Source organism: Paramisgurnus dabryanus, chromosome 2 (assembly GCF_030506205.2).
Source record: "Paramisgurnus dabryanus chromosome 2, PD_genome_1.1, whole genome shotgun sequence".
NCBI classification, from domain to species: Eukaryota; Metazoa; Chordata; class Actinopteri; order Cypriniformes; family Cobitidae; genus Paramisgurnus; species Paramisgurnus dabryanus.
This window is the reverse complement of record NC_133338.1, coordinates 41,585,034-41,693,624: the sequence shown is the minus strand read 5'-3', so window position 1 is coordinate 41,693,624 and position 108,591 is coordinate 41,585,034. Positions and strand designations below refer to the sequence as shown.

Sequence of the window (108,591 nt, the reverse complement as noted above, 5' to 3'; positions counted from 1 at the left end):
AATGCTTTATTCTGATTGGTTGAGAAATGTTCCACAGGTGTTAAATATTTTCTGTTAAACGCACACCTAACCTTTCAAATGTCTTTCAATAACCACCAAAGCAATGCTTGTGGTGTAAGTCAAATAATTGACTCCGGTCCTTTGAATTATTTGAAAATAATGCACACCCGCGGTGTAACATTACCACCTTGGGTGTGCATTATTCAATTTCAAGTAATTCAACAGCCCATAGTCATTATTATATAGTAGCAAGATGAACTTCAGCATCTGTTTTCCGAACATAAAAAAATTTCACTACTCACAATAGGATAAGTGAAGATTTAAATGACAATCCTAAATATCTTCTCTGTCATTTATTTAGATAGATTTCCCTGTGAGAGCAGTAGTTTGAGTGTAAATGGCTAATTGTGTTTACATGGTCTCAGTGGTCATTTTTCAATCTCGTGTAAATACAACAAGTCTAATCCTGTTACTCTAAGCAAATTACATTTTATTACACATCACATAGCTTTGCTCACACAAAGACAGTTTCCTTTCACTCTTAAATGCAATTTCACAACCAAATGAAGAACTGGAATAATAAAAACGCAAAATGCCTCAAAGGTGTAAATTTATTTGGTGCTATTAAAGGTCACGTTCTTCCAGATCCCATTTTAGTTAGTGTGTAATGTTGCTGTTAGGGTATAAATAATACCTGCAAAATGTTAAAGCTCAAAGTTCACTGCCAGGTGATATAATTTCTTTAGCAGAAGTCCCCTTTCAAAGCCTACAGCGAACGTCCGGTTTGGACTACAGTCCACTACTTCCTGGTTGATTGACATAAATATAAGAGTTTTTGACTAAACTCCGCCCACAGGAGTACGTCAGTCGCCAGCTAAGCTCAAACGGCACTGCTAAGCTAAGCTGCTGTCATATTACAACACACTAAACAAACTACAAAATCAGAACTCGAGACGTATTTCTGAAGGAGGGACTTCATGGAACAAGAAAGACATCAGCCCGTTTATAGGACATGTGAAACATGAACACATTTATATTGCGCACTGTAAACACAATCAAAGCTTCAAAAACACAGGAAGAATGGGACCTTTAAAGTACGTCAATGTACTTATGAGCAGCAATAACATCCAGTCCTATTTAAAAATATGTTTGACCTATTTGACTCATATTTGACAGGCAATCTGTTAAATGTGGTGTGTATAATCATATTACATCACTGCTTAATTTGGTTGAAATGTTTGAAAAAACATTTAGGGTGTCCTTCATAAGTACTGGGACAAGAAAGGCAAAATTGCTATTTTTGCTGTGGAGTCAAGAAATGTCTACACATTTAAAGTTGAATATGAGACAGAAGTACAGAATGTCACATTTAGATTTTCACCTGTTTTAACAGAACAACACGTTTGGATTTTAATTATTTTATCTAATGTGAGCATATTGGGATTATTGTCTCCAAGTGTTAAGTGATGAGCTGTGTCCTAATGCATTTATTGTTTACACATGGAAAGCAGATAATGTGTAGTATCAGTTTGATCCACTGCTTCTGCAGTCTGAGTCTTGCATTTGGTGACAACACACACATATCGTAAGTCAGGATGAAAAGTAGTGTTTTTTTGTTGGTAAAGCATGTATGTGTTAATCAAATGTTAATACAATTTAACATTCTGTATACTTTTGACTTATATTTGCCTTATACATCTTACAAATTTCTTGTTTCCACAGCAAACAGAGCAATTTTGTCTTTCCGAATATGGCATAAATATTGCTTTCACTTAAAAGGCTCTCATTTCCGATTAATTCATTCTTTGTCTCTGGGACGACTTTAAAGGGTCCTAATATGTACCATTTAGATATACATTTGATACAAATACCTTTGAGGTATTAATTTGCACTCTTTAGGTATAACTGTGTAAATTTTTTGATAGATCTGTAAATATTGATAAACACAAAAAAACTTAACAAGAAGTGAAAGCACACATTTGACTGACATCTCAGGGAATTTGGGTGTGTTTTGCTGCTTGGATTCATGCTGGACTCATCTCTCATGCACAACAAATCATGGGACAGCCTGTACTGTCTCTGCACTTTTTCTCCTCATCACTTATGAGTCAGAGGCTGTAATACAGAAATGTCATATATTTTTTACCCCCTTTAAGCTTTCTAAAGACTTTCTAAAGTAAAATGTGTTTAATCACATCTTCTTATATTATTGGGGATAAAGTCCAAACTGTAATGTGGATGAATAAAATGATTCAATAAAATAAGTATGCTGCTAACTACATTAAATTTTACACGAGTTTATCAATTTCTAAAATGCATCTTATCTTACTTAAGTTAAGTCAACATTTTAGAATAATATTAACTGAATTATACTATAATTTTACTACAATAAATAGTGCAGATATATTTCATAATAAACATATTTTTCATTTGCATTCAAACAAATTAATTATATGCTATTATGATATTAGGAACCACAAAGACTGCTTTAGAAAACACAACACACAATTTATTAGGTTTCAGTACACATCAAGAGCAGCAAATAAATCAACAATCTTTCCAATGCATCTGTTTTTCTGATAGCACTTTAAGATCATAAAAATAGAAATGACAATGTACAAATATCTTTAACTTCTGTGTTTTCAATTCACAGTCCATCTTCTTCACAAGCACTTCAGCAAAAAGTAATTACAAAACGCTCCACGTGGACAGTCACACATTTTGCCAATTCTTGCTCCTTTTCTAATGGCGCACTGCTCCCCAACGTCGCACTGAGGTGAAAACAAAACATCAGTGTTAGACAACTGCATGCATTTATTTCATAAAGTATTTCCCACAATGATTTAATATTGCATCGTCGCATGATCTCAGTTATCTAGTGGATTTTAATGTTTACAAAACTCATTTTATTGCAATAACTGTTATAAATCAATGGAGCGTATTCAAGTTACAACCAGTGAAGCAATTGTTTAAATAAACATTTTCATTTGAAGTCTTGTTTTACTCACTGTGGGAACGCGTCCAAACTTCTTTTCCCAAAGTGAGATGCGTTTAGTCTGCAGTTTGGTCAAAACGTCATGTAAAGCCCCGAGCTGTAAACATAGTCACATACATTTATAAGAATAAAAGTTTTTAAAAAATAGTATTATGAATGCATTTGCTCGTAAGACTGAAGTTTATGCAATACGTACGAGCTGCTTTTCGTTGGTTAAGTTTGGATCCTTCGGGTAAAAATCTCTCAAGGCTCTCGTTTCTAACTCAGGTTCGTTGTCCAAGTCCATTTCAGCACCGTGAGCAAAGGAGAGCAGCACCGCGCACGCCATCGCTGCTGTCCAGAGTTTGTAGCTCTCCATGGTCAAAACCCAAAATGAACAGGTCCTCTGTATTCAGATGGAGATACACTTCCAGCTGTCTGCTCTACTGAGACAACACTCACTTCTTTACTTCTTTTGCTCCACCTTATAGATTGATTTTGGTCCATGCGTAATAAGGACGACGATGATGACTCATTGCGTAAAGTTGCCCGGTTTACATTCAAAACAAGAGAGAAAACAAGGGATGATAAAATGTATTTAGTGTTTAGGCATTACTATTTTTTTATTGTTTATGCATAGTTTTTGAGGAAAGAAAGTATACGTTTGATTCGTCCCTAACGTGCATTGCCAAACATTAAATGAATGACTAGTATGAATTAGGTTATAGGTCTGAGGTGTATATTCCCTCAACCCACTATTTTGTGCCAAACCATATTTTTCACTAAATGTCTGTTATTCAGTGTTTTTGCTCTGTGTTTCATACTTGTTAGGCTATTATAAATTAAAGTACACAAGTATAGTTTACAAATCTATGAGGTGTACTTCCTAAAACTGTTTAAATCTGTAGAAAAGTAAAAAGAGTGCTGATGCTAAAGCCTGCTCCATTAAACTGAGATTGAGCTGTAACACTAAAAGGAATAAGTAGACATTATGAATCTATAGTGGAAATTTACAACACCCCCCACCTTACCTCATACCCATTCATTTAAAAAAATATTTAAAAAGGTAAATATGTAAGCATTGTTGATGTAAAGCATTAAAATTAAGAAATAAAATTAAAAACTTTACATAAAACATGCAGTAGATAATTTTTTTAACATTGTATGTGTTTAGTCACTCATACAATAATGGTAAATACAGGCTTATTCCTAATAATAAAGCTTCCTAAAATCTCCTTTGTTTGTTTAAGAGTTTCATAAAGAACCTTTAACATCCACAGCACATTTTTGGTTCAACACATTTTTAAGGTTCTTCGAAATTGATATTCAGATAAGTGAAGTAAAATTCTTTGGAGAACTTACACTCTTAAAAATAAAGGTGCAAAAACAGTGATGCCATAGAACAATATTTGGTTCCACAAAGAACCTATCAATCAATAGTTCTTGAACTATTTCTTTTATACATTTATATAATCTAAGGAACCTTTTTACCACAAAGAATCTTTTATGAAACAAAAAGGTTATTTGGATGTTAAAGGTTCTTAAGGAACCATTTAGACAAAAAAGGTTTTTCAATGGCATTGTGAAACACCTTTATTTTAAGAGTGAAGTGGTTCTTCTATGGCATTGCTTCTAGGAATCTTTTATACAGTAGCACTTTTATTTCTAAGAGTGTGCATTGTGCCAGTCTTCTTTAAGTGTGCAGCCTTCATTAAATGTCTAAAAATAACTATAAATAAGTATTTAGGTAGAATATCATCTACACATCTACTACACAATATTCAAGAAACGTATTTGCAACAGGCTGACGTAAGAAAGATGTTACACATGTTTGTTTATTAATCCCATCCTGCGTACAGGAAGAGGCATTATGTTGTTTTCTATTGATATGATGCAATGCAAACCTTCACTTTGATCATGTCCTAGTTGCTTCAATATGATCTTTTGTCAAGCAAAAGCAGGACTCCATTCTGTTTGACTGCTCTGTGGGTTGCATGAGTCATATCATTCCAATTACCACATGTATTATTGCTTGTCAGAAACTTTTCCCTCTGCGACAGTCCTACCTTATTAATATAACAAATTCCTTACTAGTTGTGCTCAGCATTCACGTCAAACCAGCACTATTTTCATTATTTTTGCTGAAAAATCATTTCATAAATATGTCATTTGAACGGTTTCATGTTAGCAAAATATTTCCCTTTTCACGGTCATTATTCACATAACTTTTCTCCAAACTGCTAAATTAAGGTCCTGAGGATGTCATTACTGTCATAATAGTGTAGAGCATTTTTTAAGAGACCATAACAGGATAGGACAGCATTGCCATAGGGTGTAAAATCCGGACTAAAAGAGCCACAGAACCGAAAATAAACACCGGCAGTTGCAGTAAACCAGGCTATGCATCAGTACTGTTATGTATTTTGTTTATGCTCGCTCACAATTTGACTTGACGGTTTATAAATGGCACTTTGGTGCAGTTTTTCACGAGCTAAATTGGTTATGATTTAAGTTGAAAACCTGCATGGTTAAAGGAAAACACCACTGTTTTTCAATATTTTACTATGTTCTTACCTCAGCTTATATCTTTTTTCAATGTGTGCACTTTTAATATTTGTACAGCGCTTTGTGAATGTGTTAGCATTTAGCCTAGCCTAATTAAGTCCTATGGCTCCAAACAAAAGTTTTATTTTGTGCCACCATACTTACTCGTGTAACTAACAGTCTTTAAATAGGGAAAACATGGAAGTGTTTGGTGGCTTCTAAATTTATCCCTGTTTGGAATGAATGGGGCTAGGCTAAATGCTAACACATTCACGAGGTGCTGTAAGATTTAAAGTGCACGCATTGACAAAAGATAGGTATGTATTAATTAGTCTAAGTTGAGGTAAGAACATAGAAAAATATTAAAAAACAGTGGTGTTTTCCTTTAATATCTTCAATCAAATAGATGTTTGACAGCTTTTTATAATAAACCTCTCATCTTTGAGCTTCCATTTAGATTATTGGAAAAACAAAGCTTCCCTGAGCCCCTGAAAGAAGATGTTTGTTTTTGTGGCAAAGTGAATTTTTGTGCTTTGATGGCAAATCCCAAAGAGGAAACACAATAGAGTGTGGGAGAGATCGGAATTCGTTATCTTCCGACCTTATTTAAGTATTTCCTCAAACTAACAAGATCCACGCATATTTGCTTTGGTTCAAGATGTTTGGATTCTCAACCCCTCAGCTGGCACGTCAATGATCTCCCACCCTTCTCCTAACTAGTGAATCCTCTTGAGAGATTCAGGTTACTTGAGCTGGAAAGACGTGTTGAAATTGATTTTGTGTGCGTATGTGATTTCTCTGTGCCTTCAGGTGATCAAGCTAAGTGTATTAGGGCCCTTTTACCTCGACTTTAATGTTTGAATTATTTACTAGGAGCAGACATGCTTATTTATGCACGTGTCACATTAAGTTGGTGAAATCATATTAGCTAGCCATATTTGCAACCATGACTGCTCATTCAGATATGACTTCATTTATTGGAAACAGCATTTGCTGAATTTATTCTGGCAGGACATCAATTTATAACAGGTTTTCTGCCATTCATACAAATGTTTTAGGAGTCAAACAAGCCTGAATCACTAAAAATAGGTTGGAAGACAAAAAAGTTGCTGGGGTCGTAAAAGTTCTATTTTGTACCTTTACAGGTATACTAAACATAAAACAATGTTGTACCTTTTTGGGTACATGTTCCTTAAGGACCTATTTTTATACCCTTAAAATTGAAATTGGTACCACCCCTATGACAGAAAAGGTACAGTGCAGTTTTTGGTTGGCTTAGAGGAGCTGAAAAGCTTCAGCATAGCAACAGGGGGACTCACTAACCCACAGCTGCATCTGAACTGTCAATTACACCAAAGGGCTGCAACATTTTACGAGAGCACCAGAGGTCTCTTGCTATTGCCAGACTCTCATTTGTCAACTGAACAGGCTCCCCATTATATCAGAGGGAGGGACTCAGACCCAAAACAAAGGCATTGACGCTCAAGCAAAACAAACATTTAAAAATGGTTCTGATAAAAGCGACCTGTGCCGGATAATGAAGCTGTGAAGTGGTCAGTGGGTAATGATGTAGATACTAAAACAGCTCACTTTATTATGTAGTGAAGATTATGTCAGCCACAGTCACACTCAAGTCCACTGATGCGTGAATCATTAGGCCAACTTTGCCTGTTAGTGAGCCGCGTCTATCAATGTTCTGAATGCCAACCTATGATCTGTCAAATGAAAGCACTGACACAAAGTCATGATCATTAGAACGAGAGCCCAGATGAGAACACTGTCAGCAGGGCTTTGGGAAATTCACACCAACTAGAGAGAGAAAAGAATGACAAAGATAAAAAAATTTAAATTATGAATTAGAAGAATTCAGATTTGAAAAATAATAGAGGAACAACACAGCAATTTTGCGTTTAAAAGACGTCTAAGCAAATAAATGTAATAAATACATAATTAAATGAAACCAAACACCTTATTATCACTGTTGTCATTTAGGCAAAAACGACGTAAACAAATTTAAGTGTATTTTGGCTAAAAGTGGGTTACTCATAGCAGGATCATATTGGGTGTATAGTTAACCTAGATGTTGAAATGATGGTTATTGCTTGCTGGAAATGTATCAATGTAGTATTATATTCTCTTCAGTAGTCAAATCTTATAAAGGAGGTGTTTTATTGTGGAACAATACTTCTTAATTCTGCATGAATAAATAATCTCAGTTGTTAATTTCAGTATTTACTAATACATTTTTAAAATAAGAAGTTTTATGTTAACTAATGCACAATGAAGTAACATGTAGGCTATAACATTAAAAAAGATTAATAAATGCAAAAAAAAATAGTCATAAGGTTATTTTTTTTAAATTTATAACCTACATTTATACATCATAAACGCTGAATACATAAGCGTTCCATTGATGTATGTTTTTTTAAGATAGAACAATATTTGGACGAGATACAACTATTTGAAAATCTGGATTCTGAGGGTGTAAAAATAAAGATATTGAGAAAATCGCCTTTAAAATTATCCAAATAAATAAAGTACTGAGCAATTACTAATGATAAATACATTTTGATTGATTGACGTTGTCATACTCAATTCTAGTCATAATATGAATTTCCCGACCTCAAATGTTGTGGGCGGGGCTAAGTTGGGCTGTCGCCCACGCTATATTTTTTATATATATATTCATGGTACACTGTAAAAAGTGTTTCTGTGCCTTAGTAGATTTAACTAAATAAAATGAGTAAACTGTGTTACAATTTTTATTTTTTTATTTAAAATATGAGTTCAAATAACATAATGATTTGAATAATTTGAGTAATTCTAAATGAACACATCATTGAGTAAATTCAACTTCATTTTATCATGTATAATCCACTTAAATTTGTACTACGTGATTTTATTATTAAACATAACTAACTAGGCAGTGGACTCGTAGTTCCCTGCATGCTTTGCACGGGACTGCCTTTGGAAAGTATAATTAGAATTTAAACTCTATTTTATGTGTTTTTAACTAAAAAGAAAGACTTGTTAGTTTTTAATGTAAATTTATCTTCGAGATTTGGAAGAGTTTCTGTTTCTTGTTATTTGTTTTGTAGTTAGCATTGTTCAGAAGACTGGTGTTCAGAAGTACATTGGTTGTACTTAATTTATTAGCTCTTTCGCAATCATTGAAATCCATATTATTAAGTTGTCCTTACTCAAAATATGACTTAGTTCAATAAACTTACAAACAGTAGTTGGAAAATGTTGCCTTCATTTAATTGAGTTAGATCCAAGTAACAGTTTTTACATTGTAGGAAATGTACAAAATATCTTCATGAAACATGATCTTCACTTAATATCTGATAATATTGACACAATGTATTGTTGTTTATTGCTACAAATAAACCTGTGCAACTTATAACTGGTTTTGTGGTCCAGGGTCACATTTATAATGAATTTACTACCAATACAACCACAAGTCACAGTGAAAAAAGTGTATTTTTTGTGTATATGTTGTTTTTTAAACATGTGTCTACATGAAAAATATTTATAATACGATCTTATAAGAAAAAGTTATAACACATTTTGTCTCAAAAATCTGTGCTTTTTAGGTGACATGACGTTCTCAATAACCAATTACACAGCAAACGAGCATTGCTTTTGGGTCTAAATGAAACAAAAAGAAGTTAAATAAGGGAAGAACAGGAGGAACAGATGTGACCAAGCTTGTTTGATTGCAAAATGTTTTTTCTAGCCTGTCATATTGTTGAATTATAAAAGGAAAAGTACATGCAGCAAAGCAAAATGTACAATATGCTGCTGTGCATCATTCTGTTTTTACACATTTTAGAGGGGATCTCGCTGTCAGTTGTACTCGTGTCTCATTAAATAGCCTTTTCATGCTTCTGGTTAAAGTCAATAAATAATTTAGCCCTACCGTTTACATCTTTACTCTTCATATGCAAACATCAAAGTAGCCTTTGAAGCATAATCAAGCATGACCAACATCTTATGTAATGGTATTAACATTTCTAAGTGACAGTGTTATGGTATAATGCATTGGTCGTATTCAAAGAGTTAAATTCAGCCTGTGCACTTCTTATTACATGGGGCAAAAGCATCCGAAATAAATACTCATGGAACAGTCAGCAAGGTTGTCTTAACACTGGAGTCTGCAGTCTGACATGTTGTGCGTCATTGTGAGAAAATTAAGGGTCTCTGAAAAATCTGCTTCAACATTTGCCTGCCTACAAAGCTTTATTTATTCTGATGAGGAGTCTCTTATCTCTCTAATTGCACTGCATAGCTTTTGTGTGTGGTGTTAACCTTTAATATATTGCTTAATGTCTCCGCTTCCATTTCGCCCACTCTCTTCAAATCCTTTTTTAGGCAAATGCTTACATCTTTGGGGTAAGTGAAGCAAAACAAAACACATCAGGATGAGGATAACTGAAAAAGACAATGCAAAGAAGGAACTGTGACTTCACCTTTCCTGCAAAAGACAGACAAAATTTGCTTAAGAATAAAACAATCTTCTTACCTACATTTCAGATACCGACTCACCAGAATCACATGTAGACATTTTTTTTTTTTTTTTTTTAAATGCAACCATTAACAAAGAAATCCAAACATCCAGTAGCTTTTAATGAATGTGGGGTGGGATAGAGGATGTCTTACATAAGAACATGCTGGTGTATTCTTAGCACTTTAAAAAATAAACACTTGAATTTAAGCAGGCAGTTATGGTCAGACGTTACAGAGAAGCTATGTTAAAATCAGGTCAGGTCTGGTCAGCTTGTCACAGAGGAAAGAAGACAGAATGATGAATGAAAGTTAATCAGCGTTCAGATGGACTGCACAGAGTGACTCACAGAGGCTGTTCATTTACCCATCACTGAAAATCACATCAGGCAACCACATCACCAAATTGAGTTTCCCTCATCCAATGAGTATTTATTTGTAAAGCAGTTCATTTTCCCAGAATTTTCCACAATGCCCACAGAAGCTTAATTACACAGCATAAATAATTCAAGTGAGCAGATGATTGTTGCAGGCCTGAGGACACACTCCTTCTCTTACCATACTATTTCCCTCAACTAAAGACCTATCAAAACATTGGCAAAGATTTCCTGCTAAATTGTTTTAATTCTAATGGTCTGACCTTATGGAATTCTGATCTGTGCTACTATATCTGATTTAAACTGTGTTCAATAAAATGACCGATTTAAAGATAAATTGATATTTAGGGTTTGCCATCTGAAATTATTTGGAATAGGGCTACCTCCTTAGTCCCTCACCGTTCGTAATGCAGGCCTATGCATGCTGTTACAAAAATTAACCATGGTTTTACTATAGTTAAAAGCAAAAAAACATAGTAACTGTAGTTAAACCATGGTAACCACAAAATAACCATGGTTTTGACCACCCTGGTTTATATACTTTAGTTAAACCATGGTTAGTGTAGTAAAACCAGGTTTTGCTGATAGTAATCAATACACCAAAAAACCATATACTTTTACCACAATAACACCATGGTTAATTTTCGTAAGGGTGGGATTTGTAAATTTGCAAATTACATTTGATCCCTCTTTAAATACTATATACTTTAGTTTTACTATAGTAAGCATTGGTAAATTGTAGTATAATGCAGTAGGCCTATATAGTAATTCTTACACTTTGTTAATGTATAGTAGGTATTAAAATAAATCAATCAGTTACATTTTTATTTACTATGATAATATTTAAAACCACTACATTTCTCTACAGTTTTATATAGTAAATATATATCTAAAGAATACTACTGTATTTTGCAGATTGTAAATGCAAAAAGAACATAAAAAAGTACTATATGCACTCTAAAAAATATTGGGTTGTTTTTAACCCAGGGGTGGGTAACACTGGACAGAATCCAGCAGTTGGGTTAAAACAACCTATTTTTGGGGTCATTTTAACCCAACTGCTGGGTTGTTTCAACACGGTTGATTAACAATAACCCAGCAGTTGGGTAAAAACAACCCATTATTTGGGTCATTTAACCCAGAAATATGTTCTGTCCTATAGTTACTCAGCCCTAGGTTAAAAATTTTTTTTACAGTGTGTATTATGTTCATAATTGATAAGCAAACATCGCCCCCTAGTGTTTTAAATTTAAATAACAAACGATATACACGATATTAGTGAATCACGAAAATAAACTGGTGGCCAGAGGCGGACAGGACACTACGTTACTTATTAGTTTTTTTACTTTCTACATAAAAGTACATTTTTAAGTATTTGTATTTATTGATTTGTATTTTATCAGTAAAATAAAACTTACATTCCAAAGCATATTATCATATTTTTTACTCCACTACATTTCATAATTTCAAGTTTTTGGTTTATATTTAATATTTAAGTACATTAAACATCTAGTTTTTTTTTTACTTTTTTTAAGTAAAATGTACTTTTGTACTTTTACTAAAGTACTTTTGTACTTTTACTCAAGAAAAGTAAAAGTACGCAATTTTTATGTAATTATAAAACCCAATTTTAATATGCAATATAAAAGGAATACACAGTATGATTCTATGCTTTAGAATGTAGTGAAACATTTTTTGTAAAGTAAATTTTTTCCCAAGACAAACATTCTGATAAAGCACAGATGCTTGGAAAATGTACTTAAAATACTCAAGTACTGTCCCCCTCTGCTCGTAGCCTCTGATATTGTGTGTACTTTATGTGTCTCATTATCTTGAACTCTTTTCCAAGCATTTCAAGTGACAGAAGGATGCACAGCACAGTTCTTGTTTTCCTCTGATAACTAGTGGCAAAAAACAAGAACAAGTGATGAAATAGCTATTAAATTGTTAATGGAGTGGAGCGATATTTATCTTGCAAATAGAATCTAATTTAAATAGCAGTGGCTGAGTTAATTTGGGTAAGCAAATTAAGTAGCCTGTTTCCCAGACTGGCTTTAGGTTAATCCAGGACAAGGTCTTAGTTATATTAGGACATAGTGTTTTCCAAACATAAAATACCTTACAAAAACAATACTGATGTGCATCTTGAGACAAAACAATGGCACTGATTATCTTAATTTATGTCAGTGCAAAATGTTTTTAAACAAAGGCAGCAAATATTTTACCTGCATTTCTTAGAGACTGTAATTCTCATTGGACCATTGTGTTATAGGCGTTGGTGATGAATTATTTTTATATTGTATTAAAAAACCTTAAACAAAATCCATATGAATTAAGTTTGAATGATCTTTTATTGTCAGTTAAACAAATATTATGCATTATTACGTAATAGAAACATTTGCATGTTTAATAATTCAGAAGTATGGCCTTACAAGTTAAACATATGTGTTTAGAGCCCATTAAAACCAGAGAGTGTGTGTGTGTTTTATAAATAATGTACCACGGTATATCTCAAGGGAATAGTAAACTCACCTAACCCAAGAAATATATGCTTTCAACTACCAATATACTGACAGTGCTTTTTCTCAAGAGAAACATTCAGCGTGCAGTACAAAGCTGGTGAATTAAGACACAGTAAAAACGCAATGTATAAATGAGAACATTCAGTAGGAAAACTTCATCATCTGAAATCCTTTTTCAGCACTGCATGTGCATGAGAACTTTAAATTAAGATAGACCTATAGCTTACAAATGTGTTTTCATACTTTCTTCTGACAGCTATGGGTGTCCCATAATAATAAAACCAGTAAGTGCAAAAATAGGCTGCATTGAATCCTACTGAATCCTAAGACATAAACATAATATTAAAAATTGTATTCTTTCATGACAAGTTTGACAACATTCTGACAGGGTCAGCACAGAAAAGCCCTTTTGCATTTTTGTAAGAGAAATAGTCTCTGATGTTATTTGCTTTATACAATCATTATTTTATTATACCTTAGAGGGACCACTCATGTACAGTATGGCCTCTAATAACATCCTTTTTAGGAATGCGGTCGTACAAATCAGTTTATTGAGCAATTAATTTTGTTTACTTGAGGTTGTTGTTGTGTCAATTTTATCTTTTGTTTTGGATCCAGTTACAACTGACTTGAGGCAAAGGAAATCATTTTTACTCAAAATCAATAAAACCTCTAGATCACACGGAGTAACTTAACTATTGCACCCTTGGGTTTTAACCAAATTGACTGTGATAAGAGATACTAAAATCAAACCGGAGGACCTGGATGCATTAATAAACTAAGCTAAATCTTGAGGGACATGCACCTCACTTTGGATTGTCTTAGCCGATATACTTCAAATAAAACATTACTATTCTGTCTGTAATGGCAGTAATGGTATAAAAACTGTGTTTATAAGGAAGTATTTTTTATATTCTTACTGTTCCTGTTCAACCAATGATTGCATTTACTATTTATTTTCTGTTTCTTTTTATTATTTTATTTATCCTATACCATTTGTGAAGGGACATTGTAAAAGTAAATGAATACTAGCTTTGATATTGTTATAATTTGCTAAATGTTGTCAAATCTGGTACTTTAAAGTGATACAGTTTTCAATTCACTGGAAACCACTTACTGTACAATAGCTGCTAAAAAGAGGTCATCTTTAATGTATGGTGAATTGTCAATCTATCATCACTATTACCAAACAGATGCCACCTATTAAAAATACATCATTTTCAGAGGACACCGCTGATGATACAACTGTTAAGTTTCAAAATATGTTGTTCTTTATAAAGAGTAAAATAAAATTTCTACAGAATCAGTGGCTTAATTCATTCATATTTGGAAATTGCAATAAAATGTATTAGATAAGTACATCAAGTTAATAATCCAAGAAGACAAGAAAATGAGAAATCATTATGTTTATTTGATAACAAAGACGTTCATTTATGCTCATAACAAAATTAAAATAAAAAACATGCTTCATTACAGCTTTCATGCTGATTTAAATAGTTGAAGAAATTTTGTAGATGAAAAATGCATTTCCACTCTCTATCTCTCGCAATTTAGCATTTGCACATGGCTTTACAGCTTTAAGAAGAATACAGGTATTTGCTGCTCCTTATAGTCATTCAGATGCATTTTAAGAGAAACGAGTTACAATTAGATCCTCTGCCACATTCACAAAGTTTCCCAATGCGTGGACCAAGTTTCAAAGCACAGCGTGACCCCACAGCACACTACAGAGAGAGAGAAATCATTTTAAATGTACTAATGTATAATCATTTTTGGTCTTTATATTTTACAAATTGAAGTCTTAAGGCAAAAAGACAAAAATATACCTGTGGAATGCCACGTTTTTCAGTTGATGGTGGATAGTTCTGATTCTGGTATCTTCCTAAAAGTGCTGTCATAGCTTCAATCTATGCAAAAAGTTAAGTATCCAGAAGAAAATTTCAGCCATTTGCAGCAAAATTATTATGTTCATATAAATTTACATTACAAGTAAACAACAAAGCAATAAAACTACAGGACATTTTATTATGCAAATACTCACAAGGTCTTTTTCAGTTTCCTGCTGGGTCAGCTGTGGGTCATCTAAGGCAAGTTCTTCTCCACTGGACATGACAGTAAAGAGTACAGCTATGATCAGTCCTATCAGTTTAACTGAGCTCTTCATGGTTTGGAGTCCTTGGAGTTTGTGTCAACGGTTACTGGACAGAGAAGATCTGAAGGGTCGGACAGCTTAACACTGACTACTACATTGACAGTGCCCACTGACTATTTTATAAACTCATAAGCCCCACCCTGACGAAGTTTAATGGATAACATTAGCTCAGCTATTGGGTAAAGAATAATTATGCTAAGGTCGCTGAAACGAACACGCTTAATAATTAATGTACAATTAACACCGCTACCCACATTAATATATTGCGGTGCTATAGGCTGAATACAGTGTAACATCTTGATAATTGATAGTCCACTATGTACAGCGCTCAGCATAAATAAGTACACCCCCTTTGAAAATTAAGATTTTTCTCCATTTGTTAGTAAATATGAGACCAATTTGCTGTATACACACCAGTTTTATTAAACATTTATGTTTCTTCACATAAGAGTGAAAGTCACTTACCGTCTTATGTATATTAGAAATAACACATTTAAATCAAACGAGGTGATGCAAAAGTGAGTACACCCAAAAAAAAACAAAAACTAATACAGGTTCGTCTCAAAAATTAGCATATTGTGATAAAGTTCATTATTTTCCATAATGTAATGATAAGAATTAAACTTTCATATATTTTATATTCATAGTGAATTCCTATTAATTACACTTTATTAATTTTTTTATAACATATCCATCGGGGTGTACTCATTTTTGCATCACCTCATTTCATTTAAATTAGATAATTTTTGTATCCTAAAGATGGTCAGCGACTTTCCATCTTTTGTTAATAAAATAAATGTTTAATAAAACTGTTTTGTAAAAAAGAAAGCAAATTGGTCTCATATTTACCACAAATGGAAATCTTAATTTTCAAAGGGATGTAGGCCTACTCATTTATGCTGAGTACTGTATATCAAATTTGCTAAATAATATTCACATTTTTAGTTAAATAGCATTTAAATTGTGATTTTGACTTGACATTACTGATTTTGATTATATCTGCTCAATTTTATTTGTCATATAATAAATGTGGTTATTCAGACTTTTTTTACTTATATTTTAGTCTTTACCCAGATTACATACTCAAACCAGATAAAAAAATTCACAGCTTTAAAAACTTACAGATCCCTTCCCTAAAATTTGGGACAATATTTCCAGTTTCAAAAGAATGTACAGACACACCTTATGAAACAAGTTGTGAAATAGGCATCAGGAATTTCAAAACAATTTGTGCCTGATCCAATTACATTAATGTTTTTGGCAGACACGTTTATGCAAATGTATCAGTATATGTGTTCCCTGGGGATCTAACCAACTTTGAGTTGGTTAAACACTCTACATTTAGTTTGTTGTTCTTAATTAGACACATCTCTGTGTTAATTTTGGAACAACACACTTTGTGTTGTTTTGACACATCTTGTGTTATTTGAACACAAAATCAGCACAAAATGACACATAATGTGTTAAAATAACACATAATGTGTTAAAATAACACATAATGTGTTAAATAGGATAACACAAAACAATGTGTAAAAAATTAACACATCCTCTCTTAGAGTGAAGGAAAAACTGTACCAAGCTGTCACTAGGGTGGCACCTTTTCAAAAAGCATACCTTTGTACCTAAATATGCATATTACTACCTCAAAGGTGCATATTAGTATCAAATGTGTACATATATGCACCTAAAATGGAACATATTGACAGCTTTTATTCTAAAAGTGTGTACCAACTACAAGAGCTACAGGAATATTTAGAAAAATATGATCACACTGAAAAAATCCTAAAATAAGACAATGCATACATTTAAAGATGTATCCATTAATAACACATTTGTTTAAATTAAATATAGACTATAGTTATAATAAACATGTGTTTCTGTAGCACAAGCTGGTAAAGCATTGCGACAAAAGGTTGTAGGTTTAATCCCCAGGGACAGTGAACATAAATATGAATAAATAATGCATACCTTGAAAGCACCGCAACTCGCTTTGGATGAGCATCCATGGCAATGAGTGACCAGCAGAGGGCGCTGCAATCATTGTTCATGTTTTGAAGTGATAAAAATGGGTGTTTCCTGAATCGCATACTTTAGGATTTAGGAACGAACACGCCCATGACATCAGAGGGTTTTCATGAAAAAAGTCGCTGAGACTGTGCAGCAAAGAAAGAAGGGGGCCAGGGGTGCCTTCTCAAAAATAAAGCGTATAAGGATACAAACCAGCATCGAGAACTCAGTGGGAAATAGGACGTCGTAACTATTTCAGAAAGCATGTCAACTTCTGACGAGACGGACGGTTTCCGACCTCGATATGGCTGTAAGTGTTTCTTTAGGTTTATCTACCCACCTTGCTTTTTCACCTTCATAGAAAACTCCCCAGTTTGTTGTGCGATAACTCTCTTCGTTTAGTTTCCTTTATGGGAGTGGTTGAATTCAAGTGGCATTGAACGGATTTTGATACGGTTACTGATCATTTCTTAGATTGACTCTTCTTGGGTTGAAATCGGCATGGTTAACGACTTCCGCATTATGATACTGATGTATGTGGCAAAGAAGCGAGCGACATAAACGGTTCAACTTCTCTTGAACAACTTAGCATGCTCATTTTTATATTGTACACAAAACATGGATAACTTTGTTATTTTTTTATCTGCTACCGCAATACTAATCTAGATTACAGTTAAGGATGAAACAGCTGGTTAACTGTTGCAAAGTTAAACACAGACAGTCTAATGTAGGAATTCAGTGCCATCGTTCCAGCCCACAAGGAAACGGTATATTATAACGTTACCTCACCTGTCTCTTTATAAATTATTATTATTAGCTCAACGCCCATCATCATAAACGCCCTGAAGGCTAAACGTATAAACTCTCAAATAGGCGCCTACTGTTTTAATTTGTCACCCCTATTCACACTGTATACTTTTTTTCTGGAGACTTTCATTGCATGCTGGCGGGAAGACTGTTAACTGTTTCTGGTCCCAGCTGAAAGTGTCCGTTTCTCAAATGAGGCCAGACTTGACTCTTCTTTTGTAAAATGCCTTCAGACGTCTTGTTTTTGTTATTAAAGTAATTAAAGTCAGATTATTTTGAATAAGAGAATCTCTGGACTCTTTAAGGTCTGGCTATTTCTTCATAAGTCTGAACATGCCAACAACAAGGTTACTTTGGGAGTTTGCTGTTGTAAGTTCTTACATCATTTTGGGTGTTACACACTGAGGCGTTTAGAAATAATTAAAATGCAGAAATGATATATTATGGCAGTCGTATACTTGTTTTAATTATAATATTCAAATAGAGTCTGGATTTACACTTTGAATAGACCTTAAGCCTTTTGGATGAAAATCCTACTTGTTTTTTTTATTAGCCTACAACTGTGTTGAAAGCTAAAGTAGGGTGAATTCAGGTAGACTAGGACGTTTTTCCAATTGAGATGATTGCCAAAAAACTATACTAATCATCCTGAATAAATTCACCAATTTTAATAGCAAAAGAGTATAAGCTGCGTTGATTAGACTTTTGTAAGTCAATTGCAGGGTGATTTATTTACTGCATGCTGGTTGTCCAACAGACAACATTTATTAAACTGTCATTGGCAGAAGACATATTAAAGTGGATTATTATTATTATTATACAGATACTTTTTACTATGAGATTAGAAATGTTGAATAAATTGTCTCTGTCTGCAGTATAGGTCATCCCAGAGCTATTAGACAGATGTGTTTTTCCAAAGTATCCTTCTTTTTCCTTCTGTCTGGAATATATGCAGCTGTTTGCAGTAGTAAATAGATTTTTTACTTTTCCATGACATTGACCCCTATTAAATGATTCCAGTATGTGCAATAATCATAAATCCTAAGGACACATGAGGTCATGCACTTGAGGCTGAGAAGTTATGCATTATAAAATTAACATAAATACCTGAAACTGTTCAGAAAGAGCGGAACAATTGAGTCACTAACATATTAAGGCAACCAACCGTTTGTGGGTCACTACATTTCAGTGAATGTAAATAGGTGATTATGTAATTGCAGGTACATTTGGTGTCCAGAGTTATTGATCTTTCTGCTTTTTCAAATGGTTATATTTGACACTCATTATTATGGATCGCAAGATGTTACAAGCCATAAAAATATAATATTTTCTGTAAAAACAAGTGTCTTTTATAGATGAAAATCATTTCCTGTTGTCTAAATTAGTCAGTGTGAATTCTGTTACTGAGTAACAAAGTAACAGTGTTGACAGTCATGTTTATGTGTTTGTGTGTGTGTGAGAGAGAGAAAAAAGAGAGAAGTGTGTTTTTCTGTGTACGACTGCCAGTTTTGTTACATATTGTCAACACTGTTCTCTACCTTTGTAACAGAGCTTGACGGTAACAGAGCTTGCTTGTAACAGAGCTTGCTCATACAGTATAAAACCAAACCTTATTATTTCACCGAATGAGTGTTTTTGAGGTTGGCCAGTTGGAGTGTATAAAACCAGAGTCTGTCGGTACCAGAGTCTGTCGGTACCAGAGTCTGTCGGTACCAGAGTCTGTCGGTACCAGAGTCTGTCGGTACCAGAGTCTGTCGGTACCAGAGTCTGTCGGTACCAGAGTCTGTCGGTACCAGAGTCTGTCGGTACCAGAGTCTGGCGGTAACTAATTTGGACAACAGAAAATCTGGATTTTCATCTATATAAGACACTTTTACCAAAAATATTAATTTGTCATGGCCTGTAACTTCTTGTGACCCATAACAATGAGTACTTCTTTCTAAATGAGTGATTCACTTGCATGTACAGTATTTCCCTGTATTCACAAGTTCACATATTTACTTCACAACAATCCAATATGCTATATAAGTCAAACTTGCTCACACTTACACAGTATAAAATCAAACCCTATTAAATCACCAAATTAGTGTTTTTAAAGTTGGACAGTTGGTGTGTACCAAAAGCACAGGTGCTATTTATTTTAAAGCAACAGTATGTAGGATTGTGGCCAAAACTGGTACTGCAATCACACAACTGGTGGCCAATACACAACATGACAACATAAACATCAGTTGAGAGCTGCAACTCCACTTTTTAAATGACAATATCCTGGCCGGACATACTGTTCCTTTAATATAAGTATTTGAAATGAAAATAATTTCTTATTGTCTAGTGATATATCAGGGCCATTTTATGAGTAATTGATATACATTTCTTACATACTGTTCCTTTAAATCGTTAGCATTCATTTATTTGTTTATGTTTAACAGCTCACAGGTTTTAAGTTACTCATCTTAAAGGGTCTAAAATAACTAAAAGTCCCATGTAGCGCATTTTTTTACTTGAGTGCAATACATTTAAATCTTGTGAGGGAATCGTAATCTCATTTCCCATGAAGAAATTTTTTTATTTGCATTTTAGCAAGAATCCTGCAGCCCTGGTACCAAATGACTAAAATAATTACAAATATATAAATTTAGAAAAAAGCAGAAAACCTTATGACTAGGGATGTTCACATTGACCGTTTAACCGTTAACCGTAGGTAAGAATTTATGACCGATTAACATTATCAGTTAAAATAAAAAAATATTTGTTAATACATGGTGGGTGTCGTCATGAGCCGACAGACATTTCGCCACTTTTCTATCTTTAATTTGTGAATGTCCTGTAAATGACACAAATTATTGCTGCCCTGACGGTCTGATAAAGTAATCATTTGTATGGGAAATCATTTGTATGCGTATTTGGAAGCTGAACGGAGACGCGCGCGTGTCCGTGCAAGATGACGCGGCCCGTCTCGCGCACATCCGGACAGACGTTCGCTGATGCCCTCTGACCCTAACCATAAACATCTCTCTTTTTGCACAAACGGAGAAAGACGACGCAAAACTTTCTGAAAAGCGCCCTGTTTTAGAAATGACCACTGTGGTAGATGAAACGGAGACAATCTGCCCTTTGGATATTAATCCTCTGGACCGATCGCGTGCTTTTTAATAAGGTAATGTTGCGTGAATATCTGATAATGTATGAATCCTGGTTCTGTTGTTGATCTGTCGCTGCTGTTTGCACGTTCAAATTAAATCTTTTGTTTTTACTAGGTCACAGACAACCGTCAACTGTATTTTTACTCAATGACAATTTCAAATTAAAATCGTATAAGTTAACAGTTAATGTTCGGTTTAGAAGCTACGGTTGTCGGTCGGGAAAATTTACTGAAATGAGCATTCCTACTTATGACATTGGACACAAAATGTACCTACAATTATACAGTATGATGATCACTCACAAATGAAAAACTTGTGTCAATATCTCCAGCTCATGTGTTTGTCATTTTTACATTTTTGCTCTTATTTTAGCTGTTCTGGATGGCGTGGAGCGGCTTACGGCCGAGGAGATGGATGAGCGCAGACAGCAGAACATGGCCTATGAGTACTTGTGTCATCTGGAAGAAGCTAAACGGTCAGAACTCAATTCTCTTGTGCAACTCCTATAGACCATACATCCTGTTTGGTTCTGCTTCATGTTTGCAATATACCAAATTCCTGTTCTATAGGGGTGTTTCAGCAGATAAGGAAAGCGTGGTCCGTTGTTTTAACTCTTAAGAACGGTAACAGTGAAAGTTTTGTGAAAGAAAACCTATTGTGGCGGTTATATAAAGTCATGATGCAAATACCTCAGAGTGTTTTGTTGAAATAGCAGCGTAGCTTCAGTTGGTGGTTTGTTTAATGAGTACTTTTGGGTGCCAGAAATCATCCTGCATGTCCCAGCAGCTCCCAGCACAGCAAATATCAGAGTAATCCAGTCTTAATACTGTTATTCATTCTTAATTCTTGGTTCTTACGTAGATATGGCTCAAGTCAATTAATTTTTTTTACACTTATAACTTTTATCCATTTAGCAGACGATTTCATCTTACAGTGCCTTCATATCGTGCACATTTTTATCAGTATGTGTATTTTAACCTATTTAATTAAATAAAACTTAGAGAAGTACTTAGGGAAGTATCAGCCCACCTCTCCTTAACAAGCCATATGATTGAAGCCATCACATATTTTACATTATAAGCTAAAATGTATTTTTATCACATTGTGCCTCTTCCATCATTAAACGGTGCTTTTGCTCTTTATTTGTTAGCCTGTGCTTTGCCATATTCAGATTTTTTTGATCTTCTGGAGAATATTGAGGCAGTGGTGTGTCAGTACACAGTAAATGCACACACAGACACATCGGTAGTGCAAGAGGAAGTGAGTCAGTCCCTGTTGATTTCAGTATCTCACTCTGTAACTGTAGCAACATGCGGTTGTCATAGCAACTGGTTCCGGTGTCTGCGTCTTTGAGGGAATGAGTGCGTGACATAGTGGGAGAGAGAGAGAAAAAGAGAGAGAGTTGTACTATATATGTAGCGGGCGGTGATGTTAAGGAGGCGGAGTCTATGTGTCATAATTTGGTTCAGTTTTCACAGGACTTTCTCAAGTCTGTCCTCATTTGTCCTACTCAGTAGGCCTAAATTCATTGCTTTAATTACAAATCAACCAACCGTACAGCATCACTGCTATGCTCAACGTCATCCATCAGGCCTTTGTCCGGAGGCGAGGGAAAGTTTCTTCTCATGCCTTCTTGAGCTAACAGATTTTACCCTCGGGTTGGATTCAGAAATGCTGGAATGCATGGAGCACACAGCAGTAATATTGATGCACACCAGACCAGACTCCGGAATGAAGGGAATTTCGCAGGTTTACATGCAGTGCAAACGTTGGCGTCACGCTGTTGTAAGAATACCACAGTGCTGATGTTTTTGAAAGGGCTTGCATTGTTTGGTTATTTTTATACCACTACCTGCTTTAAAGCAAGAAAGTCTGCTTTGAATGTTAATATGCTGCTCTGTATAATTTGTCCCTGAGCAATAGGGTTGGGTATCGTTCACATTTCAACCTGTACTAGTATCGGTACCTCAAGTTTGATTTATTGAATATATAAGCTGTGTCCCAATTCGAAGGCTGCGACCTTTTAAGGACGTATTCTAAGACTGACTGCGTCACAATAGCGTGACTTAAAGCTAGTAAGGCCGTCCTAATTCGATGACTAATGCTTAAAATTAAGCCTCAAAATGCGTCCTTATTTCCCTGCGCTTCTAAGGATAGAACGAATGGATCGATTTTAATAATCGATTAATCTGTCGATTATTTGTTCGATTAATCGATGAATCGGATTAAAAACAAAAAACAAGAAAAGCATTCATTTCCAACCCCTTATTCAAAACAGAACTAAAAAAGAAGAAATTGCACAAACATGTTGCTCCTTGAACACACCTGAGCTGTTACAATAATAATAAAATAAAATAAAAATGGACAAAAAAATACACATGTATGCTTTACATCTGCCAAATATATAGACATTTTTATGATGCATTTCCCATCAAGAAGCCTCTCATATACTAAAAGAAAATATATGAGTACACTCTCAGAAATAAAAGTACAAAAGTTGTCACTTGACAGTACCCTTTCAAAAAGGTACACCTTTACCAAAAGTGCATATTAGTACTTCAAAAGTACATATTGGCAGATTAAAGATACATATTTGTACCTAAATGGCACACATTAGGACCTTTTATAAACGGTACTGTCCAAGTGACAGCTTTGTACCTGCAGGGATAGCTGCCCACTGCTCCGGGTGTTTGTGTGTTCACGACTTGCAGTGCTCCCCGGATTTAACCCATCCATTCACAGGATGGGTTAAATGCAGAGGTCACATTCCAAGTATGGGTCACATTGATGCATATTGGCTTATATGTAGTGTATACACATATTTTGAAATATACAAGTGTCATGTTTTTGTGTGGGTTTAGACAAAATGTGAAGAAAATGTAAAGCAATTGAGCATATGTGCTTGGCCATTTCAGCCCCGGAGCACCCACGGGATCGGTGCCTATGTGTGTGTTTTTTGTAGCATCTGTGAAACACCACACAGTTTAAGTGAGGAACCTTATTGGGGTTATAATGTTTACAGCCATGCTGAAAACATGTTCTGGTGGTGTACTGTACAGATTGATACCTTTTTCGCAACCATGCCGCCTTGTTCCATCCCCAAGCCAGCGGGTCATCATTGAGATCAGTTCCCTCCCCTTGCTAATAGCGCACTAACTCTGAGTCTGCTAGCCGTTTGCATTCACACAAATTTGAAGATATATCGCTGGGCGTGATTGTACTTTATATTTTTCATAGTTTGTGACGTGCACACCACCGCGGGTCACACTTCACCACCGCGGTGGTGCGGTGGTTATGACAATCGTCACAGCTCTACTAAATTTTTAATAATACTGCATAGTCTGCATAGATTGTTTTTGCTATGACATTACATTACAAATAACTGAATATAATTGTTAATGAAGAATGTTTTAAGAAAAGGATCTGGGGTTTAAAATAATTTAATTTAATACAGTTATGATTTCACTATTGTTTCAGTTTGTGAACTACACAATTTCTCTAATATTTATCTCAAATTGACAGCAAAAAAGTGGCTTATTTCAGCTCTTTGTAATAATAATTATGAATCGTTATTAATAATAATTATTATAAACAAACTAAGGTATATAATTAAATCATGTGGTTTGATTAATGCACTACTGTAAATATAAAAGTATAATATAAGTTATATCTTGACTTTTTTTGTTTTATTGACATATGCTTAGAAGTGGCACAAACAAAACATTAGTGTACTTATAGGTTTGTTACAAAACTGTGTCAGGACAGATTGTATTTTGGAATAATGAGGCACTGCAGAGGCACAACATAATGTAACGTCTGGCCATGCTACACTGCTATTAGCTGGAAGAAGTATTTAACTACTGTTAAAGCTATACTGTTTTAAAAGTAACTGAACTACCTTAAAGTTACAGAAAAATGTAGTTAAGTTAGTAGCGTTGCTACTTTTAGTTAACTACTCCCCAACACTGTGGGTACCCAACCCTACTGTGCAATGCAATGCAAATTTGGTATTTCCATTCATAGACCTTTCTGTGTCATGACCACAATGGCATTTACGTCTTTCATTATTTATTTATATCGAATTTAAATATTGTGTACAAAACAAACCTGCGGTAAATTTGTTTTTAAGCACGGGCAAGAAGAAAAAGATAAATATCAGGGCACAGGGTCACAGCTGTGAAGATTATAAGTTAGTCATCATAGATTACTTTGTGGTGGGTCAGTCATTTTTAAACCTGTCAATTTTGTTCTTCATATTATAATTCTGTTTAGTGAAGTGCCATTGGGAAATGTGGTCCAGCATGTCTCTCGTATGTTGGAGTTTCACTTTCTATAAGAATAAGTATTTTAAATGTTCCTTTAGGGACCAGCCCACTGCATCTTCCATGTCCAAAAAGATGCATACCAAGAAAAGAGAGTTCAAAATGATGGCTGTAAAGCAGTGGTCTCCAACATGGTGCCCGCGAGCACCAGGTTCCCCCCACAGAGTCTGCCCACCAAAGCACTCTCTATTAATAGTCTCAATTATAATATTTATTTATTACATAGTTTTTATATTAGCTTGGCTTCTTTTATGTATGTTAACATTATAAACAGTGATAAAACAGATCAACAAGTAAAACAAAAGTTTTCAAGTAGACTTTATCAAAAAGTAGATTGTTTTATCTATTTATTGTTGGAGACCCCTGCTGTAAAGATTGCTTGCCCTCAGGATCTTCCCAAAGTCAGCATTCCGCAAGGAATTACAAATCTTCTCATGTCATGAGGTCTCCAAAGCAGGTTGTTAGCCATCTTTTTTGAAGCTTTATACGACCCTTTCATTTTGCATGCTGTTAATTGTAGGCTTTACAGTGAGAGAAAAGTGATGCAGGAGAAGAGAGCGAGAGAGAGAGAGAAAGAGAGAGAGAAAGAGAGAGAGAGGGGGGTATGTGAAAAGATGGTGTGTGTGTGCTTCACCACAGTTTTCTATGAGGCATTATGGGTCACCACTGCTACTATTAGTGTTCATGCTGTGATGTGGGAACACTTGTTTTACTCCATCTTAACTGGTTCCTTCCAAAATGCCGCCCACTGTCATAATGCTGTGAACAAGATCATTTTCTTAAATATCTTTGGCATGATTAAATTGATAATTTGTTTTAGATTAAACAATTAAACTTAGCTGTATAAATAACTGTGATTTTGGCGGCAGTGCCGCGCTGACGTGCTTTTCTCTGCACTTTGTACACCACACAAAACTTGACTGTCCACACGGTTTTCAGAAACTTTTTATTAAAACTAAGAGTGGTTCCTCTTATTGCAAAAAACTTTTTCATGCAATTTCCTGTTATGCTACAGGCGGTCAGAGTGAGACCCCTCATCTGTCAGATCATGATTGTGTTGTCATCTATGAGGAATCAAACTCAGAGGATTCACTGTGCATTATACTGCTCATTTCCTGAATTTATAAAGTCCCCTTGTTGTGAAAATCAGGCTTTTATTGTTGTTTATAATGTTAAATAATGTTTCCTGGTCCGGTTTTAGTTATATTGGGACATTGAAGTATTTTTTTCAATACAAGGTCAACACAAGGTGCCACTGATATGTCTCAAGATGCACATAGTAATGTTTTTTGTAAGGTATGTTTGTAAAAAACTACTTAAATGTCCTAATATAACTAAGGGCTAGTCCTGGATTAATCTAAACCCTGGCTGGGTATATCTTTTAAGAGATGATTTAAATGTAGATAATGTAGAGATGATCTGATGGAAAAAGATAAGACTGAGACTGCCCTTTAACCTTTAGATTTAAGTCACTGCTCAAAGCAGTTCTCTGGCACAACAAAGTCACAACATTTGCTTACTTTTGCTTGATTGTGAATATTATTTCTGTGATACATTTATTTTTTTGTTTTTTATATTCTAGAATTATCTGTTTTTTGCATGCTTAAAATCCCTGGTTTCAGTGTGATCTCAAACTTTCACAGCACCCCACCAACTGATCCCACTGATGCAATAGTATAACTTGATACAGAGTGATAATAGTGTGTGATTGTTGTGACGCAATCCTCTCTGAAGTGGTTGTAAATTAACTTAATGAGGTTACCAGGTAACTGCAGTGAGACAATAAATCCCACCACCAGTGAATGAAAAGATAAAACCACCTTTCGATAAGGGAGTGGAGCCGCATCAAAGTAATCTCCGGACAGACGACACTTTACTAACTCTCTTCTGGTTAGAGATAGAATGATGTAATTACAGAAATATTAGGTCATTGCTTTTTATAAGATTTGCTATAGTGCAACTTTCATTTACTCTCACACTAGACAACCTCTCCCTTGTTTAGACAGGAAAGAGCTCACACCCCTGTATTTATCCACCCCGCCCTTCATTACCCAGTTTTCCCTTTCCTCATGCCCTTAACAGGTGCTTTTCCCAGGAAATGTGGCATACCATTGGCTTTCAGCATTTTTATGATGAAATGGTTGAACGGTCAATCTAAATTTAATTCGTTTTTTTTATGCATGTTTGGGTTAGACATCTGAAGGCTGAGTTGTTGCCTTATCCAACATTTTCTCTGGGAATTTGTGGCAGTGAAATAATTTGTCCTTCATGAATTGGTGAATTATGCATTTATATTTTCTGCAGGAAAACTGTACAGGGTCACTTGGCGCCTTGGGTCACAGCTGTGATACCAATGATACAAGCGCACACTAAGTATATTGTCACTCATTAAAGTGGAAATCTGTGTAAGCTGAAGAGATGGAAATACCAGACCACTGTGTGCTTTGACATGGAGCAGTTTAAAACAAACCCATCTTAATGCCATTGATCGTCTGAAACATTTGGGAAATTAGAGATCTTGGAAGAGTCCTCCAGGGACTATTTCCTGTAACCTAAATGCTTACAGCAGAATTTCTTTTTTACGTCTAATCCATGATACAGTGAGGTAACAAACAAAATGGATTTTACCATCGGATTCGAAAATCTAGATTGAAATTTTAGGACTGGGGTTCAAAGTCTAGTCAAAACATGGAAATATGTATTTTGAAATTGTGTTGAATTAGGGTTTAAAAGGAAAATATATGTTGTTGTTCAAAATGATTCTCCACTTTTTTAGGCCTCTATTCACAAAGTTGTGAGGGGAATTAACTTTATACGTTATCATCTACTAAAAATAACCTTGTAACTAGTTTATAAAATTGAATAAATGGCTAAAAAAAAGGTCATGTGTAGTCAGAAAAAAGTGATGTTCTGACAAAAAGTCAAAATAGCATTTGTGTGCTTTTAAATGCCACTGGGTTTTATATGTTGTTGAAATTAATGTCACATGCATCCTCATAATGCGGTTATGAGATTTTGGAAATGTTGCTATTACACTTCATCTCATGTAAACACGATACTTCGATATTCTGGATCAGTATCGGGGCAGATACAGGCTTTTTGGCTGAATCAGAAATTGGATCGAGGACCAACAACATGACTGATCCAATACTGTGCGTTAGCCGTGGTTGTCACTGACAAGCTATTAAAAGGACAAAGTATTATAAAAGCACCATAAACGTTTTATGCACTATATTCAAAGTCTTTTAATACAGTCAATAGCTTCATGTGAAGGAACAAACGCACAGTTCACAGAAACACTGTAACTTACTCCGCAAACTGAGTTAATCCACTGGTGAAGTGGACGAATGAAACGCGTCATTCACACTAGGGTTGTTGCGGTGACAGAATTTTCCCACCGGTTAATCAGCGCGTGACAAACCCGGTGTTACCGGTTTCACCGGGTGGAAGGGGCTTATAAATGGACAGAAGTGCGCATTTTACTTTCACTTTTGAATTAGATGCAACTGTTGTTTAAATCCAGCGCTTGCGTACGCTGCGTTAAATCGCGTATGAATTTGCGTGTAAATGCGAGTGCAACTGCTGGTTTAAGTGCTTGAGTCAATGTGCGCAGGTACTTCTGACAGAAACCCGCCAGTCCCAAGCAGAGCAACCGGCTATTCCTCCATAAAGCGCTGCTTGAATGATGGGTTTATTATTATTCTTAATGAAAAACACAACAACAAAACGATCTCGCCTACATTAAACATCATATATGCATCTTATAACAAAAACGAGTAAGCACGCGTCTTCTGCCATCGTCTGCTCGCCGCAGTCTGACAGGAATAAATGAAATCTGACACCCGCAGCCGCTGCTCTGTGATGACGCGCGTTCAGCTCCGCTGAATTCAGACAGCAGACACATACAGTTGTAAGTGTTTGCTCTCTCTAACCAAACTAAATGATTTAATTACAAGAAAATATCTAAACGACGGTGAAAGACGGTGTCGCGGTGGGCAAGTGATCTAACCGGTGAGAGGCTGAAGCACCGGTAATCACCGTTTCACAGACTATCGCAACAAGCCTAATTCACACGCGCACACACAAGATAACTGTAGGCTATTATAAAGATCTTTTTTTATAAAGTCTCAGTAAACCGTTGCATGAATGCAATTCACAAGACTTTAATCGCATCTATACCACACTAACTGTGCGCATGTGTTATTGTCATGCACCTTAAGTGCAAATTCAAAACTTGAAATTAGAAAGTTTTCCCTGAACTCGACTAAACACGACTCGCTGTCATCAGTCTGCCTTTATCAAGAAACAGCACCGTGTATAAAAAGCCACTACAGACCATTGTCCTAATATTTCGGTTTTCATCACTGCACTGAATAATGAAATACGTCCGTAGGAAAAAATTTCATTGTATGTAAATAAATTGACTCGTGACCATTAACACCTACCTATATGTGAGTTTGTGCATTGGGCTAATATGTAAATAAATACCACAATTATCAGTGAATAATAAGAAAATTAAAACTGCAGGAGTGAAGGTTTGAATCATGATAGCGTCTTACTGCGATTTATGTCCTTACTCTGATTATTGGAAATAATCACATTATTGATATATATCTGTAAACATATTCATAGTTTAAGTGTGGCATAAGTGTCTAAACTCTTTGGGTCACAGTATTCTTTCAACAATCTGATCAAAACTAAGATAAACAATAAACCCTAACCAGCCAAGTAGATAAAAAGTCCCAAGCCAATAAAGTGGCAAAACTAAAAGCAGCCCATAAGAGTTGAGTTCAGACATTAGTTTCCTGCTGAGTCGTTGAGGGCCTAAGAAATCTGACGCTGAAGGTCATGCTGCATTGAATTTCACTGCTGCACTTAAGCATATAATGCAACATTTAGCTAATCTACACTGTAAAACACTTTCACGCTCTTGCTTATGCCAGGCTTTTCCTCTCATTCACCTTTTTTCTATAGTGCATTGTTATTTATAAGACTATGGTGGTTAGTGTGAGATGAAAGCAGTGATTGACAGCAACCCAAACACCATACGTTTGCACTTGGTCATCTGCATTAGATGTAGATCCTATTTTATATGTTCTATTTAGTTTTTTCTTGTTACTTAATATGTTTTGATAATGAATAGATAAGAAACAGTGTGTGTGTAAAACACATACCTGTATACAGTAGGTATGTCTGTGCCGCCTTTGTTCCTGGATTTCAATGTATTCAGATAAGCTCAACCACTGATTTGCCTATTTTTTTGCAGATCAGATCTGATACAAACAGAGCACAATGTGTACAGTTAAATGTTTCATAGTGTTTCCCTCAAAAAAATATTAAGATCATCTTCTTATTTGCATAAACAATTAGGGTCAGTGTCAGGTCTAGTGCTGTAATTAATGCAAATGGACAGTACATCAGATATTATAATATTGACTTCTTATTATTGGGGTGCGCGGTGCAAAAACTAACGCGGGGTTAGTTGTAAAACGGACTGTTTACATTGTTGCACAGGGTTTAGCATTTTGTTTTTTCCGGTATTTTTTTCATGCTGCCAAAAAGACTATCTTCCGGAAATTATTGGAAATGTATAATGTTTTTTCCATAGAGTTATTGATGAACAAGTGTTTTGGTGGCATGTAAGTAAATTTTTTCATCATGTGTTTTTTTTCGGTTTCTAAGTTGAGCGTGTAAGATACCAAATCCAATGCTATGTCATATTAATCAGTGTCTTGTTGACTAAAACATAGCATCGTTTTGAAGTATGTCTGCAGCTCTTAGCAACTTTTTTGGTGGGCTTGAAAATATTTTGTCCCAGCGGGTTAATTGTTACGCTGTGGTACAACTAACTCCTCAGCACTTACGATATGAAAACCGCTAACATTAGCGTAATTCTTGCCGTTGTTTTAAAAAGGCTACACACGAATGATTGCTGACTGCCAACAAAAAAGTTTGCCTGTCTAGTCAAAAATCGTGTGTCAAATTTGTTTTTGTTCATATCTTTAATATTGATTGAATAAGGTCACGTCAAAGATTGAAATCATAATAAAATGAATGGCTAAAACCAGACTTTGATGCTCATTATCTCAGAATTTGATTTTGAAACTGTAGTATGGTTTTTATCAAAACTGTGCTGCTTTTTCTCACATATTTAGACATTTGTATTATTTATAATTGAACTATTATTAGAAAAGGGCTGGATGAATGAGTACAATGTGGATACTTGTCTATTATAAACAGATATATAAACAATATCCACTTCAAGTATATAGACAAAATAGTATTGAAATATTTGCCTGTAAACGTAATTTTTAGCAAGTGTTACAACTAACCCCCTGCCTGTTACAATTAACCCCACCTATGGGGTATGTTGTAACGTTTGCAGTTCTGTCACATTTGGTGTAATTGTCCAAGAATGGCAAGAAACAACGCATATGCTGCTGGTATAGAAACAAAATTCAAATGTTCATTTGTAGCGGAAATGTGTGCGTTCTTGTGTAAAAATATAATTAATCAAACTCAAATATTTTTTGAATGATTGAGCCAAAACCAAAAAGCACTAGGTTGTGCCCCGCTTTCCCCTACCATATTTAACTTCTGCTAAAATTGTATCTGCTGTAAAGGAATTATTCATTTAGAAAAATGAAAAATTAAAGTCATTTCACAAGTAGACTTTAAGCATGTTATATTGTGCACCTCTCCATCATCACTGCGGCTCACTCTTAAGTACGCAGATGCTGCTGATATTGACTCCTCTAAACTAGTCTCCACCTCTTTATGAGAGCTGTGTTTTGATTGGTGGAGTTACCAAACCAAACTTGGCATTTGAAGTTCTTCGCACAAGCGAGGAAGTGGCTGCTTGTGGTCTGCAGTTGCAAGAGGGCTCAATACTCCAGAACCAATCTTATGGGGAAAATACAGTTAATTTGTGGATGAGTAGATTATCCTATGCTTCTTAAATACAGTCTTGGGCACATAAAACAATGCCTATTTAAATATTTGCTTGATTTTATCAGTAAAATATATCAGCGTTGAGATTTTTTGTATGATCAAGAAATCTTAAAGCATAATATGATAACATGACTCTGGTAGAACATTGTATTTTTGGGTTTGAGCCACCTTATACATTTTACAGCTTGGATAAACGCCCCTGTCAAAAGCATAAATGTAGCCTACATGTTGTTCATACAAAAATCTCACTGGAGTTTTACTGTATACATGATGCACCAGTAAGTATTATGTATGTATGTAGCTAAATGTATAACGCAAAATGAGTGTGTTTTTTGCAAAAGGAAAATATTAAATGAGGAAAATTGTGTTTTGATATTGACAGTCATTTGATAGACATAACATGACCCCTCTTATGTTTATCTTTGAGTTATGCACTATACAATAAAAGGAGCAGGAAGTCTTTGTGTGTCTTCCTTGTGAGACTCACTCTCTTACAGTCGCTCCCATCTTTTCCTATTGAAATGACCTCTGAACCGTGCCACTGTGCTTTTCCTGTGTCATGCAGATAGGAAGTCTGTTGCTGTTGATACGGTTACACATTCTCAACTGGAGTCTCGGTTATTATCAGCTTAGGTCTCCAGATTGGATGTGGTAATTTGGGCATTCTTTAATATATTTCATGATGGAATCCAGCTTTCAGGCCATTCTAGAGGCCTATTTATAGCAGTGACGTATTTATGGGTGTGCCTCTCATGCATGTGTATGCATGCAGACATCTCTCTCACAAAGAGCCAAGTGTTTATTAGGGGGAGCGTGTAAGGAAGATTGTTACCTATGGGTAGTGAATGTGTGCTCTGTGTGGGTCTCTAGGTAAAGATCTTTTGGTGGCTGTGATTCATCTAGTAGGTTCTGTGTTAATAACAGGGGTTAGTTAATCATTTAAACGCTCAAAGCTCATCTTTAAGGGTCACAATGACATGTAATGTGACAGTAATTGCTTCTTGTTTTAAAATAGCTTGAATGTAACCGTACACCCTTTCCTTATATAGTATGCACTAATCCATGAATGCGACAAAATGCTTGAAGACAAACCATCCCATGTGCTTATTAGTTAATAGTGCTTGATGTTGTCCAACCAGATATAAGGTGTTTGCATTGATGCAGGTATGAAATGAGTGTGCTTTTCTAAACAAACTATAAAATACAAGAATAGCATGGCATAGCACTGTATGCAAATAACATGGAAATTCAAAGGGAATCGAAGTGTGCACTTTGCATTGTCACCCATTGTTGCTGACCTTCAAGTGGACGGCTACCCAGACTGAGCAGTCCATCTCTGTGTCTGACGTTTGATGGGGTTATATGTTTTTTAGATGTTCAATATTTGAAATATGTGCTTGACTTTACAGTGGTTGTGTTGTCAGTATAGGGCTGTCAGTTTAAACCAATTTAAAAAGATAGTTCAGACAAAAATGATCATTCTGTCATCATTTACTCACCCTCATGTTGTTCTAACCTGTATGAGTTTCTTTCCTTTGCTGAATACCTAAGAAGATATTTTGATAAATGATAGTAACACACAGTTATTGGCACCCATTGACATCCATAGTTGAAATTGTTTTGGTGGTGTAAGCATTACAGAATTACATGTATCGGTCCAGGGGCTGTCAACGGTCGTTCGTTTTTTTTTTTTGGAAACATTTTTTTTTGACAGTGCATTAAGGTGACATCCTGGTAACATGTACGTACAATGAGCAAGGAATGTTTTTATTACTGTGAGCTCAGTGAATTGAAATGTACATGAGAATGTTATGAATGCGTTGGACATGTGAGCAGCTGGTATGTGACTGCATTATGTTTATTATGGCAGAAAACTCCTACTGAATCAAGACAAAGCAATTCCTGTGTAAAAGTTGTTGTAAATAACAGAACAGGGCGTGCTTTTAAGAGCTTATTTTCAAGTCTTATTGTGCACCGGTTCCCTGAAATGATCAGAGATATTTGACTTTGTATTTGATTAATGCCTGAAGTGTTTAATCTGAATAAAGGCATTCAAATGTGTTGGAAAAAAAACTGTGCCAAGTCTTACAATAAACATATGCAAAACAATAAACTAATCCTTGTAGTCTTAACACCATGTCTCAACTTAATCAGACTTGTTGTGACAGCAACAAGGAATAAAGAAATCGTATTTATCCAAATTTCTGTCCTGACCAGCTGTGTCAGCAATAAGCATTACTACTATTACTTTTTTGTGAGTAGCTTGGTTTCTCTTTTGCGTTTGGTTGCTCCTCCCACATTGAAATGTCATCCGACTGCTTTCATACATGATAAATGCAAAGCATAAACAAAAACAGATTATGTGTTATACTTCTTTGATTGTAGAAGTGTGGGCAGACAAATTATTTGTCCCTACAAAAATGGTACATCAAGCCAGGTTAGAAGAACATGTTCGACACAGACTTTAATTCTAACATAAGCACTTAAAGGTGCAGTGTGTAAACTTGAGCAACATCTAACGGTGAGATTGTGAATTGCAACCAACCTTTTATTCCACCACTCACGCCTAGCACATAGAGAAGCTAGGGTGGCCGACACAGGATAAACACTGAAAAAAGTATTTATTTTTTTCATCAATTTTTTTAAGGTAAGTGGTTGCATCAATTTATTTAAGCTACATTTAAACAAAAGTTTTATATTTTATTTTATTTTATTTTACTAATCTTTTTTGTTTAAATGTAGCTTAAATAAATTGATTGCAACCACTTACCTTAAAAAAATTGATAAAATTCAATGAATCATTTTTTTCAGTGAAGATAATCGGACCAGTTTGTCCGTTTAGGTCTACTGTGGAAACAAGTAACCCTTAAAGCAGAGGTGGGTAGAGTACCCAAAATCTGTACTCAAGTAAAAGTACAAGTACTTTTACAAAAATGTACTCAAGTAAAAGTAAAAGTATCAATCCAATTATTTACTTGAGTAAGAGTAAAAAAGTATTAGATGAAAAAACTACTCAAGTAGTTAGTTACTCGTTACTTACGATCTGATAGAGAAGTAGCGCAAAAGCACTGAATTTCAGACTACTTGGAGGGTTTTCACAAACCTCTCCTTAAAAGTCTCATTGTTCTGCTTATAAACAAGTAAAGCAGCCTATCTCAGTCCTGCAATGGGTACATTATCACATAACGTGTCATTTGAGAAAAAATCTCAAACTCACACACACACACAGATGTTTTTCTGACGGTAAACTATGTATTTATTTTCAGGTTCACAACACAAACTTGTCAGCATCTGCCTTTAAACATGCAAACAGTAAACAAAAAAGAATGTGTGTGTCTGTTTGTTATCATGTTTTTATATGAATAGGTTATTTTCATTGTCATTAAAGTGCAATTACTGAACATAAACAGGGCCTTAATAAAAATTATCATTTTAGAATTTCATATGGAACTTATCTGTTTGTGCAAATTAACTCTACATTTAGTATAATATATACTATACATGTTTCTTTAAAATCAAACTTTATTCCTTTATTTTTATTCATTCATTCTTTAAGAAGGATTTATATAAAATACAATCCCGTTTTTATTTGAATGTATTTTCTACACATTAGTGAGGTGTCCGGATTTGTGTATAAATGCAAGACGTCCTTACATTTTGCTGTTCACTTTGTTTAGTTGTGGGGAAATTATATGGAAATGTGCAGATGAACGTACTGTTTGTATGGTTTAACTTACACTAGATTTTGTCATCGCTTGCACAAGAGTGCATATGGCAAAAAAAACTCGGACAGTGTGTGAAATGACCATTGATAGTGTTCAAATAGACATTACAGACACTTACTTCAGGTTGGAGCTTGAATTCATGTACGCTGAGATGTCAGCTCGTTTATTGAACAAAGCATGCATCGCATCATGAAACTATTCTTTTTGACCTCTTGGAGTGAAAACATAGACCGAACTTGAAGCCGCCATGCATGATCTGCCTCCGATATCTCGCACAATGCACACGCGCTCTCATCTGCTTCTCCTATCATTTACGCGCGGTCGCGCGCGCTAAAGGGTGACGCAGCCTGTCTCGCAAAACTTTCGAACACGCGCTATAAACTTTAAAAAAAATATATATTCATTAATTATTACCATTTGAAAGTAGCGCAGTAACGCCGCCGAATGTAGCGAAGTAAAAGTACAGTTTTTTCACTAGAAATGTACTTGAGTAAGAGTAAAAGTACCTGTCCTTAAATTTACTCTAAAAGTACTAGTTACACAAAAAATTTACTCAAGTACATGTAACGAAGTAAATGTAATTCGTTACTACCCACCTCTGCCTTAAAGTTACTATGGGGACTATTTTCGGGCATTGCGTAATATCACTACGCCTGCTGCAGCCATTGTTTACAGCAGCAAAGTCCTTGATTATTACGCCAGAATGAGAGTATAGTTCCTAGCCATATCATCCTAGAAAATCGCAATTTTTTATAATTTTACGTCAGTCTTAATACACAATGTAACTACAGAATAGTCAAGTTTTAAATAGGAAAAAAATCGAAACTCTTTGGTTATTTTCTGAGCGCAATGCTAATGGTCTAATCGGATTCAATGGATTTTGCTAAACTATGCTAAAATTGGTACCGCCAGACCCAGAGATCAGCTGAATGGATTCCAAAATGGTAAAAATCAAATGTTTAACTAGGGGAGCTGGAAAATGAGCATATTATCCCATTCATATTTTAGAGTGTCCCTTTAATTAAACACATATTTAAATATTCAAATATAATATTACTATAAAAATGCCCATCCCTACATTATACACCACTGAAAACATGTTTATTATATTGTATTTCTGAAAATATATCTTTCTAAAATGTACACACTGTACCTTTAAATAACCTTTCACATTTTTATGGTGGCAATAATACACTTGCATCATTTACAGTATGATTATACACCTTGCTCAATACAACCTGTCTTTCTCTCTTTTTTTTTAGATGGATTGAGGCATGTTTAAATGAGGAGCTTCCCCCCACCACCGAACTGGAGGAAGGTTTGAGAAATGGTGTGTATCTGGCCAAACTGGGAAACTTCTTTGCTCCAAATGTGGTCTCTCTCAAAAGGATTTATGACCGCGAGCAAACACGTTACAAGGTATCAAAGTGAAGTTTAATAAAACACACAAATATAAAGATAGCAGAAGATTACAGTTATTTTTACTTTGTTCCACTTGTAGGCCACCGGACTCCATTTCAGACACACAGACAATACCATCCAATGGCTGAATGCCATGACAGATAAAGGACTTCCTAAGGTGGGTAGTTTAGGTGGATAAGGAGAGAGACCGAGTCATACAGTGTACATGTCTATAAGCAGTTTCTGCTTTTATTGAGTCACCATCATGACAGAGCTTGTTACTAAACTAATTTCCCATGTTTAGCAAAAATATGCATTAAAGTACAAATGCTTGTGTTTCCCTTTCAGATTTTCTATCCTGAGACAACTGACATCTATGACAGGAAGAACATGCCTCGCTGTATTTACTGCATACATGCCCTCAGGTACCCAACTACAAAGTGACGTTTGTGAATAAGTCATTTGCATTTACTGACTAATAACCTTTTCATTGCCATTATAGTGAAATTACTAAACCTAAACATAAAAAAGCTCATTTACAAGGAAACATTCCTTCCTCCATTTGTAACTCGGAGTCCAGCTAAATTTCAAAATTGACGCTAGACCCAAAGGCCATAAATCTGGCTTTCAGAAACAGGAAATAACACAGCATACTGGGAGCGAGAATTTGGCAGGGGATTGGCGTTGGGTGAGGGGTACTGAATCTTTATTGTGAAGCTTTGTAGTACTCAAGCAGAGAGAGCTTTTTTGTTTAGGATATGTGTTAAACTTCACACAGATAACATCTGAATAACATTTCAGCCAAGCCTTTTCCCACACAAAGCAATACTTCTCCAATAGGGATATAGTGATTCATGTTTTGTTTTCTTCACAGCCTCTACCTGTTCAAACTTGGCCTTGCGCCCCAGATTACAGACCTGTATGGCAAGGTTGCGTTCACAGGTGAGTCAGTCTCTGTGTGGTATTAAACTAAGGCCCTAGTTTATACAATAATAACAAGAATCTTCTGAAAAGCCCCTGTTCCCGGGAGCTGTCGTAAAATGTGAAAGCCATTACCGATTGTGTGAGCATTTCCTGTCATTTTGGCTGTCCCGATCTCCCTGCCAAGTTTATGGCTGGGAAACGTTATTTACCAGACCTATTGAGAACAATGGCCAGCCAATCACATCCACTTGAGGAACATTGCACAACTAAGATTGTCCTCCAAAAGGTTAACATGCTCACTTAAGCATGACATGGCAATATTTATTTAGAGAATTATACAAAAATATTCAAGGAGAAAATATCTCTGTTTTTTACTGTTGCTTACGCGCTGAATGGCTTTTTTGTCTTTTCAGAGGAGGAAATTAACAACATGAAGAGTGAATTAGAGAAGTACAACATCCAAATGCCAGCGTTTAGCAAAATCGGTGGGATTTTAGCCAATGAGTTGTCAGTGGACGAAGCAGCCTGTAAGCAATGTTTCAACAATGTTTCCATAGCTAATAACATTTCCTCTTGGCAATTTAGCACATCTTTTAAAATGTAAACATAAACAACTAAACTAAAATAGTTTAACAGCCCAGTAAATTATACTGTGTTTAACAAAAGATCTGTATGAACCTGTGATTCAGTACACGCTGCCGTGATCGCCATCAATGATGCCATTGACCATGGAGACCCGCAGGGTACTTTAGCTGCCATGAGAAACCCAAATGCTATGTTGCAACAGCTGGATGAAAGCGCTGCCCCGAGTTACCAGGACACCCTGTTCCAGGCCAAATCCGAAAAAGTGGCCAACTCCAGAAAAAGAGTACGAGCTGCACCCTATAACCAGTTTCCAAACTTTAAATGTGTTCTGTTTGGCTGACTAAGGTTATTGTAATGTAAGGCTGGGTATTGCCAGCTTACATCAGATGCATCCCAGTAACAAAGGAAATAAGCTTGTAATTAATAAAGGAAAACCTTTTGATTATTTTTTTTATTATCAATCACAATGTGTTATGAAGATGGGACCTTTATTCTTACATATTTAACTTTTTTGTGTAGATTGGAGAAAACTCTGAAGCTGAAAGGGATGCTTATGATGAGCTACTCACACATGCTGAAATCCAAGGCAACGTCAACAAAGTCAACGGTATGTACTTGAATCCTCTTCCCTTTCCCCCCGTTAGTTCTTTGTGTTCTTCTCCGGTAGATCTTATTTCTCTCTCTTTGTGCTTTGTCTCAGTGTCCAAAGCATTGAATTTAACAGAACAGGCCCTGCAGACTGCAGATGAAGACAAGCTATATGAAGCTCTCCGTACTCCAGCTTTAGGCTTGCAGTCATTACAGGCTCAAAACAAGTACTGGTATTTCAAACAGCTGCTGGGGGACCGTGAGCTGAAGGAACAGGTAACAGGGTTGTGCTTCTCAGAGGTTTACAGGAAAATAATACAATTGTAGTAGGCAATAAAGGTCCAATCCATGACATTACATTTGAGCCATTTGGCCATACCTGCACACACTGGCTCAAGCACTTAATTAAACTAATGATACAAACATTGAAAGCCAATGAGTGTGTGTACATGCACAGAATAAGCGGATAACTATCAAAAATCTGCTTATTATAGAAAACTGTTTTCATGCGTTTACATGCAAATCAAAAACCGGCTATGCAGACAACTGCGTTTACATGGGACTTTTCAGAATTATCAGGCTTCTCGCAGGCAGTGACGTCACCGCCTATAGTACATAGTAGTCGATCAAAAAGCCAACGGCATATCTGTCTTAAGCTGTACAGTTGTATCTCTTCTCAGGTCTTCAGAACCTGTAAATGTAACATGAGCTTCTATTTTCACAGTTTCTCTGCCAACTGCTTTAGTCCAGCGGAGACTTTTATGCGTTACTTTGCGCTTCCGCATGTGACGTTCATCTTTCATACGCGGGGACATGCGCACATGGACAAAACCGCGAGAAAGAGGGTTAAGGTGTTTACATGCCATGCGAAATCGGCGTAATGAGCAAAAAACTACCTGTGCCGATCGGTTTTTGCTTACGCCGTTCATGTGCTTTCCCCGATAAAGGAAAACCGTTTTACCCGTTTACATGACCTCACACGTTATCAGTTTATTGAGCATAATCGGCTTAAAACTGTGCATGGAAACGCACTCAATGTTGATATTTGAAATCATCTAAACAAACACGCCCCTACCCCAATAGAATCTGGACCTTCTGTTGATAGACCCACCCCACACATACGCAACCAAGTCAACGATGTGGGTTAGTAGACAGGCCTCTTACTGCTGATTAGAGCTGTAATCGGGCCTTAAAAGTTAGGCCCGAAATGTCCGGAGCCCGACAGAATGCAGCCCGAACCCGAACGTACATTTAGATTGACAGCTTTTTAAAAGCCCGAACCCGTTTACAGCCCGACATTATTTAAATGTGCGCACACACACAGCTTTTGTCAAGAATGAGAAATTTACACAGGTTTTAACATTATTTATTCATGACTAATAATCTACACGCCACTTGGAAGTTAAAACAAAGAAATAAGTAATCTGTAACATTGTAACATCTCATTCTAAATAGGCTTATGCAATACACTATAAATATGCCAATAAAATTATTATTTCTTAACGAATTAAATTAAGATAATACATTCTGAATTAAGATGGGTAGGCCTATTTGGCAATAACGAAATTAAGAGGCAGGCTCCGCGGGATTTGCGTCGGCACTTCTCTCCATTACTGCCAACATTAGTCTATATCCTCTGTCTAAATTATGTAAGACTCGATTCATATTTAGTTATACATTGAAAAACCTACTCACCAAGATTAGGCTACATGTTTTTGATGAGGAAAATCATTAAATCCACTGTAAATGAATTCAGCGCGATCCTGCGCTACTGATTTGAACTTGACCGCTCATTTACCTCACAAAGCCGGAGCGGAAGCCCGAGCCCGCCCCGAGCCCGTGTAAAATGTTAGAAATGAAGCCCGAACCCGCCCGAGCCCGTCGGGTCCCGACGGGTCCCGTCGGGTTCGGGCAAAGATCTTCAGCTCTACTGCTGATTGGCTGCAAATGTGTATTGGTACTCAGCCCGACTCCCATTTTCAAAGAGCTTTTCAAAAATCAAGGGCCCCGGCTGCATACGCATTTATAAGCCCCTCCCTCCGGGTTTGTCACACGCTGATTAACCAGTGGGTTGTCACCACAACATCCCTATTCAGTACCCAACCGCACGAACAAGTGCATGTGGTTAGAGAATCTGGCTTGTAACCCAAAGGTTGCCGGTTTGAGTCTGGGTTGCCCTTGAGCAAGAAATCCTAACCCTCGTTTGCTGCCTGGGTGCTGCAGAAATGGCTGCCCAATGCTCTGGGTGATTTTGTTTGTTCACGACTTGCATGGGTTAAATACAGAGGTCACATTTGGGGTGTGTATTCCATACTTGTCAAATATAAATGACACTTTCATATTTCACTTCACTTTTTTACATAAAAAATCTTACCCTGATTTGCAACAGTAAGCATGAAATAATGCTGCCTGTTTCGATTTTGGGGAAATGAAGTTTGATTTGACGTCATTTGAAATTAATGTAAAGAGTATTTTCTTCATAAAATTGGATTGCCTTGGTTTCCAATGTCACAAACATAAAACAAATCACATCAGCACAGTTAAATGCATAGATCAGTAGTTCGAGTCATAGATATTATTAATGGATGCTGCATAGACTCGCCGCTCTTCAGCTCTGCTTCTGTGCTGCTCACACCTGATAACCACAGCGCTAAAATATTCGCACTGCAAACGTGCACTTCATTTATGCACTGTAAAACCGAACTTAGCAGTTATGTGTCTGAAATTGCCGCATGTAGCATCTATTTACATGAGGCAAGGGTGTAGAGCAGTGGTCTCCAACATAGTGCCTGCGGGCACCAGGTTGCTTGCACGGAGTTTGTGACTTCCTCACCAAAGCACATTCTATTAATAGCCTCAATTTTTATATTTATTTATTACATATTTTTAATCAACTTGGCTTCTTTCATGTTTGATAACACTTTAAACAATGATAAAACATGGCAACAAGTACAATACAATAAAATCAAAAAGTAAAATAAAAAAGTTTTGAGAAGACTTTATCAAAAAGTAGCCCTCCAATTTGTTTTATCCATTTTAGGAGCCCTTGCTAGCCTGGCTAACACCAGACCAGTCTCATAGAGCATGGGTTTTAAACTGGGGGCCGCGAGATGGTGCCAGGGGGGCCCAGTTTTAGGACATTTTATGAAATACATCAATTTATCATGAATTCTGTGTAATTAAACCTAAAAAAATGAGGCTACTAACCAAAAGCACTACTTTTTTATAATTTAATGTTTTTTTTTATTAAAATGTTGAGTTTTAGAACAGTTTTTGTCACAAATTTTCTTTGGGGGGCCGCGAAGGAATGCACCGTACACAAGGGGGGCCACACGCTGAAAAAGTTTGAGAATGCTCTTTGACTAGCTCTTTTTATAGATTAACTGCTTTTCGCCATTGACTTCTAGATTGTTGCATATCATCATACTTTTCCTCTTTAATTAAGTTTTTTTTTGCTTGTGTTTTTTCCTCCCCATTCCTAGAATGCTTCTGGAGAACCGTTAACCAAAGAGGAGTTACAAAGTGGAGTTGAAGCAGGCAATGAGCTTGCGGCAGAAAATCTAAGAAGTACGTACTCCCGTCTGTAATTGTGCTACATTCTTCTAAACGTACTGAATTCAGACACAGTTTGTTTCTGAGAGAGCCAGATGCGTCACAGAAATGCCAGTGTTGTCTTTTGACTCTTTTATTATTCATTTATACCCTCTTACAGCTATGTAAAGAACGATGAGTGAGATGTTTATTTTGTATGTATACCTCAGTGCTGCGGGCGGTGGAGAAGATCAATGGTGCCATCAGAAAGGGCGTAGCACAGGAGACGGTGAATGAATTGATGAACCCTGATGCCATGCTGCCGCAGGTTTACCCCAATGCGGCTGATCTGTACCAGAGGGAACTCACCAGCCTACAGCAGCAGAGTACAGAGGTCAGAACACACCCAGTGCAATAAACTCCCATTCAGATCCAGACATGATCGGATGTATAATAGGCCCATAGATTCCACAACAATCCAAAATTTTGGCAAATGTAATATTGCTTTCAGCATCATTTTTACATTGAAATATATTCTGCGCATTAAAAAAAAATCAGAAAAGGTAAAAAAAAATGAGTCCACGTTGTCCAGCTTATAACTCATCCTGGCGTGTTGCTTTGCTTTGTAACCAGAACCGTCTAATGAAACTTTATTTACATAAAGTTTACATAACCTAATGATGTGTAACTGTACAGATTAGTCAAAGTGATTCTCATACTTGACTGCACAGGGCATTTTGGTGCAATCGGAGCTTCTGGTTGCCGTGGAGATGCTGTCCTCGGTGGTGCTGATAAATGAGGCGCTGGATGTAGGGGACCGGGCCACAGTGTGGAAACAGCTCAGCCATTCAACCACCGGACTTTCGAATGTAGAGGATGAATATTCCCAGAGGTGAGTCCCAGAGTGAGGGACAACACTTTTAGAGCGCCATGGTCAGCATGAAATCAAGTTCAAGTTTATTTATATTGCACGTTTACAACAGCCACAAGACTAACCAAAGTGCTACACAGTTAGAGAAAGCTAAATATAAATACTTTGCTTAGAAGAAACATTATAAAAATAATAAGACTACTAATAGGCCAAAGGAAGCAAACACGTTTTTAGAAGAGACTTAGTAATTGTCAGAGAGGGTGATCTCCAGAGCCGTGGCCCGTTCACAGAAAAAGCTTGATCCACTCAACCCTTAAGCCCTGGTACCCTTAACCTTTTAATTCACATTCTCAAAACACGATTCAGGGTTCTTCTTTTCAAGTCTGAAATTCAGAATGTTACATTTAAAGCCTTAAAAAGTCTTAAAAACACCCAGATTTTTATCCTAGGTCTTAAATTTCATTTACCCAAGTCTTAAATTTCTTACCTCCGTCATTCCCGAAAAGCGTTGTCCGCAGAAAATAAAATAGTAATTTAAAACACTGAAGAATTAACTTAATCAGTGGCGAAGACAGAAAGTGTATTATGGTGGGTCTCTAAAAAGAAACCTTCCGCATTTTGTCATAATCCACGCAAATCGTGCCATAAGCTATATTTCAGGTGTTGTGATCTTACTGTATACTGTGAGTTTGTCGAGAAACAATCCTTAAATTTAGTTTTGTACAAGCAAAAATCTTTTTCAGGGTAACGTAATTTAACCAATGAGCCCGTGGCTTACCTGAGCATTTGCCAGGTTCTGAAACATAGAGGACCCAGAAGCTAAATAAAATCAACACTGCTTTATTGAAAATCAACTTAAACCGTCAAGTCACAAGTCACCAACAGCGTGTCAACTTTAGTGTTACACAGTTTTATATTTTAGATGCACTGCACTCGTACGTAACATGGTCCACCTTCAGCTCTTCCCAAACAGCAGCGATTGGTGGAAGAAAAGCAAGAAAGTACCGTAATAAACCATATATTTCCAAAAAGCGCAATTGTCTTCTTTTAGGAACAATTTTTTGATGTCGCAAATGCTTCAGGAGTTACGGTTAAATGAATAGCGGTAGAATCAGAGCCCTCTCAATCCGAAGGCTGTAGTCTCCGGAGGTCGCATAGGCTGGCTGCTGCATACGTCATCAAGCCTGGTTTATTAATGTTAACTGAGCATTACATTCGTCATAAGCATATTACATCAATCTTACTTACTAGTCTAATCCCTGTCTGGGAAACCACCCATATAAGCTTACGTACTACACGGTGTGATGCATTTTAAAGCTTTAAAGTTGTATGAGGCAGTGTAAAACTGGGCACAAACCAGCAGCTGACCATACTAACTGATCTCATATTAGTGGATTTTATTTGTCAAAAAACACTGTTGATAGAATTTTATAAAAATACTACTCACACATATTAGTGTGATATATAAATATTGTAAATCAATGCATTTCTTGACTATTAATTAAGAAATATCACAGCTCTTCGGCCTTTAACTCAATGTATTTCAATGGCTCACTATGAGCTTCCAGGAACTAACTGAAGTCTCTATGAATCACGTGACGGCCGAGCTTTTTGGGCTTCCATTGTCAGAAGTCTCTTCCTAAAGAGCTATGGGTGGAATTTGTCGGCGCCAACACACGCGGTCTAATAGGGTTAAGCATAATGTATTTCCATGTATTTTGATTATCTGTTTTAATACTGTTTTTTTTTTTATATTTTTCTATAACTGAATCAATAAAAATAGAAGGTTTTAAGAATTTCTGAGATCATTCGAATGCTTCTAGTAATGTGTCGTGTTGGTCTTAAATTTTACTCATAATGGTCTTAAAAGGTCTTAAAAAGGTCTTAAATTTAACTTGCTGAAATCTGCAAGAACCCTGACGATTCCTCAATAGACACTATTACAAAAAATTATTAAGGTCACATGTTAAGATTAAATAGATCACCCATTAAAAGAAAGTCTTCATCATACTCGTGTATAAATAGCCCCAGGAGGCGTCTTTGAAAATTATTTTCTTTTTCACTGGCCACGAGTTTTTGCCAGCTAATTTTAACTATTCAAAACTATTCCCAGTCAATAAAATCAAGTCCTGTAATACCCTCTTCTCCAGTGACGTCATGTGTGTGGCTCCTTTTTTCTAAATATGTGTTCTGCACGTCGAGTGATCCTATGTGCATCCTGTGTCTTGTCAAAATAAGTGCCTGTTGCAGACGCGTCTAAAGGGTTTATGATAAAAGAGACGCTCGCGTTTGCCAGATACTCACATAATCTCATGCGTAATCAGAGTTTACTGTTAAGGGAGTGTCTTGTGTGTATTTTGTAAACGTGAGCGTCTCTGTTATCATAAACGGTTTTGGCGCGTCTGCAGCAGGCACTTATTTTGACAAAACACGTGACTCACATGGTTCACATGACCCAACAAACACATATTTTGAAAACACGAGCAACACACGACACGAGTCGCACATGACACGAGTCACGAGCCGCCACTGCTCTTCTCTATATCTCTTTATCTAAAAACTGCAATTTCCCTGCAGGTATGTAGATGAGCTGATGCGTCTAAAGGCAGCTGCAAGGGAAGAAGGGAGCGACTATCTCACCTGGAATGACATCCAGGCCTGTGTAGACCAGGTCAACAGTACAATTCAAGAGGAACATGAAAGTGAGTCTAACATTGTGCAAGATAATCTTTTTCACTATGAACAGTGACGGTGCTTAACTTGTGTGCTGTCATGTTTTCAGGAATTGCTGCTATTGGACTGATCAACGAGGCCCTGGCTGAGGGAGACCTACAGAAGACGATGGATGCTTTACAGCACCCATCCGCCAAACTAACAGATATTGAACCATCTCTGGGCCAGCATTATTATGATATACTGCAGGAGGCCAGGAGAGAAAAAGCCCATGTATGTAATCAACACAGTAAAAAACAAAAACGCACACAACCTAAACTGATATCCGAATTACTCAAAGTACTTACAATGAAATAAGTGAATGAGTATATTTTTGAAATCCCTTTTTCGAGAAAAGTCCGGTGGTTTCTGAACACACACAGTATCATGTGAGTCAATGCTTTAAGCTGACTCAAGACTGATGAAGTCATAAGCTCATACCATCCCACCCCCAAGTTTTGTCTGTCTTTTCCTCTAACAAAAATGACTGGTTGAATGTTAGGGGCAAAGAAGTAGGTTCATGTTTAGTAGGTAACCACATTTGACTGTTTGGCATAGTCCCTGCTATTAAGCCACGCCCATGTGTTTCCTGTGGACCTAAAACTGAAACCTCGGGTATGCAGGTGATGTAGTTGGGCACTTCGGAGGGCAATGGTTTACCGCAGCAATGTGTGCCAGTGTGGTTAATAGCCATACTACTTTTTTGGAACCATATAGATGTCTTTTAAAGTGACAGTACTGGAAAATACATCTTTAATGATTTGTCTGTGAGGTGTAGACCATTCAAACCGAAGCCCGCATCTGCATCTCTTTTCAGTTTGTTGTTACTTAACGTAACTTTGCATTAATACAAAAGTACTCACTTGTTTTTTTTTTGTAAAACTAACAGTGCCTTACTCTATTCTAAGAAGCATACTACCCAAAAAACATCACTGGAAAAACAAAGTGTTTCCCTTCTCCATGATTTTCATAAGCGCAGGAAATAACAGCTGATGACTCTTTCTATGCCTTAAAAGGGCAAAATCTGGGCCTTTAGGTCGGTGTAAAGATTTTGGGTCTGACGTCACTTCTTCTGGCTTTTATACTAGCAACTGGTCACTTCAGCGTGAAGCTTAACCAGATGCTTGACTGTACATAACCAGATCTGTTTAATTGACACAGGAAGTGGTTAGAATTGATGTTTGAGTTTATTTTTACCTCAATTTAAAATGACCTCCATCTAAAGGAATGCAAGGAAAGATAAAGTGATTTTACCAGATAAACAGTAACAATTTCAAATGATGTAATTTACTTTAATAATGATGTATTTTGAGTAGAATCAGAAATGTGAAAAAGATAGACGTCCGTAGTATACATATTGGTAATGAATTGAATATAAAAGTGTAGAATTGTATTATATGTGCAATATTAAATAGCGAGGTTAGGCAAATATTTGTGTAACACCCTGTTTTAAATGTTCTTTGGTTAGCATGTTTACATTTTAAGACGTTGGTAAGTGCGATTAGAGTACCAGAGTACTTCCTCTTTTTTCTTATTGTCTTCTGCACCATAGCAGAGACTGTAATGTAATCTCAGACATTGCGCCACACCCCTTAGGGTTACTTCCATTGAGTTTTTCAGAACTTCTGACCGTTTCCACCGGAACACAATAAATCATATTTGCTCACTAACCCAGCACACATTATTTTTATACTTTGATTAAAAGTTACTCAATAGAGCAAAGCCTTATCTACTCTAAAGGAACAACGTTACCCTCGGTTGCACAACATACCACACCCTCAGGTTTGGTGTGCTTCTGGTGAGTCGCAATAAAGGCGGGCAGATTGCAGAAGGGCATGTGTGCTCAGCAAATCGGAGTGCCGCAAACTGTGCTCCGGAAACATGCATGCGGTTTGGGTATTGTGAGAGAGCAACTGCACCACCTGGTGGTGGTAGTAGTAATGTAACTTTTGTTCATTTACATGTATTTATTTAACGGATAGTGTTATCCAAAACAACTTAAAAAGTGAATTTAAGTGAATCCAAGGCAGTAAAATAATACAAGTAGCTCATACACACAGATTATCTGCACTGAAATCAGTAAGCTCTAGGTTTTTATGCCTCTTAGCAACACATGTGAATGGAGAAATGCAGAACAAAGTGTAGTTGTGTATAAATAGTCTCCTATTATCTACAAATACAATAACACATGACCTTAACTGTATTTTTCATCCAGGTAATATTTGTTGACATTAAACAATTTTTTTCCATGGAATCAATGTTATCATATCTTGAAGGTGTGGCTGGCTTACTATTGCCAGTATCAGTAACAACTGGTGATATTTGACTCTAGTGTCACATAAATTAAACAGAATTCTGTTTTATGAGAACAATAAAAAATGTATATTCCCTTGATGTGACTTTGTTGATCTATGCAATAAATTCTTATCAATTGAAATATCTTTCCAGGAGTGTGGAGATCCTTCTGCGGTACTTTGGTTAGATGAGATCCAGGATGGCATCTTGAGAGCCAACAAGGACTCTGAGGAAGCACTGCAGTGTAAGAATTGTATATAATTGTATATGTAGCATTTACTATTTGTGTGTTTATTTAGTTTGTAAGAACTGATAAAGAATCAAAGATGGAATTTTTCTATGAATCGTTCACATTGATGTGAATTCTTCCCCATCTTCATATCTTTTTCCCCATCTTCAGTCTCTCAGGCAGTCCAGTCCATTAATGAGGCTGTAGATAACCAAGATGCTGCTCAGACGCTTGCAGCCCTGCGTACACCTGCCGCTGGTCTGTACGGAGTAACTCCAGAATGCGCTCAGACGTACCAGGATGACCTGTACAAAATTAAAGAGGATAAGAAAAAGGAAGGTGAGATGGGAGTTTTTGAATTACGTTTACTCTGATATACAGTCAAACCAAAATTTATGCAGACACCAGATACAATTTTTATCTTTTTTTTTACTAGTGGGTGCAGCTAGTCTACCATATTTAGGGTGCAGTATTATCTTATTGTGTACTTACAGTGGGGGGGGGCACAAACTAACGCAGGGTTAATTGTAACACGGCTACTTTACATATTTATACAGGGCCGAGCAATCTGTGCTTTTGGTCTCTGACTCTTACTGTCAGAAGATGATCTCCTGTGAATTTGTGGAAAGTTTTAATGTGTTTTCATTAAAGGGATACTCCATCGTTTTGTCATTATGTTATTATCTTAACTAAGAAGAGTTGATACTGTACATACCTCTATCATCTTAGTGCGTGGACGTAAGCGCTGTGGCGTGCGGCAACACTTTGGTAGCACTTAGCTTAGCCCAGTTCATTCAATGGTACCAAACAGAGATGAAGTTAGAAATGACCAAACACATCACAATAGCACTTTTGGGAGTACTTCGACTCACCTGAAAAATCCGCTCTCCTTCTCCCTCTCTTAATGAGATGGAGAGGGGAGAGTGTTACTGCGCAGAGTCGAAGTACTCCCAAAAGTGCTTTTCCACCATACATTATAGTTACCCTTTTTAACCTGCTTTTAAAAGCGCCACATTTAATTTTTTGCCATCATATTTGATCGTATAACTCATTTATATACTCGTTTTAAATAGGGAAAACGTTGATGTGTTTGGTCATTTCTAACTTCATCTCTGTTTGGTACCATTGAATGAACTGGGCTAAGCTAAGTGCTACCAAAGTGTCGTCGTGCGCCACAGCACTTACGTGCACGCACTAAGATGACAGAGGTATGTACAGTATCAACTCTTCTTAGTTAAGATAATAACATAGTTTAATATGACAAAACGATGGAGTATCGCTTTAAGATATTGAACAAAGAGTGTTTTGGAGCATACATGCATTAAAAGTGGAATAGCTCGGTTTCACTTTCAGGGATTAGTGCAATTATAAAACAAAGGAGAAGTATCTATGTATTCTGGATCTACATTTTCTGACCTGAAAAGCAATTTTAGGCCCTGTCCCAAATGGCACACTTCATGTGGACTTTTGGTCTCGTAACTTTAAATTGCACATGCTCGCTTAGTTTACGAGTCCGTCGGGTGTCCCATCTGTCATTTTTACGCTTCAAAGTGTGCTCATCAGCGCCCCCTTTGCACCCTTGATATGGTCTTAAGCGAACTAAGCCCAAAAGACGACTTCCATGCGCCCTCGTGGACTCGTGTCAAGGGTCCCTGAGGTCTGCTCTACATGATGTCATCAAAGTGTGGACACTGAGGAAGTCCATAAGTCCAGAGTGTGCCATTTGGGTCAGGGTCTTATTCCTTACCCCTACCCCTTAGTAAGGGGTAAGACAGAGAAAATGGGATTGGGCCTTAAAGTCTCCATGAACTGGAAGTGCCGATCGACCTTCATGTTGTAATCATAGACTGCGGAAGTTCATTTGCAGATTTTGTTTGAAGTTTATGAGAGCACACAATTTTTTTTTTATGACTTACACGGATAAATTGTTTATAATAAGTACTGCAATATTACAAATAAGAATTTTGTTGAAATGTTTTGATTTCTTTTAAAGTTTAATAAAGTTGTATTTGTAGGGGATAATGGCAGTGTCTGGATCAAGCACTGGGTAAAAGGAGGACACAATTACTACTATAACATGAAAACTGGACAGGGTACCTGGGATGAGCCTGCAGACTTCGTCCCAAACAACACTCAACTTCAGAAGGAAGAAATACAGGTAGAGCTTCATTAGATTTGTGCATTTCAGTTGTTTGATTTGTTGGTTTGTTTTCTATTGCATTTCTATTTCTTTTCTAAATTTAGCTTTTTTCTTACTGATTTTTGTGTAGTCCGTTGTTTCGGGAGTAACCACAGCATATAACCGGGAGCAGCTATGGTTGGCCAATGAGAGTCTGATCGCCAAACTGCAAGCACGCTGCCGTGGTTTCATGGTGCGGCGAGGAATGAAAGAACGTCTGGAGTTCTTGAAGTCTCAGGAGCAATCTGTTACACACATACAGGTCATACTTCTCTATTAGAGAGAAATAACATGCATATAATAATAGAAAATACAAAAACTTCTATCAAATTGTGCTATGCATCGAAATCCATTCATGACTATCTGGTTCTGTTTGCCATACAGGCTCACTGGAAAGGCTTTAAGGAGAGAAAGAATTATAATGACAGGAAGAAGTTCCTAAAGGACCACACTGATGAGGCTGTCAAGGTGAGAAGATGATCAACAGCAAGAAAACTTTTGATGGATTAAAGCAACATCTAATCATTACTTAACATTACTTATAGATTCAATCAATGGTCAGGATGCATCAAGCTCGTAAAAAATACAGAGATCGTCTGAAGTACTTCAAAGACCACGTAAGTCTTTCAATACAGAATAATTTAATGAAACACTTTACAATAATGTTGTATTTGTTAATATTATTAAATGCATTAGCTAACATTTAATTAACCATTTAAACAATACATCTACAGCATTTATTAATCTTAGTTGATGTTATTATCGATATTTACTAATACATTTTTCAAATAAAAAATTGCAACTAAATTGCACCAATAACTAACGTGATTAAATGTATTGGCATTAACAAAGATTAATAAATTCCGAAAGACGGTATTGCTTATCGTTACTTCAAGTGTTACTGATTTAACTGTGTGGTGTATTAAGATTGTTAGGAAAATATTTTACTTTTAATCTTTTACTGCACTGTGGTTTGCTCAGAAAGTCTAACATTTTCTCACATTAATTTTCTCATTTCAGATAAATGACATAGTAAAGATTCAGGCGTTTATTCGAGCCAATAAAGCAAGAGATGACTACAAAACACTCAGTAAGCATTTGATTTTTCCAATATGTGACCCTACCTGTATAAAATCCATCTATATTTTTAAAGTAATACACTGTTTTGTAAATGCATTTAACGTACATAATGTAAAGAACAAAAAAAACTTGATATCATTCTTATTTGGCCGAGTAAAGCAATGTTTAATTTTAAAATTCAAGTAAAACAGTGATTGAATCAAAATTTGATGCATTATATTATGAGACTTTAGCCTGGATGTCACAGAGGCTGTTTACACTTGGCATTAACATGCGTTTTCATTGATCGGATCACAAGTGGACGACGTTAATGCCAGGTGTAAACGGTGTTCAAAACGTTTTGAACGCGTCCACTTTCGACCACTTTCAACCACATCACAAGGTAATCGAAACCACTTTCGATTGGATCGCTTTGGAGTTGCAGAACGCAATGTGATTGAATGTGTTCGAACAGCCACACGCGACCGCCTTCTCTCCGCCCATTTATCTAATCTGAGGTATTAAACACAAATTTTACGTCTTTTTTTGACTTCTGGCGTGAACATACGGTGAACAGCGCTATTTTTAGCCTTTCATTGATAAAACTACTGTGGGTGTTCTCCGTAGTTTCGTTTTGAAAGCGTGAAAGTTGCGCGATCCTATTTCATCAATTGCGCTGAAAATTCAGAGAAAGCTCTTACATACACACGAACAAAACTCTGTGCAGCATGTTTACTTGCTAAACAAGCAGTGGACTCTGACATTAATATTAGTTTGCGTCCATATAAACTCATCAATACTCCCGCTCGGGATTGAATGACAGCACAGAGACTCGCCCACCGTCTCACGGACCGTCCCCTCACAATGTATTCAGGACAGAAGTGGTCGAAAGTGGACAAAAGAGACTGATTTAAATACCAGGTGTAAACGTAATGTGTCTCTCTCGTCCACTTGTGATCCGATTGATGAAAACACATGTAAACATCCCCACAGACAGGGTTACATATTCTTAAACATATAACAATATGAGTCATTAGTCTAATAGTCCAGAATAATATGGACTAAAAGAAAAGACTTCACTTTCTCCAACCTTTCTTTATTGTACCTGCCCAATTAAAATCCAATTTCCTTCCTTTAACAGTCAATGCAGATGACCCTCCAATGGGTGTTGTTCGTAAGTTTGTCCACCTGCTGGACCACAGTGACCAGGACTTCCAGGAAGAACTGGAACTGATGCGGCTAAGAGAGGAGGTGATCACCAACATCCGCTCGAATCAGCAGCTGGAGAACGATCTCAATCTGATGGACATCAAGATCGGTTTGCTGGTGAAAAACAAAATTACCCTTCAAGAAGTGGTCTCTCACAGCAAAAAGCTCACTAAAAAGAACAAGGGTGAGCTGTCTAACCTCATGATGATGAACAAGCATAAAGGTGGTCTGAAGGCGCTCAGTAAAGAGAAGAGGGAGAAGCTGGAGGCATATCAGTTCCTCTTCTATCTGCTACAGGTAATCTTGATTTTAACTTGAGTCCTTTCGCTATTGTATTTTTCGTATGACCACTGGGTTATTCATTCTTCTCCCTTGTGTTCCTTAGACCAATCCCACCTATCTGGCTAAGTTGATCTTTCAGATGCCACAGAACAAGTCAACCAAGTTTATGGACTCTGTGATTTTCACATTGTACAATTATGCTTCAAACCAGCGTGAGGAATATCTCTTGCTCAATCTCTTCAAAACAGCACTGCAAGAGGAAATCAAGTAGGCACTGAATACTAATTTATACTCGCTCAATATGCATCTTGAAAAAAATCTGTCTTCGGGTTTTCTTTGTCAACAATAGTTAGCGAGAAGAATGTATTGCTTGGATTAGTTTTGAGAAATGTTTATATCAAGGTAAAATTTCATTCTCTTATAAATACAGATCCAAAGTGGACCAGATCCAGGAAATTGTAACGGGAAACCCAACAGTCATTAAAATGGTGGTGAGCTTCAACAGAGGAGCCAGAGGTCAGAATGCCCTCAGACAGATCTTGGCTCCTGTCGTGAAGGAAATCATGGATGACAAGGCGCTCAACATCAAAACTGACCCAGTTGACATATACAAGAGCTGGGTGAACCAGATGGAATCTCAAACAGGAGAAGCCAGGTAAGAATAATAAGGTGTTTACATTCAAGCCAGGCTTCCTCTGATAGGAAACACAGTCTGCATCATTGGAAATTGGACTAAATTAATACTGAATGGTAATTTATTTTTAGTCTATGCAGCCAGTTTGTAAAGCAAAAGACTATAGTTGCTTTTACTAAAAAGAGATCAATAAAATGTAATGCTAGATCAGATTTTAATGCTACATAGGCTTGGAATGACAGTGAGGTTTTGTTTTGCAGCAAATTGCCGTATGATGTGACTCCAGAGCAAGCAATGAGTCACGAGGAGGTTCGAACCCGCCTGGAAGCCTCCATTAAGAATATGAGGACCGTCACAGACAAATTTCTTTCGGCCATAACTGTTTCCGTGGATAAAATACCGTGAGTTTATAAATCTGCAACTGCTGGGTTAAACTGCATGTGTGTTTGTGTGAGCATCTTTTGGTCTCATTCTCACACACACGCACATTTGTACATAAAGTTTAAGAAATCATAATGTATCAGTACGTTTTACTTGTTTTCTTTTAGCATAAAGACTCTTGGTGGTCTTTATTTGTGAATATGTGACCCAGTTTGTAAAAATTCAGCTGAAGTCATGTTTTGTGATTTACATTATCATCCAACGTGTGAAAAAATTATAACATTCGGGGAAAATATAACCTTGATATCTTTAATATTGACTGAGCAAGGCCATGTCAAAGATTTAAATCAATGGTGATTAAATTTAATTATAAATTTTTAACCTTGATTACCCCGAAAGGGTCATGTATATGGAAATTGGTGTTCGTTATGCTGTTTACTAACTGTTTTGTTTAAAAGCATTTTCTATGTGGACACAAATAAGAATTTGTGCCACATCATTACCCTGATAAACCCCAGCAGTAATATTTCTGCATTGGAAATTATTTACTTATTGACTAGTTATTGATATTAGCGGTGTGAAGTTTAATTAGAAAATTAGTTAATTCTAAAACTGTTTTTTGTCCTTTATTAAGAAAGAGGAATGAATCAAATGTTCAAACATTGCTCAGAGGAACAACGTTATTTGATTAAAAAGTTGATTTGAGAGGGAAATGCGTAAAAGAAATGCAGCAAAGTTTAGAATGCTCAGCTAAAATGATCTCAAATGCTTTAAACCCAAAGCACATGGAAGAAAACAAGCAACTACTGTTAAAACGGATGAAAGAATAGTCAGAATGTGGCAAAGATTCAGCTTTTTATCACCTCTAGAAAGATCAAAGATGATCTGTAAGTACTGTGACAGTCAGAAGAATGGCATCAGCACATCAACTGACCCAAAGAAAAATGGCGTAAAATTTTGTGGCCTGATGGGAGTTATTTTCGGGTCTAGTGGTAATCGACAGAACCTCAGGCAACCTCCGGGTACTGAATTACAGTTAAACAATTTGATTTTTACCGTTTTGGAATCCATTAAGCTGATCTCCGAGTCTGGCTGTACCACTTTTAGCATAGCTTGAATCTGATAAGACCATTAGCATCGCGCTCAAAAATAACCAAAGAGTTTCGATACTTTTTCTATTTTAAACTTTACTCTTCTGTAGTTACATCGTGTACTAAGACCACCAGAAAATTAAACGTTTTGGTTTTCTTGGCCGATGTGGCTAGGAACTATACTCTCATTCTGGCGTAATAATAAAGGACTTTGCCGCCGTAACATGGCTGCAGGAGGCGCAATGATATTACGCAGCGACTGAAAATGGTCCCCTTGGTTACTTTCAATAGCAGGGGACAATTTTTGGGCACTGCGTAATATCATTGCGCCTTCTACAGCCATGTTACGAGGGCAAAGTCCTTGATTATTACGCCGGAATGAGTTTTATATTTTTCGTGTATAAGCAACATGGATCAGTTTGAATACATCAGAATACTTGAAGATATTATGTTGCCCTGTACAGAAGAGAAAATGCCCTTAAAATGGGTGTTTTAACAAGACAACAACCCCAAACACACAAGCAAGCGGCCCTTTGAAAACTTGTGGGGTGACATTAAAAATGCAGTTTCTGAAGCAAAACTCTATTTAAAACAGATGTGCAGTAGTTATCAACAACAATGGTTATGCAACTAAATATAAGTAATTCAATAGTTTAAAGTGAAGTTAAATCTTAAGAAATTGTCTGCAGAGAAAATGTGTTATGTTTTCAATAGATTTGAAATAAGGAAATAAACTCAATTTCTAACATTTTTTACTTTATTAACTTTTATTAGTACACTGCTATTTTCTTAGCATGAATGTATGCTGTATTTGTTTTATGCACTGTTAATAATTCTTTAATATATGAAAATGACTTCGCAAGCCAATATTTGAATATTCAAATCCATGTCTGTTACATGACCTGCTTCTTTGTTCTTGTGTGTGTTTGACCGACCTGTAGATATGGCATGCGGTTCACTGCAAAGACGCTAAAGGACACACTTAACGAAAGGTTTCCTGATGCCACAGAGGACGAGCTTTTGAAGGTTTGTCTCATCATAGCTTGAAATAAAGCAAGTTTCAAAGCAGAGTTTTAGACGATGTGATTACATGCGTTATTCTTCAGACCAAGACAGAACACATCCAGATGTTTCAGCCACTCTGTTTACCTCTTTGCTAAATGTCACATCTGCTGCTTTCCTTTACGTAGCTCAGCCTTAGCCCTGCTGTGTATACTTCTGCTGATTATCCTAAATTCTGAGCATTTCTTGCATTTCTGTTTTATTGTCACTTGACTCTGAAAAATAAATGTGGTTTTGGTTTCAGTCTTGTTCCTTTTCTCCTGGAAAGAAATTCCACCTCTCTCTGTCTTTTTCGGTCTATCCCTCACTTTGTCTATCTCTCTCTTTTTCATTGCACTGGCTCCAGCTCTCCTCTTGGCCCCTGCTTATGCCCTTTTCAAGAGGTTTCTGATTTTTGATGAGCACCATCCCAGGTAAGCTGCGCCTTTTTCAATCTCTCGTTGCTTTTCTGTCTCTCTCACTTTTAACCCCTCACACAGAGTATAAGACAGGAAGAGAAACATTCATAGTTGGATTTTTAGCTGTGGTTGTTATGATTGCTTAATGACTTTTTATCTTTTTAGATTGTGGGCAACCTGCTGTATTACCGCTACATGAATCCCGCCATTGTGGCCCCTGATGCCTTTGACATCATTGACATGTCAGCAGGAGGCCAACTGACCACAGAGCAGAGGAGAAACCTGGGATCTATCGCCAAAATGCTGCAGCATGCCGCCTCCAACAAGATGTTCCTCGGAGACAATGCCCATCTCAACCCCATCAATGAATACCTCTCCACCTCCTACCAGAAATTTAGGTAAAAGTTATATAGATTTTTATTTTATTTTTCCTTTATCTCTATTTTTTCTTTATATCTCCTCTTTTTATTGTCATTTTTACTAATTTTTCAGATTTGTTCACACTGTTTTATTTAAGTACTATACCCTGATACTGTTACTGTCAATGTAATTCTATGGTGGGAAAAAGAGTCAAGGTTTCAAAACCACTACAACTTTTCTGGGATACATTTTTTGGTATGATCTGTGTACACAAAATTAATTAAATCTTAAAGTCATGTATGATTAAGTCAAGTCATGGCAAGCAAAAAATCTTTTCTTAAATTAAGTGTTTAAGAAAAAAGTTCAAGATTTTTTGCTTCCCCATTTTTTGCCAGTTTATGGACAAATGTACTTAAATTTGATATTTTTTGTCTAAAAACTAGACTTATTTTTCTAGGTCATTTTACTCCTCAAGAAAATACATCTTGATTCAAAGAATTTTTTTGATATTTACTTAAAACAAGACAAAAATACTAAGAAAGAGCACTTTTGTGAAGTGCATTCATATAGTCTTACAAATACAACTGGCCCTTTGAGAGCAACCATAACGCTGATGTGGCCCGGGATGAATTTGAGTTTGACATCCCTGATTTAAAGGCGTTTAAGTTTGTTTCACTACTTACACTGCAAAAAATTATTTTCAAGAAAAATTTTTTTTGTATTTTTGTCTTGTTTTCAGTAAAAATATCTAAAAATTCTTCAATTAAGATGCTTTTTCTTGATGAGCAAAATGAGCCAAGAAAAAAGTCTAGTTTTTAGACCAAAAATATCAAATTTAAGTAATTTTGTCCAGTAAACAAGCAAAAAATTGGTAAAGCAAAAAATCTTGAACTTTTTTCTTAAACACTAAATTCGAGAAAAATTTCAAGATTTTTTTGCTTGTTTTATCCACAAATTCTATTAATTTTTATATTTTTGGTCTAAAATCTAGACTTATTTTCTTGGGTCGTTTTGCTCATCAAGAAAAAGCATCTTAATTTAAGATCTTTTAGATATTTTTACTGAGAACAAGACGAAAATACTAAGAAATTTTTTCTTGAAAATAATTTTGTGCAGTGTATAATATCCAAACTAACAAAAATGCTTGTCTATCCCAAGACGTTTCTTTTTGTCCGCTTGTGATGTCCCTTCTTTGGAAGACAAGTTCAATGTGGATCAGTACTCTGACCTGGTCACCTTAACCAAACCTGTAATCTACATTTCAATCGGGGAGATCATCAACACTCACACGGTAAACATCTGAAACTTCATCATAGGAGTTCATCACATACAACACACAACTGGTGATCAAGAAATTAAAAAAATTCTCCCGTCTTTAGCTCTTACTGGATCACCAAGATGCTATTGCACCAGACCACAATGATCCTATTCATGAGTTGTTAGATGACCTAGGAGAGGTGCCTACCATAGAGTCTTTAATAGGTGAGTCTCTAAGAAAATCCTTCAATGTTCCCAGATCCTAAAATGTCAGAGTGATGGAGCTTTATTCTCTCGCAGGTGAAAGTCCACTTCCTGCTGATGACCCTAGTAAAGAAATGATGGGTAAGACAGAAGTGTCTCTTACTCTCACCAACAAGTTTGATGTTCCTGATGAGGCCAACGCTGAAATGGATGCCAAGACTCTCCTTCTCAAGTAAGAATAATGTTTCACTTTTGCTCGGTTCCAAACCCTAGTGAGGTCCCTAAGGAGGAAGCGTTTCATGATTTTACCTTTTAAGACAGCTTACCTGTGTAGGCAGCTCAGAGATTTCGGGGGTAGATTAGAGCCAATGTGTCCATTTTTTCCACTTCACTAGAAAAAAAGGTTTGTTGGTTCAACTTAAAAAAGTTAAAAAACTTTGACAACTGACAGCTTATATTTTAAAGTTGAATTAACTCAAATTTTAAGTGACCAGGTAACCAACCTTTCTTGATTTTCAATAATAAGGCCACGTAACATGAACCTTTCACCATTTTTGTCATTTAGCACCAAGAGGCTTATAGTTGATGTGATCCGGTTCCAACCTGGAGATACACTCACTGAGATTCTTGAGACCGTAGCTGCACCTGAGCAGGTATTTTAACAGCAGACAGTGTTTCCGAATTCAAAGGATTGTGTGAAATGTAAAGTGTAGTTACACAATTTTCCTGTGGAATAGGAAGCAGATTACCAGCGTGCCATGCAGCGACGGGCCATTCGGGATGCCAAGACCCCCGAGAAGATGAAGCAAGCCAAACCGGTTGTGGACGACAGCCTTACCTTGCAAGGCAAAAAAGAGAAGATCAAGAGCAACCTGCAAAGACTAGGAGAGCTGGGAAAAGTTCATCCTGAGAAGAAATACCAGGATCTCATCAATGATATTTCCAAGGTACTCTTCCCTATGCCTCGTGCATCGTATTATCATTAAATTATATTAAACTGATATTTGATATAATATGTGCAGTGTCACTTATTTCCCACTGTAGAATATACTTTCAATTTGTAATTATTTGCATAGGATATCCGGAACCAAAGGCGATATCGTCAGAGGCGAAAGGCGGAGTTGGTGAAGCTACAGCAGACCAATGCTGCATTGAACTCCAAGACCAGTTTCTACAATGTGCAGATTGACTACTACAACCAATACATTAAAACCTGCATGGACAATTTAGCCAGCAAGGGCAAGTGAGTGATGAGTCTACGGTGTTTATGTTCGGTTTATGTGTGAATAATTGGTGTTAAGCTCTTACTTTCGGGTCATGGAAAGTGTCATTTCTTTACCCACAGAGTTTCTAAGAAACCTGGAGACAATAAGGCTAAGAAGAGTAAGCAGGTATCGCAGAAGTACACGGCAGCCCAACTGCATGGGAAGGGTGTTCTCATTGACATTGAGGATTTGCAGAAAAATCAGTGAGTTTTATGATTTTATGCCCAGTTTAAATGGTTGTGCTGCAGATTCGGTCAGTTTATTGACAAAGAAATTCTAGGAAATGCTTCCAACTTTGTGTTCAAATGTCGTACATTACTAGTAAGCTCAAGTCAAAAAAGTAAATTCTGCAAATATGGAAGGTCCTGCAAATATGTAGCAAGCACCTTATTAAAGGCGGGGTGCATGATTTTTGAGAAACACTTTGAAAAAGGGAGTCGGGTTGAGTACCAAAACACACTTGTAGCCAATCAGCAGTAAGGGGCGTGTCTACTAACCGACATCGTTGCCTGGGTTGCATATGTGTGGGGTGGGTCTATCAAAAGAAGGTCCAGATTCTATTGGGGTAGGGATGTGTTTGTTTAGGTGATTTTAAATATAAAACATTGGCTTTCAGAGATCATGCACCCCGCCTTTAATGCCTTTTTAAAAATTCCACATTATCTCGGTCATATGTTGCATTGATTCATCTGTTTCTGATGTACATTTTGCTCTTGCTTGTCCTTTAATTTATTTGCTGGTGTTCTAATTAAATACTTTATCATTTACAGGTATAAGAATGTAATTTTTGAGATCTCCCCATCTGAGGTTGTAGGAGTGTTTGAAGTTAAAGCTAAGCTTATGGGAGTTCATTTGGAGACATTATTGTTGGAATACCAGGTGGGAATCTTTTTCCTTAAATAAATATACTTTTAGCTCAACATCTTAAAGGTGATGATTATCAATATCATCTAGTGAATGGATTTGTCTGTATGTATTTTAAGGACCTGCTGTGCATGTATGTAAATGTGTAAACTTTTTAATTACAGGATCTTCTTCAGTTACAGTATGAGGGGGTGGCTGTGATGAAGCTGTTTGATCGAGCTACTGTAAATGTCAACCTTCTCATTTTCCTGCTCAACAAGAAGTTCTACGGCAAATAGACGCTCATAGAGGACCTTAACAGACTGTTGACACAAATTGAAGCCAAGACCACAATCATCTTTAGTTTAAATGTCTTTTCTGCACTACTCGAAATGTGCCACCGTACCATTTTGTCTAATTGAAAGGATAGGTTCCTTGAATGTACATTTATTAGATGCATCATTTATTACCATCCTTTAACTTCTGGACAAATAATGATTGACTGTTGTCCGTTTTTATTGAGATTGTCAGTATCCAAACGAGTGTCAGTAGTTTGCTTTGATCCTTTGCGAACTGTACTTGCATGAGCTTTAAATACTCTATATGTTATATGTAAAATGAACATTTTTATTACGTTGTATGCTTTGGGAGAACAGAAAATGTCTCTTAGTATCCCTATTCTATAGGAAAAAAGAAACAGAGAAAACTAAATGTTACCAAAGTATATTTATCAGACCAATTTTTGTTTCATTGTTTAGAACCAAAGTATCATAAATGGGTTATCTCATTGGCTTGTCAAGTATGAAGACTTATTGGAAAATATATTTTGTAGAGCATTCAGACACGTCATGCTGGAATTTTTTTATGTTTATGTCCCACTAATGTTTGTTGCCTTGTGTCCATTGTTTTGTCATTTTTGTTTGTTTTATGGTGCCTTTAGTTAAATAAACATGGAGAAGCCTTATAATGGTATAAAAATGTATTTTATTGTTTGATGACCAGAAGCAAATAGTGCTTATGATTGCATTTGTGCTTTAACATATATCTCTTTAGACAAGATGTAAAAGTTAAATAATGGTTACATATTTTCACTGATTAGTAATGTTTGTTATTACACTTAAGCTTAGGCATCAATATCCTTGAAAACACAATAAATGAATAATTAAATATTAACAAATGTACAGACTGACATCTGAACATTTTTTTGAGTTGGTTGGTTTATATTTTAGAACAAAACATAAAACTATTTAATATAATTTCTGAAGTTTAAATGTTCTGATTTCTGGCTTGGGTGTTCTCGGTTATTGGACCCATGAAACACAAAGTGCTATATGTTTCTGTTCAAATGTTTTAAGAAGTTGTATTATGCATATTTCCACTTGTGCATCTGATGCTGGTAGCTATTTGGTATTTGAATTGTAAAGCAATTGAAATGTCCTAATGTACCAATGAACTGTATGCCAATGTCGCTAGCAAAACTTTAAAGTTCTTCATATAAATGCCGAACAGATAAATGACAGGATTATGAATTTCACTGTCCAGTGTTTCACACACAAAAAAAGCAACTTCAGTGAATCCTGAAATGTTGTTTTTCAAGAGAAAACTGCTTTGATAACTGTAAGATTTCTTCATAAATAAGAGTCATTTGTTAGCCGTTGCAATAAAACAAAATAAAAGAACGTTAAATTTATGAAGATAATGAAGCACACTGTATTTTTATTGTATTTTTGACACACAATTATCACACTGCATTACAGACACTTTTGATATCTACCGTACTACTGATGGTTCCATGCAATGGTTTAAAAGCCTTTGCAGAAGACCGTTATTTAGGGGGAAAGTAAAAAAAGCTACTTTACCAATTTGCATTTGTTTTTGAGAAATGCAAATATTTGTCTAGTGTTAACAAATGCCAAACCACTATATCAACTCACAGTATGCACATTTTCTTTCAGCATTATATACCTTTTTGCCAAAATGTGTACATCAGATGTAAAATAAATATTTGGTGTCCCTAGAGTGCGTTTTAGTAGTGTAGTTTTAGCTCAAAATATCACATAGATCATTTATTATAGCATATAAAAATGACTATTTTGTAGGTGTGAGCAAAAAAGTGCCATTTTTGGGTGTGTCTTCTTAAATGCAAAGGAGTTGATGTCTCAATGCACTAAATTGCAGTGCCATGGTTAGATGCAGATTAGAGGGTGGTATTATCCCCTTCTGACATCACAAGGGGAGCCAAATATCAATGACTGTATTAAGATTTTTTCACATGCTTGCAGAGAATGGTTTACCAAAACAAAGTTACTTGGTTTGTTCTTTTTCACATTTTTTAGGCTGATAGAAGCACTGGGGACACAATTATAGCACTTAAACATGGAAAAAGTCCGATTTTTATAATATGACTTATAATTGTTTTATAATCAAATTTTACTGAGATTAAGGAATGGCAAGTTTTTAAACTTAATTACTTAAAAAAAAATATTTATTAACTTATATTGACCAGCCCCCAAAGGCCTGTAACACATGGAGAAATCAGGGCAGTAAAAAGGACCATTGAGATGTTCATTTATTTATGGCCAAAGAATTATTCTGAACACATTTACAAAGAATTTATTTTTATAGTAGATGTTTTATTAGTGTTTGTTTATATTAAAAACATTAGACTTGTTTGCACATATATTACGTTATATTTATGCTTGACACATGTAGGGGTGGTTTCCCGGACAGGGATTATCTTGGGCCAGGACTAGGCCTTAGTTTAATTATGAAATATAACTAGTTTTAACAAACATGCCTTATAAAAACATTAAATTTTGAGGCAAAACAGAGGGCACTGATGTATTTTAAGATATCTCAGTGCAAGATATTTTCAGTTTGGACAGCTCTTACATTTATTTTTTAGTCTAGGACTAGTCTAATTCCTGTCCGGGAAACCGCCCCCTAGAGTATTAAAGTGTGCAGGGTACGCAGCCCTGAGTAGTAACTAGTATTCAGAATTGGATGGTATGCTGTCAGAGGATATACTGGGAAGTTAGTGGTGCAAACTCTCACCATTCTGTCAGGATAGTTCAGGATAAAGTTAACTGACTGATTTCAGATGCAAGTCCAGCAGCACTGAATATAGAGTTTTAGCATACCCCCCACCTGAGAAGGACCAGACAGTGTAGACAGCATCTTCTGACTGATCTGTTTTTACCATACTGGTATGATTTCTGATTAGCTACGAACCACATCCTAAATGTAATTATTCATGTAGCTGGTAACAGTCTGCATACATAATGGTGTTTCCAGCTGCTACACAGAAAATCAAGAGCCTCTTATAGGTAGTAATGCAGTTACTTAATATAGAATCTGATTCAGCCAACCAGCCTTGGAGTTGGCTTTGTTTGGTTGTAGCTTATGCTTGAAAGAAAAAACAGTAGCAGATTTGGCAATAAGCACTAATAACAGAGGAAGACACAGACCTTAAAAAAATGCAAACTAGACAGTTTGTAGGGGAAAGCAGGGCACAAAGTAACGCTTTTTAGCTTTGGCTCTATCATTCAAAAAATATTTAAGTAAGATTAATATTTTTAATATTTTTTAGATATGAGCATAACTAACTAAAGATCAATACAAGATCAGCAAAACTAATGTAATTCATTTTTCATACCTTATCATTGTTATTAGGCCTGGCGTGGTTTTGTTACACTAAATAAACATTGCTAACAAGCGGAATTTGTATAGAAAATGAAAAATAAGATGACTTATATGACCCCCTTTAAAATAAAAAATAGGTTGTGTATCCCTTTAAGAAAACTCCACTGCCGCCTTGTGGACACAACTTAAAAAAAATTGGCATGCAGTTTTGGGGCAGGCTTGTGTATTTTTTTTCCGCGGCTTGTTTTCACTCGGAGTGAGGGATCGGAGTTGGCAAAACAAATGTGTGCCGTGAAGTCAGGAGTCGGTGTATTACAGCAGTTCAGGTGGATTTAGATGATGGACACGGAGAAGAGAGCGCAAGGGAGTACACGCGGACTACGCGATCAGATTTCACCGCTGCATTTCACGAATCAGTAACATCTAAACATTTTCTCAGACTCGTATGACAACAGCGGTCGATCAGTGGCCGCTGATGGTGCCACCGCAGGACAGTGAGTTTCATTTGCTACCTTACTGCGAACTTCGCGTTGCTCTTAACGTTACCCGTTTCTGTGAGTTTTGAATGCGTAATGAGGTTTACATTGGCGAGACCACTTGTTGAAATCTGGCAAAACTAAGTTCAGTATTGTGGTCAGTGCGATCGTTTCTAATTTATTATATAAGTACGCTGTTTAATGAGACGAACGAGTGTTTACCGCCATTTCTATTTTTTAAAAAGTCAGTTGATACATTTTAATGCGGTGATTGTGTCACGCTCATTAGCTGTTAGCTGTCACGGCTCACTTTGCATATCGGACTAACTTGTATCAATCACGTAACGTTATACCAATTTAAACAGTTAAATAAACACAAACTGTCTACTTTCATTCATAAATAATGGTAGACACTTAAGTTTTTAGGTCTTTTAAAATACATACATTGAAGCTGTTCTCACAATCGTTAGCTCGGTGGCTAGAGTCGTTAACTTACCGAACTTGACATCCAAATCAAAGTTTAAGTTTTTTGTTTGGCGGTGGTATTTAACATCTTATAATCCTCCCACAATCAAAAAGCAAGTTTAAAGAGCAGGTTTGTTGATGCCAGACACATCTCACTAACTTATCGAGGCTTAATACTTGAATATTTAGCGATGTCCAGTTTCCTGACAAACTTTTAGCAAACAAGAAAATCGACCCATGACAGCCAGCGATTTAAATATAAAGAATAGTTTTATTTTCATACAGTTTTTACACTGGTGTACTTAAGTCCATTAAGTTGATAAACTGTCTCGTCGCGTTTTCCAGCTCATTAATGGTGGCAAAGCTTCTGTCATTAAACTGACCTCATCAAACACCTCCAAAGCATCTGGACGGCACTCTTACACCCTTTGGAGACATGAAGGGAGAGCATAAACGTATTTGACTTCTACATTGAAAACAATCAACAATCTTTTTCCTGCCAAGTTGATCTCGAAACTCTGCGGCCCAGCCATGTCAGGATCCCCGGGCTCGAGTGGCTCCAACCCGCGGAAGTTCAGCGAGAAGATCGCGCTTCACAACCAAAAACAGGCGGAGGAGACGCGGGCCTTCGAGCAGCTCATGACAGACCTAACCGTCTCAAGGGTAAGCACAGCCACATTGGAACCTTATATCTTTTTCTCGCTTTGGTAAAATAAATGCAACTGCTCAAGTTTATACTGTACGGCTTGAATCGTTATGTGTGTGTAAAATGCATGTGGTGAGAGTAGTGAGTCACCTGCAGTCATTTTCACTATAAATTAGTATTGCGTTTCAATAAATGACTGTTTAAAATATCTACTAGTGATTGCTTGATGAATCATTCATCATATGAATATATTAAAAATTGTCTGTCAAAGGTGTCTTTTCTGTTACTTTAGTTGTTAGTCACTTCCCCACAGAGTCACCATGGCAACCACAATGTATGCCATAGTTACTACAGTTAATGACACTACATAAAATGTTAACTGTGTTATAGTGCGGTGAGCTGCTTTGCATTTTCTTTTGCATTTATATGTTCTGCATGCATGTAAACATTTTTGAGGTGCTGATACATCATAACCACATTCAAAAATAATCCACTGGTTTTGTACAAACTGGTAAAAATAATTATGACAGCTGTCTGAGAAAGAAAAAATTGCGGTTGTTACTGTAGCTCAGTTGGTAGAGCATTGTTATGGGTTCAAACCTTAGAGAAAAATATGAATTGAATGCACAGTAATTTGCTTTGGATAAAAGCATCTGCCAAATGTGTAAATGTAAATGGTCAGACAAGGGTTAGGTAATGTTGGGATAAATTTTTTTTATACCAGAGGCAGAGCTGTCTCTCAGATAGAGCTGAGTCTGTAGTTGTGAATGAATGAATGAATGAATGACCTGCCAGCAAATTATTTGGCTGGCTCCTCTTGTAGGGCACAACGTGGTTGTGTCATAATATGTGGCGTAAATTAAAGCCTTTGCACTTAACAATGGTTCCGCCTTATGCTGACGTACCACATCAGCCATTGGAATGAGCCCTGGAGGAAAATGTTTTAAAAACTGCAGATTTGTGTTTATGAGCGCAAGCGTTGCATTTTACACATTTAGTTAATTTTTAACATCATGGGCTTTAGCAAACCAAACAATACTAAAGCCTCTTGTCTGTATTTACAGCTATAGTTACAGATGTGGCCTTTAAAAACGCGCGTTTTCTCCCGCGGCATTCGCCAAATCGTCTCGCGGAGTCACGCAGAATTCTGCAAGTGTTTTCGGGGGGGCTACTTTCCCTTTTCCCTTAATGTGTTTCGCTTCACAGAAAATCCACCAGGTGGCGCATAAAAAACTACATTTTTATATGCGTTGTCATTGCGGTTGTTTCCAGAAGTTAATAAGGGCATTGCTGAATATTTAATATTTCTATTAAAACAGCAAAGTGACGTCAACCCCTTCTTGCCAGCATAACAGCGCATACATATATTAAGATGACTGTACGTGCAATGGGCATTTATACTAAGTGCAACAAAGAATTTAGTGTGAGCCTAATACCCTTAACTCTATTTACAATGAATATCTTAATTATTTGTGTTGTCGAATTTTGACACCGTTTCATTGTTTGTTTATAATATGAATAATTATGTCCGTTTTTCTAAAAGTATTAATATTTTAAAGAGATTCATGTGGTATAAAAATACATGTTTTAAAGTTAAAAATGTTGTAAAAATATATTAGTATTATTGTTCTTAATATATTAAGAACAATAATATGACACATGTATGTAGGCAGACAAAACTGATTGTCATAAGAAGTGCCCTTCCAAAAACAACAAACAACTTTGCATAATTATGATTTGTTCTAAATCCTAGTGCCATTGATAAACAAAGTAACTTTATGCTTACCACATGAATGTAAGCTGCTAAATTTTAAAAATAAAAAAGCATCCTTACTTGCACCTAGGGTTGCACCGATTAATCTGCCGATGATGCTTGCTACGCTTCTCAATAAATTACAGTGAAATGCCGCTACATCCAAAACCAGAGGGCGCTCTCGAGCAGAAACTCAATATGCGCTGCAGAAGAAGAACCAAACTCGAAATTGCTGCCTTCTACGGCAGCTTTCCAAGGCAACGAGTTTCGTTTCCAACGAGTTCTGAAAAACAAAATGGCGGCCAAGAAAGCGGCTGGAGCACAAATTTAGTGTAAATAAATGTATATTTTTATTTTTTAATTGCATTTCTAGCAAGAAATTAGTATTTAAGTTTTTAAATATGTGATTAGTTATCACAAAGGCACTCTATGTTTATATTTCAAACACGCTGCCTTTGAAGTGTGTCCGAAAGCGTTTCTCCGAGCTACATTTATGCCTCCGAAGACATTGGGTCATTAAGGGCAGCGAGGCAACAAGTCAGCTGCCTAAGTTTTTCAGACACAGCTTTAAGCATATATTTATATTATTATTTATATTTATAGGTATTTTTATGATAATAAAGAATATGTATAATGATTATGTTTGACGAATGTTGCTTTTTCAAACGCTTGTTATAAACGACTCAAACCAACAGTGATTTCAGATCGATAAGGACTTACCGATCAAAAGCCGTAGTACATGAAATAGCTGTGCATAATTATCGGCTGTGTGACTCAGAATAGTTATCGGTCAGGTATTATTGTTATGACATTTATCGTTGCATCCCTACTTACACCACTAATGGCACAGAACTGCTGTGGTTACACATTTTAGGAAAATCAGTCGAAAAATTGCATGTTCGCTGTACATATCACTGGTATAGACCCCTTCACGGTTCACGTCACAGGCGGTTCCCACTGCGCATGTTGGGGTCAGAAAAGTAATTACAGCAGATTGAGTTGCGTGTTATTCGGTATCGTAAAAATGCCTACTTACGTCGTGGGCTCTGAAAATCGCGCCAGGTCTTCCGTTAAGTTTTCGCGATTCATGCAGAATCTCAAAAACAAAAAAATACAACATCTGCGGCTGCAAGCAATTAACGTGCAGACTGGAACAATACAAATATCAAAGAGGCTTGTGATTGTAGTGCTCACTTCATTTGAGGTAAGTCATCATTTTTCAGCCCTGTTAGATTAAATTTTAAAGCCTCGATTGTATGAACAGTTTGACCCCATGCTGCGCACCCACCCGATAGTCATTCAATGTTTACAAACCTTGAAGGGGTCTATAGTGAACAATAGTTTAAGAATACACACAGCCATTTTATCTGAATTAGCAGGAAATAAAGGTATTGTTCAGTTCGTTTTATTTCATTCAAAGCACTTGATTGGTTGCCTTAATTGATTAATAAACAAATTTTATCTTTGAACTCATGCTGAAATGAATGTTGTTGTGTCACCCTTTACATGTTTGCAAGATGACATCCAGCTGCAGGTGTGCTAACTGTTCTTTGGCATGATCGGCTGTAAGCTCCCAGGATCAAGTCTGTGTTAGATCCCGCAGAATTCATAAAAGTTACAAATCAAATTGTATATCATTTTTAGGGAAATTGAATCATTCTAGGCTTTGGAATCGGTAAAATAAACAACCTTCTGCAATGAGCGCTGTCGGTGAGCGGAGGGAATAGCATAAGCTTTAGGGAAATCCTCTGCTTTAGTAAGCAGCTTGGTTTTGGTCCACAGCTGGGGTGTCATTGTTTTGATAACGGCAAACATTGAAAGGCTTGGTGTGAGCTTCCATGACCCCAGAATGTGTGCCGAGGAGAGAGGATCTGTGCGTGTTTATCAAAAGCTGTGTTTCTGAGCCGTCTGCCTGGAACAGTCTGTGGCAACATCAGATTTAAAGCTGTGGCTTTTCAGTGGTTTAAAAAAAGACATAATGAGAAGGAAGATATTTTCTTTTGGTTTGTGATTCACACACTTACTAGACGCAGGATCGGGATATAGAGATAGGATATGTGCATAATGCTGTACTGTCCTTGTGGACAAAGTACTATAATTTGTACAGAGCGATGTGTAATTACGATTGCTTTGACTTAAAAGTGACGGTGGGTTTAATAAAAAAAAACATTTCAGCAGCTAATGTGATATATCACTAAATAAGGTTAGTCTTTCAGATTCAAATTTTGTCCTTTGCTTAGTGAGAGGTAGGAACGCCTACTGATTTGCTTATGCCTGATCAGAATCGATAATTTTCTTTTTGATTTACTTTTTACTCCAGCTTGGGCTTAGAGAGACATACTGCTAAAACCAACACATTTCTAAGAACTTTCCTTTTATTTATCAATTGTAAAACATCTAAGTATGTTATCTATTATAATCGTAACTTTCTAGCAGATGCATTTACTTTGTTTTTGTCTTTATTAAAGGTGCAGTTTCAGAAGGTCCAGCAGCTCCGGCTGTCTCAGAACCGGGCCCAATACTATGGCGGCTCTCTGCCTAACGTCAACCAGATAGGCAATGCCACCACTGATTTCCAGGTACCTGGCTTGCCCTCTATCACTAATCTACGTCTACTGAATCGGTCATGCTAGACCTCTTTATTCAGGAAAAGACAAGTCTTTTTTTGAGTTTTTTCCCCTCAAACTTCAGATAAGCGATGTCAAGAGATGGTTACTGCAAAGCCTTCTCCTAATAGTCTGCATCTACTTTGTATTTAAAAACAAAGTTATCCCCTCAAGTAAGCGGTGAGCCAGAGAACTGTATCTGTTTCTATCCCCTATGGAGAATAGTGTTGTGTACCTCCAGGTGAAAGTGCTCTTGTTGCTGTGAATAAGGCTTCTTTGAGGCATGGAGCAGTGATCCCTTACATTTTGATCCGGCATGAGAAACCAAACGTAGAGAGGTAAAAGCACTCTGCTTTGGTGTAGTCCGAAATCACCGGGGGACACAGGCTAATGGTTGCACTTAGATACTGAATTTGTTTGTGTGTTAAGCATGCTTTGTCATTATTAAAATATAGATATATCTAAAATAAAAATCTCTATTCACAGGCAGTTTTATGTTGCTACTAAACAGGAAGGGTCTTAACGCAAAGGTTTTTTCTCTACAGGGTGCGTTTCCCTCCGGTCTGGACTCAGTCAGAGGGACTAGACATCACGGTCTGGTGGAGAGGGTCCATCGAGACCGCAATCGGATCAACTCTCCGCATCGCAGACCAATTGACAAGCATGGACGGCAGATATCCTTTAAGTTCACCGGTGTTACGGCTCAGCTTTAGTAGAGAAAATTGTCACAACCATAATCTGTGAGAATCTGTACTCACTGTGCGAGTAGAGACGTCATAATCATGAGGGGATAATGTTGTGTGTGGTCATGATTGTTAACCTTTGCTTATGTGGGCAGTGTTTTTTTTTTTTGACCCCTCAAGCTCAGTGATGATGTAGACTGTGTCTTTATGTAGTATATTCCCACTGCTTAACTGTGGGTGTGAATGAGTGGGTAACTGCAATAACCTGTTTTTTTCCCGCTCATTTTTCTCGTCCTGTGAGAAGCATTTAGAGATTTGAATATTAGTACACTGGTGTTCTCATTAGTGATTTACAGACCTCATCGCTGATCAGCTTACACATTATGACGCTTCATTTGGCACATGGTTCGATCTTGCAATTTCACAGGGTTTGGCAGTTTTTGTTTTAGCTTCTCCAGTTAAAGAATGATGAGTTTAGGTTTTCTGCAGATTTTGATTAATACCAAAGATTAAATAAACAGAAAAAGGCTTTAGTAATTTTCAAGTTACTTTCAAGGTCTGAGATTTGATTTTATCTTTAGTCTTTTGAAGCCAGGCTGAGGTTTTTGGGTTTGAATTATCCATAAGCAGAGTGGTCGCTTCTGCACAGTCGATAATATTGTGTTAGTACTGGAACAGTCCGCTCGCTCTGATGCCATGCCATAGGGAGAGAGACAAAAAAGACTGCGTGAAGGAGTCCGAATAAAGTGTGACAGAGTCGAGTTACGTAAGAGCTTTGAACGATGGGTTCAAAGTAATTCCACACGGTGAACCGCAGCCATCCTTGTTCTGTTAGAGGGAAAAGGCTTTTTGTGATGGTGACCGCAGTCATGCTCAAAAACTGCAAGACCTGTTTGTCAGAATTCTGGCAGGCTGCTCTGTCAATTGAGACACTCCCTCTCTTTGAGCCGAAGATACGCTAATGTATTCTTGGTTGTGTTTTTTAGAATCACACCTGCTTTTTCCTACCCTACTATCTTTTTTGTATTGTATGGTTGACAGTTGCTGACAGGTTTTATCCCTGTTGTGTTATGAAATAGAAAATAGTGATCAGTTTTATTAAGCCTCTGATTGGCCGGAAAGTTGCTCTTTGGAAAGCTTTGTTTTTGTTGTTGTTTTTCTAGTTCACTTTTTGCACTATGAATAAAAATTTCTATTGATCCGATACAGTACGAAGGCATGATAGTCAAAACCAGTTTTACGCTCCGACCAACCTCAAAAAGCATTTTTTGTTTATGCTTGACTATTAATTCTCTCATATGTGCCTTTTGAAAGACCATCTAACGAAATAGACCGTCCTCTTTCAAAATCCCACCATCCAAAGATACCCAAATGTTTAAAATGACTGTCATGCAGAAAATGCCTAAAATGCCTAAATTGTTGTTTGAGTCTAGGTGTGAGAGAGAATATGTGTGAGAAAATTCAAACCCTTCGTTCTTTTTCCCTCTCTTTAGTACCAGATGTCCCTCACAGTGTTGGCTTGTTTGGCTTGTTTCGTTTTAACAGTGTCGGCCAAGTTTAGACAGACTGTCGCTTTATCAAATGCTCACTAGCCAGCCTATTCTATCACATACCAGTTTCTAACACTACACTAAATCATACAGTTGCCTTCAGTACCATTTTCTAGGGATGCACCGAAATGAAAATTCTTGGCCGAAACCGAAAACCGAAAAAAGAGGAAACCAAGTCCGAAAAACCGAAACACCGAAATAAATTATTATGCCAATTATTAGTACAAATGCATTTATGGCTATCACTGTGGACTAACTTTACTAGGGGTCTGTGACGGATTACAAAACTCACGGTTCAGATCACATTACAGTTTTTGAGGCACGGATTGGATTATTATCAGCAAAAAGGGGGTGGGGAAAATCTAATTACAAATAAAGAAATTGCAAACATTTATAAAAAAGAACAAAGTTGCTCATTAATAAGGGCTAACATTAGCATTAGGTACAGAAATCAAATTTAATGAGTCATAACACTGTCTTTGTATAAATTAAATATATTATTATTTTTAAAGCTACAGAAGTGATTTTCTCTTTGTCTTGGGTTGTTTGATTAACATTAATGACACAGACTTATTGAGGTTACTGTCTCTTTAAGACCAAATAAGCGGAGACTGGTTTCTGACACTTAAGACATAAACAAATGTTTTTATTATAAAAAGAATACTGTGGAGATAATTTTGTTTATATGTGTCCTGTCAATAATAGAAAGATTTTATGACGCTTGTTTGCGTCTCACTCGTGTGTGCACTATTGAGGGCACTTAAACGCGCGCGCACATAGAGACCGAGGGCAAATCCCAAACATTGCAGCATAACTTTACATTGTTTTTCATTGCTTTATTCGGCAAATGTATGTTAATGGACTACAGTATGAGACACATTTGTAGGGCTGCACGATGTGAGGAAAAGTTGCGATGTGCGGTGACATTGTTTAATGTTGCGATGACGATGTGAGTTGCGATAAATATTTAATATTTTTTCATGTTTTAGGGGCCATTCACATGTCGCGCCTAAAAACGCTTGGAAAACGCTAGACACGTAGGTTATTGTCACATGATCTGCACGCTGCGCTTGTGTCATTCTGAAAGTTTAAATGTTTTTGAAAAGCCTGGAAAAACGAGCGCGTCGCGACCGCGGCGCTTCCAGAGCGCACATACTGCGCGCCTACATTTGAAATAATGAACTTGAGCGTGCAATAGACGCAATATGTGAATCACCGCTTCCACAGTACCTGTGTTTGCGGCGTCATCTCTCCTAAATCCAAAATAATTCCATGATATAGCTGAAGTGCTGTTCCTTTTCACCACAAGGTCTTCGTCTGACATCACATTTTCCTCACTCTTCTCTCCTTTCTCCGCCATCGTTTTTGCTAACAGGCACAGTGTCGTAACTGACACCTCACAAATCAATCTGAGCGAGCTACTTGGTGGTTCCCCTGATTGGCCTAATAGCATGAATGCGCAAACCATCCGTGCGTCCCAAACTGCCTACTTCCATACTGTATAGTATGCAAAGAGTACGAGAAGTAGTGCTTTTCGCCTACTATATAGTATGGAAGTATGCGGTTTGGGACACAGGGCATGTCTTCAGGACTAAACGTGATAGGTCAAACGTTTATTACATGCGCTTACTGTTTTCCCTTCATTCATCGTGTTAAGGCTGTCTGTTGCGATGTGTTCATCGTGTGAGTTCATATCGCGGTGACGATGAAAATTCGATGTATCGTTCAGCCCTACACATTTGCGTGACTCTCTCTTAAGTTTACACACCAATAGTTCTGATCTTTGAAGGGCATAATGTGATATATAGGGGTGGTGATGGCGCAGTGGATAAGACACATGCCTTTGGTGTGAGAGACCCGGGTTTGAATCCACTGTGACACACCATTGTGTCCCTGAGCAAGACACTTAACCCCTAGTTGCTCCAGAGGTGTGCGACCACTGACATAATTAGCAATTGTAAGTCGCTTTGGATAAAAGCGTCAGCTAAATGAATAAGTAAGTAAGTAAGTATGATGATCACGTCTGGACCGGACACATTCAACCTCATGTGGCTCTATGCTTACAGACAACTGCTCACTTTAGCGCCTTTTTGTGGTTAAATACATCCACACCGCATACATGTTGCTTCAGACAAGCACGTGCAGGTCGCGGTTTCTGTTTGCGTCATCACAACATTTCGGCCGTATTGTTTCAGTGGCTGAATATTCGGTGCATCCCTACAATTTTCTTATCGATACTGATTCTTCAAGCTGATATGTAAGCTCTTTGATTACTGAAACTGTTAACCTTTTTTCTAGATAAAGTAATACCATTGATATTGTGCAACAACAAAGGCTTTTGACTATCAAAAGTGATGAAAATAAAATAATCAGTGTATGTTATATTTATTCAGGGAAGACTGTGAAGTGTTTTAAAGTACAACAGTTCTTTAGTCAAGAGCAAAGAATGATTTTCTCCTAAGTATTAATGATAAATTAATTGGGTTACTGTAGCTTTAAGACACGAACAGAAAAGTAAGTTTAAACTTTCAAAACTTTTAAAAGCATGAAGATGCAATGACCACGATATGAAGATGCCTCGTGCTGTTAGGACCGGAGCATGTTCTCATAGAAATATACACATATCTCTGTAAATACAGAGAGAAATCCAAATATGCAGGTCGCACATGTGCAACAGGTTGTAAAAATGCTCACACTGCATGGAAAAGGTCTAAAATGCGGCCACATCCATGAGCCCCATGATGACAAAGTAAATCGAAAGATCTGTTCATGAGATCTGAATATTTGGTGAGTACCGATCGAGTCATTTAATGCCATGATCGACCGATACAAATCAGAGCATCCTTTATCTCTCTCTCAGCCCATTTAGCATGCCTTGGTGTCACTTCGTCGGTATCTTAAGTGATCTTCCACTTGGGCGCGATGGGTGGTGTGGGTCGAGTGTGAGATGTCAGAGAGGAAGGTTCGCTCACCCACACCTTCCTGAAGCCTCTGAGATGATGGTGCTGTCACAGCCGTCTTGTCTCTCCACACTGCTTCGACAGCTATGGGCTAATTAGATTTTAGGAAGGATCCCTCATAATCCAAGCCTTCTGGCCTATGTCATCATCTCCGCCCACCCAACCACACAACCAGCGTATCAGCAACAACACATCCTTGTCTGTCACAGGAAAGATTTCATAAATTTCTCATTACATCTCTGTTTGATTGGAGTGCCAAAGTCTTGGAGTCCTCATTGGTTGTTTGTGCTGCTGTGTGGTGTCACGGTTCGGGTCATGGGGAGGGCTGGTGGTTAAAGGGTTGGCATGAAGAGCTTGGTCTCTCATTACAGCAACATAACTGATGACTGGGATTTCCAGGCCTAAGCAGATGTTGAGCAGAGAAATACTCTGTCCTCCTTTCTCCATCGTAAAACCACCCCTCCCCCTGTTTGGATGTGAGTTTTGGCACCGGCAAACATGACGAAGCAGCATTGTTGGCCTAACTTGGAGAATTATTTGGTTTACCCAAGGAGTTCTTCAGCTCTGCTTTCTCTTAGAAAGCTTACCTCACTCTCCCAAAGTTCCTGGAACTTACGAAGTAAAGTGGAATTCTGTGTTTTTTAGGACTATACAGTATTGTAGTCCAAATAGCATCATCAAATATACAAACCCTGATATTGAGTGATTCTAATGTAATATATTTAACAATCTCAGTACTTCTGCCATTGGCACACAGAACTTTTTAACAAAAACGGTAGGCCAGAAACAGAAAACAACAAAAGTAATGTTAATGGTGCAAGCACATCAAAATATTTATTTTTCACTCTTTTTATTAAGATACAAACAGAAAATACAGGAAATATGTACACACACACACACACAAAAAAAAAACGATTTTCAGAACTAAATATCTTCTTCAGGCATCAGTCAGTATTTAGTGTGACCTCTCTTGGCACGAAACACATCTTGAGCATTTTGAGGAGACTGAAGTCATTCGATTAGAATAAGAAATTAAGATTTAATTTTATTAAGATTTAAGAGATCCTGCACTTGCCTGCTACTGTATTGCTTAAGTGGATGGGGAGTTTACCCTAATACTTGACACTTCAGCTTATACTTTTATACTGTATTACAAAAAAAATGCCCTGTATTTTCTGGTTGTATTCTAATAAAGTGACTAAGAAATAATTATATATAATCTAGGGATGTCCAAATTAACGTTTTAATAACGCGTTAACGCAAATTCATTTTAACATCACTAATTTTAGTCCACAGCTGGATGAATTGAGACACAGCAAGTGACCGCGCTGTCTTCAAGAGTCAGAGGTTTTCATATAAAAAAGAACATTAAGCTCTCGTCTAGCAAATGCAATGCTCTAAATGGTCATTAAACATCTAAAATGATCTTTATTTGTACATTTCCTGAGAGGTGTACCGTCCCAAATCCATAATCTATAGCAAAGATGCATCTTCATTCACTTCATGCAAAAATTATAGAAAATAGACTGCAAGACTTGCTTGATCTTAAAATAATTATGAAGAGATATAAAGTTGGGGACCTGATTGATGTTAAACGAGTTATTAAGACTCAAAAGCGATCTTCCTGACACACAAAACGTGCAAGTGCGTGACCCCGATATATATATATATATATATATACATCTTCACAAAATTACAGTTTTAAAAATATCTGTTTTGACAAGAATTCACGCAGGTATGACCTATAATCTGTTATATCTGAAATGAATGTTTGGTTAACTGTTGAGGAAAAGTATCTGTTGTGTAACATTAAAAATAAACCCTTGCATTAGCCTACAGTATTTTAAAGCGGTCTGTCTCAATGTCAAAATTAAACCATAAAAGAAAAACATATGTTCAACATATATTGATGGCATGTTTTTGCCAACAAATCATGCATTGTTTTGAAGTTTTTTAATAGAGAATGATAAAATATAAATAACTAATTTTTGAAAATTTGCTCAACCCAACTCAATTTGCCAGCACAGGTCACAAATGATGCAGCAGCAAACAGAAAATGTGAAAGAACAAGGTTTTTTTAAGGGAAAATCATTAATAAAACTACGAAAATATAAAACAGGCTGTTGTCAACATACATTTGCATACAGCATATATATTTGTTCAAATCCATGTTGATTGCAGTGGTTCTCAAACTTTTTCCACGTGTGGCCCCCCTTGTGTATGGTGCTTCCCCCCCCAAAGAAAATATATGACAAAAACTGTTCTAAAATGTAACATTTTAATTAAACAAAACATAGTACGTTATACAAAGTAGTGCTGTTGGTTAGTAGCCTTATTTTTTTTTAGGTTTAATTACACAGAATTCATGATAAATAAATGTATTTTGTAAAATGTCATAAAACTGGGGCCCCCCTGGCACCATCTCGCGGCCCCCAGTTTGAGAACCACTGGATTAGAGCATTAAAAATGTATTAAATTTAGATTAATGTGAGATTAATTTGCGATTAATCGCGAGTTAACTCATGAAATTATGCGATTACTCTAGATTAAATATTTTAATCTATTGACAGTCCTAATATAATCACTATATCATTGCAAAAACGGCAAATCTAATGGTGGCTTAAGACTTTTGCACAGTAATGTATATGCACGGGTCTGTGTAGAAATTTTGAGCTGTAAGTCTGACTTGAACATTATTCGGTGTATTTATTTTCCTCTTTGGCAGGTATTTAAATTTGCACTTTGTAATATCTGTTTGTTGCATTGACTGATTAAGAGTCTTGAACTTGGAGACTGATACCAGTAGAGCAGTAGTTTCCATTTACTGTATATTATAAAATTTGGATGTCAGCAAATTTATATATTTTGGTTTTAAAGCATGTTAAATACCATAGAATATAGATTTATAACATTGCCCATAAAACAAAACCTGTCTGACCCGCTGTGTGTAAAAACCAAGCTAAAGTAATGTTTTGTGTTTTACTGTTTTACTGCAACATAAAATCATCCTACATAATGTCAAGAACATTCTGTGAAAATCTAACTTTGATATCTTTAATTATATTGACTGAGTAAGGCAATGTGCTCCTAATCTCATTTAGCCTGGATTTCTCAGATAGGGTCACATATCAATATTGTTCAGTGTTTCTATGTCTGTTCTTTTGATTGTTTTATTAACATACAATGCATATAACTGTACAGTATGCCTGTAGATGTTTCCTTGACAGAGATACGCTGAGAGTTCTCCATATGGAAACATGTACCTTTCTCCTCCTCCTGACAACAACTGGAGAAGGTGAGTCTCCTTTCAGATATAGTCCTACACACACCTGTACACCAACAGCCTGTTTGTGTCTGCAGGCAGTTACTTGCAGTCCACTATGTACTTCATGTGGAATTTGACTGTACTGTATCTATTGTCAGCTGTAGGCGAGAGTGCAGATTGATGTTATCTTGAAATGAAGCCATCATGGTGACATCAAGTAGTGTGAAAAGTGAGATCATGTCACATTAGAGGGAGTGTCGATGTGTGTTTTGCATTTGCATAGGCTATCCCCACATCTGCCTGAAAAGATGACAACAGTAATGAGTTTGTTTTAGCCTTGAGAAAATCCATATCCGCGAAGATGACTTTGACAGATAAAACATTAGCAAAGACTTAAGGAGATTTCATAGCGTTGTCTGTGACTCTCACCCGGATTAAAAATCCAGTATCTAAAAAAACAAACACTCACTGGTTTGCGCTGCACAAATGTCTCTCTTCTCAGTTCCGATTTGGCGGAGCGTAACCATTGGACGGTTACCTCGTTTGTTTACCAAGCAGTGAATTGCAGCCGGTAATAAAAGGCTTAAGGAAGCTTCTCACATCACAGTCGAGTATTGTATGTGGGCTTGGCTGACGGCCAGCGCGCCTTCTCTGCGTGCCGCCTCAACCTCCACGTTGACACTGTGACTTATAAAACTTTCAGAGTCCACGCCCTTTGTCATTGTTTACACCTGAAAACTGGTTGGTCTGATCAGCTTTAGCGCTGCCTTCTGTTCCCACTGTGCCTGAACACTGCTGGGAGAGCCATATGCCATAGTACAGCTCGCATGCCGGCAAACACGGCCATTACCAAAACCAGATCAAAGGCTTTATCTTGTCTACTTGTGTATTGCTTTTAGACAGTTCAATCTAAAACCAAAGTAATAACACAGCTGAATTACGCTCTGTTGCAGATGTAGTTGTTATGTAAAGAAGCAGAATGGGGTTAGCACAGGATAAAACTCTCATGTGGAGTTTAGCTGCACATATGATCTTAGGCAAACTTTTAGACCGTCATTATAAATGCATAAACAGTGAGATGTTTGCTCCACATCAGTGGATGTCTCGGAGGCATGCGATAAATTATGAAACATAGGATTTTGTAGATCAAGCGCACTTGGATCTTCACCACCATAATTTCAGAATTGAATAATGATACTGCTTTTATTAAATGTTTTTAATCATGTCTCTCTTATGATCATATCCATTATATCTTTACACTTCAAATCTTCATAAGTGTTGTATTGTGTTTCAAATTTTTTGCTGTGTCCTGGTGAAGTCCCAATACTAACCAAAGCATTCCTCTCTGATTCTAACCGTTTTCTTCCTCAAGGATGAATGTTCAGCTAGTCTTCAATGTAAACAGCACTAACTAAAACCTGCCAGATCTTTGGCTCACTGTCCCTCGGAGCAGATCGTGAGCTCAGCATGTTTATACGCCCTCCACCCCCCTCCTTCTCAGGGCTGCTGGAGCAGACCAGCATCAGCTAACAGCGTAGCCTCACTCTTGTTTCAGTTTTTCTTTTTATCTTTACATTTCTGTCAAACTTGCACCGTCGTACGTGATTGAATAGTGGGTGTGTTCCTATCCTGTCATTTAGTTTTTTTCTCTTGGGATCTTGGTTTCTAATATCACCTCCCTGTGATCAAATAAAAAGGCCAAACAGATGTTTTCTTTTTGTGTGGACATTAGCGCTTAAGCTAGATTTAGGATGATTCCCAATTATTTTGGGTGTTTTTTTGTCAAAGCAGGCTGTATTTGAAAGGCCTGCTGTTTGTCATGCGACAACGTGTCGTGTCATGTAAGAACTGCCTTGCATGTTTGTGATACTTTGGCACATGTTTAAATGAGAAATACGGCATAAGGAACTAGTTACCTCTTTCCTTAAGGGGGAATTACCCGCACGGCATCAAGTCGGTGATTATGGTTTCAGCTGCAGTATTATTGAATGTTCAATGCCATAGTCAGCTTTAGTTTTAATTAGTGTGGCAAATGTTTTCTATTATTTCTTATTGTTTTAATTATTTTCTCCTCGGGCTACATGAAAGTAGCTTTGTTATTGCATTTAATCCTGACTAGTATGTGTGTTTGGTAGTATAGGGATGGGATTGGCCAAAGTTGTTAGGTTGGGTAAGGGGGGGTGCCCTCCAGCAGTTAAGGTGGGCAGGCTTGGAATCTATGAAGACTAGTGACTCGGCCGTGGTAAAAACAGAAGAGTTCACCGGGAGGTTCATCCGTAATGCCCATATGCCCTCAAGGAACTGTTTACAGCTCTCTACGGACATCTGTAATGCATTACCCACAGCCACACTTACCGGGCAAGGGTTATGGGCTGAAAAGGGCGTCAACTCGGCTCATTAACCCTTTGTATTCCACTACCACTTGATTTGGTGTGAGTCTTAGTGATGATCTTTCTTGCTTTTTCGCACAGTAACTTGATGTGTGGGTGGTGGGTTTCTTGTGTGTGTTCATTTCACAGGACTTATCATATCTCACCAGAAACAGAAAATGTTGGGGACTTTAAGTAAGACACCAGTGACAAGTTATGCATTGCCAATTAAGACATTTTGTTGGCATTGAAGTAGAGAGAGAGAGAGATATCTTCTATTACTGTAATACTAATGTGAAGTATTTATGCCCACATATATATTTGTAATCTTCCAATGGGTATTTTTTGCCACAACAAAGTACAAATATTAAAGCAGTGGGTAATATCAGTCTCTGTGTTTTACTGTGCCCCAGAGCTCGGTTGCGTCCCTAGGGAGGACAGCGCTACTGTGGTACTTTCATGCTCCGCTCTCCCTGGTGTATCTGTCCCAATTGTGTCTGGGTAGATGGGACTTGTTCCGAATCCTAGGCAGCGTCCTTATGTTGTCCCTGTGGAGCTCAGCTGGACTGGGTCAGGAACACGGGTCAATCCTGTCTTCGTAGTCCCACGCTCTCCCATCCTGGTTTTGAGACTCTCTACTCTTCCCAGACAAGACTTCCTCTGGGATGTTTGCTGGAAATTCATTGGTCGTGACTCAAGCGCGATCTAACCGTGATAAACGCTCAATGAAAAAATCTCCGTTTTTGGAGGTCTGCTTGATGCCAGCTTAAAACATCTGTTTTATTTTTACATTTTCTTTTTTAACTAGTTACATGGGTCAGCTTTAAATAGCTGTTTACAAAGTCTTCTTTCTAAAAGCTTTGTACTATAAGTGCTTGTGAGCCTGTTCGCTTCCCGATGCATTTGTGTTTACACTATATACCGCATGGCTTTTAAATACTATTTTAAGTGTTTAATTCGCAGAGATCTGTGCAGCATGGGTGGTCGGCGCAGCTGACTTTACCGCTCCATATGGCGTGTGCAGCCGTAATGCTTCAGACCGGGGGCACAGTCCAGCTTTACATCATAACATGAAGAAAGGCAAATCTATCTTTTGAGTGTATTGGTAGAGTATTACATCACCCCACTGTGGTCTGGCACAACATAGCGGTTCCTTAACAGCAGATAGGGCCACTGGAAATCTGTTTATTATTTCTCTTTATTGTCCTGGCGATGGGAATATGCCAGCCCTCTTAGTGAGAACAGGCTTGCCTGTTTTGTCAGACAGCAACATGCACAGGCTACATCTGCTGGGCTGCTTGTGCATCTGCACAGGCAAACATCGTTTTTTTGCCCTTTGACACACTTGCCATATGTTGTTACATACAGGGGTTACAGTAGTTGCTTTGATAAGCTGTTACTAATAGGAAGATGTAAAGTATTTATTGTTTGTGCTCAATAACTAACAAGCCATGCTTGCTATCAAGATATAAGCAGGGCCAGATGGAATCTGCAGACTTTTTTTGCTTTCTCTGTGGAAATTCTTAGGAAAAATCTGCGGAATGATTTTAAATGTTTTTAAAAGATATAAGAGAATTTTAGCTATAAATATTGCAAAATTGCATCTAAAATAATTACTTTTTAAAGGCTTACAATGAAAATGAATACACCAAACCAATGAGTCCCGACCAACATAAACCAGATAATGTGCATGTCAAGATATAATTATTTTTTGTATATAAAATGACATATATTATTGTTTATAGTGTTATAACAGAATAATAAAGCTTGTGTTAATACGTTCTCATTATGAATTAAGCACGTATGAAGCTAATTTCATCATTTTTACAATGCAATGTAAACTTTATATTGAACATAACAAGAGCATTCGTCTTGTAAACTGATTTGAAATGATCATGTGCTGAGTGCTGACTGTCGCATCACATAGACGACAGAGTCAAGTGAGATCTGCTTAACTCTGCTTAACTATATTTGATTTAATATTGAATATCAAAATTATTTGTGCTCTCTATCATTAAAAACAATCACAGCAAACAGCACACGCAGGGTTAATGTACTTGTTATTGCCGCTCAAAAACGCGCAAGTATGTGTGCTTGTCAATGACGGGCATTAAATCCGCGGAAATCTGCAGGCGCGGATTCCGTTTGGGCCTGGATATAAGCTAACCGTATATCTGGGCCTTGTACCACTTATGTAGCTTGTTAAGGTGATTTGATGTGTCTGATTTCCTATTTTTGCCTGGCAGATGAATGCCCTCTGTAAAAAAAAAAAGGTTTGCATTGAAGGTTGCAGGTCCAGAATTTTATAAATTTATAAGGCCGGGGTTTCGACTTGGTCCAGCACGACACCGCCCAGGTACACCCTTGCATCATTATGGCCTGGGCAAACATTAATCGCATAACCGTAAACTCGAAGAATGACCTCTTAAAGGTCGCAACGCCCGTGCTTTTCATCTCTGAATAAAACACCTGTCATTAAGATTAAGGTTTTTGTTTGTGATCGGGAAGAAATTTAAGTTTTTCTGACCCTGTCTGCATCCAGCGTTGTTGCTCTGCCGCAGTGTTGCCTGTATGTTACGTTTGGTTCATTAACTATTGAAGATATTATAGCACTTTTGTTTGCTCTCGGATGAGCTCTCACACATGGCAAATCTTGTGATCTAATTGAAGCAGTAAATCAGACCTGCAGTATTACATTAACATTGGGGATTAGGCTGTGATTTCTACAGCTCTGTTATGTTTTCCTCAAGGTGTCTCGGAGGAGTTCTCACCCCGCTCAGTCTGTTCTGTACTCTCTCTCTCTCTCTCTCTCTCTCTCTCTCTCTCTCTCTCTCTCTCTCTCGCTTGCTTATCCTCCCGTACTAACCCCTGAGCCAGGGCTATGAGCTCAATACAATAGTGAGTAACACGTGACTGTTTCCATTTCCAAAGGGAGCAACCGCCGTGGACCGAAGAGAAACGACCTGGATTTAGATTAATATCACAACTTAACAGGTGACCTTTGACTTTCAAACTCTCCTCTTACAGTTCAACTCTTGAGGGTTTCTCTTGCGCTGTTTTTTGTCTTATTGTCATCTCGTGCAGATCTCGTCTCTTGGCTCATTATCCTCCCTCATCTGGTTAGATTCAAATAAATCTGACTTGTTATTTTTTGATGTGAGTCTTGATACAAACCGAATGATTTCAGACCAATCACAAAAACCTTTTCTTGGCTGACTCTCCTGTTCTGTTTTTTCCTTTTGGAAATTACGCTTACACTTGTACCAAACTAATCCAAACCAGGGAACATTTCTACTAATCTTGTTTTTTTCCAACACCACAATCATCGTTGACGTAGAGAAAGACTCATTAACTCTACAAATAGGAAAACGCGACCATGCTTTTTCCTTCACCTGAAATGGTTAAAGGTCAGTTCTTATTAAGGATCTAAAGCAGAGAAGCGCTGATGTATAATAAGGGTTTTTTTTAGACTGCTGTCTTATGTAGCTGGTTATTAAAGGCAGTGAGTTAGGGCAAAAAGTCATGTGACCGGAGCAAGCTCTGAGGGCTTGGTTGGATTGAGCAGTTTTTTTCAAATGATGGCCTACTGACCAAGCTGTTTTTTCCTTTATTCTCCTCTCCCTGTCTGTGACCCACAGAACGAACTCTGACTCAGCTCTGCACACCAGCGCCATGAATCCAAACCCACAGGATCCTTTTGGCATGAACCAGCAGATGGGCAGAGGCCCTCCCCAACGAAACGGTGAGTCCCATCATCCTCTGGCTAGCAGGTACTGACTAAAAGAGCTTGAGTTTGGGCCAGCAAACAACATTTGTCAACAGTTAAGGGCCCGCTATACTTTATGCGCTTTCTGTTGGTATGATAGATCGACTAAGCAATATGATAGGCATGGTGAGAGGGCTGGGTGTCATCACGTCCCAAACAACTTAAAATAGAAGCCCCAAACTAAACATTACAAAGGGATTCAGTGTTGAGAGAGCGCTTACTTCCTCGGTTTCCTCAAAACAATTGCATCCTAAAGGCATGGATCGATAAAGTGCATACTTTGTGTGGGGAAGGGAGGACAATCCCTCTCGGACACGGTTTGGTCTGGTTATGTATAATAGTATGCGCCCTAGAACACTGAAATGCATGCTAATGTGAGTGTTGAACGATTACTGTGGTTTACAGGGTTTTTTTCTACGTTTGTCTGACAAAGTAAATAGATTTTGTCATTGCAAGTATTTCATTATTTTATGTGAAGATGCAACAGACATTATACAACTGACATTTTACGCAGTTATTTGTTAAACTGTTGTTGGTGCCAATAACTAAGTGAGCTATGCATCAACAAGCTGTTTGGGTGAATCAAACTTAAAGGAATATTCAATTTTCTTAAAAGAAAAATCCAGATAATTTACTCACCACCATGTCATCCAAAATATTGATGTCTTTCTTTGTTCAGTCGAGAAGAAACTATGTTTTTTGAGGAAAACATTGCAGGATTTTTCTAATTTTAATGGACTTTAATAGAGCCCAACATTTAATACGTTTACTGATACATTTGTGCATCTCAAGTATAAATCAACTGATCCCACCGGTAATGCAGTGTGTTTGCATGACACAGCTGTCAGACTGTTCAGCCAGTTGTCTTGGTTACAAACATAGACTTTCAGATGGTACGCTGATAATTGATGACAGTCACCCAACCCAAACCCAAGTGAACCCAAACATGCTCTTTGTTTAAGGATCTTTTTACCCTTATTTTTCTGTGAGCTCTTGTACAGATGCTAGTGGTCTCTGTGACTATTCAATGTACAGCAAGGGTGTCGCATAAGAAACAGGACATACATTATCTTATCCCAGTTTAATATGCATTGTCAACTATAAGTAAGCTATTTGTTTGGTTGAGTTCCAAAAAAGCTGTTTGTGTGGCCAAAACAGAAATATGCCCTTGACCAGTTGCTGGGGGTCTGTAGGGGGAAGGTCTGTTTGACCAAATTGAGCCAATGTTTTTTTTTACTGTGAATAAAAGATTAATGCAGTTACAATAAAATTACACTTACATATTTATTATTTAATCCTTAAAGATGTCTAAATCGTCGTGTTGAGGTGAGGCTGAAATACTACGTGCATGAGCTTCCGGTTATGCATAACCGACGTAATTCTTTTGGGTGGGGACAGTTATTTTTAATCTACATTGCGTCACAAAACACTGCAAATATGTTTGAGTTGTAACCTCCATTTAACCACACATGCACTCACCTGCACCTCCTTTTGTTACATTTGTTGTTGTGCTTTGTTCTCTTCTGCATTCTTTCTGTTTATCGCAGACTCTCAGATGAATTGATTTGCAGACATAAAGGCTGAGTTAGCAACACTGTGATGATAGTCAAGCACATGGGCCAAGATAAAAGCACCTTTATGTGCTTGATCACTCTGTTTGGTCAATAGGTTTAAATGGGATACTAGGTAAAGATGTGGTGCAACTACGATAACAGAGGTAAACATCTCGGGCCCAGGGCAGTTTTTCTTTTAAATGGAGACAGTTGGGAAGAAATGGCTGCATTGAAGGAGATATGACAGACTGCATGGATTTAATATCCATCTGGCAGCTTGTCTGAACTCCGCATACGGTTGACACTTTACAGCGATGTGCAGTCAGGTTCATGTTATTTAAATGGGTACAAACCAGCCTCTGGCATGGGACAGAAATTTGTCTCACTTCCACTATCAAAATAGTCTTATCCCAAACCTGCCAGCCGAGTTGCCTGTGTGATGCAATTGTGCTAGTCATGCGTGAAGCTCTTGAATGCGGTTAGACTGTATTATACTGTGCCATGTTAAACTGCTTGACTCTGACCAATACTGGCTTTGTGACTCAACCCCAGCTACTGTATAATGAGAAATGTGATTTTCAATGTACTTACTGTAGATCCATTACTACTAAAGAAATTATATTCTAAATAATGAGTAGTTTTGTGGTAACACGGGTGTGTTTGTAAAAAATAGCAATAAAACATTGAGTTGGACAAAATTATCTTTTTTTCTTTTATGCCAGAAATCATTAGTATATTATGTCAAGATCATGTTCCACAAAGATATTTTATATTTTTCCTACCGTAAATATTAAAAAATTTATAAAAAAATTGCCATCAAAATTGGCCAGAAACTCGCCTACAAACTTCACTTTGCGACCCGTTCCTTGGGGATTTCCTATTCAAGTTTGGTTTATGTAAAAGTTTACAACTTCCCCTATTCAGTCAACAAGGTCACTACAACGTTAAGCCAGTGAGGAGAGCACTAAAACAAACCTTTTTATTAATATGCCTTTCTGTATACGGACTTTATTGGACTTTGAACTTTAAGAGTCCTTCATATTTACACTCTCAAGTTCCAGATTTTCAAATCGTTGTATATCCAAATATTGTCCTATCCTAACAAACCGTACATTAATGGAAAGCTTATTTATCTTTGGATGATGTATAAATCTCTTTTTAAAAATGTACCCTTACAACGTTTTGTGGTCCAGTGTCACATTTATGTTATTGACTATTGATTAAAAACTTGCATTTGGGCTCTACCTTTTTTTTTCTTTTTTTTTTATATCTGACCCTGCCTGTGACAACCCATCTAAAGTATTTTTGTGATGTACTGTTTATTCATAAAATCATCCTACATGATATAAAGAATAATCTTTGAAAGTATAACCTTGATATTTTGATAATATTAACTGAGTAAGGCTATGTCAAAGATTGAAATTAATGTGAAATCAAACTTTGATGCTCCTCATCTCATAATAACGTTGAGATTTAACTCTGTATTTTAAAATATTACTACTTGCATTCAATGAGAATCAAACCCATGACCTTAGTGTTGCTAGCCTATACATTGTATGGATGCCAAAGCTACATAAGCAATGTTGAGGTTTCTTTTTTACACTTGTTAAAAGTTGTAAACTGAGCTTGATAAAGCCGTGCCCCCAGGCCAACCATGTTTTGTTTGTACTGGTTGTCTTTCCGTCTCAGTTCTGGTGTTTTGTGATTCTCAGCTGGTCTCTGTGAGGGGGAAATGAAATGTCTCCTTACTTTTTGTTTGAGTCATTGTGCATCGCAGTTGGGCGTCTGAGACAGGCAGCTTTGCTGAAGCGCCGGGGCCGGTTGATCTGGCTTTGAGCCCACGTTGCATCTGTGCTGGCCCGGCATCGGCAAAGGAAGCAGAATGGAGTTTTGTTTTCAACAGGATCTCTGTGGTGCGTGTGAAACAATGCCTCTCCATTGATTCGCAGTGCGCTTTTGGTCACAGATTTCTCCACATTTTTTCTTATTCCTTAAAGCAGCCCCTCTATTATGGAGGGCTTCTTAAAGAGACAGTGCACACTTACATGTTGTGCTCCCCTTCAGCAGTCTTCGATGGGTGGAGCGAGCATGTTCTCAGAGTGATTCAGTACAAACATTTGATTCATTGAAGTATGGCAGCTGAGAAGTCTCCCGGCACACTGAACTGACAACTCGGGAGCGTTAAAGAGTCTTTAAGAGGACTATGAATAAATAAAAAGATACACTACTAGAGGCGGTTTTCTGTCACAATTCTGGGCACCAGAGAAGAGAGAAACCTCTTCAAAGCCTTTGCATACAAGATAAAAGAATAGTTTATTGCTTTTAAAAGACTGAGAGAATCAATGATTCATTTGAAAAGTGGATGTAAACATGTGAATTTCAGTTTCTGATGTACGTAAAAGCTCTGTGGAATCCACACTCACAGAAACGTGCAGAAAGATCCACAGATTTCTACAGAATTCGAAAATGCATAATTTACAAAATCTACAAATTCCTTACAAGTTTTGTGATATAAAATTTAGATGTTGCTCTCCAAAAGAGTGTAGTACTCTTGGTTTCTTATAGCACATTTTGCCATGTTCCATTTTCCCCCAAAATCTGTGCCGAATGCAATCAAAATTTGTCTAGGCTTAATAATGCGTAATACTTTGCTTGTTGTGGTACAGTATACTATATTAATACTAATATATTGCTGATAGAAGTGTCCCGTAACCCATAATTTAAAAAAGTTCTCTATTGCAAATGCATTTGATCTAATTTGGTTTTCTTTCTGTTTTTGTGGTCTTACAGCCAGCATGAATGAAGCAGAGGGGGACGGTACTGGAGATGGTAAGTGTTAGTGTTTGTAACTCGCTATCAAGTGCACTAATAGACAAGGAATTTAGTGCAATATGTAGATCATGTCTTTAAAAGATGTTGTAATGGACAACTGTGGGCTTTACAAGAGGCATTGTTGTGCCATATTTGTGGTTTGGTGTAGAAGGCTTTTTTGTTGTTGTAGTAGAAAAGTTGGTGTCCCCTACTGGTGGTTTCACGCGGATATGAGTAGCAAATATTAGTAAATTCCTTGTCTTCTAACCTGTAGGTGTGCGTAGAAAAAAACATTTATTTTACTTTTACTTTTTTATTTGGTTTATGTAGCAAGTTCTTGATTGAGCCTCCTTATTAGATTAAATTCATGCATAAGCATGTGTGTGAATGGACATTAGTGATGAGATCAGGGATTATCTGTTTTTTTTTTATAGTTGTAACCATCTTTTTGTCTACAGTTTTCTCATTTCCTGCTGTCCCGAATGAGGAGAATTTAATTGGTGTTAATAAACCACTGCCCAAACAGTTATGGGATGCCAAAAAGGTGAGGACACAGCAGATATTTGTTTATTTGACTTGTGGTCTTTAATGCATCAGTTTTATTGGTCATGTTTTTTAAATTTGACATTTATTCGTTTATATTTTTAGAATATTTTGTTTTGTGTTTAATGTTTGTGTCCTTTTGTATATTAAGAGTGTTATAGATTGATATATTATATATAATGCTATTTTTACTAGGTTAAACTCTCTCATTCGTTTTTTGTAGAAAATCTTAAATGCATCTTCTCACTGCAAAAAAATGACTTACTTTCTTAGTATTTTTGTCTTGTTTTCAGTACAAATATCTTAAAATTCTTAAATTATGCATGTATCTTATAATTTATGCACTGTTTTTATTTACTTATTCTTTTGCTTTTTTTGTTTATTTGATGCCAATTTGTCACAAATCTTTCAAGATCTTCTGTTTACGTGTTCTTATAGTTTCTTCCTCGGGAAGACACATTGTATATTGTACATGCTTACATTGAAAAAACATGTCAAAAATAAATAAATATGAAAATTCTTAAAAAAAAAATTCTTAAATTAAGATGTATTTTCTTGATGAGCAAAATGACTTAGAAAATAAGTCTAGTTTTTAGACAAAAAAATAAACTTTAAGTAAATTAATGCTTAAAACAAGCAAAAAAATCCGCCAATGGAATAAGAAAAATATTCTTGAAATAAGTTTACTTTTTTCATAAACGCTTAATTCAAGACAAATTCGCTTAAATTTGATATTTTTCTGTCTAAAACTAGACTTCTTTTCCTAGGTCATTTTGCTCATCAAGAAGCATCTTAAATTAAGAATTTTAAGATATTTGTACTGAAAACAACACAAAAATACTAAGTAAGAAATTAATTTTTTTGCAGTGCTGTAAGCATGGCAGTTTATATATTCAAATTGTGATTTAATGTGTTTTCTTGGGTGAAGGCGCAGTCTTTGTCCTCCAGGCCAAGGTCCTGTGAAGTGCCTGGAATCAAGTAAGTCAAGTTAACATGATGTGTGTGCATTAAATTTTTGTTTTGTTTTTTGATAAGAAAGCTGCTAGATTTTTAATTTTCTATGGTCCCGTACACACTGCAAATTAATTTGGTTGTCACTTCACCTTTTCTTGCTTAATCCTGTTCTGTACACACACAGTTCAGTAATTTACAGGACTGACAACCTCATTCTACAACCGAATTAACTCCTGCAAAATGCGGGTAGTGACAACCGCATTTCCAGAAACTCTACATAGAAATTTATTCATAGAAGGGGAAAAAGTCTTCTGTATACCCGGTGCAGAAGATGAGAGAGACACGAGCATTTGCTGACTAGTGTTGCCAGATCTTGCACAAAAAAAACACCAACAAGAAAAATCCAATAGTGGACTGAAATAAATCTAAATGCTTTACCTCAAAGATCAAAATATTGGGACTAATACCTTCACACTTTAATGACAAAAAAGACAAGGACCTGGCAACACTGCAAGACAGCACGCTGTGGAGCAGCCTCACAAATGCGTAGATTACACAAAGCCAAGACGAAGGTTTATTGCAAAACATAACACTGTTAAATTATTTTGGTCAAAGCTGTGAATGATAAGCACGTGGGACGGCAGAATGTTGCTATGGTTATCTCTGTGTCAATCTTCACATTCTACACACATGAAACAAACATTTAGTGGATTCACTCCTGCATTTTAAATACGGTTGTCACTCTCGAAAGTTTGCCGTGTGTACGAGGCCTCTGTGTACTAAAATTGTCTGTCTTTTGTTACAGTATATTTCCTTCACCTGAGCAGAACGCGGGTCTGTCTCACTATCAGGGCACTTTAAACACGGGCGGCTCCCTGCCTGACCTCAGTAACCTGCACTTCCCATCTCCGCTCCCCACCCCTCTCGACCCTGATGAGACTGGTTATCCCAACCTGAGCGGAGGCAGCAGCACGGGCAACCTCCCCGCTGCCATGATGCACCTGGGAATCGGAAACTCGCAAGGTCAGTCACGTTAACATGTATACAGTTTTTAACACATGTATGAGGTATAACTTGGTAATCTGATATGCGCTGTGCCCTTTGTGACTAAATCATTTAAAGACTGTGTAAAGCATCTCCTGGCTTCAGAGGAGCCCGGCTAAACACTCTCCTCTTTGTTTAATGCCACACTGTAGGCTTACACTGTAGGCGCTTTCTGTGGAATGAATGCCGTGTGTTTTCTAAAGGGCCACATCCATGCATAAGACCAGAGCTCTTCCTCTTCCCCTCCTTTCTTCCCCCCATTTTAAATCTGTCCGCCATCTGATCGCTGTCTTTGACTTCCATTCTCTTGAGCTTTATTCTTTCCATTCTGTCTCATGTCTGGGAACAGGGTGTGCTGAGATGTTTCTGCTGCCCGTTTCAGCTGTGCTGCTTGCTGATTGGGCGATCCCAAGAGACACAGATGACCTTTAACCCCTGAATTGGCTGCTCATAAACAGCTCTTTTCTCTCACACTGTCACTGGTCCAGTAACCTGCAAACAATTGCTTAGTGTCTTTTCTGAGTAGTGGACATCAGGGATCTGCCTGCTCACAATGCCAGTGACTCATGGGCACTTTCTACACCTGAGATTAACGTGCGTTATCTGTAAACAGTCATGTTAAAAAAAGCTTTCAATCATAGAAATCAGTTTTTTTTTTTCATATCAAATGCGTCATGCTTTCCATCATTAAAAAGTGTCACAGCCAACAGCACAGGCTACTACTGCTCACGTGCACTAAAATCTGTGGCCACAGATTATGTGTGGTCCTGCTAATGTGTTATTAAAGGATTAGTCAATTTTCTTTAAAAAAAAATCCAGATAGTTTACTCACCACCATGTGAACCAAAATGTTGATGTCTTTCTTTGTTCAGTCGAGAAGAAATTATGTTTTTTAAGGAAAACATTCCAGGATTTTTCACATTTTAATGGACCCCAACAATTAACAGTTTTAATGCAGTTTAAACTTGCAGTTTCGACGCAGCTTCAAAAGACTCTAAACAATCGCAACGGAGGCATAAGGGTCTTATTTAGTGAAACGATTGTCATTTTTGACAAGAAAAATAAAAAATATGCACTTTTAAACCACAACTTTTTGTCTATCTCCGGCTGTGTGACGCGCCAGCGCAACCTCACGTAATTGCGTAATGCCGTGGAAAGGTCACGTGTAACATATATGAAACGCACGTTTGCGGACCATTTTAAACAATAAACTGACACAAAGACATGAATTATTATCATTCGACATACAACAACGTCGGAACGGTCCTCTTTCTCTACACTTGTAAACACTGGGGCGTAGTTTCGCATTCGTCATCCGTGACCTCTTGATGTGATGACGTATTACGTGAGGTCACGCTGGCGCATCACAGGACCAGAGGAAGACAATAAGTTGTGGTTTAAAAGAGCAAATTTTTAATAACAATCGTTTCACTAGATAATTTCATTTAGAGTCCTTTGCCCTGGAATTTTAAACTGCATTAAAACTGTTAAGTATTGAGGTCCATTAAAGTCCAATAAAATGAGAAAAATCCTGGAATGTTTTCCTCAAAAAACATAATTTCTTCTCAACTGAAGACATTTTGGATGACATTGTGGTGAGTAAATTATCTGGATTTGTTAAGAAAATTTACTAATCCTTTAAAAAGCAGTTCAAGAAAAAACACTTGTTTTTAAGCTGATGTTCATTTTGGGATTTTTTCTCCCAGGACTGTCATCTTCTCTGAGCAACCCTTCCATCCAGGCATCCCTCACCAACTCTCAGCTGCACTCGTCTCTCAGTAATCCATCTATCCACTCGTCCCTGCGTCTCTCTTCGCTTTCCAACCCTCCTCCTACGGGCATGGCGAGTTCACCCAGGAGACGGCCGGCTCCCATCAGCCCTCTCACGCTCTCACCAGGGGGCGATCAGCGGCGAAGCCTTAGCAAGCAGCTCTCCCCAACCATGTCCCCATCTCTATCTCCAATTACACAGGTAGGAACTGCTTGTTAAACAGTAGCCCTTTTTTCAATTTTCGGCCATAGATGTGAAGTGAGAAAACGATTTCTTCTTGGAAAGGTCGAATAAATTGCTATGTTGAAATGTGCCACCTGATTTGTACACCTGATGACAGTGTGTTCTGCTGTGCACTAAACTGATTTTTGAACTTTTTCAGGGTGTTGCCTTGGACACCAGCAACTTACCGATGGAGCCGCCCCCTCCTTATCCTCTTTACCAGCAATCCCAGCAGTCCCTGCAGCAGCAGCAAGCGCCTCCCCAGTCCCATTCATCTGTCCAGCAAAGTTCCCAGCATTCGGTGCAACAGCGACAGCCTCAGGGCAGCCAGCAACAGCATCAGCCTGTGTCTCCTCAGCTTGATTTTAATTCAAGTGCTGTAAGTTTTTACAATATGCTCTGATAACGTTTGGGGGGTTATTCTTAGCTGAACATTAAGTAAGGTGACAGACCTTTCTTTTTTTTATTGCTCACAGCACACCAGCATGGGAGCGTTTTTCAATGATCCCTTTATGGAACCACAGTTCTTCGGACGCCCGTCCAAATGTTCATCCTATCAGGTTAAGAGAGCAGATTCTATTTCGCAGTGCACTGGGAATTCCCGTTCTTAGTCTTGTGTAATCTGTATTAAGTTATGTTGTGTGTGTGTATGTATGTGTTTAACAGCAGGATCAGTTTAATATGTTGGAGAACGTCATGAGCTCTATGGCAGGTGGATTCGACCCTTCGTCTAACCTCTACTGCTCCCAGACTGGCCTCATGGGCTTTGGTGGTAACCATGGCAACCTACAAGACCACTTTCAAATGAGACCCAACATGCTGTACTCTAATTGTGGAGGAGGGGTGCCCAACATTATTCTTACAGGTAGCGAGCTGGACAGCAGCCTATTACTAGCTTTAACTAGCTTTAACCAGGAAAAAGGCAATAACAATCCTGCTGCTTTACCTTCTCACTCTGCTGTTTGTTTGTTTTTCTTCCAGATGACTCCAATCCAAGCCTATCTAAGGACATCAGCAGTGTGTTGTCCGCAGTGCCCGAGTGTTTGGACTCCGAGGGAGTTTTCCCGCTAGAGGATGAACTGCGTATCGAGCCACTCAGCCTGGATGGACTGAGCATGCTCAGTGACCCGGACATGGTCCTCCCTGATCCCTCAGTGGAGGACAGCTTCCGCAGCGACAGACTTTAAAAAGCCACGTGCACATCGACGTACATACAAAGTCCATGAACGTGAAGCACACAACCAACAGCACTCGGATGTTCTGTCTCTACTATTTTCCCAAACAAGAAACGCATGCATAAACACTACATGTTGATAAAAAGTGAATCATCAGACTTGCATGTGTCAGCCAGACGGTGTCTGTCGCTGGCCGATCTCCCCCGGCATGTTTCATATTCTTGCCGAGACACCGCCGTTCATCTGTCGTCAAATGAGCTAGGCTGATCTGAACGCTTTTCGCGTGCTACAACCTGCAATGGACAGCTGTGCAAAGTTAAGCCACATGCTGTGTTTCCACTTCTTGTGACAATCAGAACACACTGAAGCCATACAAATGCCAAATGGATACCAGCAACAGGCCTCGATGGTGGCCCTAATACAAAGCCATGTAACCAAAACAAAATGAATGTGCTCGTTTTACACTTCGCTTTCGGATATTATCAGATCGCTTTCATATTCGATAGCAGCAAAACGATTGGAAGCCTCCCAGGACAGTCCTGTCTTTAGGCTGTGAATGTGGAGTCTGGGTTAGAGATGGTGCGAAGACGACAATATGACGTGTTATGGAACAGAAGGGGTCGACAGGCGGACTAATACCAGCCCATATTGATGCACCAAATGCTGTGATACGAGACACGGTAACGATGGGATAAGCCACCTCCGTTTTAGGACCAGAAACACATCAGTGAACTGCCTGGATCGGACTTCTAACACCAGATGTGCATCTACGCTCATAAAGTCTCGGGTGCATGTTGTTGTTTATAGCATGCGCTAAGCTAATTTCGTGGTAATGCTTTGTAACTGGTTTTCTGACCAATCGGTGGTCACCTTGCTGGCCTATGGGTGAGTCGCAGCCACATGTAAAGGCTGTGACAGGTCAGTCCGTCCTTCAGATGCTCAAAATGTGGCCAGTCCCATCATTCAAATGAATTACAGCTATCCAAGAGAAGAGGAATCTTGCTAATGTGTACAGAGCATTATTTTGAAAATTCTTTGCGTATTTTTGTATAAAATGAAAAAGAAAACTTTGCCACACATTTGTGAAGCAAAGTCCTATTTCTGTCTGACTAGAATGTATTTTTGAAACAGAAAAAGGGCAAGCTGTTTACAAAGATCACGTTTGAAAACTACAAATTACATATGCGACGTTGAAATTTTTATGATTTTGGTAACATTTGTATCTTGTTAATATTGAGCTTGGCTATGCAGAACTTTAGCACAGGAGAGTCTCAGACGGCTTGAACAATCTAGACCATCAAAAGGAACTATTTTACTTGTATATATATATACTATATCTTTGTGCTTATTTGAGATTTTATACAGACTTGTATGCAGCTTCTATTATGTCATTTGTATTTGTTAATCTGTTCATGTTTTTATTCCCGTCTGCTTTTGTGAACGTTTTTCGTGATTGGTATTTTTCGATGTTGTCCGGCTTGGACCCTCTTTCTGCAGCGCTGATCCTTTTAAGGGGTTTTAAAAATAATAGGTGGACGTGGGACACATGTATCATTGTTATTGCTCATGTTGAGGTTTGCACTGATGATCTGAACAAAATTGATTTCTTGGTTTTAAGAAGTAAAATCATGTTTTGGGGTAGAGGTGTTTGAAATTATTTGGTTTTACGTATTGCTGCTTAGAAGGTGTTTGCCTTCCCAGCATGTCGTTCATGTAGAATTAATGCAGTGCATTTTGCGAATGGCTGAATTTAAATGACCAAATATTTTGAGATGAAGAACGATGTCTAAATATAGCTCAGGAATGTGTTTTCATCATATCATACATGGTTCTGTGATGAGTATCCAGGGTTGAGTACCTGTCTACTGCCTCCTGACCGTCAGAGAACCAGATTTTAAAAAATGTTTATTTGTGTAATTATTTTGTGTAGCTTTTTATTTCTAAAATAGTTAGTGATAAAGGGCGATAACAACGCTATATGTGTGCCATGTCCACGTTCTTTTGTTTTCCCCTTCTCATCATAGTGTTTTGGTCAAAGGCATCTTGACGTGCTTGTCAAAATGGCGCACAACTATTTTTATTGGCTTCGTGAAAAGTGGATAAACCAATAATGACATTTAAGTAAAAGTCTTTGTGTGCATGTTATTTGGTGTGGTTTAATAAGGCAAGAACTGACAGAAACAATGATGGGGAGATTTACGAAAACTTGTACAAAAGGTTATTCTGAGCATTATCTCTGCAGTCAATGAGATTAAGCTTTCACCCCATGGCTACACTTATTTTTTATTTGTGTAACATTGTTCTTTTTGGATGTATTTTTTGCATCTTTAATAACAAGAACATCAACTTAGCTGTAGGTTTGGGGTATAGGGCATGTTTTTGCTGCATCATGTGTCTGTTAAAAAGTGTGCATCTTTTTATATAGCTGGCAAACTAGTCTGTCACCTATCAATTTAACTTTAGTTTTTCTTCAATAGTTACAGTGGTAACACATTTCCAGGGGTTGAGTGAATTTGTTTTGGGTTTCCATCGCTCGCTTATTCTGCCCTTCTGGATAGAAGTCTTGTCTTTGGCCTTATTTTTTCTCATCTGTGACCACTAGCTGTCCCTTTAATCGTACTGTGATATTTGGGTTTTTGTAGTTTCCCATTTCCAGACCCTGTGTTCTGATGGCAAAAGGATTTTTGTTTTAATATAGTCTTCATTACAGATACTAGTTATATTTTTCTTCTGTTTATAGTTTTTTTTTATTGTTTTGGCTTTTTGACAACTTTAAAAAAAAATGTACAGTTATATTATTTAAAGAAAATATTTTCTTGTTCACTAGTGTTACTTTTTGTAATATGCCATATTAGATTTTTCTTTTTCAGATATTGCAATTTTACTACACCACAAGGCGTTTGGTTGTGAAGTATGTTATAGTGCTTTTCCTTTGATTTAATATAAACAAATAAAACTATTTACTGTCTGTCAGATGTCTGCAGTTGGTTTTATTTTTTGTTTAACATTCAATAAAGCATTTTCTCGCATTTGCAGTCTTATTTGTTGTTGTTTCGTGTTTAACCACTAGGTGGAGGCAGCGATACACGTTCAACCGTTGCTTCAAAAGAAAAGCAAAAGACCAATAAAAACTAAAAATTAAGTAGCGGGAGATCTTGAGATTTTTTTTTTAAATAAAGTTAAATTGTATTAGTAGTTTGTACATGTATAATACTATTTTTAGCATAACGTGTTGAAATAAATTCCTGTGAGATTCTAGATAAAATCGTATCTGCTTTGATCTGCCATGATCCTCAGTAGTCTGTTGTTGTGGAAACCAAATGATTACACCATTAGACATTATAGTACATATGTAGTACAATGTGGGCAGGTCCTGAAAATGTTTTTCAGAGGTGTGAACAACAGTCTGTCTGGTTTAAATGCAGCAAAGCATGTAATGTGCCTCAAATATGTGGAGCAATGCCCTGGCAAGCCTTTCATTACATGTGTGATACAGAACCGGTGATAATGGATTTTAAAATACAGGTAGCCTAGTAATAACATGTTGGAAAGCAGTGAGAGGAAGAACATGATAGGAGCGTACTATTCTTCTCTAACGTTGGAATTCCCATAAACCATCAAAGAGTCATCTAAAAACAGCTATTGCTCTTCCTCATGTACTTTAGCAAAGTGTAATATTCAGTTTTTTATTAAAATTAACAATCAGGGCTTACCTGTTGGCTTGGAAGTGTCTTTTTATAAGGCTGTTGTAGTTGCATGCATGCTCAGATTTGTGTTTTCTTGTTTCAAACTGTAAACTGAGTAGACATTCAATTGAAAGAAATGTTATTGTTTGTATTTTTGGTCCGTAATCAAAATTATTATAACTTTAATTGAATGATGCGTTCCAGATCTTATTTTGGTATGACTTTTACACGTTTTACACAGTAGAGTCCCTTAATCCTCTCTCCCTGCGTCCCAAACCGCATACTTCCATACTATATAGTAGGCGAAAAGCACTACTTCTCGTACTCTTTGCCTACTATATAGTATGGAAGTAGGGAGCAGCGAGACTGTGTTTATATCTAAAGCATTTTTATTTCTATTTAAGATGTGAATGTATTACTAGCTATAAAACCTCATTGTTTCTGAAGTAGTTTTCCTAGTATTTGTTCTCACACAACGTGCAACTCTCTTGACGCAACAGGTTGGCTGTGTATGTGTGCACGAGACGTACAGTAAGTTTGATAAAGTTGATGGAGCATTACTGAATGTCTTGACTTACAGCCTGCTCTTGACACAAAATGAATGCATTACATTTATTGGTATTTGTGTAGTGCTTTTTTGCCTTTTAGGTCCTTGACAGCCGTGATCACTCAAATAGGGGCTAGACACGGGTGAGTAAATATTTTGTTTAAAATTTAAGTCAAAAGTCTAATGTAAGCATTAATTATGCACTGTATGTCATTTTGTAATACTATTTGTACAGTACAAATTCCTTTTCTGTATTGACTGTTACGAACCCAGTGTGGTTCATATGTGTAGTCTGTTGTTTTTTGTTGTCATGCGTGCGTGCGTGCGTGCGTGCGTGTGTGTGTGTTTGCAGGTTTGGGGTTGTGTGGGTGAGTGACATCATTTTTGTAAGGAGCTGCATATGTGAGGCTCATCAAAAACATGGGTTTCTACAGTCAAGGGGATATTTTTTATCTAAATTAAATTTGTTACGAATCCTTATCATATACAGCTGTGTTAAAAAAATAGCAGTCCAACATCTTTACCCTTTTAAACTACTGTTATTAGTAGTGGTAGTGTTAGTGTAATTGACAAACAATAGACCCATTGGTGATGAAATCCACACTACTTGTTCTGAGTTGGTTGCGAGATCAAAATAATAGCAGTTGCAAGATTAATTTGAAAATTAGTTCATTATGAGAAAAAAACAGCTCCTTTTGTCCTTTATTAAGAAAGAGGGGAAGCTTTCGCCCATTGTTATAAAATATATCTGCTTCTTAATTTCTAAGTAAAATGGTCCCTGTCAAAAATTGCATGGAGGCACAATGCAATCTGATTAAAAAGTTGATTTGAGAGGGGAAGACGTATAAAGAAATGCAGCAAAGTCAGGATGCTCAGCTAAAATGATCTCAAAAGCTTTAAAATGGCAACAAAGTTCAAACTTCTTTTGTATGATACAATACGACTTGAACAATTTACTTACTCTATAAGAGGCAGGGTTGATCCTTTTAGGAAACTCTGGGCTTCTATTATAGACCTCTGACCTTGTTGGCTGCCGTAGGTGGGCAGGCTTCAAAATTAGCATGACCATAACTTCATTTTAATCTGATGATTACATTTTTCTTTTCTTTTTTCTTTTTTTAGATGTATGTATGTGATGTATGTATGTGTATGTGTTAATATGTTATGTGTATGTATGGATATATTTATATCCTTTCTAGTTCCTTTCCTTACCCTTTCATATGTACAAATATATATAAGAAAAGATAATAATAAAAAAAGGAAAAAAATGGCAACTAAAACTTAAAGCACATGGAAGAAAACAACCAACTTCTGTTAAACAGATTAAGGAATAGTCAGGATTGCAAAGATTCAGCCTTTCATCACCTCTAAAAAGATCAAAGATGATCTAATATGATCTGTAAGTACCGTGAGAGTCAGAAGACATCTTATTGAAGCTAAACTGTTTGTAAGAAGGCCCATTAAAGCAGCATTGTTGAAAAAAAGGCATGTGCAAAATCAAATCGACACATCAGCTGGCCCAAAGAAAAATAGCGTAATATTTTTTGGCCTGATAAGAGTAAAATTGCTCTTTTCGGGTCTATCAACAGAACCTCAGGTGACCCCTGGGCATGAATTCAAGCCACAGTGCACTGTAAAGACAGTTAAAGGCGGAGTCCACGATGTTTGAAAAACGGTTTGGAAAAGGAGACGGGCCGACTACCAAAACACACTTATAGCCAATCAAATCAAATCAAATGCCGGGTTGCGTATGTGTGGGGCGGGTCTATCAACAGAAGGTCCAGATTCTATTGGGGTAGGGGCGTGTTTGTTTAGGCGATTTCAAATATCAACACTGGCTTTCAAACATCATGGACTCCGCCTTTAATATGGTTAACACCATATTGACATGGATCGGTTTGAATACATCAGAATACTTGAAGAGATTATGTTGCTCTTTGCAGATGAAGAAATGGCCGTAAAATGGTATTTTCAACAAGACAACAAACCTAAACACGCAAGCAAAAGCGGAAAATCTTAATTCCAGACAAAATGGATTGAGGTAATTGAGTGGCCAGCACAATCCCCTGATCTCTACCCCATTGAAAACTTGTTTGGTGACAATAAAGGAAAACACCACCGTTTTTCACAAACCTAATTAATACAAACCTATCTTTATCAATGCATGCACTTCACCTTTGTACACCGCGTCATGAATGTGTTAGCATTTAGCCTAGCCCCATTCATTCCTTAGAATCCAAACAGTGATGAATTTAGAAGCCACCAAACACTTCTATGTTTTCCCTATGGCAGAAGAACACTTAGTTTTGCAGCACTTCGACCTCGGCACGCAGTAACATCATCACTCCTGACTACTCCCCCTCTCGCTCAAACTTTCCTCAATATTACTGCACCCAAGGTCAATTAAAGTGCTGCAAACTATAAGTGCTCTTCCGCCAACCTAAAAATTGACAGGAACTGTTTCTAGGTGCCAAAAGTTGGTTGACTTGATTTGAGACAGATGTGCAGCAGTTATCAACAACAATGGTTATACAACTAAATATTAGTGATTCAATAGTTTAAAGTAAAGTTAAATCTTAAGAATTTTTTTCCGTTTATAAGTTTCTAAAGCAGTGGCGGCCGGTGACTTCTTTTTTCGAGGGCGCTCAATGAGAAGTTCGTCACAACATGTATGTAGCCCATTGTGTGTGGTTCCTTATGTGTTCTGCGCGTCAAGTGAACCTGCATCACATGTCTTGTCAAAATAAGTGCCTGCTGCAGACACGTCTAAAGGGTTTATGATAAAAGAGACGCTCACGTTTGCCAGATACTCACAGTTTACTGTTAAAGGGGTGTCTTGCATGTATTTTGTGAACGTGAGTGTCTCTTTTATCATAAACGGTTTTGACGCGTGTGCAGTGCAGCAGACACTTATTTTGACAAAACACGTGATGCACATGGTTCAAATGATGCAACAAACACATATTTTGAAAATGCAAGCAACACACATGACACTCAGAACACTTATTTTGAATTAGCGCCCCTCGGATAAGTAGTCACGAGCTGCCACTTGTCTAAAGAGAAAAATATTGACAGTGCTATTTTTTTGCAGCTTAATATTCATTGTTCAAGACAGACTTGGAATTGAATGTTTAATGTTTTTAAAATAAGGAAATAAACCCATTTATAAAATGTCTGCACTTTTTGTAACTTTAATAATTATATTGCTTTTTTTAACACAACTGTACGTTCTTCCGCCAAGTATTATAGTTCATGATCCTGTTTGGGGCTGTTTGGCATTGCCACAGGTCTTTCACATGTTTTTTGTTTATTGGCATGATTACAATCAACTTCATCCCTTCATGATTTATAAAAGTAATCTTTAAACACTTTCAATAAAGACATCCTCCAAACATTTTCAGATAATTAAATTACTAAATAGTAATGTGTGATGTCATCTAAAGGGAATTGGTGGTTTAAGTTTATTGGAAGTTTATGTTAGGTATGTTTTTGTTGTTTTCTTTAAAATGTGCATGAAATCATTTACATACCACTTGAAATTACATAGGAGAACTTGAAGTGGGTTTGTATTTGTATAGATGTCAAGCCGTAATGCCTTGACAAATTACATTATTAGGCAAACTGAATTGAAAAAAACAATTACTCTAAAGTTACCATCTTAGTATAACGAATGGGCCCAATTAAGTTATTTTGTTATCATGTAGGAAGAACCACAGCAACTTCCTGCCACAGGAGACCTGTGACCTGTCACTAAAGCTGGCTTTCAGCTTGGTGTGAAATGGATGTTTTCCAATCTTTGAAGAGGATTTTGATTTTGAAACAACAGATTCAAAGTTATGAGTTTTAATCTTAGTAATGTAAAACACTTTGCTTTCCTAGCACTTTCAACTTATTTGTGTGAGCTCTGATCTTATTAAATCAGTTTAAACCATGTTCTGTGCTGCAGCAGTTTAGAAATAAGCCTAACCGCTTGAAGAAATCTGTTGACATGATTAGATTCAAAGCAAACCACAATGTATATTTATGACCCTTTTATTGAGAACCATTTATATGTTCCTAATTTAAAACAGGTCACTATATTTGTGAGGTCATTTTTAAAAATTGAGTGCATGTGCACACACACACACACACACATACACTCAAATTTCTTATCTTCTCTTACTTTAGCCGTACTAATTGGTTTTCCTCATTTTGCCCTCCGGCTTATTTGTTTGATTCCCACTGATGCATTGCAAACATTTTGGAAGACTGTGTTCTCCAGTCGATTACTCATTCTCTTTATACGTCAAACAGCACCTCCATCTGCTCAAGTACCCCCATGTTTCCTTTGTACTGCCACCTCTGATCATTTTTATAAATTTATGTGCTGCCACAACTTCCTCCATACCCTTAATTGGTCAAAAGCCAAGTGATTAATGTCCACAGCAAATGCACAGAATAAGTAAAGCCGTCTATCGCCAAAAATTATGACTTCCACCTAAAACAAATTTATAAATTGTTTATAGATTTTTTAATGTCAGCCTGTCTTTCTGTTTACTCTCTTAGTGTTAGATTACAGTGTTAGTGTTATGTTGTCTTGAAAGATTTTGGGGTGTTCCCCACTATGCCTGGCTGGCTTTATTCCCCAGCATCAAAGTGACTTAACTGCATTACTTTTGGGAGGTTTGATCATGGATAGCCTGGCAGGATGTTGCAAGGCCTTTGAAATCAAGGTATTTTCTGATGAATGTCTTATCTTCATTAGAAGTCTGGGGGTTAATAGCCACGACCTGATTTACATCTATTTCCTGTGCACACTGCAGATTTTCTCATTTATTTGCCACCCAGTATTATAAACAAATGGGTGAACGCCTTTTCCGTAGGTCATTCAGAAAAGTGTGTGTGTTATGTGTTCATGCAGTTTTCAGCCTATCGCGTCATTCTAGATGATACCATTGCTGTGTTTGTAACCGTTATCAATATAAACATAACAACAAACCCATCTCCAGCTATTAGGATTTACTTTAAACACCCCCTGGTCTAAATTTAGCACATAGTTGCCAAAACTCTGTGTGCTCTTGGATTACAATATATTGGCTGACTGGAGTAGTGACAGAAATAGCCATCACCCATGTTGGATCAGCTAACAACAACAAAAATAATATTGTGGAAGCACTTGCCCTTGAAAGAACCTCAAAAGACTTATTTTTTATTTTAACATCCACTTGTTTTAATATTTGAAATGTATTTAACACTGAAATTTGTATATAACTTACTGTCATATTTTGTCATATTATCTCATTTTTGACCATGTCACTGTAACGGTACCCTTTAACCCCTTAAAATTCCAATGTACCGTGGGAGAAACACTGCATTATTTGACAGAAAACTTCATGACATACAACAACTCAAAAACAACAAAAAGCGAAACATGTCACATATCTTTGGAAAGATGAGATTCTTGTGATTGAAATGATGTAAACCTATTTGAGATACAATCCACATAGTATTTTTTCCAATATTTTTTTTAGGTGTTTTAACCTTTTTTCATGAATGCAAAAAGGCCCTACACTGCAAAAAATTATTTTCAAGAAAAAAAAAATTGTAGTATTTTTGTCTTGTTTTCAGTAAAAATATCTAAAAATTCTTAAATTAAGATGCTTTTTCTTGATTAGCATAAAAAACAAAATAAGTCTAGTTTTTAGTCCAAAAATATTTAAATTTAAGTGATTTTGTGCATAAAACAAGCAAAAAAATCTGCCAATGGGGTAAGCACATTTTTCTTGAATTTTTCTTGAATTTAGTGTTTAAGAAAAATGGTCAAGATTTTTTTGCTTACCCCATTGGGAGATTTTTTTGCTTGTTTTATGCACAAAATCACTTAAATTTGATATTTTTGGTCTAAAAACTAGACTTACTTTCTTAGGTTGTTTTGCTCATCGAGAAAAAGCATCTTAATTTAAGAATTTTTAGATATTTAAAAAAAACAAGACAAAAATACTAAGATTTTTTTTCTTGAAAATCATTTTTTGCAGTGATAATGCACTTTTTTTCAGTAGAAATATCTAAAAATTCTTAAATTAAGATTTTTTTTCTTGATGAGCAAAATGACCCAAGAAAATAAGTCTAGTTTTTAGACAAAAAATATACAATTTAAGTAAATTTGTGTTTAAATTAAGCAAAAACATCTGCCAATGGGGTGAGAAAAAAATCTTGAAATAAGTTTTCTTTTTTATTTAACACTTAATTCAAGAAGATTTTCCCACCCCATTGGCAGATAATTTTGTTTGTTTTAAGCACAAATTCACTTAAATTGAATATTTTTTGTCTAAAAACTAGACTTATTTTCTTATGTCATTTTGCTCATCAAGAAAATAAATCTTGATTTAAGAATTTTTAGATATTTCTACTGAAAACAAGACAAAAATACTAAGTAAGAAAGTCATTTTTTGCAGTGTGGATAAGGTCCTATTATAATAATGGTCCTAAATATATACTTTTTACATACAGATTTGGTACCATTATCTACCTTTGAGGTTCTAATTTGAACTATTAAGTGCAAAGGTGAACTGTTTAGCCACGTGTGCGTTCAATGAAACCGCCTATAGATTCTGCTATAAAGTGCTGCAGGATTTCCACACAGGTCCTGCATGTTATGACAAAAAATTGAAATGAGTAGAGATTTAACCCATTATTGTGATTTCAATAAAGATGCATATAACAGACCTGCCAACATGTTTATAAACACACACATACTTGTACAGAGACCACATAACACTGTTGTGTTGAATAAGAGCACAGCTGTGTTGCAAAGTGCAATAGTAGCGTGTTTTATGCAGATGCCCGGAAGCAGTTTTTCACCCCAATCTCCTGTCAAACTACCAGTTCCCTCAGGGTAACAGAGCCCCGCAGGAGCATATGTGGAGGAATCACGTTTATTTGGATTAGAGTGTTAACAGTAAATCTCTGCGAAAAGGGACTTGCTTTAGTGATAGCATCAGGGAGTGGATATATGTGGTTTATTTATTCATCACAAATAAAATGTGAATTTGAGTGATGGTTTGCACATTAGGATATCAACAGATGATCTGAGAGATAGTGTCTGTGCTGTTTAATGCTGCTTTTTGTTTAGTTTTGGTGAATGATAATTGTGAATTTGTTTATTTTCAAGTTTTTTCTTGTCCTACGGTGCTTATCACAATGTTTGTGAATATTTCTGGCCAGGATGGGGAAAAACTCACACACTGCCTTACATACACATCTGCTTCCCTCTGGGCTTTCACACTATGAGATCATTACAGCTACAAAGCAGCTGCTCAGTGTTTTAACCTTTAGCTGACGATCCCCTGAGATTTCATTCCAGTTATTTACATTTTGATGAGCAGAACCTTGTATGAAATACCTCCCAGGTCAAAGCAGTTGACATGCTTGTTAATCGTCTTATTAAACTCTGTTTAAGACGGGACATTTTTGGGGGGTAGGTGCTCTCCGAGCAAAAAATGGGGTTATGTACTGATCTGTCAACACAGAATTACTTGACTTCTCTTTTTTTCTCTTTAGTAGGAATAGATTGAGTCCTCATTTTGTGGCTTGATGGTTTTAAAGCTTAAATGTTACTAAATGTTATTTGCCAAACATCCATCGCATCTGGCATTAGCCATGAAAAGCAGCTGTCATGAAACAAGTGTGCAGAAGGGAATTATTCCTCCAAGGACCTGTTGTGTTTTCTGAAACATTTGTGTTATTTGGCTGAGAAGGGAGAGCCCATCTCTGGGAAAACTAATACTAAAGAAAATTAAGTTCAGAGAATGGTAAAGCTATTTTGGTTACACGATACTTGAAGGGGTGTTCATAAGACTGACATGACACATTCATGACATGACACATGAAGGAGATTTTATGCACGTTTATGACAACTACCATTAAGTGTAATTCGTTCAATTGTCATTTTTAATGCAAAGATGACATTGTTTGAGATGTCTTTGTTATGACACTTTGACATTAACCAATACATCATAACTTGTCATGACAACATGACATTACCACGACAACATAACTGACCACTTTTTTTTTTTTACTAGTGATACAAATTTAAATTGTCATTAAAATGTCATTAAGTGTTAATACTGTGTCAAATAGTTTTATAACAGCATCATGAATATTTTTCTTGACCTCAACTACAGTGGTACAAATATAATCTTTCATTAAAATGTCATTAAGTGTTAAAGGAATAGTCTATACCTTTTGCCATATTAAACTATCAACCTAGACAAATTAATACATACCTATCTTTTTTTCAATGCGTGCACTGTACAGCGCATTGTGAATGTGTTAGCATTAAGCCTAGCCCCATTCATTCCTATGGTACCAAAAAAAAGTTTTCTTTTGTGGCAATATACTTACTGGTATAACTCCTCATGTAACAGTCTTTAAATAACACGGAAGTGTTTGGTGACTTCCCTGTTTGGTTTCTAAATATGTTATTATCCCAAGTAAAAATAAAGTATACTTAAATATACTTAAGTACATTTGTCGTACATTTTCTAAATGAAAGTGTAAAAAAACACTGAATTAAAAATAGAATTTAATCTAGCGCACTTAAAAAGAATACTAAATAGTAATAATACTAAAATGTATTTTAAGTGAATGTATTGAAATGACTGTCTAAAAGGACTTTTTTTGTATATTATTAAGTACAAAATTGGTGCATGAAAATAGTACATTTAGTCAAATAA

General features: G+C 37.0%; 4 protein-coding genes across 4 annotated transcripts; 2 read left to right on the top strand and 2 right to left on the bottom strand.

The window, feature by feature from the left end:
* Nucleotides 1-2,492: 2,492 nt before the first annotated feature.
* On the bottom strand, nucleotides 2,493-3,384 carry cart3 (cocaine- and amphetamine-regulated transcript 3). The gene is made up of 3 exons (XM_065289574.2): nucleotides 3,192-3,384; nucleotides 3,009-3,092; nucleotides 2,493-2,771 (listed from the first exon to the last, which is right to left on the bottom strand). The coding sequence occupies exons 1-3, from the start codon at nucleotides 3,351-3,353 to the stop codon at nucleotides 2,664-2,666; spliced, it is 354 nt and encodes a 117-aa protein (XP_065145646.1). The 5' UTR covers nucleotides 3,354-3,384; the 3' UTR covers nucleotides 2,493-2,663.
* Nucleotides 3,385-14,353: 10,969 nt separating this feature from the next.
* cartl (cocaine- and amphetamine-regulated transcript-like) lies at nucleotides 14,354-17,166 on the bottom strand. The gene is made up of 4 exons (XM_065289180.2): nucleotides 17,044-17,166; nucleotides 14,965-15,121; nucleotides 14,750-14,830; nucleotides 14,354-14,647 (listed from the first exon to the last, which is right to left on the bottom strand). The coding sequence occupies exons 2-4, from the start codon at nucleotides 15,085-15,087 to the stop codon at nucleotides 14,540-14,542; spliced, it is 312 nt and encodes a 103-aa protein (XP_065145252.1). The 5' UTR covers nucleotides 15,088-15,121; nucleotides 17,044-17,166; the 3' UTR covers nucleotides 14,354-14,539.
* A 65-nt stretch (nucleotides 17,167-17,231) lies between these two features.
* Nucleotides 17,232-63,089, top strand: iqgap1 (IQ motif containing GTPase activating protein 1). The gene is made up of 37 exons (XM_065289179.2): nucleotides 17,232-17,392; nucleotides 21,405-21,507; nucleotides 37,293-37,449; nucleotides 37,532-37,609; nucleotides 37,780-37,856; nucleotides 38,306-38,373; nucleotides 38,769-38,882; nucleotides 39,045-39,223; nucleotides 39,460-39,547; nucleotides 39,641-39,804; nucleotides 43,011-43,095; nucleotides 43,290-43,453; nucleotides 43,791-43,951; nucleotides 46,508-46,632; nucleotides 46,713-46,876; nucleotides 49,091-49,181; nucleotides 49,338-49,505; nucleotides 51,182-51,324; nucleotides 51,437-51,607; nucleotides 51,730-51,813; nucleotides 51,891-51,962; nucleotides 52,366-52,435; nucleotides 53,546-53,910; nucleotides 53,999-54,162; nucleotides 54,326-54,550; nucleotides 54,790-54,930; nucleotides 56,943-57,027; nucleotides 57,627-57,859; nucleotides 58,980-59,112; nucleotides 59,201-59,303; nucleotides 59,379-59,514; nucleotides 59,848-59,935; nucleotides 60,020-60,229; nucleotides 60,359-60,525; nucleotides 60,628-60,750; nucleotides 61,318-61,426; nucleotides 61,576-63,089. Exons 1-37 carry the CDS (start codon nucleotides 17,347-17,349, stop codon nucleotides 61,687-61,689), a joined length of 4,968 nt encoding a protein of 1,655 aa, XP_065145251.1. The 5' UTR covers nucleotides 17,232-17,346; the 3' UTR covers nucleotides 61,690-63,089.
* A 2,299-nt stretch (nucleotides 63,090-65,388) lies between these two features.
* Nucleotides 65,389-98,682, top strand: crtc3 (CREB regulated transcription coactivator 3). The gene is made up of 15 exons (XM_073812818.1): nucleotides 65,389-66,636; nucleotides 70,841-70,951; nucleotides 71,524-71,652; nucleotides 79,405-79,466; nucleotides 84,737-84,799; nucleotides 85,444-85,547; nucleotides 89,915-89,953; nucleotides 90,394-90,479; nucleotides 91,407-91,456; nucleotides 92,238-92,455; nucleotides 94,183-94,448; nucleotides 94,630-94,848; nucleotides 94,946-95,029; nucleotides 95,136-95,334; nucleotides 95,451-98,682. Exons 1-15 carry the CDS (start codon nucleotides 66,505-66,507, stop codon nucleotides 95,654-95,656), a joined length of 1,968 nt encoding a protein of 655 aa, XP_073668919.1. The 5' UTR covers nucleotides 65,389-66,504; the 3' UTR covers nucleotides 95,657-98,682.
* Nucleotides 98,683-108,591: the final 9,909 nt, after the last annotated feature.

Excerpts from the sequence above, each read along its gene's own strand:
- cart3 (XM_065289574.2), bottom strand. The coding sequence starts at position 3,353 with ATGGAGAGCTACAAACTCTGGACAGCAGCGATGGCGTGCGCGGTGCTG. Across the intron at positions 3,093-3,191 it reads TAACCAACGAAAAGCAGCTC|CTCGGGGCTTTACATGACGT; the intron begins GTACGTATTGCA and ends CTATGTTTACAG. Across the intron at positions 2,772-3,008 it reads AGTTTGGACGCGTTCCCACA|TGCGACGTTGGGGAGCAGTG; the intron begins GTGAGTAAAACA and ends TTTTCACCTCAG.
- cartl (XM_065289180.2), bottom strand. The coding sequence starts at position 15,087 with ATGAAGAGCTCAGTTAAACTGATAGGACTGATCATAGCTGTACTCTTT. Across the intron at positions 14,831-14,964 it reads AGGAAACTGAAAAAGACCTT|ATTGAAGCTATGACAGCACT; the intron begins GTGAGTATTTGC and ends CTTTTTGCATAG. Across the intron at positions 14,648-14,749 it reads AAAAACGTGGCATTCCACAG|TGTGCTGTGGGGTCACGCTG; the intron begins GTATATTTTTGT and ends CTCTCTCTGTAG.
- iqgap1 (XM_065289179.2), top strand. The coding sequence starts at position 17,347 with ATGTCAACTTCTGACGAGACGGACGGTTTCCGACCTCGATATGGCT. Across the intron at positions 54,551-54,789 it reads TCTCAAACAGGAGAAGCCAG|CAAATTGCCGTATGATGTGA; the intron begins GTAAGAATAATA and ends TTTGTTTTGCAG. Across the intron at positions 57,028-57,626 it reads CAGAGGACGAGCTTTTGAAG|ATTGTGGGCAACCTGCTGTA; the intron begins GTTTGTCTCATC and ends TTATCTTTTTAG.
- crtc3 (XM_073812818.1), top strand. The coding sequence starts at position 66,505 with ATGTCAGGATCCCCGGGCTCGAGTGGCTCCAACCCGCGGAAGTTCAGC. Across the intron at positions 79,467-84,736 it reads CCTGACAACAACTGGAGAAG|GGAGCAACCGCCGTGGACCG; the intron begins GTGAGTCTCCTT and ends CCATTTCCAAAG. Across the intron at positions 94,449-94,629 it reads CTCTATCTCCAATTACACAG|GGTGTTGCCTTGGACACCAG; the intron begins GTAGGAACTGCT and ends GAACTTTTTCAG.